Raw genomic sequence first — 134,411 nt, 5'->3', positions numbered from 1 at the left:
CTAACCATAACCTAAGTCTTAACTCTAACTCTAACCATAACCATAACCTCAACCTTAAACTCTAATTGCAAACTTTATCCTAACCTTTCCTATAATCTTAACCATATGCATGTATACCTTAATATGAACCCAAATAAACTATAATCTAATTACTAACCCTAATCATAATTATAACCATAACCTTAATAAACTTTAATTATAATTACTACCATAATAATACTAATTATCACTTTAATATTAATCTGAGCTAACCCCTAACTACCACCCTACTCCTAACTATAACCTAGTTGTAACCATTAACATAATAGTACTCCTAATTTTAAACTGTTCACACTAACTGTAACCATAACTCTACCATTGATCCTAGGTGAAATGCTAAGGGTAACTATCATACTAAACTTGATTATATCCCTAACCCTAACACTAGCCTTAAGACTAATCCTAGTTACACCATTGACCTTAACTATTACCCTAACACTGAACCATGATCCTAACTTTAACCTTAATCACACGATAGTAACACTAATCATAATACTAACCCTTACCCTTACCCTTATATAATTATAGATTAAAATTCATATAATATCATACATTCCCTCTTACCTTAACTCTACCACTAACATTAACCATAATTGAAGCAACAACCATAGCAACGACCCTTACCACCATATATTTGAATATAAGAATATATAAAATACATTCCATGTTATAAGTGTGTGTGTGTGTGTGTGTGTGTGTGTGTGTGTGTGTGTGTGTGTAAATGTGTGTGTGTGTACGGGTACACACACACATGTACATATGTGTTTGTGTACACACACATACACACACATATATATGTATATATATGTATATATATGTGTATATGTGTGTGTGTGTGTGTGTGTGTGTCTACATATATATACATATGTATGTATGTATGTTTACACACACTTATAACATAGAGTGTGTGTGTGTGTGTACATATATACATATATATACATATATTTTTATTTTTATTTTTCTATATGTATGTATATATATGTACATGTACATGTACATTTATATGTATGTATATGTGTATGTGTAATATGTTGATAGTAATCTTTATCAAAGTATTTATATTGGAACAAGATTCTCAATGACTTGGATGATATGGGTAATATGTGTGTGTGTGTGTGTGTGTTTGTTTATATATGTATGTATATATATGTACATGTATATATTTGTATATATATATATGTACATGTATATGTATATATATGTGTATGTGTATGTATATAATATGTTGATAGTAATCTTTCTCAAAGTATTTATATTGGAACAAGATTCTCAATGACTTGGATGATATGGCTAAACTCTGTGTGTGGAGGGGACTTATATTTATAACATGTTGAGAGTAATCTTTCTCGGAGTGTCTATATTAGAACAGGATTCTCAATGACTTAAATGATATGGCCAAACAAGTTGTTCAAAGAGTATTAGGGGAGAGACATCTCAACTATGAGAAAACTTAGAGAAGAAACAATGATATTATTAGCACTTTCATCACCTGTCTTTTCCAAGCTAGGGTAAACAAATGGGAAATAGTTATGTTATGTCAAGGGATCGCTAGCTAAAACTTTCAAATGCCTTATCCTTGTAATTAGGGATCTTTTTGCCTTTGACAAACGATGGCTAGACATGGAGAAAAATGTTAATTTTTTGCTTTGTTGGTTTAACATCATTCGAGAAGAAACCACTCGTTGATTGGAGTACATTCAAGTTTATGGGTATGAGATCCCTTCCACCATGGACTTGTCAAATTTGGACCGCATGAAGTTCATTTTACCCAAACTGTGTAAATCTAGTAGAATGAAGATGTTAGCTGCACACACAAAAAAAAAAAAAGATTGCAGAGGGCTAGAGTCTGAAGATTTTAAAGATGAAATCATTATCATTCAAGGCCTATGAAGGGCTAAGTTAAAACACAATTTGACCATAGTTTTTTATTAAAACATTAGCTTGGAACTATCATCTTAGAAAGGTAGCTTTACTATGTAAATAATAGATATTTTAACTCTTATATGCTATTAACCATGGAAGTCTAGTATGCTAATTCCATTTTGCCAATTTTGAAACAAACACAAAAAAATTCAAATCTAAATTTTGAAAAAGTCAATTTGGAACCAAACGGACTCTAAAGGAAGAATTAAGCTTGGAAAAAAAAGTCAACTTTGACCATTTAATACTTTTGATTTAGGAATTAAGCTTAATGTGTGATGTTTAAGCCATTAAGGTTCTATATGCTTAATATTTATAAAGTAGTTAAACTTATTATAAGGTTATGCTATCTCACAATCGTTTAGGCCCCATTTGGTTGCTGGCATAGGAATAGAAAATTAGAATAGAAAAATGGAATGAGAATGGAAATGAGAAATGGGAATAGAAATAGGCAATTCCAATCATGTTTGGTGCACTTGGAATTCGACTGGGAATATGTTAATCTATTGTTTGGTTGTACAAAAATAGAATAGGAATAAGGTTAAGTTTTGTATTTTTAAAAACATTTTTTCTATTTTTTTTTTAATTTATTATTTTTTTAATTAATTCATTTTCATTTTCATTTTTTTAAACAAATAGATATAATTTTTAAAAATGTTATTAAAAAAAAATTTAACCAAAAAAATTCAAAAAGTAAAAGTAAAAAAAAAAAAATTAAAATAAAATATTTTTTAAAAATTTTAAAAATTTAAAATATATATTTTTTAATAGAAAATCGGAATGGGAATGGAAATGGCCTATTCCAATAACAGATATTTTTTGGCATAGACATATGCTCATTTTAAGGGCAAAATTGGAATATGTCTTCCTATTCTCAATTCCAATTGAGCTTACCAAACAGCGAATATAAAACATATTCTAATTTTGTTTTCCTATTCCACTCATATTCCAGCAACCAAACGGGAACTTCGAGTAAGCATTGTGTTTTAGAGTGAGCATTGTGTTCTATGAAGCATGAAGCATTTCGTTAAAAGTTTCAGGTAGGATAGATAGATATTATAATTTATCATATGTCATTGATGCTTGATTGCAATATTGCTAGCAAGAAGGCTATGATCTGACGTCACAAATCAACCCAAAGCCTAGTTTTTATCCATTCATGTGTAAGATTTCTGATTTGTGAAAGGATAACTGCATTTTAATCGTTTGTAATTTATGTAATTTATGTAATTTATTCTAACTCTATTTTTGAAAGCAGGAGCATACTTCTGGCGTAGCAATCCCCTCCATCTTCAGAAGTTGTCTTTTGGCTTAAATTGTAAGTTAACAATTTTACTAGGATAGATTAGTAACGATTTTACATCACAGGCGCAATTTAGTGACTTAACAATTAAAAATATGTATGGATTAAATTTGGAATTCTTTACAGAGCAATGCTTAGATCATAGTATCTCAATAGACGTCCCGCATTCAGTTTGATCAGTTATTTTATGTGTTTTGATTATGCTTATAATGTGAAGGCATTCCTTTTCAATTACCTTCAGAAAAGTATTACAGTGTGATGTAAGTATCATAGTGCGATGTCTCTTGGTCTATAAAGTTATCATACCCGACTTCAGCCCTCCCCGTTCACGACATCAAAAAATAAAACTCGGATAAAAAGCAATTGCAATTTCCCTGTATATGATTTGTTTAGAGACTAATCTATGAACGTATCATTGTCCCAAAGTAAATACAGAACACTAGCAATTAGTTTTATTAGCTAAACTTACATGTTAAGTGTTTTGGATAGAATGCACACTTCCTTTATTTCAGGAATCCAAGTAAGAATGGATCTGAATGACATACGAAAACTAAGCTATGGACACCTCAGCTCTGGAGTAATGAGTAAGTTCTGACTAGTTCAGTTCTAAACTGTTATAAGCTTTAAGGATAATAAACTAACCTTTTTCAACAATTTTAATCTTTATAGCTTAACACACTAACATAGATCTCAGACAAAATGAAGCATGCAGTAACAAAATTTAGCCTTGTCAAAGGAAGAGGAGTAAGCATAAGAGTCAAAATCCAAAATTGAAGACAAATAAAGCTTAAATATGTTTTCTAATGTTGATTATTTGTAAGAGAATGGTCATCCTCTCAAATTGGGGAAAGAGAATCCAAAGTTTGTATTATCACTCAATCATATGTAAAGGAGGGTATGCCTTTCCAAAGACCTCTAACTTGATGAAAGGCATATGCATATTTTTAAGTAGACAGGATGAAACTGCACTTTGAACAGGGACAAACAATATTATAAAAATATTAAAAATTTAAAAAATTATGATAATTGTCTTTTATCGATTAAAAAAAAAGCTCTAACATTGAAGAGATGAATAGACAATAATGCATTCTGCAAACGAATAGAAAATTAATTGATAAATGTAAATGATATGTGATCAAAATAACAATGTTGAGTTAACCTCCAAGAGATGCAAACATTTAAGAAGTGAAATGGCATTTCAAGAATGCAAGGCCAATAGTTGTTAAAAACACATATAATACCAGCTAGGCGATGAGTATATATAGAATATAAGAGAGGCTATGTGGCAAATGCAACCAATGTAGAGTCTACCAAAATAGCCCTAAATAGGCGAGTGTAACTCACTTGGAAGATGTTGACACCTTACACCCACTCACATTATTAGTCTTATGCAAGCTTAAAATTTCAAACGTAGGAAATGCCTAAGGATAGGAACATAAATAACCAACTAGAAAATAAAAGACTACTCTAATAAAGAACATTTTATGTTAAACATTTAAAATAAGAATCAAATTCATCCTAAAGTTGAACAATTGGTTGACATGTGGATGATAGGCCAAGGTGTCAGGGTAGAGAACTACTAAAACAAGTTGAGAAAATGTACACACAACTAATTCTAGAGATTTTGCATGTACACGCTTGTGTCATTAGTAAGGGCTTCAAGAAATTTATATTCTTCATTGATATAATCAGGACTTCCCTTTTAGGGACATCTCGAGACCAAGAAGCCACCATAAACAAGCCACTTGCCTAATAGTTAAGGTTGGCTTCATAGTAGGTCTATTACAGTTTTTGCCTCCAACGGTCCACAAAATCAAGAAGAAAAATACCTTTATAGCCATATAATAAAATGAAAGCTTAAAAACCCTTCAATTATCATAGGGATTGTTTGCTACTCAACCAATAGGGAAGTAGGATTGATATACAAAGGAAAGACAAAAGGATACTCATTTCAACATTCTATATTTCATTTGTTATTTATCACATGAAATAATTACCCCTTCATCAAAAACATGAGAGATGTCTTGAGGGACAATCCCTCGTTCATTTCCTTACAATTGAAATACACTGAGTAGAGTCTAAGTGTACTTGATGGTGAACATGTCTGCTCCATAGAAGAGGAATGTGTTCAACATCCAAAGGGATGACATTGTACATCTCATTGAACAATATATAAACCAAATGAATCAAAAGCCTTATGGACTAATGCAAGTGATATCTCATACACCAAATTAGTCTCTTGCCTCAATGTTACCTAAAAAGTCACCTTTTGCCTTCATTTGGAAAAGCTCAAAGCTTAGTTTTGATCAATCAAAACATCTATGTGCCCTTACAAGAATGTCTTAACAATGAGACATCTTGAGTAGTTGTCAACCTATTACACCCGATGCAACTTAGCTGCACTAAGAAAATCGTTTCCACATAATAGACTTTTTTTTATCATTATGGCTACCTTTCAAACTCTAATTTTAATCATTGTCCTAGTATAGGTGCTAGGACTGGTATTTGCACTCTAGAGGCATTTTCTCACCCTCATAATTTTTGCATTCAAATCAAGCATTCAATCCCTGTAATAACACACTTCCCTTAAACTAGAGAAGAATGTACGGCATTAGCCAACAATTGATTAATTCCTCTCCTCAAATTTTAGAGGACAACAAATTGGATGACTCTGCCTCGTCTAATCGCTACACTAAGATTGACCTATATTTGAAGATAGGATGACCCTCCTAGTTCACTCTGTTTGATTTGAATTAAGCCTTAAATGACCTAAAGGCCCTTGTAAGTACCTTTAATTCAAACTTCTCAACCTGACAACCAAATGGAATTATCAAACTCCTTTCAAAATTGCACTAAAAGAAAATAATGAATTATTAGTACTTGCTCCTTACAAATAATAGAAAATCAGATAATTTGCAAGTAGACAGCAAGAAGGAAGAGCTCACCACAAAGCTTCAAATTTAAGACCAAATTAAATACTTTGAAAGCCATTATTCTAAAGAAATTAGAGTTTGTTGGCAACTCGCTTGGAAGGCTTTACAGAGAATGCAACAACATAGCTTCCAATTCGTTATGTATTTTCCTTTCATCAATGAGAAAATGAAGTCATTATGTAGTCAGAATAAAGTAACTATTGTGTTTAGCACTTGTTAAGCTAGTCGGGCTGGGTAGTTAGGAGGTGAGGGAATGCGTCAGCTGGACCCTTCTGTAAGTACTTGGATGATTGTCAATGTACTGGCGGGGGTTTTTTGGTATTAATAAAGAAATCATTTCCTTGCCTACTGGATTGTGGTCGAAAAGTACATGCAAAGGGAAGCCCGTGAGAGGACGGTTGTTGAGAGCATGGTACACGACGAACTCTTCATGCCACCGGCGGTGCATGATCTCCTAGCACAGATTCCTCAGCTTTTAGCAAGGAACTTAGTACATATTGAGGATGAAAGAGCATAGATCGAGAGGGAACGAAGAAGGCAACAAGTTCTTCAACAGTTTATCGAGAGGAGGACGCGGGATCACAAATTAGAGGAATCCAATAAGCCAAGAAAGGAAGATAGGCACTGAATTACTTCATGCCCCTGATTCCAAATAAATACCAGAGGACAACACTAGAGGACGAAACTGAGGAGGAAGTCGCCTTAAGAACCTTACGTCTCCAGCAACAAGAAGGGAGACGCCGTAACTTGAGAACACAAGGGGATTCCCACCAAAGTCAGGAAGGGTGGATTGAACATACCATTGAGGAACTAGCCAATTTGGTTATTTCAAAAACACTAGGGAGGCAGTTTGGGTGCAAAAACCCAAAAACCCTTACACGACAAGAATTCTGTCAAGAGGAGGTAAAGAGTCAAGAGTCTGTTCCATCAAGAAGGGGTGTTCCATCAAGAAGTGGGGTTCCATCCGGGAAGTGGTGTTCCATCGGGAAGTGGGGTTCGGAAGTGGGGTTCCATCCGAAAGTAAAGTTCCATCAGGAAGTGGAGTTCTAGCGAGAAGTGAAGTTCTAGCGGGAAGTGGTGTTCCATCGAGAAGTAAAGTTTCGTCAGGAAGTGGAGTTCCAACGGGAAGTGGTGTTCCATCGAGAAGTAAAGTTCCATCAGGAAGTGGAGTTCCAGCGGGAAGTGGTGTTCCATCAAGAAGTGGAGTTCCAACAGGAAGTGGTGTTCCATCGAGAAGTGGTGTTTCATCCAGAAGTGAGGTTCCATTCGGTGGTGGTGTTCCCTCGAGAGGAGGGGTTCCATTGGGAAGGAGGCAAAAAGGAAAGAGAATGGCATTAGATAAACAAAAATTGCCTACGAGGGATGGATTAGAGGACTCTGCTCGCCATTGCAAAACCTGTATAACTATATGACAAGCGAACAAGGAGAATGATAGTAATGAATGGTTGAAGGCATTTCCTGCCACATTAAGAGGGATCGCCATAGATTGGTATGCAGACTTGGATGCTAGCAAGAAGAACACTTGGGATAACCTGCGTGGAGCATTTGAGGAGGAATTCAAATTGTTAAGAGATGATGATGAAATTGTCACAGAAATCCATAACACCAAGCAAGACAAGAAGGAATCGGTGAAGGCTTATACTAGGTGACTGAAGGAACTCATCAGCAGATTGAACAATAAGCCTGCGGACGGGTTAAAGAAAAGAAGGTTTATTGAAGGACTCACCCCATCCTTAAGAAAAAAGATGAAGATAGTCCCACCATCCACTTGTGGAGATGCTTGTACGCGTGGCATGGACATTGAAAGTGAAAATAAAACCTCAAAGAGGAGATAGCATGAAAGCTCTAGTGAGGGTTCGAAGGAGAGTGAGGAAGAGTCGAAAATGATCCAAGCCTTGAGCAAAGACCTCAAATGGCTAATGAAGGAAGTAGTCGGAACTAAGGATGAGAAGGAAGGTAAAGACCTATGCTGTACAGACTGCGAAAAAGAGGGTCATACCAAAGGAGCATGCCCGAGAAAGATGTTTTGCAAGATTTGCTAGATAGGGGGTCATGCAATCAAAGACTGCCCTTATAACCTAAAAACAAGGAACGCCCAAATACTGTTTACTGGAGAATAGTCTACACCACTAGCAACTCCCCCAAAAGAACAATAATACAGAAGCTTCACTAAGGGGGTACAGGAATAATCGAAGAGGCAATGCCAATAGTAGTAATAACAATAGCAACACGAACACACCCCGACGAGCAATCCAATATGATTCTCGAGGACGGCCTATGATCCAATGCTGAAGATGCAATGAATGGGGCCATTTTTTCCAAGAATGTCAAAACGGAGGGGGACAGAATGGAGGAATGCCCTGCAAATGGTGTGGGCCTGACAACCATGAGGATGCAAATTGCCCAAGGCAAAAAGGTGTGAACATGGTGGATATTGCAAAATCAAGAAGTGAGGTACTTGCAATAACAAGGATGCAAGCCAAGAAAGCCATGTACCCGAAGGTGATTGTGGAAAAAGCAAGATTTGAGGAGGCAAAGCAGAACATCCAACGTGACTTGAGAGGGGAAACAACAGCTAAGCCAACTAAGACCTCTAGGGGCAAGGGCGTACCTAACATCATGAGGAAAGTATTAAGAACTACCATTCCGGTCTCCATTGGAGAATTACTGGATACACTACCCCAATTACAAGTCACATTGACATACACATGCATAGAACATAGAATGTACCAGTAATACCACAATCTAGTAGGCAAGGAAATGATTTCTTTATTAATACCAGAAACAACAGCTAAGCCAGCCAAGACCTCTAGGGGCAAGGGCGTACCTAACATCATGAGGAAAGTATTAGAAACTACCATTCCAATCTCCATTGGGGAATTACTGGATACACTACCCCAGTTACAAGTCGCATTGACACAAGGAACGCTGCCAACTCAACAGGATCCCTAAGGGGAACCAGAAACAATAGAACAAGTGGAACGAAGAGCAATAGAGCGGGTAAAAAAAGAAGAAACTTCAGTGGAAAAGGAAGAAAACACCTTATTTACAATAGGTCTAGGGAGAGCGCCAACAGTGGTAGAGATGGAGATCATGGGGTACAAACTCTCAAACACGATAATTGATGGAGGCTCCGAGGTGAATGTTCTATCGGAAGATACTTGGAAGGCAATTGGGAAACTTACCTTGTGGCCACCCAAATTCCAGCTTGTAGGAGTAGATCAACATGGCATCAAACCAATTGGCACCTTGATAGGGGAAAAGGTAATAATAGGAACCCAACAATTTGTTTTAGACTTTGTTATTACCTTAGAGAAGAAAGGATATGATGCTTTATTAGGGAGAGAATGGCTAGTAGTGGCAAAGGCCAATCACAACTGGAAACAAAACACCCTCTCTATTGAATCAGAAGGAACGAAGTACACTACAGATCTCAAGAACCAGTCAATAAGTCAAGATTTGGCATCAGATTCTAAAGGAGAAAATTGTGAAGGGATGGAACCAGATGAGGAAGGGGTGCTCAGACTAGAGGAATGCTCAGATGACAACACAAATTCCCTTAATGGATTATTCTGCTGACAAATGGGAGACTATGAAGTTTTCCACGCAAAATGTAATATGTTACAAGTACAAGACTCTCAGTCAGAAAGAAGGGACCCGAAGGAGTACACAAAGCATAAAGAGAATGGGGTAGTAAAGTTATCTCCTTGGGATAACAAACCTATCAAAACCTCGTAAATGGGTCTAAGTTAAAAGCATATGAGAGATGGAATAAATTGGCAAGTAGCTATTTTATAAATATAAGAGAGGAAAAAAGATGAAAAGCAAAAAGAGAAAAACGAGAACCAAGTCCTTATAAAGATACTGAATCACAAAAGATTACCCAAAGTGACAGAGAAGGAATTATCGGAGAAGTCACAAACATGAAAGTGCAGAAGTAGTCGAAGTGATGGCCGTCGTAGGAGAGGAAAGGGTGGATGTACGGACAGCTGTACAACAGGAGGGAAGGGTGGATGGAGCAGTTAGGAAAATAGTCGTACAAAGGGGACCACACCTCGTCATCGAAGAACTCGTAGGGTCATCTGAGACGAACTCATACGACCGAGCAGCATAGAGAGGACCACCGTACGACAACATCCTACAAGGCAACTTCCAGTACCACAACATCATCCCCTATGGCAACATCATCCCGTACGGAAACATCACTTCTAACATCCTTACGTACGGCATCATTCCAGAGGAGAGACCGTACAACATAATTCTACGACATAATTATGTACTGCGACATCAATCCAGGCAATAGACCGTACGACAAATTTATGTATGACAAACTTCCGTACTAAAGAATTTCGTACTGCAACCACAAATGGGCAGTCTGTGACATCCGTACGGCAAAGACAGCTAGCAAAATCAATACGGAAGGCAAATATAACATATGTACATGCAGAGTGAACTACAATACAAGTAGACATACTTACAAGTTCCCAGACAGGAGGAAGCTCAGGGTCGTATAGGTGGCATACAAGCAATTAAAGAAGAAGAGATAAGGGAGATGGCAAAGGGCAAGGATGAGATGGCAAAGGGCAGCGAGAGCATTGGCAGGTTATGGCTGCCACCTCTCATCAATGGGAAGCAGAAAAAGTGGCCATGGAGGAAGCTTGAAAGATAGAGAAAGCAAATCCGTGCACAAGGATGTCCTCCCATCCCTCTTCTTGCAGTCAAAGTTCTTTTTTGTTGTTGTTTTCATGTTTAGCAGTCGTCTGGAAGACAACTTCTTTTTTGGGGGGGGGATAAATGTAGTCAGAATAATATAACTATTGTGTTAGGAGGTGAGGGAATGCATCGGTTGGACCCTTTTACAAGTACTTGGATGATTGTCAATGTACTGGCGAAGGTTTTCCGGTATTAATAAAGAAATCATTTCCTTACCTACTGGATTGTGGTATTACTGGTACATTCTATGTTCTATGCATGTGTATATCAATTGTGTTATTTTGTATCTATGAACTTGAGTGATATTACCACTCTACACATTAGAAAACAATTATTTGTTTGGAGCCATGAAGTTTTAAAGTCGTACCAATTCTCACATAACCACCATCTTTGTGTTTTGTTTGATTTAAAATTATACAAAAAATATAAATTGAATTACATATTTATCAATGTAACCTAGAGACTCGCACCCCCCCTCCTCCCAAATCTTGAAGTACCCGTCCTCTAGACGTCCCCACACTGAGTACTTGGGTACCCAAGCACCCCCACCTCTATCATTCGGCAACCATGTCGCCACTGGGATGTGTACTTGAATTTCTATTTTATTTTTTATTTTTGAATGTTACTATTGGGTATGTAATACATTACTACGTTGAATGTCAATGGTTCAATTCATGTTGCAATTTTGCTATGTTCAAGTATTTTAATTTGGTATGTTCTAGCAAACTATTGAAACATCATTTCGTAACTAGCATTTCAAGTTCTATATGTATACTATACAACACCCCTCTTTGGCTCGTCCTCCCCTTGCCGTCATCCCCTGCCTGTCCCCTGTTGTCCTAAAAATGAGGTCCATTTTCCCCACGCCCCGAAAACTCACCACGTCGTCCCGAAGCCAGCCCGTACAGGTGTAACACTGATATTTATCAAATCAAATGCCATGGATTTAGCTACAGGGGTATTTCATGGACAAAGTGTTAGTTTATTGACATTGCAAAGATTAACATATGTATCAACACCAAAATATGAAACATGTTTGTTATTCCTTAAAGTGCAACAGAAACTTGGTTCTTCAAATAATTAGTTTTCCATTGTGGGCTGAAATAATTAGTTTTCCATGGTTGAACATAATAGTGCTAATAGGGAAAGCAGTCAAACCAATTCCCAACACGCTTGCAACTTCCATAATTTAACACTATGCTAGTGAGATTCAAAACTTGGACTCGTCAGAAAAACTAGTTTCTACCAATTGCTACTTCCATCATAGCCCTTCAGACCAGAATTTTTTTGTGTTTATTAGCATCCTCCACATTATTTTAGATCTTTACTGGGAACATCCTATATGGCATCAGCACAAAATTATTAAGCAACAATAGATCCTAAATCCATTAACATGCAAGTAAAAGTCATTAACTTTGACATCTTATGTCATGGTATTGATACAACCATTTGATTTGAGAAATTCCAAGAAATACATTTTACTCCAAGGCGATGTTGTTTGACTGATCCAGAGACTTTTTAAATTTGTCTCTATGTTGTGTTCAATTGCACTAAGTAATGAACATCAAATCTTCATGTCCATAAGGCACCTCGATTGACCAGAAAATTTTAACGGTGGTCCACTCTTATTCCTGACACTACTATTTTGCATATCTTTCTCTTATTTCTATATAAGCACTACCGTTTTATATGCCATCCAATTGCTGACATATTAATACTGCTAATTGTTTTCCTCAGAATTAGATCGGCCCACAGTTACCTGAAGTGCCTTAGAATTTTGGATTATCATGTCCACATATCAAAACTATTACTGCATAATCAATTGTCAGACATGAAACAGAAAAAACTTATGAGATTCATATAGCATTCCTTGAAGAGGAGGTTGAAAACTTGAAAAGAATAAATTAAACTTTTTGTTGAAAGCTGACAATATACATAATCGAGGAATCGGAATACATAAAAGTTTACATAAATAACACTGATGCTCAAAAGAGCACATGCAAACCCAATCCAATTTCATATCACATTGCACCAGAATCACGAGTAGTAGTCAAGTAAGTCCCATGCCAGCCTCGCCTATTTTACTCACTGGAGCTTTCTCACGTTGCTCCACATAAGCAGATGGAAACCATCCTGCTTTTCCCCTTGATTCACCTTCAGACCAACCCGTTTGTGTAACCTGTTTGAGGCAATCTTAGATTAGGAACATACAGAAATAGCACTTATTAGGATAGATATAAGAGATTGATACTAACTAAAGCATACTAAAAGAATGTGTATTCCAATATTTATAAATGACATTATTCGCCTTTGTTTGAAATTTTGAATCTCTGAATATAGATCTGCATCTTTTATTTCACCCAAAACACTCCCATCATAATGCAGATCCTTGCATACAGAGCTTGAATGTCCCTGTTCCTAGCCAAAACAAACCTCACCAGATAGGAACAAGATTTTTCTTTAAGTTTCAAAAGTCAAATGTAGAGAGCATTATAAAGCTCAGTTTATAAAAACAATACCAACAGTAGTAGTGGTTTCATTCTTTTTAGATTAATTCTTCCTACATAGAAGAAGCATTGTTTCTACAAGAAGTGGGTTCTGAGACCAAACAAGTGCAATTTCAGATGCTTTCAGACCTACTCCAAAAGCATTTAAGTCAATTTATTCAACACTCCTATTAGAATTAAGAGAAATTTGTTACTAGTCATTGCTCATGAATGAAATTCAATTCAATCAAAAGGATGTGCCAAACTACTTATCACTGATTGATTGCAAATATTGCCAGCACCATTTGATACAAATCACAACATTAATCATTTAATGTCTATGGATATCAGCACATCTCCAAGAATCTATGTTGATGAAATCTATCAACTAGAAAATGCAGGTTTGAGAAGTACATTAAAAAGCTTCTAAAACCAATCACGTACATGATAAGATATGATCAAACTGTGTTTTAAGTTTTTGGTGAAACTAAAAAGGATTGAACCTGTGGTATTCACACAATGCACTGCTGACAAACTATTCCAGGAATGAGATTACCTCATAAAACTTGTGTAAAAAATTCCTAAACACCACCTGAGCAGTCAAGTTTGTAAACCCAGACGGCTTTCAAGGCGAAATATCTTATTATGATGCATGTGGAAGAAGTCATCACATGATCTAGTAAATATGAAGGAAAAGTGAATCATTCTAGAAGCCACGGCCATGAAATACAGATTTTGACAGGAAAAAACAGAAGTTCACTAAAATAAGCAGAAAATTGAAGGCCAGGCAAATGATTACAAGCAAGGTTATTGCTTACAGACCCATTAGTAAAATTAAATAATTAAAATCGAGAATATATACACTATGTTTAATATTACTCCTAGAAGAGCTCTATAAAAATAACTAAACATCAATGCAATGTTTTGGCCCTGGGATAGACCTTTTGTGTATTTGCAGTATCAAGAAACATACAGCAAATCTGGCACCTAAACTAAAGGCCACTTCTTTGCAAATCAGAGCATCGTGCAGAGTCCAGACTAATAAGGAATTTGATAACATAGAGAGAGATTACTATCACATTCCATAAGTTGTTCTTAGACATTTTCATCTTAGCTGTCAGTTTCTTCAACCGGGATTATTCTAAGTTGCCGCATCAGGAGTTGGAACTGGTACAGGTAAGTGGGTACAAAATGCCGGCACAGCAGAATTTGGGAGTTTGGTATGTTTGTACAATTACATACATGCATGCATACACATTCATATTACGTATGTATGTACATATGCAGCTAAAAAATAGAATTAAGTTTAGAATGTCATACCAATACATATGGTAAACAAAACCATTACAGATTTTTAATTTTGGAACATATCATTCTAATTTAAATTCAGATTTCTGCATCAAAAAGATCAGCCAGAATCTCATGATAGATAAGTTTAGACTTCCCTTCTCAGCGATTTAGGTTTTAAAAACATCTAAAAGATCAAAGTAGAATCACTAAACATTTTGTCATTTAAAAACACAAATCCCAAATGTGTACACACAAGAGATTCATTTCAGAATCCGAGTCCAGTATGTTTCATACGCAGAATCACTTGGAAGAGTCCCACAATTCAGAAACTTTGGGATTATTCTATTAAAAGTCTGCACATATTAAAGCCTTATCTGATATGTTTCAAATGTCTTTTTTTATGCACTAAAAGTGCCAGAACTATACAAACACTTAAAATGCTTAAGAAAATTTTCTTCTAAATAGTAACTACTTTATATTGTTTTTTATTTTGTGCTCCAGACAATTTCTTTTAGAATGAATTGGCCACATGCACTACAAGATAGACAAAGCAAAGCTCAAATAATATGTCGCAAAAAGAAGACTTTTATTTTTATTTAGACTATGCAGTTTAGGCCAATACTAATTTTCTAGAAATGAAAGATTTTTGTTTATATTATAAGCTAGTGCTACATTGCTCATTAGTAAAAATGGTTTCAAACTTCTTAAATTCTTCAAGATAAGCAGTGGCAGATTATAAATTATTGTTGTAAACACCCTCAAAAATGAAAAAACAATATAAGTGAAAAAATAAAATAAAATAAGAGTGAAAAAAGAAAATAAGTGAACCTGACGAACTACAACATAATCACCAACTGAGATACTAAGTTCTCCATCCGCTTCAGCATCAAAAGAGTGTATGACCTGCAACCATAAAGAGTAGGATAGTTATTCAAAGTTGTCAATGATAGGTCATAACTTCATATCATTATTATTAAACAACAAGAGAAATCAGAATCACGTTTCCAAACTAAGTACTTTTGCACCCATACAGGAATGAAATGTACTGAATATGCTTTAAAGATAAAAGAAATGATCTGTAGCTGCCATATCTGAGGATTGTATCAAGTTGAACACACAATGATACCTTGAGTGACATAAGAAATGGAAAAACTTTTTAGCTTGATTATGTCATGTCAAGAAAATGTTTATCAGTAGTTTGAGGTGAAGTGTAGCATCTTCCCCACACTGCCATGTGATTTTCCCTACATCTATCTATTATTGGAATATTTGTAGTATCTTGGGTTTTTACTACTTTTAGTGTGTCATTTGGAATCTTATTTTAATGGGCATTTAGGCTCTATTTTCAAATTGTCTTAATCAGTTCTATTTTTAGTTGTCGTCTTCATTTAGATGATTTTGTTATTTCGTTAACATTTTTTATAGTTTCTGTAAACTCATATATTCAGTGTATCGGTAATACAAGCATATCAGTTTTTTAGAGTTTCAATGCTAAGTTACCAGATTCTCTCCAGCAACCCTCAAAGTCTGGTTTGATTCTGTACAAAGTCTGGTCCTTGTCAGATTCTCCCCAAAATTGATTGCAAAGCTACGAATTTGCTATAAAATCTGTCAGTGGAACCCAGGCAGAATTTGTAGCAAATTTTGAAGAATTTGCTGCCCAGCAGCCGAACCTTGGCTGAATTTGGTGTCAACATTTTTTTAGACTTTTTTTAAGTGTTACATGATGTTATTTGCTGATTCTCATTTATGCAATTCTCATTCTATATTTGATCTTGAATTTGTACTTAACATCCTTCAAGTGAAGGCAAAGTTCCATTTAGGTATTATTTTTAAATCCAGATTGCCAATTTACAATTTGTCCAAAGTAATTAGTTTTACTCTGGATTGATATTTATTTTCTGTCCATAACCTAATAGCATATCACCCTTGGTATTGTTATTATAGCGGAATAAAACAAGTAGTGCAAGTATTTACCAAAATATGAAACAAACACAAAAAATGTGCCGAACCAAACTCTGGGAATGCAAAAATGCTCTACTATATTTACATAACTGGCTACAGAAAAGTTATCTTACTCAAAGGGAAACTAAACAGGAATCTAACCTAAATGACAGCAATTGCAAATCCAGATTACCAATTTGTAATTTGTTAAAATTAAATAATTCTAGAGAAAAAATAATCAATTCTCATTGGTATGTGCTAAGCTTTACATTACCTTCAGTTACTCCTTAGTTTCCACTATTGTACCCTAAGATCATTTTAAAACAATAAAATTTTGTCTCATCAAGAAGAAAAATTCTAAAAAATGAAAATGTCAACTACTCACTTCAGCCAGAAAATACATAGCTTTCTGGGTTGCACTTCCAATCACAACATGGCCAGAACCATTTGCCTTAACCTCCTGATAAGATGGAGGAGGTATATAAACATCCGTCAACTTGCCCATTGGTGCGGTTTCACTGCGTTGACGCTCTGCAGCCATCTAGACATTATCCATTATAAGAAAATACTGCAAAATTAGTAAACTTACAAAATGCTATAAGAAAATATGTTGACAAATATCAAGATTCAGAATTCTATATTCACAAGTATTATAATGCTATAGACAAGGTACTCCAGAAGCCTTGCAAGATGAGATTTATGTACCTGAGCATGAAGTTCGTCAAGAACTTCTGCCACATACTGATGGTAGGATCTTTCTGCCTCCACCTAAATAATATCAATGCAACTTCAGTGAACATATTTGTTATTTCTTAATACATTCCTAGTACATATGTCATGAGCTCCGCATTCAGACTTGGAGACAAAAGCAATGTAAATCAAGGAGGAGATTTTATTAATTTGAAACACAATTCTTCATTTATTTACTATAAATTATCTGCGATTTGTTAAACTCATCTCCATGGTTATCAATAACTAACCCATCAATAACTTTATTTGAGCATTAAGTAATAAAATCACAATGTAATGAGCCCTTCAAGCTCAAACTATAATCACCCTGTTAACTAACAGGATTTTTAATGTTTTTGCAGTGTTTCGAGTTTCTTTTGCTTTTGAAGTTATATAATTTTATAAGTTTTTGAAAATGTATAACAACACATACGATGAAATCCAACTCCTGCAAAAGATAAACACTGGCAGAGAACTCCTTATTTTATGATTATTTGATAGCAATGCATACAATGCAATTATTGATATAGGAAATTAAATTGCACTTCATAGAAAAACCTAGAAACCAAATGCAGCGGTAAAACTTTGCCAAAATCCTCTCAAATTCGTCACTCGATACAAGGAATCTGCTACCTGCCCAATTTAATAAATGGGGCTCTGAAGTCCCAAACACCAGCCTCTGAATGACTCACGTGGGCTGTAGAACTAAGTTGTCGGTTTGAATTCTGGTTCGTTTGCGGGTTTGATATTCGGGTTCAACATTCGCTCGAAATTTTTTGGGGCTGGATTCGATTTGTTTTGGGTTCGTCCGTACAAGATTTTTTTTTTTAAAAAGAAAAATTATATATATGTAAACATATGCTGCAGCAAATAAATTTATACACCACTATGCTAATAGTATAGCAATTTAGCAACATACACCACCATATATATTCACGATTCAGTTTGAATAGCATGACAAAATGTCAAAATACACCACTAATCATGAATCCAATCAAATAATTATGAATACCTTATCTAAAATATAACATATCATTTTATTTTAATTTAATATCTTAATTTAAAACTAACATTTAGAATATAATGAATATATATTTAATATTATTATTTATTTTTATTAGTATTCAATTATTAACATTTCATGGTTAAAGTTTAATATTTGATATATATAATAAATTAATAAATTTAAATTTAAAAAATTGAATTTTCTATCTTTCAATTTGAATTTATAAACATTTAAAGACCGAGTTCAAGAGATTGTAAACTTCATACAACGTTGTGTAATGAATATAAATCGCGGCAGATCTCATCCCAACATCATGCTACGTTCTCAGATTATAGGATATCCTTGCTTGAACTGCCAAGTTAAACTCTCAATTCTACAGCTATCCCTCACTTTCACTGAATTCAAGCGAAGGCATAGCGGCAGACTTCATTAAATCGTCGCGTTTTAGGTTTAAAATTTTATTTACAACTTTACATTATAATACCAAATAAAACAATTTAATAAAGTATGTTGTTGAAGTCAACAAAAATAACAATCGCTCAAATTCATTCTAATTCACTGAAACCACTCCAAATTCCTCCCGGGTTTGTTCACGTGTTTTGACATTTGGTCAAATTGGATACAAATTCGACCTAGGTCAATGTGGGCGAATTTTCTAAGAATATCACAAAGACATTGTGATTTGGATTCGATTTCGAATCAAATACAACTATCATGCGAACCGACTTGTGATTTCGTAGTTACCAAAATGAATATGGTAACTTAGCTGTATTAGTGTACTGTCCCCTTCTCTGCACTAGGCCTTATGGCACCTTGTTGGTCTATCTTTCCATCCAGATAGGCTAACGGCATTTATTTTGAGGATGCTGGTCAATAACAAGATTCTATTTGGTTTCGTTGGGGAGATATTTAAGTGTGGAACTTCTTATAGTTAAGTCACTTTATTTTATAAAGTTGATTTATAAAGTTACTTTATGACTTAAAGTCACTTTATGACAAAAGTAAGTGAGTAAAAGACGAAATTGGCTTTTAACCCACATTTCCTAGTTTGTATTTTCCCTCATATTGAGGTTATAAAAGCATGGAGCTACATTGAGATTGACACCATGAAATATATCAAGATTTTGAAGACAATCTCGGTTGCTTAAATGTGACTGGTTTTTTTTTCTTAAGGACGAAACCCCTTAAGAGAATCGAGAGGTTGGACATAGCCCCAACATTTCTCTTTACATACTCAGACTAGAAATTAGAGGTGGCACAATGAAGGCGGTATGAAAGCTTTGAGTTTTGCATCAGATAAATCACTGAGATACGGGTAGCAGCAAATCAGGAAGGAGCCAAAGTCGGCAACGAGGGAAGATGGTCCTTTCACACCCACGTAACAGAGGTAAGCACTACGTTTTATCTGTAGCATTGCACGTGACTGGGTTGAGTAGAACGGTGGTCTCCATTCAAGGCCAGAAATATATTGCAGAACTACCACACTGCCGTGACTTTGCTCATCATACCATGAGTCCTACACACTCCCACGCGGGAACATCTACACGGCAGTATCCATATGGGTAGCGATTGGGGTGACACTATGTCTGCAACATTTGGACAGAGGCAGTGACCATGTAGAGGTGATTGGACAGTAAACTTAATGCAACCACAGCTAGTACAACTGACCCTCCATAACAGCACCCTCCTATTGATGAAATCGGGTCTGTAAACACTTTATCAGATTATTTATGAATAGTTATGTTTGTGCTTTGTGAGGTCTTCCTAAGTGTGTTAGGAGTTCATACCATTGTGTCTTGCAAAAGTTGATTAATATTGTTTGTTATTGTTGTAATTTGTATGTTCTGTCAATGCAAAAAATTAATGTCTTGAACCACCAATAATGCAAGCTCTTTGGAGTCATTAAGTTAAAAGAATTGAGTAGCCATTCCCTAAGATTTGATAGTAACCAAAGGAGGAACACTACAGCGATACCAGCATTCTCAACATTCGGGTTGTGCACCAACTGTTTGGATAAATTCTTCAAGTAAAATTTAGTTTCTTTTATCAAATTTAAGGGGAGGGATATTACAGTGGTATCAGAGCCACAAGACATGCTAACTTGTGGGTAAGTTATTATGTTGCAGGCTGGTTTTATAAAGGAAAATGTTAGATACGCATGAATAGGAAACCTTATAAATTTAGTCACCTTCGACCTGAACGAATAGGATCTTCAAATCAGATTGACATTGAGGACAGTTATACAGTTGATGAGGATTTAACATTTGGAACAAGCTTACAGGTTGAACAGGGTGAACAAGTTGAACAAGTACAACACACTCAAATGGCTCATAATGAGAATGAACAAGAATGGGAAGTGAGGGAAACCTTGCAAGCTATTAGAGATGGACAAAATGCTAGCTCCAGCTCACAGGAGAGCACCAAGTCATCACAAGTGGAGGTGGTAGTGTGGCAAGATCACCCCGAGCTACTAGGGCCCCCACACAAAATATTGACAGGCCACTGATGCCCATTTTTGTTGAAAATAATGCCGAGGAAGCAGCAGCCCAACCCGCTGCACCAAGCTTACTTTCCGGATAATGTTATGGTTGTGTATGATGAATGGGATCTGTTCCCTGACCAAATTAAACAGAATCTGACTTTTGTTCAATACATGAATCAGAAAAGAGAGATAGAGACCACAATAGCATAGGAGGCCTAGGGCACAAAATAGGGACTTGAAGCATGCCATGAACAAGTTATCTCTTCCCACTTTTGATGGCAACAGTAAGACATCCTCTAGTGTGGGTTCACAAGCTAGACACCTACCTAACACTTAAGCCCATGTCAGAGACAAAAGCCATTAGATTCACCACAATGCATTTAGAGGGAGCAAAATATGATTGGCGGTATCATGGGTTGGTCAACCAAGATCATGGTCTCATTACATCTCACAAGAATTTCAGCTCTAAGCTGATCACCCGTTTTGATAGGAAGGAAATTGAGGTCTACTATAGGGATTTGGCGCAGTTGCAAAAGGGTGGATCTCTAGATGACTTCATTGATGAGTTTTAGCAGATCTCAGTGATGGTTCTGGATATGATAGAACAGAGGAAGGTAATGTTGATCACTAAGGGCTTAGAGGTTTGGTCAAGGTCCTTAAACCAAACACTTTGGATGATGTCACTAAGATTGCATATGATCTAGAATCACCTTTTTCGATATTATAGCCTCCTACGAAACCTTATAAGGGATCTACTTTGTTCCAAAAGAACAAGAACCAGCATAAGAGTACCCCTCCTAGATTGGACTTTGAGACTCGAAGTGAACTTAGGAGGAAGAAGCCATGCTTCACTTGTAGGGAGCCTTGGACATTAGATCACAGATGCTTTAGCAAAGGTGAAATACATTATGTCGAGGTTCTGTCAGAAGAGGAGGATGAGCAACAGGAGGGCAGCGATTTTGATGGCAGCAATGAGGAGGAGAATGAGGAGCAGCCTCCTAAAGAGAGGAAGAAGAAATCCACTTCAGAACAGTCTCCTATCATAGCCTCCCTTTCTAGCAATCCCATGGGTCACCCCTTTCGCTCGAAAGATGTAGTTAGAGGGCAACGCATTGTGTGCCTTTTCGATACAGGTGCACCGTACATCACATAACTTCATAAGCACGCATTGGGTTTCAAAGAGGAAGTTACAAGTTGATGACACACCCAAGTTTGAAGTTAGAGTAGGAGGCGATAGATTAAGGTGCACAGGGAAAGTGTTAGGACTATCAATTCACTTTGATGACTTCCTTCTAGAGGAAAAATTTTATGTTGTTGATTTGGATGGATTAAACACCATGTTGGGAAGACAATGGTTGCAGACTATTGGCAAGTACACAGTTGATCATGATAAGATGCAGCTACAATTTTTATAGGATGGCTAGTAGGTAATTCTAAGGCCATGCCACAGAGTGTACCCAAGTTGATTTCAGCTCAAAGGGTGGAGGCTATTATGAGGCATGATGACATGGAGTGGACAGCACACTATTTCATTTCCTCTAAGGCGACATTAAATTCGGGACAGCAGCTTCATGTTGACATTCAGTCGGTGCTTAATAAGCACAAGAGGGTTTTTGACGACATACCCTTGGGCATTCCCCCAAACAAATGATTTGAGCATATCATTGAGTTAAGGAGGGTGCCAAACCTGCCATTACCACTCCTTATCGTCATCCTAGGCACTATGAAGAAGAAATAGAAAGGACGATTAAGGAATTCTTGGATATGGGACACATCAGACCTAGCTCCAACCACTTTGTTTTTTCGGTAGTTTTGGTGAAGAACAAGGATGGCACTCTTTGCATGTGTATTCATTACCGTGCTCTCAACAAGAGGACCATTAAGAATAGGTATCCTATTCCTTGCATTGATGAGTTACTAGATGAATTACACAGGACAGTCTATTTCTCGAAGATAGATCTTAGATCTGGATACCATCATATAAGGGTTCGTAAGGACAATGTGCATAAGACAACTTTTCGATGTCACTATGGACACTATGAGTTCTTGGTTATGCCATTTAGGCTCACCAATGCGCCGGCCACATTTCAATCATGCATGAACCATATTTTTATAAAACAATTGCACAAGAGTGTGTCGGTATTTTTTGACAATATCCTGGTTTTCAGCTAAACTTGGGAGGAGCATTTGCAACACCTAGATGAGGTACTTAGCATTATGGAGCATCACTCATTGTTTGCGAAGGAGTCGAAGTGTGAGTTCGGATTGACTGAGATTCCTTATCTTGGACACGTGATTGGTGCAAATGGGGTGAAGAGACAAAAGGAAAAGATACAGGCAATCCTAGATTGGCCACCTCCGAGGAATGTATCAGATTTGAGGGGCTTCACCGGTACCAAAAGAATCACCATATCCTTTTAGCAGAAATTTATTGTTGACACAAGTCATTAGATTATAAGGAGTAAAAGAGGCATCTTTCAAATTGCAACACTCATTTATTTAGGATTCCCAAGAGGATAAAGTGGTGTGAATTTCATATCATAACAAATGCCAATTGAGATGCTAGAAGAAACTACAAATCAGACTTTCACATACATATAAGGACTCACATCATGAAGGATATCATTGGATATTATCTCCAAAATAATAAGATAAGTATTGTCCTTATATTTTTCTTGTCAACCTTTTCTTTGTATTTATATGTGAGAAATTTCCCTTGTTCTTCTCCTTGTTCCTTGAGAATGTTTTTTTTGTGATCCCCACGATGATTCTTTGCAAAGAACAGAAATAAGTTTGTCATAATTGAATACGATGCAAAAAATTGTTCAATAATATATGAGTGGGAACTTCACATTGTGGGAGGGAAATGGTAAACAATGTTCTATTCCCACTTGAACCATCTTTAAAGGGAAGATGTTCCATTCATGTGCACATAAGTACTTGTTATCTTTGAGTATTATATTTAGCTACTCACTATATTCTCTCTTAATTGTATTTCTATAAAAATTGGTTTGCCTTAATTTTTTCCTTTATGATTAAGGATGTTCTAGTAGGAAAAGAAGGTTGGTACTTAACAAATGCTACTGAATATTGTGCAGACTCAATCAAATGATAGTAGCTCCAAAGATGTTGAAGATCAAGATGGATCAAGTGAGGCTCGTGAAGCAAATATCTTTGATGATTGAGATTATGAGATCCTTCTACATTAAGAGGGAATATGACACTTCTTCTAAGGCAACGCGGGAGCTTAGAAGATTGATACTCAGAGGAAGTCTAGAAATACATGTGTGTGACTGCATGATTTTGATGGGACTACTCCTATGTATATCATAAAGAAGTGATGACTTATCACCAAAAAATCATAAAATTGATATCAAATTCAAATGGAGTTTGAAAGGCATCCTTGGATGAAGAGAGTTTCAAAGGGAGTAACTACAGGACCTAACTTCCCAGGATCATTGTTCAGAGGGAGAACTTTTGAGGTGCAATCTTTTGTGAATAATATCTTCTCTATGAGGAGAAGTTCTAAGTTATGCTCCATGGGGATGCGTTTCCTGGGGTTTTACCCTCGTACCCGTACCGGGGACGAAACGAGGACGCGGGGACGGATTTTGGCCGTCCCTTGAGTCGTCCCCTTTTGAAAAATTCAGAAACGTCCCCGAAACGGCCAATTTTTTTTAGCAGGAAACTTGGGGACGGCCAGCAGTATCGGGGACGGTTTTGCCGTCCCCTATCCGTCCCCGAAACTGCTGGCCGTCCCCTTTTTTCCAGTCAATCTGGTAAAGGCAAACCATCCCCAAAAAAACATTTTTTTCTAATTTTTGTTGTTCGTGTGGCCCCTAGTCATCTTAAAGACATAATAACAATATGCAACCCATATTTGGTCCATTAAAACACTAAGTCTTCTACTCATTTTTTGATTTAACATACTTACTAAGAGGAAGGAAAAAAACATAAGAGCAATAGCAGCAATGAGCAAAGATTGTGTTTAGTGAGGAAAGATTGCATTTGGTATTTACTATTTACTAACTATTTTAGTTGGACTTCTCTTTATTTCATTCTGATTTCAGCATGATACTTGAAGCCTTTAGGCATTTTACTTTTTGCTATCTATGTATGTGATATTGTTATAATGGAAGCACTTAGTATTTGCCATTTGATAATATTCCATGTATTTATCTTCTAAAATGTCTATGGTAAATGGTTTATCAATGTTATGATATACATATTTGAATTTTGTCTCTATATTAAAAAAATTCCCCTATGTTTTTAATCGCCGTCCCCTAATGTCCCGTCCCCTAAATTTTGGCTTCGACCCGTACCCGTACCGGAAACACATCCCCGTCCCCTAAAACGTCCCCGTCCCAGAAAATCCGTGGAACATAGGTTCTAAGTGAAATTCCTTGTAATGCATTCTTTTTTATGAGAGAGAATTGAGGTGAAGGCCTTTGTACCACCCTTTGACTTGGTTCATGGTGGTTACTATTTCACATATGATATGTAATGAAAGGTGACGATCTTTCAGTGACATATATAAACAAAAGGTAACCATTGTAAGGTGACGATCTTATTAATGGTAGACCTGTTATCATGACAAACTTCATTAAGTTGTCCTAAAGTGTTGGAAGTCATGATAACAAAAGTATCATGATCAGACAGAAGGTAACCAATTGTAAGGTGACAATCTTATAAATGGTAGACTTGTTATCATGACAGACTTCATTAAGTTATTGTCCCAGAGTGTTGGAAGTCATGATAACGAATGTATCATACTTCATTAAGTTGTGTTAGTACCCAATATGGTCAGAATTTTAAAACTTGTAATTTTTCTTGTTTTTGAACCACTTCGAACTGAAGTTCGAAGTAGTTCAAAGTGGTTCAATGATTCAAATAACCCGGCCTGCAGGTTCAACATTCGAAGTAGTTCAAAGTGGTTCAATGATTCAAATAACCCGGCCTGCAGGTTCAACATAAGCAATTTTCAGATTGGTCCTATGGGTTCAGAATACAGCGATTCAAATGCTCTGCTCCAACTCATGATAATTCAATGAGCCTACAGGCTTATTGGTTTGATGTGGCTTATTCTATGTTCAGAAATGTTCATGGGCTATGACAGGTTTGAAGCAGTTCAAATGGGTTCGAAAATGCAGATTTGTTAATTCAGAATGGTTCAGAAATTGTGTTCAACTTAATACCAAAATCCAATCTCTATTCCTAATTCAGTTTCAATCAGCTCAACAATTTCAAAAGATGCAAAAGTGCAGATCAAGACGAATATCTGGTTTGAAGGATTTAATTGCAAAACTTCAAGTGCAGAGTTTTGAACCACTTCGAACTGAAGTTCGAAGTAGTTCAAAGTGTTTCAAAATAGTTCAATTTGCTCATATAGGTTTAATTATCTATTTTGAGAGGTTCACATGTATGATTTAGTGGTTTGGTTGAAAAGTTCAAAGTGGTTCAAAGTGATTCAGAGATCAGGTTCAAATGTCAAGTTCGATGGTTCAACAAGTTCGATGGCATGACAGTTCAAAATCACAGTTTTGTATACTGATAAACAGTGACTTGTAACTTTTCACCCGGGCATAATTTCATGAATCGCTCTGGTGAGAACATAACTGACTAGTCTAGCACCAGCATATCCGAAAATGAAGAAGATCCAACGATGCAATCACAAGTTCAGAAGAGTTCATCCCATAGGTTCAAATGAGTTCGAATGGTTCAAACAGGTTCAATGGGTTCGATTATTCTCGCAGTTTTATATAACTCCACTCAATCTTCAATAACTTTTGACTCAAACATAATTTTCTCAATCGCTCCAGTCAAGTTGTGTGGAATTAGGATCTCACCAACATATCTGAAAATGAAGGAAATCCAACAGTGGAATAATTAGTTATGGCCCCCACATCGAGACCCATTTGACTGTCAAAATAAATCCGCCCAGCAACAAATTTTTATTATTATTTTGGACTGATTTATTCATTTGCTACTTGTCCAAATATGCTAAGATGACATTTGATTTAGTGAAAAACCTTTAAAAGCTAAATGTCATAAAAATCAAAGAAAATCTATCAAGGAAGGTGAAGAGAAACGGTTTCAAGATTCAGTTATGGAAACTGAAAATTTTTCATAGGAGATGAAAAGATAATAAATAAGCCAGTAGCAGAAAGAGCGGGGGTTCCACTTCTTTCGGTGCCGGAGACTTTGATGCTACAAAATAGAACAGTTGAGCCAGGGGGTTACGTAGATTTTTCTCTCCGAGACTGTAGACTTGGTGCTACAGCCAAGAGGGAAACTTTCCCAGATTATTTCCAGCATTAGCCCATTTTCTTGTGAGGGTCATGAGGAGCAGAGTCGGGTTTTTCTTTCTTTCTTTCTGAACTGTGCGTCAGGAGTAAGAGAGTTGTGTTTTATTTTAAAATGCAAAGAAAAACTTTAGATTCTATTAATGGTGATTGTAATAGCAAATGCATCTTTATGTTTTTTTTAGAGGGGGGAGACTTGAAAGTTAATTGTTTGTTAAAACTTTGAGTTTGAGCAATCTACTTTCCACTAATCGTGATCTTTGTGTCACTTTAGTTTTTTTTGAAATATGTTGTTATATCTCCAAATTTTCATTTTTGCACTTTTTCAAGATGGATAATGTATTTCTTGATTCCGTCTTTTGTAGCATGTCAGGGTGAATGGATTTTGTGTCATTTACCATTTAATTTCATGTAGTTGTATGGTTTTTCCCGCATCTACGCTATATTTAAGGGTAGATGTTTGATATCCTTTTATGCTTTCTAGTAAAAGCATTCACATTTAATTCATTGAATATTTCATACGGGGAGCTGTACCCGATAAAATTCAAAGGAAGGTTATCAATCCCATGATAACCTATCCAACTGTTAGTGTAGGTTTCTTCTTTCACTTGGGCATTCAGGGTCAGATTTGCACACATTTTCTCGAAGGACAATTTGTTCACTAACAAGTTGTTAACCCAGAGTGCCAGAGATCGTGATACTTGTCACGATAGAGACCATGACCTTGTGATTTCTTGTTATCTGATAGACTATATTAAATTGTTATCCTGGAGTGTTGGAAATCAAATGACTCATATCCTTCTAAGATATAACATATTCTTTTGGTAAGCATCAAGGATTTGATGCCAATGCACATACCAAAAGAATATGCGTATGATGAATATCATATGATTGATATTTCTTGTTGAATCATACTTCGGATTATATTGAAATATAACATCTAGGTTGATGGATTTATGTTGATATCCTTAAATGTGTCATTTCAAAATATCATATTGAGATGATATCTCTCCATATTCTTGAGAGCATAATGTGTTCTATAAATCCTTCGTAGCTAAGAGGGACTATTAAAGTTGTAGCTTCAGTCAGATCAATTCAATCTAAAATATATTATTGTTATTGGTAAATCATCATTTCCTATATATACTTATTCATGTAATAATAATATATATTATTATATACTATTATAGTATATAATATATATATATACATATTCAGTCGGATTAATTCGATTTGAGATACATTGTTGTTATCAATAAATCATTATTTTTCTCTATATACTATTATTACATTAATAAGTATATATAGGAAATAATGATTTACCAATAACAACAATGTATCTCAGATCGAATTAATCCGATTGAAGCTACAACTTTAACAGTGCTAACGGGAATGCAATCTTCCATCCCAAATTTCTTCAACATTTCTTTGATATATTTACCTTGAGAAATGAATATTCCTTTACTTGTTTGTTCTATTTGCAATCCAAGAAAGAAAGATAATTCTCCAAGCATGGACATTTAAAATTCCTATTGCATGTTCATGGAAAATTCTTTACACATTTTATCACTTCCTCCTCCAAATATTATGTCATCCACATATACAACTACTATCAAGAGTTTGTCATTTTCAATTTTAATGTATAGATTACTATCTGTCATTCCTCTTTTGAGACATTGATTCTGAAGATAATCATCTAATTTAGAATACCAAGCTCTTGGAGCTTGTTTTACTTTGTAAAGTGCTTTTCTCAATCTACCTACTTGATCCTCTTTTTCAGAAAGTGTAAATCCTTTAGGAAATTCAACATATACTTCCTCTTCTAAGTCTTGATTAAGGAAAGCTGATTTTATATCCATTTGGTAAACTTTGAATACTTTATGACTTGCAAATGCTAGGAACATCCGGATTACTTCCAAACTTGCAAGTGGAGCAAAAGTCTCTTCAAAATCCACTCCTTCAACTTGAGCATAACCTTTACAGACAAGTCTTGCTTTGTTCCTAGTGACTTCTCCATTTTCATTCATTTTATTCTAAAACACCCATTTGGTTCCTATGACATTTTTATCTTTTGGCCTTGGAATGATTTCCCAAGTGTTGTTTTTCTCGATATGGTTCAATTCTTCCTCCATAGCTTTTACCCAATGCTGGTTTTCATTGGCTTCTTTGAAGTTGTTTGGTTCTACTTTTGATAAAAGACAAAGGTATGCATGCTCATCATTGTTTTTTTTTTTCTTCATATTTGAACTTCTTTTTCTAGACCTCTCCTATTACCAAGTCTTCTGGATGATTTCTTTGGACAAATTTTGATGGTGTTTTTGCTAGTGTTTTTAAAGCAGTTTTTGTTGGAATCTTTAAAGGAGTTTTTGCTGGTGTCTTCAAAGGTGTTTGTTCAATTTCTTCTTCATCTTTTGGATCTTCTTCTTCTTGACATGTACTTGGTATTTCTGCATTTTCTTTTATCTTTTCAAATCCTTCATCAATTTTTACATTTGTGCATTCAACAATCTTGTGAAGTCTTTTATTGTAAAATCTATATGCTTTATTTTTAGATGAATATGCAAGAAAGATTGCTTCATCTACTCTAGCTTCAAATCTGCCCATGTCATCTTCATTCCTTCTTATATAGCATGTACTTCTAAAGATTCTAAAATATTTGACTGACATTGGTCTTTCTTTCCATAATTTGTAAGGTATCTTGTCATAATTTAGTCTTATTTTTGCACAATTCAAAATGTAGACTGATGTATGAACTGCTTCTTTTCAACATGTATTGGCCATATTAGATTCATTAAGCAATGCCCTTGATTCTTGAACCGTCTTGCTCTTTCTTTCAAACATTCCATTTTGTTGAGTTGTTCTAGGTACTGAAAGTTGTCTTTTTATTCCATTCTTTTCACAATACATATCAAATTCATGTGATGTAAATTCTTCGCCTCTATCCATTCTAAGAAAAATATTTTTGTATTCATTTCATTTTCAACAAGTTCTTTGAAGGCTTTGAACTTATCAAGTGCTTCTGATTTTTCTTTTAGGAAGGCTACCCAAGTCATTCTAGAGTAGTCATCAGTAAATAACATGAAATATCTTTCTCCTTGAAGACCTTTTGTCCTAGATGATCCACATAAATCTGAATGCACAAGTTCAAGTGGCTTTGATGTAGAGTACTTCTTAGTTTTGAATGTGCTTCTTGTTTGCTTTCCTAGTTGACATTGTTTGCAAATGGTGTTTGAAGGTTTTGATAACTTTGGTATGTCTCTTTCAGCTCCTTTACGACTAATTCTGACCAAGTTGTCAAAGTTTAAATGCCCCATTCTTTTGTGCCACAGCCAATATTCATCTTGTTGAGCTAGGAAACAATTCTCGTTTTTCATCTCTTGTAGAATGTATAAGTTATTTTCTGTTCGATTTTCATTAGCCATCAATTTCCCGTCCTTAATTTCACACCCTTTAGGATGAAATATTACATAATGACCTTGATCACAAAGCTGACTTACACTTAGTTTACTTTTAAGCCTCTTACATATAGGCCATCCTTTGTTTTGGATTTTCCATGATCTAGACTAAGAGTTCCTTTTATTTTTCGTTTTGTGCTATCACCAAATTTTACAGATCCATCACAAATTGGTTCAAATGAAAAGAATTCTCTCTTCTCCCCTGTCATGTGTCTTGAACACCCACTATCAACATACCATCTTTCTTATTCTATGCATTTAAGGCTATTTGAACAAATAGAGACTTTACTTTCTTATTCCAAACCTTCTTGTTAGTGTGATTTTCTTTCTTTGCTAGATTTGTGTGAAAAGTTGTTCTACATTGATGTGCATCATGTCCAAAGTTATTACAATTTGAACATAGGACATCAAGATCAACCAATGCAGCAAAAGAATTGTGATTCCTAAAATTTGAAGAGTTCTTTTCTTTGCTTCTACAGTTTAGTGCTTTATGACCAAACTTGTTGCAAGAGTAGCAATATCCATTGAAGGTGTACAAAAAATATTGTCTATGATATGGCACTTTCCAATCATTCATATGATGTTGTGTTGTTCTACATTCTATTACGCTGTGCCCAAAAAGGTTGCATGAATAACAATAACCATGAAACGTTAATGAGGTTTGTGCACATCCTTGACTTTGTCTTCTTCTTTTGATGTATTGTTTTCCGCAACTTTATCACCTTCTTTGATGAATCCTTCGAAAGAATTGATACTATTTGAATTTCTTTTGAAACCAACTACTGTTTTGCTGGAAGAGGGTTTTTGACTGTCTATGATTTCAGTTAGGATTTCTACACTTGTCTCAAACTCAATATTGTCCTTCAGTTTGATGGTGCTTTCCTCCAATTCTGTTTTCAATTTTTCAATTTCTAATTCCAATTTGACACATTCTTCTGTTTTGGATTTCAGCTTATCTTCAACCTCTTTCATTTCTTCATTGAGAGCTTCTAGTTTTTCTTCTGATTCAGCTTTACATTTGGCTATTTTCTTCTTTAGCTTTTTATTTTCCTTATATGCATAATGGAGTTCTTCAAAATCAACCTCACCATCCTCATCACATGATTCGTCTTCTTCATCCTCATGATTATCACTAAAATCAGCTTCAGCCATAAAGAGAACTTCATCCTCCTCATCACTTGGCCAATCCTCACTATCTTCATCCACTTCTTTTGAAATTGTTTCCTTTTATTAAATTTGTTGTTCTTTTTCCATTTCTTCTTTTTGAAAGCTTCATTTTCATCTCTGCTGGAGTCGCTATTGTTAAAAGGACATTTAGATGTCTAGTGGCCAGGCTTTCCGCAATTAACGCATTAGAACTTTACTTTGTTTTTTCCATTCTTTCCCTTTTGCTATCTCAAGAAGCAAGCTGCTTCTTTGTCTGATACATTATCCAAGCTCTCATTTCACATTTGTTTTTTGCTTTCATTTTCCTTAGATGCTTTAAATGCTATTTCTTTCTTTGATTCATTGCTTCCGATTCTCATTTCATAAGCGATAAGAATTCAATGCAATTCATCTTTTGTCAATTTATCTAAATCTTTTTGTTCTTCAATTACAGATATTTTAGAATTCAACTTCATAAGTAGCGATCCTAAAATATTTTCAACTACAAGACTTTGTTTTACGTCCTCACCAAGAGCTTGCATAGAATTGACAACATCATCTACATGATCAAGAATAGTGGCTATATTCTCATCTTCCTTCATGTTGAGACTTCCAAATACTTTCCGATGACTTTGAAGTTTGGATTTGTTTACATTCTCGGTTCCTTCATAAACATTTTTCAGCTTGTCCCAAATGTCCTTGGCCGATCTATAATACATAACTTTTGAGAATATTGATTCGGAAAGATTGCATGTTTTTCTTTGGCATTGTTTTCACATTTTCTCTTTCTAGATGTATCTGTAGGTGGGTTTTGCTGCAGTGTATAACCATCTACAACTGATTACCAGACATCGAAACCAATAGCCGTTGGATAAATTTCCATTTTTATAGAATGTACCGTCTTTGATACCTATTGAAGAGCACACGATTATACTGAGAGGGTGGGTGAATCAGTATGATAACAAATTTTACAATTTAAAACTTTTATCTAAACAATTGCCACATTAACCAAATTAGACAATTATGCACTTGAATACAATAGCACAAGATTTACATGGAAACATGGAAACCCAATGCAGGAAAAACCACGGCAAAATATTTGCCTTTATATATCTTTGATCTTTTACAAAAATTATAGGCTCCAACCTCGATTTTACAAGCACTAACCTGCTAGAAGCTACTTCACAGGCTTCAACCCACAAGAAGACCTACTCCCACTTTTGATGTTAAATCTGGAACTCCACCTCTGTCTTTGTTGCTTTTACAACTGATGATGGAAACTATGTGATTTCTTTTGCCTTGAAGTCAGCCAATCTTTTTAAATACACACACACACACATTTTAAAGAAGTGTGAGTAGTGCCAAATATATATATATATATATATATATATATATATATATATTTTTTTTTTTTTTTTAATTTATTTATTTATTTATTTCCACTCCTCTCATCCAAGCTGCTCAAAACTGCTGACTTGTTAAATTAAAATTATTTATTCATGTTCTATATCTTGTATATCTTAGGATGTGACTTTTCAAATTAAAAAGTCATGTCACTTGATCGCATCATTTTATTAACAAGAGACACAATGCATCAAAGTTCCCACCAATAGAAAATAGAAAAGTATTTGAATATGGCAAGGTCACCGAGAGACGGGGAGACTTCAAGGTCTCCGGTACTGGTACAGGTACCGGTATGGCAATTTTTCAAATAGGAGACGGGCGTACTTGGAGACGGCAATTTTTATTTTTTTAAAATTTTAATAGGTTAAAGAGTCTAATACTAAAAGTAAATACAAGATTTGAAAATAGTAAATACTGTAAGGCTAAAGTAAATAATAATACTAATGTCACATTAAAAATTAAAATAGACTAATAGAGTCAAAGATTTCAAAACTCACATGATCACAATATTGTATCTCATAGACATATTTGTTTTTCGAATATTGCATATGATCACCATCATATCAGATTGATAATCGCTGAGATTATCATTACATATTCAAATTTTAAATTTAAAAAAGTATAGTTTGATGCTGAATTGCCAATATGCAAACAAAAATGAACACTTTGTACAATAAACAAAAAATAGAAATATATCTAGTATTAATATGTCGATGGTACTATCATCTACTCCACAAGGTTGTGATCATCCATCTCAAGGTCTTCAGCGATCATGCTCTCCAAAAAATCATCTCTCCAAAAATATTTGAAATGATTTAATCATTTAAATTGTTGAATAAAAATATTTTTTAAAAAGTGTTTCTAATGTTTTTAAAGTTATTAATTTATTAAATAAAATATATTAAATGATTTAATCATTTAAATTGTCGGTGGTCTTAATTTTTGTATTAAAAACATTCAAATGAGGGCTAAAATATATAAAATTATTTAATATTATATTTTACATTTATATTTTACCAAGAGACTTCGGGGAGACTTCACTTTTTGGATTAGGAGACGGGGAGACTTCAGGAGACTTCGTCATGAAGTCTCCAACCTTTTTTGAGGTCTCCGGAGACGCGAAAAGTCTCTGAGACGTGTCTCGGTCTCCGAGACGCAACTTTTAAGGGGGAGACGGGTCTCCCGGTAACCATGGAATATGGCCATAGAGGTAGAGGGAGAAATATAAAGAACAAAATTAGGATGTGATTTAGATATTTAAGAGTATTATATTAAAAAAATAAGAAATATTTTTAAAATATCTTAAAAATAACAAATTTGAAATGAAAGATATTATATTAAAACTTCTTTGTATATATATAATATTTAATTCTTAAATGTATAAGTATATATGCTACTAATCTTTTGGAGGCCTAATTTATGAAGTCTTTGTTTGTGTTTTCTCAATAATCATGGTGTATTTTTGTTTTCTCAAAAATCATGGTGAGTTTATACAAAGTTAATTAAAAGAAGATTTTTCCAAGAAAATCTGAATAGCTAAAATTTATTACCAATGTAATCATATTATGTTTATAAGAGAGAGTGTGACCAAAATTTATTACCAATAGAATTGTGTTATGTTAATAAGAGAGTGTGTTTTACAATAAGTTATTATTGATATATTTAAATAATATATATATATATTAAATTAATAATTTTTATCAATAAAATATATTACACTTCATTATTTAATATATGATATAAAGTATCATGATATCCTTTTCATAACATAACATAAAATTATTAATATAAAAATTAGATATTACATAGGACCAATAACCATATACAAATATATTTCGATAAATAATGTAAATTATGTTTTAAACCAATATTTTTACATTTGTAATTAACTAACCAAAGAGAATAATTGTAAAATGATATTCTATAAATATTTTATAATTAAAAATAAATATTTACTTAAAGAATTAATATATTGTAAAAGAATAATAAGAGAAACAAATATAAAAATACATTATTAAATAATAAGTAATATTAGATGATTATTATATTATTTATTTATTTTTAAATTAAAAATATAAATATGTTATATCTATAAAAAAAAAAATTCAAATGAATTATGACAATTTATTTTATATAGATTATCTCATACATAATTGTATATAAGATATTAAGAATTTTTTTCTTTTCATCAATCTGATTACATAATCTTCCACGGACTTGTAAGAAATCTTAATTTCAGAACCTAAAGTTTCCCTTCATTTAAAATGATTAAAAATAATTAATCAACAATTCTTTTGTGCCATCAATTTAAGCATACATTTACAAAAATTTATTACCAATTTTATTAAAAATTCCCCAACAAGATGCCCACTTTGTTGCCACTAAACAATATAAGGGAAAAATTTTGTTCAACATACACAAACACATGGCACATGACTCACTAAAGCCCAAAAAGCATGAATTGGGCTGGGTTAAATGCATTTAATATTTCATCTTGATGTATAAGCACTTTGATTTTCACAGAAAGAAAAATACTTCATTTAGGAGTCAAATACATAGTGAACCATTGCCAAAAGTAAAACAACGATGACGTGAATGGATGAATGAATGCCAAAAAGAACAATTACCAAGAAATTTTTATAGTGAATAAATAAGTGACATGACGTAGGGTAACCTGGCTCATAAGCTTGCTAACACGTCTCAGACAAGTGGCACTAAATTTAAGATAAGTATTAATGCAGTGACATCATGCTTATTTTTTTGTATTTTTTGTTGAGCAAAATTAAATTTCGCCCCTACTAAAAATAGTATGGTCCAATGAGATTCAAAATAAAAGAGATTTATATAATCATATAAAATTAAAAATAATAATAGACTATAGAATTTGTGTTAATTTTTTAAATCTTGTAATAGGATTGGTTGAATTAATTGAAAAATGAAACTGAATGGATACAATAGTATCCTACCTTTGGCAGGAACTAATAACATATTTCTTTGTTATAATAAACTCTTGCAAGATATGCTATCAGCATTCACGAAAGACTTATATCCATTTTCAATACCAATTGTAACCTCTGTAATCATTGTGTGATTAACAACGGCAAACACACGTATTTGATGATAAGCTTTACAGGATTATCGGGAGTGTTCTCCCATCCATATCTACTAATATGTTTGTAATGTTTTGCCTTCTTTATAAAGTCGTTGCTTTGTGCGGCCTCCTTAAATTTAGCTAATATGCTGACTTCAAACCTTAACGTCATGTGTATAGATATCATATATTTCACCTATGGGGATTCTCGCATGATTTTTTTGTGCCGGAATTATGGTAGCCTTTATCAGGTTAAACCAATCTTACTCTATTGCTGGTATGTATATGCTACCGTTGCCAATTCTGATCACTTCTCATAATATATGACTTATTTATTTGTGCAATGATCACCATTTCAATATCTTCTTTTGTCAGCTTAATATTTGCATGATATGTCTATTTTCTAATATGTATCTCCAATTCGATGCCAAGACTAAATATGTGACCTTCATCAACGGAGTGCATATTTTCCATTTTATTCTATCGGGCTTTCCAAAAATATATCACCTATTGTAACATCTTCCTGCATAGAGACATCACCATACAACTTGATACTCTTTTTAATATATATGGAGTCCACTATACCTGTCGTCTATCTTGATTATTTTATCAGCGTTCATTGATATGATATGATATGATAGATTTTAATGACGTCCACAAGGCTAAAGTAGCCTATGGGACCTACACAATCACCCCCCCAAGGCAAGAGCGGAACTAATCTAGTTGCAAAGTTTTGGTTAACTTATCTCTCCTTCTCTGATGTTTGATAATTACAGTCGTTCTCTTCACTTGATCTTCCTCGAATAAGCAGTTGAAGTCCTTGTTCTATACTATCTCTGTATAACTAGATCTAATATCACTGTATGTCAGGCAATCCTTGACAAAGTGTTGCTCCGTCTCTACTGCTCCCATATTATCGAATAAACACGTTCTGTCTGGCCACTCTTCCTCTAGAACTTGCCATCTACCAATTTCACATCGCAGCCAATGTGAACTATTTCTTAGTTGTGCCATCAGCATTTTTGCTTTCCAATTAATAGGTGATGTTATATAGGCCTTTTCATCATGACTAGAAGTGGAGTTCAATTTTTTAATGTAATAAGATTTTTTCCGCCCTATGTCCCTTGTCCATAAAATATTGTGAAATTTTTTCATGACAAACTTCTTTATTTCTTTAATGCTATCCGAGCAAGTATGTATGTTGATATCCCATTTTTGCATCCATTTGTCATTTTGCTTCATCCATGTGTTTTTTCGCCTGACAAGTTTTTCGTCTACAACTAGCTTGGGCCAGCGATGTGCTTCTAGACCTTGGGTTTTCTTTAAATAGCTTAGCATCCGAACCAATGCGACAGCTTCTAATAGAAAGGAACCCACCTCCGCCAATAAGATCTCATACGGCACCGTGGTCTTGACTTTAAGATTGCATGTGATGAAGTGTTTTTGAATTCTTTCTACCTGTACCCATTTTTGTTCGAACATACTACAGCCCCACACTTCACATCCGTAAAGAATAATCGGAATGACCAGCAAACCAAAAAGAGTTTTCATGGTCGTCCAATCCCATAATTTTGCGTTCTTGCACCTATTTTGTAGAGAATATAACACTTTCCAGCCCCCTTGGATCCTTTTTGACCTGCATGTATCCCAATTGAGTTTGTTATGAAAATCTATGCCCAAGTATTTATACTCCTCCACAATCTCAAGAGGGTTACCCTCAAATAGGAACTCATCCTGTATACCCGTATTCTTCTTCAGCGAGAAGATCATAACTTTGGTTTTGCTAGTGTTCACTTGCATTCCCATTTCATGGCAAAAACTTTCTAGTGCTTTCAAGTGTTCTTTCAAACCTTTAGCCGTTCTAGCAAGTATGATGAGATCATCTACATGTAAGAGCAATCTTATCACAAAGTGGGCCAGCTGTACCCCCTCGCCATTGGTCTTGTTTATCCATTTAATTTGCTACTGATTTATGTGTTCTTACTGCTGTGCATGATGAATCGTCTCTCTTCTAACTGAATTTCATGATGACTAAGCAAAACTGATGTTACTTTGCTCCATATTATTTGGATCTGAGCATTGACACTTGCAATAAATTTGTTTCTTAGGTCTTTGATGTATATTTGTGTCTTAGTGTCGTATATTTATATCTTTCTTCGATCTGAGCATTGACACTTGTAATAAATTTGTTTCTTAGTGTCTTTGATGTATATTTATATCTTCATCCTTACTGAAGTTACTGTATTATAAGACTATGGTAGTTTCGATATTGTTACTGTATCTTCATCGTACAGTATTTAAACTGTTTCTTCGCTGCCAGTGATCAATGTAAGCATTTTCTCTTTTAAGTCTTGTTAAAGATGTATCTTGTACCATGACTATTTGTTGTATGAATGATCACTGTAGTTATTATCTTTTATGTGTAATCTTTATTATTTTAATATGTAACCAGATTTAATAAATGACATTATCAATCTCCTGATTGCATTTGACATCAATGATCAATTTTTCTGAATGCCTTTGTCATCAATGACAATATTTCCATCACTACAACCATTATAAGAATCAACACTTCATTACTGAACGATCAATTTCAACAACTAAATGAAATAACACAGACTATAACAACCAAGAAATTGTCGAAAATGATTTAAGCTGAATAAGAATGCCTTTTAAAAACTGTCTCCACCAGTCTTCAAATCAATCTTCAAAAGAGTGCATTCAAGAAGATGTCCATATAAATAGATATCTTCGCACCAGCTTCAATCCACCTCACATCTATGTGTTCTTTGCCCAAGGTTAACCAAACGCAAGCTATTCCAGCAACCACTGACACACAGCTTTCCTTCAAAGCTCAAACACAGTCGCCAACACTTCTAATTACATTTCTCTTAACTTCTTTTTGCTCATTTTAACCAGCGTTGTAATGATATCTCCACAAACTCTTCACAGCACACCCATGACTCTTTCAGATGATTTTAAAAACTCGATGCCCTTGCCTTGCTCTGCTGTAACATCATATGCACTTTCTCAGTGTTAATTTTTAAGTGCCAATTGCCTGCTCACCAAAAAAACACATACATACTCAAACCTTTGTGTCCATAATATTTCTCTCGTAACCTACAAGTAAAGTTTTGTTTGTTTCTCTTCAAATTTTAAAACTGTCACACACACACACACTACTTCTACTAGGTATACAGATATCTAACTTATTAGCAATTCCAAAACCCTCTTATACCAGAGAGTGACAATTATTTATATCATGAGCATGGCACTTCTTCTAAAGCAACACAGGAGCTTAATACTCAAAGGGAGTCTAGAAATACATGTGTGATTGCATGATTCTGATGGGCCTACTCCTATGTATATCATGAGCAAGTGATGACTCATCACGAAAAGATTAGATATCAAATTCAAAGTGAGTCTGACAAGAATCATTTGGGAAGAGAGCCTCTAAGGGATTAACTACTAGACTTGACTTCCTAGGATCATTGTTCAGAGGGAAAATTTTTGAAGTGAAATCCTTTGTGAACGATATCTTCTCTATGAGGAGAAGTTCTAAGTGAAATTTATTGTGATGTGTTCTTCTCTATGAGAAAGAATTAAGGTGAAAGCCCTTATACCACCCTCAAACCTAGTTCATGGTGGTTAATATTTCGCATATGATATGTAATGAAGGTGACAATCTTTGACTGACATATATAAACAGAAGGTAATCATTGTAAGATGACAATCTTATAAATGGTAGACCTGTTATCATGCTAGACTTCATTAAGTTGTTGTCCCAGAGTGTTGAAAGTCATAATAACGAATGTATCATTACAGACTTCATTAAGTTGTTGTCATAGACAGATTAAATTTTTGCAATTGTGTGTTATGAAAGGTGACAATCTTTCATATCTGCAAGGTCACTATTTCAAGGTGATGACCTTATCAATAGTTGATCTATCTCCTAACACCAAAATGTGTTGGAGCAAGTGTTATCATGGTTCTTCCGGCCGGATTTTGCCAGACACCATGAAAATCAAGTGTTATGGTTCTTCAAGCCAGATCTTGCCAAACACCATAACTTAAATTTGTCATAGACCACACTTAAAGTGGTGTTCAAAACTTGTATTTAATTGCTTCAATTCTTTTTTTGCTAAAGAGGGAGTGTTGAGAAATTTAGCCTTATAGTGAATTGAATACCATACTGAGATAATATCTCTTCATATACTTGAGGGCATAATGTGTTCTACAAATCCTCCCTAGCTAAGAGGGAGCTTAAGATTATAGCTTCAAACGGATTGATATTTATTATATATTATATAATATATATGTATATATATATATATATATATATATATATCTGATACTGATTCGTGCCAGTAGGGCCTGGCTTCCGCATCCGATGCGGACGGATAAGGGAAGCCTCCGGATGCGCTGCGAGTGCTACCCGAAAGACACCCGCAGGGAATCCGGGAGCATCCGGACACATCCGCGGGAGTTAGGCGGGAAAACAATAAAATATAGTATATTTTAACTTAAACTTTCATAACAACATGTGACTAAAAGCATTCTTTAAAGTGTTTTTTCACAATAAAACCCTAAAACAACCCTAGAAGACAACATAGAAGCATTCACAAGAGTCATTTTAGAATTTTGTTTGCACTTACAGCCAATCCTTCATTGTGAAGCTAAGTTCAACATTTTCGAAGAGGATCAATCAAAGAGGGAGAGATAGCTTTCTCAAAAAAGTTTAAACCATTCAAGGTAAGTGATCCATTCTTTTCTTGAGTATTTAGATGAATTTTTTTGAGTTTTTGATGATTTTTTTCGAGTTCTTGAAGATTTTTTAAAGTTTTTTTTCAATTTATTTTTTTTGAAAGATATGTAGAAGCAACTTTGGGTATCTATTTTAGTAGTTTTTCTCACTTCTTTCCACTTGTATGCATGTTCATTGATGTTCATAGTTGTTAGGAACTAATTAAAATTTATTTATTTTCTTATAAAAGAGGCCCATTGGACACCACATTTAAAATGGGGGCAAGAGACCACGCTGAAGAAGCTATTGCACGTTGCCTCTATGCGAATGGGCTTTCTTTCAACTTGGTGAGATCACCATATTGGAAGGAAATGGTGGCAGCAATCAAAGAATCACCAGCTGACTACACAAGCCCGGGCTATGTTAGTGTGGCACGTGGTGCATCTAGCGTAAAACCCTAAAACAACCCTAGAAGACAACATAGAAGCATTCACAAGAGTCATTTTAGAATTTTGTTTGCACCTACAGTCAATCCTTCATTGTGAAGCTAAGTTCAGCATTTTCGAAGAGGATCGATCGAAGAGGGAGAGATAGCTTTCTCAAAAAAGTTTAAACCATTCAAGGTAAGTGATCCATTCTTTTCTTGAGTATTTAGATGAATTTTTTTGAATTTTTGATGATTTTTTTCGAGTTCTTGAAGATTTTTTTAAGTTTTTTTTCAATTTTTTTTTTTGAAAGATATGTAGAAGCAACTTTGGGTATCTATTTTCGTAGTTTTTCTCACTTCTTTCCACTTGTATGCATGTTCATTGATGTTCATAGTTGTTAGGAACTAATTAAAATTTATTTATTTTCTTATAAAAGAGGCCCATTGGACACCGCATTTAAAATGGGGGCAAGAGACCACGCTGAAGAAGCTATTGCACGTTGCCTCTATGCGAATGGGCTTTCTTTCAACTTGGTGAGATCACCATATTGGAAGGAAATGGTGGCACCAATCAAAGAATCACCAGCTGACTACACAAGCCTGGGCTATGTTAGTGTGGCACGTGGTGCATCTAGCATAAGTGGAACCATGCTTTGTTCAAATGATCTTTCAGCAGTTGGAGATGACAATGAGAATGTGGATTTTCTTGCGAATCCCTACGATTCAAAGTCAGACTCTGATTGATTGAATCTTCAGACTTCAATCATTTACCATGTTTTTAAATTTTATTTTGTTGGGATCTTCAACATGACCTATTTGAACTTATTGTTTAAGAGTCAAGACTAAACGCTAATGTTGTACAAGCACATATTGATATTGATATATGAATATCATATGAATTTTGAAATATCTTGAATTTTGTTTAAGGGTTCTAGTTAACTGTTAAGTATCATAGATTCATAGTCATATTATGATTTATCAAATGATTTGTTTTTGTGTATTTCTTGCATTGCTTTGCATATATATATATATATATATATTTCCTCTCACATCCGCATCCTTAAAAAAAAAATCCCCGCATCTCGTATCGGCTTCGGAATCCGCATCCGAATCAGTAACTTAGATATATATATATATATATATATATATATATATATATATATATATATATATATATATATATATATATATATATATATATATATATATATATATATATATATATATATATATATATACGGTATATTGTGATTTATATTATTAATATATATTAACTAATAAAGATTAATCATAGAGAGATGTCTCTTAATGAGACGCGTCTCCTCTTATACATATAAGAGATTGGGATCTACATTTGGAATGTACCTATAACAATGGCAGTAAAATTCAATTTGCAGAAACTGATCCATGTTACTTGACAAAAAGTCTGTCAAAATACCTAAAACCATATCCATATCATATTAGGGGTCTTATAAAGTGGTTCTATTCGTGTCCAATACTGTATCTGAATTTGCATCTAGGGGGAATCCTCATTTTGAAGCAACAGTTTGAAACAGTCTGCCATGCCCAACACCATCCATTGATGTTAGCCCATTTTCCAAAACACACCCACCCACATGTGAGGGATCAGTCAAAATGCCTAAAACCCTTCCCAATAGGACACCCCCAACATAAAGATTTGCACTACTATTTTAAGTAGAAAACAAATAGTAGTGCAAAGTCTACAATCAGGATGCACACAAACTCTCATTGATAAAAACAAATTTTTAAAATCATATTATGGTATTAGACCATCAAATGGACAATTGGATCAAATATAATGTCATCTACAAATTCAGCACATTATAAATGGTTTTAAGAATTTCAGCTTCATTCACTTTTAACTATTTTTAATTTTAATATTTTATTTTCATATTATGCTAAGAGTTGTCCCCCTGCTGTCCTCAAAATCAAGAAGATTTTTGCCATCTCTAAAACCCTATCCCTTCAAACCGCATCTACGAAACTCAAAGAAACAACAATAAGTAATGGTGCTTCTCAGTTTTTAAGATAACCAAGAAACACAAGCCAATAAGGGCATTGTGAACTTGCTCTGATACACCTTAGATTCAAGTCCAGATACATTTCCAAAATGTACGAATATGATAGGTGTAGAAATTAAGAGAAATTAAAATAGGAGATGATAAGACTTGAATAAATTTAAAGAATACATCAGAAACAACCAAGTACTTTATATGATAAAGTAAATCCATAGAAAACATAAACATGTTATAGGACAAATGTGAGTCCAATGAAAAACTGACTGCAATAGTAATACTGACCATCAGAGAGCCTCGCCCAGCTGTATAGCATCTATCTACTTAAGAAGAAATTGAGTTACCATTGCAATAAGTCGTTGAAGAGTAAGTCGTTGCTGTTGAGCTTCAACAGCCATCATAGCAGAAGCTGCCTCTTTCCCAAGTGCTGACATTGTAGATATAAGATCTGTCAACTTTGATTCTGCAGCCTGCAGTTTCATTGCATTATCTACTGTTCCACTAGCTTCCTTAGACTTCAGTCGCCTTCCAACCTCTGCTCTCTGCAGAATTTATTTTTATTTTTTTAAACTAATACAATAAAAAGTGATATCAAGCACTAATGACCAAACAAAAAACTAATCCTGATAACCTGAGCTTCCACTTCCTGCCGTATTCGATCATAACGCTGTGTCAAGTGCCGTGCATCCTCCAAAGGTGCTCCCATAACCATTGCACGTAAGGGCTCTGCAACCTATGGAGTTCCACCACACATTAACCAAGTAAAATATAAAAACTATAGCCATTAAAAGCAATACAATTCAACTTGTGGCACTGAAATTCTAAGAGGTTAATCTGCCTAAGAATGTTGTTACCCTTATAAATGCTTAGGCAAACTCACAAGATTAATCAAAAATGAAGAGAATAGTATGTAAATCAACTGTACTAACCTAACATTGACCTGTTAATATTACCGAAATGACCTACTGCTTTAGATGAATTATGCATATGGTATATTAATTATCAGAGACTACAGCATACCTCTGTTAAGATCTTTAACATTGTGGATGATAGTTGTGGATTTGCATTCAGTTCTATTACTTGTGTGACTTCAGTGTCGTTATGATGTTTGTGTTTTATTCTATTAATCTAAATTTCCATATTATATTTCTTCCTTTTAGAATAGATAGTGAAGATAGAGTTCCAGGGTTTTGAATACCAAAGGAGGACACAGCAACAAAGGAGAAATATAGAAATAATGTAGAAATAGATCATCTTTGTTTCACTTACTCGCATATTTTAGATATTAATAAAAGATAATCCTAAGACTAAGTTGGAAGAATATTTAATGCCTATCCTTGACCATACTGATTTAATGACCATCCTGAGACCAATGCGACTGAAGTTCAGAGACAGCAGGAAAAAACCCTCACAATTAAAGATTGAGATAGGGAATCAGGGGCAAAGAGGGAGTTAAGGAAGATCGCAGATGATAACATACACAAATTAGAGAATAAAATATTTGATCTAATATTAAAAAACATATTGACATGTTTCTGATTAGTAAAGGATAACCACGGACCAGCAATGGACCATAATCACACCATGACATTTCATAAAAAATCTAGATGCAATCATACATAAGAACAAAAACACTTGACAACAGCCAAAGCACAGTTAGACCATGCTCAATCACTTGGCTATAGAAGATACAATGCTTGAGTACCAAAAAACCTTGCTGTTTCCTTCTCAAGCCTCCCACATGCCGTAGCTCTCCTGACATAGTTCTCCTTGCTATCTTTTTCAAACAATAAGATCCTCACATAGTCTAGGATTCACGTGCTGAAGTTTTGGTGATTGGAGTGAAGGACCTCAGTTAGGCTCGAGTTTAAGGGAGTTAAAATAAAAAGGTGTACTTTGATGTTTTCTTTAGCATGAGGGAAAGCTCAGAGTCATCCTGATTATATCTACTATAGAGAGAGAATATAAAATCTTAAAAATTAGATTAAGTATTGAAATCCTATTGTTTTGAATGATTGCCTCCAAGGCTGTCATAAACCTCACACCTTTTGACACATGGTTGGCAATAACCATAGACCTATCATTATGAACTTGCATTAAGGATAACAAGGTGAAATCCTCAAACATTAGAACTACAATTTCACAACAGATTCAAATATCATGGCAGTTTGTAACGTCCCCATTTTTGTGCCTTCCTAAGCATCAGTTATTTTTAGAGGCACATCTATTATCAGTGGTCCCTGTTGGCTAATGTGGTTATTAAACGGCCCTTTGAAAGTGATCTGTGGTAATTAAATTGACCCTTTCAGTGTCTATTTCAGTATTCTTCATCTCAGTGCATTAGTTTATTTGTTGTTTTCCGTACAGAGGTCATGCAGGCTCCATTTATACAAACTATTTTTGGTAAATCACTTGGACATTTGGTTCATACTTACTATTTATGGTAATTCATCTAGATGGTCTGAGGGAAACCATGATTATATTTGGAAAGTTTGGTAGGATCAGTTGTCGGTTCACCATATTTAATCGATACTCGGCATTTGATGGAGTTTAATGATTTAATTTAATTTAAAAAATTAATCTAACATTGACTTAAATATAATTAATTATATCTATGATTAAAGAGGATACGTGGGGTCAAGTATGCATTAATATATTAATAATAGCATAAATGTTAATTATTATGCCAAATAGGTGCATGGAGGTATACAGATTAAAGTAAATTTATATAAATGAAGAAATTACATGACAGATCATTTTAATATTAGTTCCCATATGCATGTTAAACATTAAAGCATTAGAAGTGATAAAATTAAATAGGGTTTCCAAAAAGTTCATGAGAAGATTATAAAAGGAGGTTTGGAGAAGTTATGTTTGGCTTATTTTAATCTCTCTCTGAAAGCTTCAGATTCATCCAGAATTCACCATTGTGCTTCTTCATCATATTGTTGGAGGTTTCAACTGGAAATCCCTCTGAAGAATTTGACCAGCAAGTTTCAGATTATTAAAGGGTTTCCTTGTTTGGGGGTGCTGGGAACTCATTAATACTGCAGTTTATCACTTGTTTGGATAGATGTAGTTTGAAAACGGCATTAAAGAATTGTGGAAAGAACAAGCATATATCACCTCGTTGTGGTTTGGTCAAAGGAAAATTCGAGGGCTTAATGTGTAGCCGTTGTTAAATGCTTCAGATTAATATATATTCTTGCTTCTGTACCATTTGGACTTGAAGCAGCATTCTTGGTGATTTGTGTTCACTTTGCATTAGAGTTTCAAGCCTTAAACTTCACACCGCTCCTAGCAGGATGATTTTAACATTTGTCATTCATTTTGCCATGATTTGGTTCGTATATTCCTAGGGTATCAATATGATTTCAAACTGCAGCACTTCTGGACATGATTGCTATGTTTTGCCCATGTTTGTATTACGATAATAGATAGTTTGTAAATATTAGAATGTTTCTTATATTTAGTTAGTTGTTAGTTAACTGATAGCTAGAATGGAATGTTTCTATTCTTAACGATTGTTTCCTAAGGAAACATCGTCTATTCATTTGTATATATTGATTGATTGATCACTGTTAATAACAAGAAAGTATTTCCCAATTACTTCATGTAATATGGTGGTGTTGAGGTTTGGCAGCAATCTTCTGGTATATTCATTTCTCTGTCCAATTGATTGATTGATCACTGTTAATAACAAGCAAGTATTTTCCCAATTACGTCCCGTAATATGGTGGTGTTGAGGTTTGGTAGCAGTCTTCTGGTATATTCATTTCTCAGTCCAAATATGCCAAGGGTCTGTTAGACATATTCCGTATGCAGCATTGCAAGCCAGCATAGACAAATTCCATATGCTAGATTTTTTAAAAACTTGTGTTTCTTTCAAGCTTTGTACTTATTTACATAGAAAACTCATTACAAAAACCTATCACTGTACCAATTAACAATAATCATGATTGCTAGTCTAATATTTGTTGATTAATTGTGAATCCTCATGGAAAAGGGCTTCTTGTCACGATTTTTCCAATGCTGCCATGTGTGGATGCGTGTAAGAATATCTCACCAAATGAGATATGTAATGGCATCTATAACAATGTGACTGATGTAAGACAATTTATGACACCCATAAAAGCATGTAAGAGGGGAGTTGACATTGTCAACTTGAGTTGTGACCACATTAAACTGCATGTTATGATGCATCATAAAGCATCTTCAAATGGATTTGCCAAAATGGAATGCATTTTGAAGAGGAGGGTATGACAATTTATGACAGGTTATTACAAGGTGTAAGGCATCTACTAAACATAATTTGTTGAACCCCTCATGAAGAATAGAAATAAAATTTGAGTCATTGTTTTGGCACATGGTTTTAGTAAAGCACACTTGGATTGCGGTTGGAGTTTGCCTCTTTATTGTATGCTAAAGATGGAGGCTTCACAATGAGTTTACAAGCAAGTTATGATGTTACAATTATTCTAGATATGTTGTTAATGATTTGACCTATGAAGGCTCCTTGTTTGGATTGTATTGCAACTGGTTTTGTTGCTGAAAAACACATCAATTTGGAGTTAGCCTGTTGGGTATTTTTAAGGTTTTCCTAGGATACATTAATATCTAATGGTTATTGTATGTTTATATTCACTCTTGTCATATTTTAAATCATATTTTTGCACATTTCTCACCTCATAGATCAGCATATAATGTCGTTCTGTTAAACTTCCTTTCAAACATGAAGTCAAAAGTCATTTTGGTTGAAATGGATGTGAAGCAGGGAGTTGCATTTTGTGTGCAATAGAGTAGACTAAATTGGTAAACTCGTGAAGAATACCAGGTAAATAAACAACTAACAAACAATGAATCTGCAGTTTATAAAGACAAATGGTGGTGACATGATGGCAAAATAAAAGATATGAACAGTCACTTGATGCCATATAAAAGGTGGTTTACAGCCACCCTGATCATACTAATCTCAAGACATAATATTGTCTTTAGTAGCCACCTTCACCCTGAAAACAGTAAAGTAAAGAGAATTTTAATTTTTTTCTTTTAATCTGTTGATGATCAGAAAACTTTGATTTTCTCTGTTGGAAATCCCCAACCTATGCCAGAAAGCCTAAGAATATTATTTGGAAAAGCAACAAAATCAGTCTCAGCGGAATTGGCAAATCAATTAACAAAAGAACTCAAGGAACCTAAAGAAGAAGGCTCGGTACCATGTCACATTTTTTAATGTTGTGTCTGTTACTGTTAAACATATGAATACCTTGCCAAGTACTCTAACAGAAGTGTCAATTATCACAGTAATGGATATAGTATTAGTGCCAGCCACTATGCAAAAAGGTCAAATAAAGCCAAACTGACACAAAAATCTTTTAAAAGATGCTAAACTTTGAACCTAGACTGAAGGGGTTATCCTCTTCTTCGTATGCCATTTAAAGGTCATGCCAAATTTCTTAAATCAAGGCACTTCAATTTCGAGTTTACCTGAACACCAAGAGTGTGATGCATCTTCTCCCTCTCTTTCTCCATTGCATTGCGAGAATTCCCAAAGTATAGTGAAACTCTAGCAAGTGCAGTATTTGAATTAGGGCCATCATTTGCATATTTGCAGCAGTCATCAGCTAACTTTGTTGCTAGGGAAACAGGAATCAAAATAAAATACCAGTTAAAGAAAGTTGAACAAATACTAAATAATGAACCTTAGATCATTGTAATGAAATGTACATAATGAAATGTAATGATAATTTACCATATTCCATCTGTTTTGAGCCTGCAGAGTTGAGGCCTTCAATACCCCGCACAACATCACGTTGGAAATGCTGAAAATTGACAATATGGTATTATGGATACTATACTTTTTTGAAAAATATTAATATCCTTTTTTAATTGATACAACCTGATATCAATCCAATATGTTCCTTTGTTCTTGCAATTGAAGACACCACAAACAAATTTTACATGAAAAATACCCATACCTTGGCTGCTCGAGTAGAAATATAGAGCCTTTCAAGTTGTTGATGATGAAGAAGTTCTGCCTCATCAGTGACGAGGTTATCATTCCCATATCCATGTCCAGTAAACTGCTTGAGCACTGCCTGCCACAATACAAAAAGAAGCTTAAGTAATGACAACACTATAAAAAAATATCCATGTGGAAGCATCTTTCATAAAAAATTTATCTGTTTTCTGTCTTCCACAAGATAAGGATGTAATCTCTCTTCCTCAATGAGGCCTCTGAATGCAAGCTTCACTGCCACACCTATTGGGGCCAACACTCCTCGTTGGAAGAAATTGGGAAGCTTCTGAAAGGATGCTTAAACAGTGCTGCAACCATAGCCAGCAGAAAAGACAACCTTTGTACTTAAGATGAAATATGCTCGCCATGGTGGAGAATTCTATTTCTTGTTCTATAATTCATCTTCCATTTTCTTGCAGTCTTTTTCAAACATGATAATAAATGCTTCCTCGGCACCTTGATCTATGTTTCTAGCTTATTGTGTATCATTTGTGCTAACACTATGGCAACTATCATGTTTTTTTGAGTTATATTACTTATGTACTTGATGGCTTCTAGTTAAATGTACTAAGGTAGCTATTCTTGTCACAGTATCAATGACATTTGGCTCGCATAAGTTCTCTAGATTAGGGCTCAGTGTCATCATGGACTGAAGCTCTAGTACCATTGTAGAATGAAAAATTGATGACTGACATCTGCTTACCAAATTTTGCTAAACAGAGTGCAGCTTATCCAAACAAAGGAAACATATCTTAGAAACAACATATCATGAATATCAGCAATGATCCAAAACCATTAGAACTGATAAAAGCATCTAGTAACACAAAACAAAGCCAGAAAACAACATATACAAGTAACCTCAATAGCTACAACAGCCAGATATTGCCCACAAAATATATAACATCATAAACTTCACTTGGTATTACTGTATTGACTTACGAAATCATGTGCAAATAACAATCCCATTATGAAGTAAATAAATCATCATGGTTAATCAACAAGATGAAGACATATGATCTTTACCAAGCACAAATTACTCAAATCTCTTGTGTACTCATCAGTTGAATAAAGGTGTGCACATGACAAAGACCAATTTATTTCACCCAAATAATAATTACTCAACCTCATTTGACATATGGGATAAGAGGTGGAAAGGAATTTGGTATTCAAATTTGCAAATTCACCAATGCCCCTACTCCTTTGAGCACTTAGATCCAATTTTTACCATCACATTTAACCAATCTAAGAAATCCTTGCATGGTCTCCATTTCTCAATTTTATTTATATATTGTTTGTTGTTCTGGCCAATGTGCCTGTTAGAAAATTTAATATAGAATTGTGTATGTTAATATTAAGTTGTTTCTTAACAACTTAGTATTGAAGTATAATAACTTCGTTGCTGATTCAGATTCGGGTTCGGATTCGAGTGTGTGAATTGGATTTGTGGGTTCGTGAAAAAAAAAATTCACATTACAATTCGAAAGGATTCATGTGTGTGTATATGCATTAAATATACCAAAAAAAAAACTATAAATAATTCTAATACTAAATCATTTCATAGTATGAATCTAAAATTCTAAAACACTTTTGACCCGTGGATCCTCGCGGATTTGCATTGGATCCTCACAGGATTTGTGCTGATCCAGACAAGATCCGTGTTTTTACCCTGTGGATCTGTTCGAATTCACAGGCCACGGATCTGTCCGGATCCACAGGGTAAAAACACAGATCCTACCTGGATTGGATCTGAATCTGCATATGGCCTCCAAGGTTTGAATTCGGCAACTAAGTATAATAAGTGTTTGTGAGTTGTTATGAATAACAAAAAATATAAGAGAGTGATCATAGGAGGTGGAATATGTTATTTTTATTTGAATGAAAATGAGTAAAATCGTGCATTATTCTGTGTAAAATAGTTGCAGCTTCCTCTGCCAATATTTCTGAAATGGTATCAGAGCCTTGATGTTCATAGCAGTAATATTATATTTTGTTGTTTTAAAGAACTATAGAATAATGACATGAAGATATGAGTGATCCCAATGATCTCGTAATCATCATCAACCATTTGCAATCTGAAGACAACTCAGAAAGCCCAGCAAATTAAAAGGTAGTAGGACGATCAGTCTCATTCCAACAACATATTCATTGTCTGTAATTTCAAAGGGAATAAATAGTTCTCAGTATCTGCTGCGAGTTTAATTGTGGATGTTTGAAGCCTTCCTCGAAGCTTTCTGCAGTATGTTTGCAAGCCCACAATTTCATTCTTTGGCTAGAGTTTTATTATTCAAAGAAGACTCTATTCTAGCTGACTCTACCATCAACCTTGGGCAGTTGTCGAGTATAGGTCGCTGGTTTTTTTCTGTAGATTTGATTGGTACATTTCTTTGCCCATGATGCTTTGGGTTTACTGTGTGATCATATCAACACACCATATTCGCTGAGTGCTACCTTGATTTTAGTGGGAAGGCATCAAATTCACATTGTCCAAAGGTTGGCTAGCTTAGTCAATCCTATTTATTATTATTGTTCAATAAATTTCTGGAAGTTGCAACCTGTGTGGAAGTTGCAGTGGCTGAAGAATGAAGACTCGGACTATATTGTAATCAATTTCTTCTAAGAGGAGGAGAAATGAAATGAAATGAAAAGTTGTAATGACATCCATGAGACCACCTGTTTAAGGGACCAAAAGGACAAATAGCAACCTGCTGAATTTTCTCCAAGTTGTTCCTTTCGTTGTGGAGCTTTAATAGAAGATTAGATGACACTTAGAGGGAGTTAAATTCCAGAAAACTTCCTCGCAATCTTTAAGGTAGCAGGAATCAAGAGGGAGTTTTGTGAGAGGTGTGGATGTCAGTTGAGTGGATTGCAGTGCCACAGCGAACAGAATTGAACAGAAAATCTTGATTTGACATTGGTAGCTCCGCAAACTTTCTGCATAGGGTGATTTGAGATGAGATCAAGGAGGACAGTCTTCAATTTTAGCATGTCAAAAGTTTAGGGTGTGTGTTGTAACCGTTCTAATGCAAGCATTGCATGCAACTTTGAACAAGGAGGTCATGAGGTTGATGCAAGTGATTGTAAATCCTGAGGGAGCTTGAGCAGGACATGAAAAAGTGTCAAACCCTTTCCAAAGGATCTGCAAGCTCGTGTAGCAATGTGATTGCTAAAGCTCATTGTTTGGTCACACAATAGAGCCAACTATATTTTATTGTGATAATCAAAGTTGTGAGATTGCTGACCTTGCTGAGAGGGAGTCTTTATTAAGAGGGAGCTTGTAGTGTCCCTTGTTGGAACCTAAGTTACCGATTCGGATGCGGATTCCGAAGCGGATACGAGATGCGGGGATTTTTATTTTTTTTGGATGCGGATACCGGAGGAAACATGTGTATATATTTATTTATTTATTTATTTATTTATTTATTTAAAATATATATAAATATATATATATATGCAAAGAAATATATTATAACAAATGATATTATTATCGGGACCTGTTTGCTAGACAGTCTTCTCAATACACAGGTGCTAATCTGGAACAGCACCAAATCTGCCAGATTCTCCAATATCGATGGTCTCCTAGTACAGATTTCAAATCGGATATAATAGTTGTTTTTATTATTGACCTGTATGCTTGCTCTGTTATCGGGACCTGTTTGCTAGACAGTCATAGAAAACGTTTTTAATAGTTCTTTTTTTTACTTTAATGCCTGGGCAAGCCCGCAGATGCTCCCGAATACATCCGGAAGCCTTGCGAATGCTGGCAGGAAGCCAGCCGCAAGCTCCTGGATGCGTCTGGAAGCCAGAACTGGCTTCCTGCCAGCATTCGAAGAGCTTCCGGACACATCCCGCATCTGTCCACCTCCGATGCAGAAGCCTCTGCCTCCCAGGACGAATCGGTATCTAAGGTTGGAACCTTAATTTATTCTAAAATTCCCAATTAGGGTTTGGTTTTTTATGTCCCATGATAGGAGTAGTCACTCACTCTATTAGAATTAAGTTACCTATTCAAATTATTATTGTTCATGCTTACCTTATTACTATTCCAGCTGAATGACTGAAAGACTCAGTGTTATCCAAGTTGCCTAGTTACCAACTTGCAACGGATTCTCTCAAATTTTACAGATCCAAGCCCCCAGCATTTCTTGGGACTTTGTCCGCAAGGTGCTCAAGGTCGTTGATCCCTACCCTATCTTGGGAGAAAGACCCACTGCTTGGATTTATAAAAGCCCCTCCTAGGTAACACTTCAGACTTCCCTTCTTAGTCAAATAGTAATAGAATTGAATATGTTATCAATATATAAGTATAAAGCTAAGATACTTAATTGAATATAAGTATATTCATCAATTATTTAACAATGGTTTCTTATCTGATTATTATGTGTGTGTGTGTGTGTTCCTGACCTTAAGTGAATATCATTGACATTAATTACATAGGCAGGTTGTTGGTTTATACCAGAGGAATAAACTTGCTACTGAGCTGACTTACTGTTGGGATTGGTAGTAGACGGGGTCTGTAGTTGTGTAGGCTTAGGTAGAGTTGTATTGGCTGCAGGAGGTAGGCTTGGTGGCATTAAGACTAGTTTCTGAGGCTGTTAGAGGGTATCAATTAGTTATGCCATTTACCTCCCCTCCATTGTTGTGAATGTTACCAGTTACCTTTTGAAGTTTGCAATTAGTTTTGAGGCTGCTGCCAATTGTTATGTAGTTTCTACCATTTCTGTGGGGACTGCTGCCAATTAGGTTGGGGCTGCCTCTAGTTAGGCTAAGGCAATTTCTACTAGTTTTGTTGGTTAGGCCATTGGAGTTGGTTATTACTCCAGGAAATTTTCTACGAATATAGATTTATTGTATATAATCCTGATTTTATTCATTCATATATATATATATATATATATATATATATATATATATGGGATCTTGGCCCATAATAGAATTCAACTATAATAACTGTAAGTCAATACTTTCTAGAGTCACGGTCTTGATCCATATTCTCTTCCTTCTGAAGAGTAATAACGAATATCTATTTCCTATTCTACAAAGAACTCTAAGTTAATTCAGTATTTTTCTACAGTCTTAACTAAATATGTTTTTTATAAGCACTCATGATTGTCCCTGAATATGGTCCCCCATATTCAGTGGCATTCATTATATATATATATATATATATATATATATATATATATATATATATATATATATATATTATCAGAGATCCTCCAATAAAATGCATGAGAAAATACATTACACCTTATGTATGATAATCTTTTCTACCAGCAGAATTGTGAATATTACTGCTTCAACTGTAAACACTTATTCCTTCTTCGATAAATCTTCTGCCTTCCCTTCCTGTACTTCCAGAACTCATTGGATATGTCATCAAAGTCAAATGCCACAATCCTATATAGAAATGTCGTCATTTCATAGTTTAACATAGTCAAGTATCATTGCCTTGTTTGTCAATTGGTTATGTCTTATTGGCATTTCAAAGATGATAAGAATTAAATTATGTAATATTGACATTGATGTCGATTGACAAATGGCATTATGTGTTATTTGTATCACCGTAGACTAGCTATTTCCATCGTTTGCTATAAAGCCAATAGGATTATATTGTTAATCACATAGTTAATCTTAATATTATAATGTGGAAAATAATATTAAATTATTAATATCATTGCTCAAGTGTATTGATTATTTTATTAAGATTAATATGAAATATTATTTGTATATTGATTAACAAAAATAAAGATCAATTATTAATACCATACTAATATGGTTTAGTGATTAAGATCAATAATATCGATTATTGGTTTCATATCTTAACCACTGATTTGTTAATTATTGATATTTTTTATATTGGTAATATACTAATCATATAAAATTGGTATTCAAAACAAGTGCATTGTTAAGATTGTAGCTTCAATCGGATTGATTCAATTATGAGATACATTGTTGATGGTTAATCATCATTTAAACAAATATTATTATATATATAATATTATATTTATACTATATTATTTATATATATTATTTATATATTTATTATATTACATTATATATAATATATATATAGTATATATATTATATATTATATATATATATATATATATCATAGTTCCAAAAATCGCCATGAAATCGCCGAAATCGCGATAAGATTCATGGCTCCCGATTTTTTTGAAATCGGAAATCGCTGGTGGCGATTTTTTCTTTTGAATCGCCTGAATTGCCAAAATCGGCGATTCATGGCAAAAATCGCCAAAATCGCCATCGTGAATCTCCAGAAATCGGCCGCGGCAGCAAGGATAAAAAGTTCAATTTTTAAAAAAAAACACATGTTTTATTTGCTTTCTAAGTTGACTTTCCTCTTTGTTATAACCCTAAAGAGCCTTCTATTTGCTTAGTATGAGTAGAAGAGAGGAAGAGTGAGAGAAGAAGAGAAAAGAGAATCCATAGGTTTCCAACCGGCAAGAAGGAAGAGCACCAAAGAGATCAGAAGTCCATTTGGGGAGGCCATAAATTGCATTGGGAGCATTAAGGAGTCAATATCAACACTCCTCAACTCATTTGCAAGAGGTAAGTGTTGATTTTTTTTTTGCATGTTAGTGTAGTATGCATTTTTTGTTAAATTTTTTTAGTGTTCATTTGCAAATCTTGAATGTTTTTTATTTTTAGTTTTACTAAATTGCAAACTAGGGTTTGTTGTTTTGTAGTTTTTGTTTATTAGTTGCAAACTTTGATTTTTTACATGAATTTTTTTATTGCAGCAGCCCTTTGCTTTAATTTTTCAATTTCCACAATGGGTAAAAAAGATGAATGCTGGAAATATAATGAAGAGTTTCCTGGGAGAACCAAATATCAAACAAAATGTATATTTTGCAAAGAAAAAATAAATTCGGGAGGTATCTATAGATTGAAATACCACATTGCTGGCATACCTGGCCATGATGTCACAGTTTGCACTCAACAAACCGCTGAGGCAAAACGCTCTTGTTTAGTGGCATTAGAAAAAATTGAACAAGACAAGTTGACTAAGAAAATGCAACTTGAAGGGTTAAGAGGTATTGGCTCCCATGCTCCCACATCCGCAACCGCATCTACATCTGCAAGTGCATCTGCATCAGCTTCCGCATCCGTAGGTTGTGTTGGAGAGGGTTCTTCTAGGCCTCCTTTTCATCCTAGTGCTAGTGCTCATGTGAGTGTTAGTGGTAGTCGGTCTCATACTGAGACAGAGTCCAACACCAACCTATTGCGGCCTAGAGTGCGGAAAAGCAGAATGGATAGTTACTTTGTGCCCCGCACTACTCCTGGCTCCCAACCCACGCTTGAGGGCATGGGTTTGAACAAGGAGATTCATGATGCTGCCAGAAAAGAGATTTGCAAATTCTGGTACTTTTGCAACATTCCATTTATTGCAGCCAGGTAATTGATTCTTTTTTCTTTGTTATCTTCAAAGTTAAAGTTAAAAGTAAAAGTAAAACTTTAATTATATCTACTTGTTTTATGATTTTAGTTTTTGACATCTAAATTTCTAATTAATATCATTATCTATTTGTGACAGGACTCCTTATTGGCAGAACATGATAGATGCAGTTATCATTTGTGGTCCGGGGTTTAAAGCCCCAACTGAGGCTGAGTTGAGTGGATACCTCCTGGAGGAAATGGTTGAGGATATGAGGCATGAGCTTGAGGACAACCGAAAGGAGTGGATCGAAAAGGGTTGCACCATCATGACTAATGGTTGGACAGATAGGAGGGGAAGAACACTCCTCAATTTTCTTGTATCCTGTGGAGGTGATTGATCATTCTACTTTCCTACATACATAATTTTGAATCGTGATTGACTATTTCAAATTTTGATTTGTTGATTGCTAATAGTAATTATAATTCGTTGTTTTGTTACTTGTAGGATATACCATGTTCCTCAAATCCATTGATGCTTCTGCTCATGTAAAAAACGCCACATACTTATGTGAGGTTATTGAGGAAGTTATAGCAGAGGTGGGGGAACAACATGTGGTGCAAGTGGTGACGGATAATGCAGCAAGTTATGTTGCTGCAGGTAAACTTTTAACTTTTTAAGTTTTGAAAATAAATTTATTTGAATTTTGAACTTTTTCTAATTCTAACTTAGAATTTCTAAGTTTCCTAAGTTCTAACATGTTTGAAATTTGAATTTCTAATTATCTTAAAATTGTTGTAGGCAAACTTTTGATGGAGAGGCACCCCACCATATTTTGGTCCCCTTGTGCAGCACACTGCCTTGACCTCATGTTGGAGGAAATTGGCAAACTTGAGTGGGTCAAGTCATGTGTGGAAAGGGCAAAAAACATATGTAAGTTTATTTATAGTCATTCATTTGTCCTTAGCACAATGAGGAAGTACACAGGAGACAAAGAGTTAGCTCGTCCAGGGATCACGAGGTTTGCCTCGAATTTCATCACCTTGCAGTCCTTGCTGACATCAAGGGATGATTTGAGGAGCATGTTTGTTGGGCGGGAGTGCATTTCATCTTCCTATGCTACGACCACTACAGGGATAGATGTGGTGGATTGCATATTTGATGATGATGGTTTTTGGAAACCTGCTAGAGAAATACTTAAGGTAATTTTATTGCAATTTAACATTTAATATTTTACAGTTTACTATGCTAATTGTTTAATGATTTAGTTTTACCTTATATTATTGAATTATTCTATGTTTAAGTTTTGACTCAAATTTTTGTTTTACTTTATATGTAGGCCACTGAGCCTCTTGTATCTCTCCTACGAACTGCTGATGGGGAGAAGCCCTCTATGGGCTACATATATGAGGGCATGGATAGGGCCAAGGAGGCCATTAGAGCTCAGTATGCAGGAGTGCAGGAGAAGTATGCCCCTATTTCGGACATCATTGATAGGAGATGGCAGAATCAGCTCCACAGACCCATCCATGCAGCAGCTTACTTTTTGAATTCGGCATTTCGTTTCCGTCCTGACTTCAAGGCGGATGAGGAGGTTCTCACCAGATTATATACAGTGATCCAGAGGTTGAGTACTGATGAGGATAGCAGTGCTGCAATTATTGAGCTTGATAAGTTCAATAATAAAGAAGGGCCACTTTTCTCTAGCAGGGTAGCCATAGATGCTCGGGAAACAATACAGCCAGGTAAAATTTAAATAATATATTCAATGTTCATGAATCTAGATTCTAAACTTAAAGTTGATTATGTAATTTTAGAGTTAACTTGTAATTTGTAATTTGTAAATGAGACTAATTATTTTTATTTTCCCTTATTTCAGATAGATGGTGGCAAATGTTTGGGGCCACAACCCCAAAACTTCAAAAAAATGCCATTCGTATTCTGAGTCAGCCAAGCAGCGCTTCTGGATGTGAGCGCAGTTGGTCCATGTTCGAGCACATCCACTCGAAGAGGAGAAACAGGTTGACAGTGCAGAGGTTGAATGATCTTGTCTTCGTTCATTACAACCTCCGTCTTAGGATCAGATAGATTTTGGGCACTGACTCCTCTCCGATCATTTTGGAGGAGATTGATCCAGAATCAGAGTGGCTCACAGAGGTTGTAGATCCAGTCTTCACTGAGGAAGACCGTGCGTGGATTGACCAGGTGGATATAGAGGCTGAGGCAGCTAGAGCACGTTCTTCAGGCATTGGTAGACGCACACGTGCACGCACAGACACAGGCCCTAGCGACATTCGTGAGCCCATCTTATATGCGGGAGATATGGCTCGACAGTCCTCTAGGACCTACATTAGACGCCTTGCTACTAGGCAGACTAGATACTCAGAGGCTGAGGCTGAGGCTGTAGCCGAGCTTGAGGATGATGTTGAGGATGATGATGACTATGAGCCTGAGGCTTGAGCTGGAGCCTTGTTTTTATATTTTGTTTACAGATATTGATACTGAATCATTGATAGACATATGTTTCAAAGTTTCAAACTTTCATGGATCTTCATCTTAGATTCTTACATAAATTTATGATTTGATGTCTTATGGATCATCTTACATACATTCTATGATTTAAATCATTATGATCATTTGATTTCTATTTACTTCAGCTAGCCTACAATTTACATTTTAGATAACATAGTTACGTATGTGATGGATTTTATGTTTCATGTTTATGTATGTTAAGTTTTAACTTCTATTTGATGATGTTATAGTGTGCTTAAGTTATATTCAATAAAGGGTGCACGAAATAAGTTTTAAATTGTTAAAATCTTTAAATTTAAAGGGTTTTTTCAAATTTGCCGATTCATCGCCGATTCATTGCCGATTCATTGCCGATTCACGATTCGATTCGGCCTTGCCGATTCCGATTCACGTTTCTTTGATATATATATATATATATATATATATATATATATATGGTTATTTATCTTATTGTTAGTATATTATTATTATCTAATGATGATTAACCGTAGAGACTATTGGGTAGATATTTTGCAACCGACAGTTTTGGGTAAAAATCCAGTCGCAAAATAGGATGACCAGCCGCAGCGTGTGAGATAGAGTCTCTCCTACCTTAAAGGGAAGGCTCCCCCTTCTCACAGTTCCTTGGATCAACTCAAAGTAAGTAAGAAGTTGAGAGATTTTATAAAATGGGTGTTACCAATATCCTTTCTTCTTATCTTTCAAGAAAGAATCCACTTACTTGTGGAGCGAGTAATGGGCAGGGTGAATCTCTAACTACACTTCTATCAAGAGCTGAAAACAGTGATACCAATAAACCTTTACTAACTCAAAGGCTAGCTAAAAATATACTGATTTGGCTCTAAGTCCGGTAGTACTTCTATATGGAAAGACTTTACAATTAGGGCACAAAGACTCCTAAAAGTAAGAATACTTAGCTATTTTGCAAATTAAGAAGAAAATATAAGCTACAAGAAAAGCTTCTAGCTATAAACTTTTACAATTGCTCCTAGTCAAAGCTCTAGCTTCAATTGCTTCTTAACTCTTTTCTATTCAATTCACGAGATACAATTACCAATAACACAAGATAACATGAATCAAAGACAACTTGGATGAATTATAGACAAAGCTTACAATTCACACAAATAACAATTTCACTTAATCAAAGTTAAGTCTCAAATGCTCCTTTATATTCACTTTCTCTCGAAATATTGCTTGCACAAACAAAGTTCTACTGGCACAATTTCTCCAGAGCTCTCTTGCATAAAGATAATGATGATTTTACAATGAGGGGGCACTCCTTTATATAGGCACAAGAGCTGAGAAAAAGGTGGAGGAAAAAGTGAGAGCAACTCAACCAACTTTGACCTAGTCTAACTACAGAAGAAAATAAAAAGTTACATGCAACTCGCATTACATCCTTTTGCATACATGTAACTCGCATTACATGTAATTATGCTTTTTCATGTAATGCATTCTTTACAACTACTAACATGAAATAAAAACAAAAGAACAATCCTAGAGATTGTTTCTCAGTGCCTTGAATTTAACAATGAGGTCATGCACTGTGGGAAGATCAGCAATTTCCATAGTCTTTGATATGGCTTCAACTCCCATTGCATTTTCATAAGCTGATTGCACAACTTTGGAACTTGTTGTTGTAGTATCTAATAAGTGTTTCGTCAAGGATTTATACAAGACAAACTTGTTCATCGTATTTGAACCAATATCTTCAGAATCTACATCAGCATTGATCCTAATTGTATATTCTAAATTTACTATCTCTGCTGCAATAAGATTACCAGATTCATCAATAACACAGCATCCCATTTGTTCCAAATCACAAGTAACACTTGTTTCAATTGCTTGACAATCTCCAAAAGCCACCTGCAACTTTCTGATCAGCTTCCTTAATGTCTCCTCTTTGTAACCAATGAGCCCTTGAAATCTGAAGAAAATTTCACATGACAGAAGAATGTCACATGAGACCAAGGCATCTAAATCGAATTTCACCATTTCATCCCAATCATCAAAGATTTCCTTCAAGTTATCTACTTCCTGAGTCAAAGAAGATATTAAGTTCCACTCCATTTCATTCATCTCTTTGACACACCTAAGAATGGCAAATGTCTCTATGATGGCTCGAACTCCTTCAAAAATGATTTCTGCATCCAAGACTTGGTGGCTTCAATCAACCTTCTCTCTTTAGACGTTTTAGACAATAACAACACTCTGAGAAGATTGTTTCTGGATAACTTCATTCAAACGAGACCTCCTGTTTCAGCTGGTTCTTTTCCCAAAGCTCATGATTGCTCTTTGATACATTAGCCAATGCATCTTGAACATCTTGCAAGTAACTCAAACGTGATTGCTTTCCAATTTCAACCTTAGTAAACTTATAGTCAGAACGAATAAGTTCTTCAACAAGTTTATATACTAAGGGCTCAGCAACTTCAACAAATTTGGTTTTATCAGAATCAACCAAAATTCTGGAAACAAATTTATCTTTCAAAGATTTGGATTAAGTCTTCTTAACAGGAACATTGTCAAGAGGAACAACCAGTTTCCTTCTCTTTGTTGTTATTTTACTCAACCATGCAAGCAGGCTGAAAATTTCATCCGCAGAAACGGGTGCAATGGAAACCATTGGCATTGATTCAGATTGTATATCCGTAGTGACTGAGCAAGATTCAATCTGTACTGTTGAAGGCATAGGAACATGTTGAGAAGACTTCGTCATGAAAAGCTCAAACCCTGTCAAAGATGTATCAAATTGGGGAAACTTGACCATTGGTAAGAGTCGAAAAATCTTCAAACACATCTGCTAAGAGATCATATTGTTCATGTGCAGGGACGCGAGAAGCAGCAGAAGAAATAGGAAAAGCCATGATATTAACCTCTGAGACTAGAATGGAATGAGTGAAAACAATGAAAAATGAATCCACATCATCATCAACCTAATGCAAAAAAGGCTCTTCATGTATAGCAGACGTATAGGCTTGTGCAGGCTTTGGAGGAGATATGATCATGATTTCCCCCCCTTCATCTGAATCTCCTTTGTCAGATTTTGTTTCCAATTCTTCTTCTGATCCTTCCAATGATTCTTGAATTGATTCAGGAACTTGAGATGATTTAGTTCCTTTTCCATCCTTCAATTTGAGATTGAGAGAACCCTTGGCATCAAAATATGAGGCACCATCTTTCCCTGTAATCTCCAATTGTGATTTTCTGCCAGGAGGACCAAAACTTCCACAATCCAAACCGATCTTAGGATTTACTCTTTTAAGGCCTTTACTTTTCAACCATTTCTTGGTGTTTACTAGGACAGATTGAAATCTGTTCATGATAGATGTACCTTCTTTTAGTTGCCATTGGATTGGAAAAGGGCACTTCTTATCAAAGCCAGCTTGATGAAACTCTGGATCAAAGATGTCGCCATCCTCTTCAACTTGAAAATCTGAAGGGATTTCCAACATGTTAAGATCAATTCTCTACTGCAAGGTTAATCTGCAGTAATCCATCTTCATGATGTCAAGTTTTGTCCTCATATCTATCCAAATGTCTTCGATATGATGAACATCTAAGAATTCATCTCTCGGTAGTCAAAATCAAATCCGGCCTTGAACTTCTTCAAGGTAATCAACCGCAACTCTGCATCCATGTTCTTTGCTTTAGGCACACAACTGATTGAAGAATTGCCAATAGTCAAAAGCTTAGCTAAGGTAATGCCAAAACCTCGCCTATGCAAAGTATGCTGATCACACTACACGTCCATGAGCTGTCTGCCTAGCTCCATCAAGATGATTCAATTTGTAGTATACCTAGGTAAGGTATACGGCTTACCTTTGTAATATCCAACTCTAAAGTATGTGAAAGTGGGAAACTGAAGAAAAATACAACCGTATTGGTTCACCTTCTCCCATGTTGCATCACTCTTTTGATAGACAACTAATTATAGAACAAGCACCAGAAATGTCCGAAGAAGGCATCTTGGACTCTTCTATAGTGGAATTTACTATTTGCCAAAGTGATTTGGTCATAGTAATCCCAAATAAGAACTTGAAGATGATCTCCTTTGGTAGAAAGACCAGAGAAAGATCCCATGGCAGCAGCAATGTAAACTAGATAAGAATTCATATAGAAGGGAACTAATGTTCCCACATTGCATATTTGTTGGCAAAGCGCAGTACTGATGAGTTCTCTCCAAAAGATGTGTTCTTTATTCTCCATAATTTGAAACATGAACTTATACATTCATGGCTTAAAATCAATAGAATCTTTAAGGCCACAAATCCGACTGAGAAGGATGATGAGATCCTTATACTCTTGTTTGAAATTTGACCGATGAACGGTCTTTGGCCATCTGGAGAAATTGTTTCTTCTATCGTCTAACCAGTAAAGGTTGACATACTTCTGATAATTACCCTTTTGCTCATTCCAACAAGCCAATGCTGATCCTTTAGTCAAATCAGCACATTCCGATTTATGCAGAACCTTGAAGATTTGTTCTATAACCTCAGGATCTAGGCTAATGATAACCTTGTCGTCAACATCTTTGATAGTCTTTGTCTTAGGAGTAAAATGTCATGCACATCCATAAATAAAATCAGGTTCTACAGCCGCCATAGGAAATATAGATACCAAGTGAATGTTGCTTCTCCTAATGTGCTTCATTTCATTACTAGCTGGAGCTTCAACTCTTTGTAGAAAATCAGCCACGTCCACATAACCAACCTTTGTGTCCAACACATTATCCAAAATGGATATGATTGAAGAAGGAGTTGCATGAGCCAATTCTTTATCATATTGATATTCCATTTTGCCTTTGGATTTGGATGGCGAGGACATGTCTTGTGCTTGTACTGCAACACAAAAATCCCGAAACACAAATACATCATCAAAAAGAATCTCCATACAAGTGAATTCCGGATCAGCAGTGAAGATTCGAAAATGGATTGGAGACTTCACAAATCCGAAAAAGTGACTTCAAAGAGAAAGCGTGCAAATATGCAATGGAACGAAAAGCGGAATAAAATGAACGGAATGCAGAATGAAATGGTATGAAAGTGAGAAAATGGAAGATGAAATGAAATGGAATGAAATGAGAATGCATGAAGGTGAAACGCATGGGAATGTGTGCAAATGAAAATTGTTGATTTCAAAAGTGACTTAGTGTTTTCAAGACATTATTGCATGAAAAATGAGTACATGTAAATGCAACATGTAACGGGGAGTGGAGAGTGAAATGAGATGTGAATGTGGGTGAAGGATGCACTTCACATGTAAGTGCGAATGAAAGATGAGATGGAAAGCATGGAAAGATATGGAAATATGTATTTGCTCATAGAGGCGCAAATGCATATGGAAGAATGGAAATGGAAAATGGAAGTGAGATAATGATTTATAGTCACTTTTGGTGAAAAGGAGAAGTCAAAGTACATGGGAGGTGAAAATGACATCTTTTTTACTATTCAAAATGTGACTTTTAATCAAAATCGAACCTTTTTTATGCAATTACATGTAAGACATTTTGTGTAATTGTGTCGTGTGAATGGAAACGGAAAATGAAATGGGTGAAAATGGAAGCAGAAAATGAGATTACATGCATTTGCGGATAGCGAATGGGATGGAAAACATGTAATTGCATTTCGTTGAGTGAGAGATGAAGTGTTGTGACATGGAAACAGAATATGGAATATGACGATGCTTTCGCATGTAATAAAGCAAGAACAAGTTCTTGGGAAAGAACTTTTCTCCAAATGGAGAAAACTGACAAGCAAGCACAAAACACAAAACACAAAAGAAACAACGTACCTTTGAGAAAAGACTCAAATATACCAAGATACAATGCACTTCAACACTCAAATTTGAAATTGGGACTTGGGAAAGAACCAAAAACATGAAAGTGAACAAAAACCTCATTTCTAAAGGAAAAATGCACTTTTCATGGTAAAGATTTTCACAAATGGCAACCATCAAGTAATTTCATGCATAAAATTAGCAAAATCAACATGAATTTAAAGCAAGAAAGAAAAAGTCCACTTATGTGTGCCAAAAATTAAAGGAAAAGCTGCTCCAATGTTTGAAAAAATCTTCCCAAACACTTAAGACTTTTTCCAAATTAACAAATTCGAATGGGAGAGGGCAGCAAATAAGGAGTTGTTAGGAGATGCCAAAACGTGCCCTATTCATGCTCCATATTCCAACGTTTTTGAGTGTTCATGCTTGTGAGACGTTTTTGGCAAAAAAAGTTTTCCCTCATGTTGCCAAATCAAAATGTTTTGATCATTAAACACCAAAATGTGAACTACAATGCAATGTAACCTCCAAAATATGCCAAATCAATTTGGTTGGGAGGAAAAACATGCATTAAAAATGAATTTTTTTGCAAATTTCTCCAAAAACGTGATCTATCATGAAGCTTTCAAAAACGTTTTTGAGGTTAATGAATCTATTTTAGAAGCAAGAGAAATCATTGCCAACCAAAAATGCCTTCAATGGGGCAAATCTCATGCAAATCTAGAAATCTTAAGTTATGATCAAAATTGAGTTTTTGGAGGGCAAACACATGTTATTCTTCAAAAACGGACCTTTGGAAGCTCAATGCAAATGTTAAAAACATGTCTTTCTCCAAAATCGGACCTTTTTGGGTCACATACACATTTTAAAATATGCACCTCGTCAAAATTGCACTTTTTGGGTACCATTACATATTTTAAAACATGCTTATAGGTAAATCGGACCTTTTGGATGAGGAAGCATATTTTAAAATGCAACTCACCTTTTACATGTTTAAACATAAAAACTTCATTTTTCATGCCATAGCATCAAAAAGGTCCATTTATGATGAACTTTTGATGTAATGACATCAAAAAGGTCCACCAAAGTAAACTTTATATGCAGTGACAAGTAAAAAGTCCACTTTTGATGATTTGTGAAATTTTTGCATGTAAAATGTCCACTTTTGAAAACTTTAAGTCATTTAATTCCCTTAAAATTATAAAAATGTTACAAAATGGATCATAAACAATATTTATTTATCATATTATGAAATATAATATATAAATATCATTCATTTTAAAATAACATTTAAATAAACATTTGATTTTTAACATCAAAAATTAAACTGAAACTATATAGTTATATAGTTATTTTAAGTGAAAAATTAAAAAGTAACTCAACTTAAAATTACAACATAAAGTACACTACAGTCACTTTAAGTCAAAAATTTTAAGTTAAAGTAACTTAAAAACATTGAAAAGTGAATATAAGTTATATTTTTCAAAAAGTGAATGTCAAATTGAAAATATAACATCATATTTTTAATTCGTATTGTTGCACCTAAAATATCCACTTTTGAGGCACTAAAACGGGCATAACTCTTGACTAGCAACTCCAATTGACCTCTAAGTTAGACCGAATCAAAGGAAAAAACTAAAGGCATGACATGAGCAAAACCAAAGGACTAAAAACAATCAAACGCAAACTGAAAAGAAAAGAACGGACGATGAAGTCTTCAAAAATCAAGCAAAGGCTTGATAGAAAGCAAAACGCAAAAGATTTGATGAAGGTCTTCAATAAAACAATTTGACATATGAATTGAAATGGATCAATCGATCAACATTAAACAATTAAATATCAAATTCAAGCTTAGAGAAATGCAAAACTAGCTTGAAAAAGTTGTGTTGTTACCAACATTTTGTGGTGACAATATGTAGGACAACAGAAACATGTCTCTTCACGAGACATGTCTCCTCTCATATTTATAAGTCTTCAAATCTGCAATTAGAACACACCTATAACAATGGTAGTGTTATTACCTTTACAGAAAACGATCCATGTTAATCAACATGGTATCAGAGCCTCCCTGTAAATGTAGAAAAGGAGATAAAGATGAAGGATATTAAATTCTTTTGGGCAATTTTAAGATATATTTTTATAGAAGTTGCAGAAAAAAATTATGAAATTTGTTGCAGAAGCTATATTAGAGAAATACATGTCATCATATATATTATATAAATGGTTAATCTTATTGTTAGTATATTATTATTATCTAATGATGATTAAGCGTGGAGACATGTCTCTTCATGAAGCATGTCTCTTCTCATATTTATAAGTCTTCAAATCTGCATTTGGAACACACCTATAACAATGGCAATGTTATTACCTTTGCAGAAAACGATCCCTGTTAATCAACATGGTATCAAAGCCTGCCTGCAAATGTAGAAAAAGAGATGAAAATGAAGGATACTAAATTCTTCTTGGCAATTTTAAGATATATTTTAATAGAGGTTGCAAAGAAATATTATGAATTTGTTGCAAAAGCTATATTGGAGAAATGCATGTCATTATTGGCTGAACACATTAAATTAAATGTGGTGTGTGGTGATTGAGATAAATCCAAGAGTTTCAACGCGCCTCATTTCTTCCCACTCAATAATTTAGAGTGGATAAGGTTATAATTGTTGTGTTAAAGTGGCAGAGGCAATCTTAATTTGTTTATATCATAGAAGAGTGCTCGTTTCGGCAATAAGGAACGGAAGTTGAGATAAAAGAAGACAAGAAACTAAGTCAAACATTAGGGTACCATTCACGAGTGACAGGGAGCGGTAAGGGATATTCTAATATTATTATGAGCAAGCTTAGAGAAAAGGACGAAATCGAACACGTAATTACTTCAATCAAATCAAGATCAAACAAACCTTAGTCCATGATGTAATTCATTACCTCAATCAAATCAAGATCTCGGTGATCATAGTTGGTCTACTGAATATATAAATCATTTATTACTCTGTTTATCTTCCACATTCACCATTTTCATCTAGTGCATATATACTCCTTATTTTTGTGATTAAGATAAGAATATATTTCACATGGTATCAGAGGGTGTGACGATTCTAGTAGACTAATCTGTCCCAAACCCGCAAGCGACTTCCTAGCCCGCACCCCACAATCTAACTTCCCATTATCTGACATCCCATTGGAGGCATGAGATTTGATTTGAACCCATGCAAGATCCTTCCACATAAGCAGCAGCTCCCATCATGCAGATCGCACCATGAGCTTGAACACGCCCATCTGCATCCGAGACCTTAGACTTCTACACAGTGGTTGTTACATCCCAAATTTTGACCTAATTTTAAATTTGCTCGTAGCCATTAGATTGAACAGATTTTTCTTTCATAATCATGTGAAGTAGGTAGTTATTTATACATGTTGTATTAAATGTTTAATGAAGATGGTTGTTATCCATTATTTGTCATGTGATGTTTAGCAATTGCTTGATTTTGGAATTATGGTTAATAATTAAATTCTTTTAAATGTTAATATGAAAATTATTATGGAACTTGTTATTATCGTAGAAATATTGCACAGTTGATTGCAGGAGAAGATGAAGGGGGGAAGCATTGCTAAACAGGATCAACGGAATAGGATACTAGCTTAGTCTAATCATCAAGATAACAGGTATGACCTTAAATTTTCTCAGTAAGGACCTAGCAACTTGAATTTCAAGATACAATTGAAGGACTCGCATGAGCTATTAAGAAAACATTTTAAAACATAAAATAATTTAAATAAAATATAATATGTACCTCAAAGGATTTTGATTTACCTTTCCATCACATAATTATAATTAATACCTATGTATATACACATAGATGTAACAATAAAATGACACCATAATATTAGTATTTCTTTTATAATAGTATGATGTCACCCCATAATTATATCTACGTGCATGTAGATAAATATAAACCATAATTTCTTTTTTAATTATAACCTTCAAATCTTTTTCCATCTTTTTTTTTTTTCATTTTTCTTACTTGAAATTGATTGAAACACTTTGCATTTTTATTTGGCGTTCAAGAGCCAAGATATTCTTTTTATGTTACAGCTTCTTGGAAGCCAAAGAGACATAACATCCCTTTTTATTAAGGAGTCGAGAGAGGCGGAAGACATCTTGTTTCAAGCACCCAACTTTCCTCTCATTCCCAACTAACTTCTTCTATCAATCGAAACTTCTGCATTTTATAACAGTGTCATTCTCGTTATAGTCTACCTTATGATATTCCTTACTTGCTGAAGTCGTGATTGTATTTACACACTGTGGTTACGCCTTTAAAGCAATTCGAAGAAGAGCTGATACGTAAGCGTCTAGCAAGACTCTAGACATTTCCGGATTATACCAGTTCATGTGGTTAATCAATTCCAAATATTGCTATAATTCCATTAACAATTGTTATTGCATTTCGATTTCCATAGCAGTTAGCTGCAGATTATATTCATCACACTTAAATAACATTAGGGAATTGTTTATCATAAATCATAGTAAAGTATCCATGACATGGAATCATGAATTATTTTTGCCACTAGAAATCAAAATCGAATGATATTTATTTATGAAAGTCTTAAAGAATATAATCTCTCAAATCACAAATTGTGAAAAGCTGGAAGTATATAATTTTCATGCATCAACAGACAGCCGATTGCTTTGAGATTCCGAGCACTTAGGACTCACCGGCTGTATAGCCATGGAAAAGGTGAAGAGGTGAGATGGAATCTGCAATGACATGAAAGTGAAATCAGATATGATACAATAAATCTAAATAATTTTACTTAATAGCTCATGCTTGTCCATATTGTTGTGCCCCTATTGTCAAGTCGAGTGGTGGTGATCGGGTCATTGAACCCAACAGAAAAACCTTGGCCGAGGTTGTTTAAAGGCATGTTTTCCATCTAAGATCACTTGATGTCAATGGTGCCAGTTATTAGACATGTTCGTCCATAACTATGCTGAAATCCTGAACACCAGAATGCTCAGGGGGCTAGACTAAAAGTATCCCAAGCCCGATCCTAGGGTAGGGAGGGCCTTTCTAATTCAATATATTGTGTGGGGAAAAATATGATCCGAGGTTGGGAGGTTAAGCCTATGTCAATGCTTCTCCTCTTACCGAAAGCCAATGCTTGCACAAACAACTAAAGACTCACCGGATATTACTTGTATGTTTTCTTTTCTCTTTTCATGTTAAGCATTTACTTTACTTCTACGTAGAAAAAGATAGTTATAGTTAATTGTTATTATAATTGATCATTGATACAATTAATCGCGATTCTAGTTATTTCAATTGATCATTGATACAGTTATTTCAGTTAATCGTTCTTCTAGCTATTCCAGTTGGTCATTGATACAGTTATTTCAATTAATCATTATTCTAGTTATTTCAATTGATCATTGATACAGTTATTTCCAACTAGTCGTTATTATAGTTATTACAATTAATCATTGTTTTAATAAATCATTGATATAGTTATCCAAGTTGAACATGGTTATTTCAATAAATCGTTGGTAGTTAAAAATAGTTAAAGTCCTATGAAAAGGAATTTAGTTATTTGTTCAATAATTTTGATGTTGTCTTTGTTTTGTTATGAAAAAACCGTTTGTTACGGTGGTTATCAATCTAAGACAAGTTAGTCTGATTCATTTGCACCAATCCAGCTTGAGCAGAGACATACCCCATAGAAAAGCATTCAATGACCTGAGCTCAAGTAGATCCACATTGAGAGTTATATGTATATGATCATGATCGTGGGCAATACTCTTCTTGTAGAGGAGAATAACAAAAATATATGGAGAGCACGAGGCCCAACAAATTGGCGAAATCAAAATTCATTGCGAAAATAATCCCTTGATGACTTGTTTGATAAATTAATGGATAGAATTTTTTGGGGGAGTAGGGAAATTGATGCACTCGACCACTTAATGAAAGATATTTCAAAATAAGTAGTACCTAAGTGAGTGCACTTGGTTTAGAATCTATTGTAGTTAGCACCCTACATGTGACGTGTTAATTTCTAGGATCACTACAAATGCACTAACAATTGCCATTATACTGATTGTGTTCCAAATGCAAATGAAGGCTTATAAATAAGAGCGGAGGAGACATGTCTCTACGATTAATCATCACTAGTTAACATATTAATATATTAGTAATATAACTAACCATATGTATAATATATTATTATATAATATGTATAACAATATATATAATATATACATAATATAATATATATATAGGTATTATATACAATAATATATAGTATTTAACATGGATAAGTATATATAGGAAATGATGATTACCAATAACAATAATGTATATCAAATAGAATCAATCCGACTAAAGCTACATATTTAACACTCCCTCTTAACTAGGGAGGATTTGTAGAACACATTACGCTCTCAATATGATATTCAATTCACTATAAGGCTAAATTTCTCAACACTCCCTCTTCAGCAAAAAGAGAATTGAAACAATTATAATACAAGATTTATAAACCACTTTAAGTTGTTCAACTATAGCATCAGTAGAAGTGATAAACTCATTACATTGAGAATTTGTATTCATCATTTATATAACCATTGTTTTATGTCTTATATTATTGATAAAAATAATATATATAATATTTATTATATATGTAGTATAATATATATTATATATATTACACTGTACACATTATATATTATTATATAATAATATAATAATATATTACATATATAGTTAATATATTAATATTACATATATGCTTAAAGATGAGTTATACATATAGTTAACTAAAGATGATTAACTATAGGTACATGTCTCTTGAAGAGACATGTCTCCTCTTCTCATATTTATATGAGATCCAAATCTACATTTGGAAATCATCAATCACATTGGCAATGTTAGTACACTTGAAGAAAACAATCCACGTTACTTAAGTGTGGTCTATGACAGATATAAGTTATGGTGTCCGACAAGATCTAGCCCAAAGAACCATAACAATTGATTTTCATGGTGTCCGACAAGATCTAGCCCAAAGAACCATAACAACTGATTTTCATGGTATCTGGCAAGCTCTAGCCCGAAGAACCATGATGAATTGATTATCAAGGTGTACAGCAAAATCCAGCCCGAAGAACCATGATAAGTTGGTTATCAAAGTGTTTGGCAAAATGCAGCCCGAAGAACCATGATAACACTTGCTCCAACACATTTAGGTGCTACAAGTTAATGTAGCATATCTAGGAGATGGTCAAACTATTAATAAGGTCATCACCTTACAATGGTTACCTTTTGGTTGATACATTCGTTATCATGACTTCCAGCACTCTAGGACAACTTAATGAAGTCTATCATGATAACAAGTCTACCATTTATAAAATCGTCACCTTACAATGGTTACCTTTTGTTTCTATATGTCAATGAAAGATCGTCACCTTTCATTAAATATCATATGTGAAATAGTAACCACCATGAACCAAGTCATAAGGTGGTGCAAAGGCTTTCACTTCACTTCTCTCTCCTAGAGAAGAATGCATTACAAAGGATTTCACTTAGAACTTCTCCTCATAGAGAAGATATCATTCACAAAGAATTGCACCTCAAAAATCCTACCTCTAAACAATGATCCTGGGAAGACAAGTCTAGTAGTTACTCCCTTAGAGGCTCTCTTCCCTCAAGGATTCTTGTCAGACTCTCTCTGAATCTAATATCAATTTTCTGATTTTTTGGTGATAAGTCATCACTTCCTCATAATATACATAAGAATAGACCCATCAAAATAATGCAATCACACACATGTATTTCTAGACTCCCTTTGAGTATCAATCTTCTAAGCTCCTGCGATGCCTTAGAAGAAGTGTAATACTCCCTCTTAATGTAGAAAGATCTCATAATCTCAATCATCAAAGATGTTTGCTTCAAGAGCCTCACTTTATCCATCTTGATCATCAGGGTCTTTGAGTCCGCGCAATATTTGGTAGCATATGTAAAGTACCAACCTTCTTTTCCTATCAGAACATCCTCAAACATAAAAGAAAAGCTCAAGGCAAATAACCCTTATAGTATGTATAGAATTACAAATATGAGAGAGACTACAATGAGTAAATAAGAGTAAAAGATAAGAGTACTTATTTGCACATGAAGATTCAGAAATTGTCTTCTTAGATTATTTGAGAACGAAACATCTCCCTTCTAAAGAAGGTTCAAGTGGGAATGGAACACTGACTATTATTCCCCCCACAATGTAAAATTCTCACTCATTCTTATATTGTTGAACAATCAAATATGAGAATTCCTTCCCAAGTTCCAACTTGCTCTTTTCATCCATTGAAGGTCCAAACATTCATTTAGCTTAACAATAGAAGTGAACATGTCCTTCCATTTTCTCAAACTCGTCCACAATACACCAATGATTGAGTATGATTGTGTCACATGAATGAATCTACAATTCATACGTCGAGTTTCATTCATCAAAGAGAGACTCGTAGATGGTTCAAATGAATTCTTCAAAGCTTCATTAACGTCTCAAAACAACTCAAATTTCTTTTGTTCATGCAAAGGTATTTGTTTGATCTTTTGATTAACCTATATTATGCATCACATAAGATCGTCATCATATATCAAAGGGCAAGCCCATTAAATCACATAGTCAGGAGTTATATTCATGAACCACAATCATCTTGACTGCTACAATTTATTGACCACTGAAAAATCCATCTCAATATGGTTTACTCCCTCTGAATCAATATGATCAAGATCACCGAAGGTTGACTGAATCATATCCTCTATTTGCTCCCTTCTCTTTGAAGTTTGCCTCTAATGAAATGTCAGGCTCCCCTTTGAATCTTAATCTCCCTCTTCCTGCAGTAACATTCTAGAAGGAAAAGATCAAGGCACGTAGTTCTTATAATATGTATAGGATGTGAACATAGTTATATTTCTCACTAATATTATTGTGATTAACAATATAATCCATATACTAATATAGATTTATATTCACTAATCTACAATCGTGAGAAAATAATTTCACATGCTCTAATTATATATAAAACATATTAATCTTTATATAATTTCCAATTAATATAGATGAAATAGATATCTAATTTAAATCAATGTTAAATATATATACATATATTCAATATGTATATTTTAATCTTATACTTTTATAATATAATCCTCAACCCTTTTTTTGTTTTTTTTTCGATGTTCATTTAAATTCATATTCACAATGAAATAAATACTTACCTTAAGGCGGTCGTATCCCAAATCCTTTATATCTTCCAATGATATGTCTTTCCCACTAAATTGGCTATATTTATTATTTGTTAGGATCTCTTAAGGGTGGTGGCATTCGTTTTGTGGTCAAATTTCTATGTGGCAACCTTTCTCAGATCTGTAGGACCCCAATGCTTTTTTTAGTGATCTTCCTTATTCTTAATCTGCTCTTCTTATTTTAGATAAGAAATTTGGAAGTCCTAGCTATTAAGGCTTGTTTCGAGGGTCTAAGAGTAAGTCATCTTGAAGCCGCTTAAGTCTCGACCTATTCTATGCTCAGGCTTTTCATATAGGATTTATGTACACATGGTTCAGTGTATCAAGGTTGAAATTACAATCTACCAAGCATGGATCTGAAAGCAATGTCTAGGGATTAGCGAATAAAAACAAGTCACTATTGGATCTCCTCTTGGCAATGATGTAGATCGGAAGTCTCCAAATAAATTCAGGTTGTTGAGTTGAAGAGGCGGATCTTGTTCTAATCAATACAAGATATCAATGTCAAACTAGGCAAGCCAAAGTAGTGAATGCTTGATGATATGAAGGAACCATGGACTACTTGGGATGGTCTCAGAATTAGGATATCGAGGATCTGCATGTTGTTCCAAGGATCTGACTGAGGTCTGTGACTTGGAGATAGGTAGTGCACAATATGTTTGGAGCAGATCATCTTTGATGTTGTATAGGAGAGATATTTAATGGGATAGGATAGCGATTGGAGGCAGCGAATAAGTGTTGTGTTTGCGAGCAGCATAGACAAATGAATGTTAAACATTCATCTTGGCATCCTTGCAACACGAAGGACATCACAAAAAGCAACATAGCAAATGTTGGAAGATGTGAGGAGGACTATGTAGAGCTTTGAACATGACAATAAACAAGGTGGGTACAAACCTTGACATATATACACTGCCTACCGCTTATCAAGGCAATCATTTCATTCGACCACAAAGAAACCTACCATTAAACTGGTTGGGGGTGACGTCAATTAAGTAACAGCAATTCCCACCTATAATGCAGGATAAGACCACAACGATAAAAGCGACAGCATTAAAGTATGAATTTAAATCAATAAGGGACTACTCTTCTGATCCGATTTAGTGGATGTGTGCACATTTCTGATGAGCAATAGATTGGAAGTGAGATGTTTTACATTACCCTTATCTCACATTACTCAATTTATTCATTTCACCAATATCTTTCCTCCATGTATTTATGAGCGCACCAATTGGGTGTCACCCTTTTCAACCTCTAGTTATATTATTTCCTTTCTCGCACCTCTGCTTGATGAACATAATTTGGTGGACAAGCGCTAGGTGTCACCTTAGAATATGTGTTCATAAATCTTTGTTACTGTTGTCTGCATTTTGTCACCACAAAATGTTGGTAACAGCATCAAACTTTTTCAAGCTAATTTCATATTTCTCTAAGCTTGAATTTGATATTCAATTGCTTGATGTTGATCGATCGATCCATTTCAATTTGTATATCAGATCATTTTACTAAAGGCCTTCGTCAAGTCTTTTTCATTTTGCTTTCTATCGAGCCTTTGCTTGATTTTTGGAAGCCTTCATCGTCCTTTCCTTTCTTTTGAGTTTGCGTTTGTTTGTTTTTCATCGTTTGGTTTTGCTCATGTCATGCCTTTCATTTTTCCCTTCGATTCAGTCTAACCTAAAGGTCAATCAGAGTTGTCAATCAAGAGATATGCCCATTTTAGTGCTTCAAAAGTGGACCTTTTGGTTGCAACAGCATGAATTAAAAATATGATATTATATTTTCAATTTGACTTTCACTTTTTGAAAAATATAACTTTATTCACTTTTTGTTATGTTTTTAAGTTACTCTAACTTCAAATTTTTAACTTAAAGTGATTATGGTGCACTTTATGTTATAATTTTAAGTTGAGTTACTTTTTAATTTTTCACTTAAAGTAGCTATACAACTATATAGTTTCAGTTTAATTTTTGGTCTTTAAAATCAAATGTTTATTTAAATGTTACTTTTAAATGATGTTTACATGTTATATTTTAAAATATGATAAATAAATATTGTTTATGACCCATTTTGTAACATTTTTATAATTTTAAGTGGAATTAAATGACTTAAAGTCTTCATAAGTGGACATTTTATGTGCAATAACATGTAAAATCCATCAAAAGTGGACATTTTACATGTCACTACATATAAAGTTTACTTTATTGAACCCTTTAGATGTTATTACATCAAAAGTCCATCATAAGTGGACCTTGTTTATGCTTTTACATCAAAAATGAAATTTTCATGCTTATATATCTAAAAGGTGAGTTGCATTTTAAAATATGCATCCTCCCTCAAAAGGTCCATTTTTATCTATGAGCACATTTTTAAAATGTTATAACACCCAAAAAGTGTGATTTTGGAAAGATGTATGTTTTAAAATGTGACTCCAAAAGGTCCGTCTTGATCAAAAAACATGTTTTCATATATGCAATGACATTCAAAAAGTTTGTTTTTGAAGAACATGCTCTTGCCCTCCAAAAATCCGAAACTTGAGATTTTCTCAATGGATTTGCATGAGATTTTCTCCAATAGGGTCGTTTTTGCTTGGCCATGGATTTTCCAACATTGAAAATGGATTTATCTTGCTAAAAAACAATTTTTCAAACTCCTTCCAAGGGCACATTTTTGGAAAAATCTTCAAATAAATCCATTTTGAGTGATTTAAATCACATTTTTGCAAGGAAAAGAGGAGTTTTGGCATCTTCAATCATTTGCAATACATCTTGGCTCACATTTTTGCACTTAGAAGCCAAAAACGAATTCATTTCATGCCTTTTATGAATCACGTTTTTGCTAAAAACGCCCAGAAAATTGGGGTTTTTATCCACGTTTTTGCATTTTGGAGTCACATTTTTGCATTTTGATCCATGTATATGCATTTGGGGAAGTTGTTTTTGCATTCACAAGTCAAAAATGACTCAAAAACATGCATTTTTTTGCCACGTTTTTGCAAAAACGACCTAGATTTTTGCATTAAAAAGTCATGTTTTTATTCAAAAAACTCAAAAAAATGCATTTCCAGCCCATACCTTTCATGAAGAGGGATTGTTTTTGAGATTTTAATGCATGATATTGTCTTTGGAGACCACATTTTTGGCCTTCTTATGTCAAATTCGACCATTGAATGTCCATTACATGCAAGTGCGAAAAAAGTCAAATTATTGTTTGAGAATCCGGATTTGGAAGAAAATTGGTCTTCAAACTCTATGATTCTTGCTATTTTGGCTCTTTAACCTCCAAGTAAGGGGACATTTTCAAACTTGCTCATCAATTCATGTTTATCTTGCTATTTATATGCATATTTTAGCTTGAAATTGCACATTTGTCCATATATGTGCCATGAAAAGTGCATTTTGTCTTTAAAAATGATGAAAACTCTCATTTTTCACACTTTTGGAATTTCCCCAAACTCCAAATTCGAATTTAAGTGTTGAAGTGCATTGCATCTTGACATGTTTAAGGCATGTGTTTGTTTTGTGCTTGTTTTTGTGCTTTGTGCTTGCTTGTTGGTTTTCTCCACTTTGGAGAAGTTACAAGTTCTTTCCCAAGAACTTGTTTTTGCTTCACTTCATGCGAAAGCATCATCACGTTTCACTTCCATTTTCCATGTCACAACACATCGCATCTCATTCGACAAATGCAATTACATGTTTCCATCTCATTCACCATCCGCACATGCACTTAATCTCATTTTTCGCTTCCATTTCCATCTCTCCATATGCATTCGCACCTTCATGAACAAATACATGTTTTTCCACTTCTCATGTCATTACATGCTTTGCATCTCTTCCATTTGCACTTACATGTAAAAGCTTGTCCACCATCCACATTCGCATGTCATCTCACTTTTCATTCCTCATTACATGTTGCATTTACATGTAATCCATTTTCCATGCAATGACATCCTAAAAGCCCAAGTCACATTTTGGAAATTAGTAATCTCCATTTGCACGCATTCCCATAGGCCAAGCACTTTATGTCAAAAAAAAAGTAAAGGTGCTGATGGAAAGTTGTTCCGAGTTTACATCCGAACATCATCAAGAAGGTTTTCAAAGTGTCAGAGAATCCAGAATGTGTCAATCTACAAAGGAAAATTCATGACAACTTGAGCGAGAAAATCTAGATCACATCAAGTGTCCACATGACAACAAACAATTCATCAAAGTCAAAGGTTATCAAAAGACGCAACACCATGGTTATCACAGTGAATGCAGCGGTATAAAGTACAAGAACTTCCGATTTTGTGATCATCCAGGATTGCATCGCCAAGTACAAGGCCCTTTAGGATTATTTCATTCTCTTTCGTCATCTTTTTCTTCTTTCATGTTTGTAGTTGGAAAGGATGCATTGCATGAAGATGTGTAATTACATGTAATGCGAGTTACATGTGTATGTAAAGGATGTAATGCGAGTTGCATGTGCAGTTCCATGTAACCCTATATTTTCTCTTTTAGTTAGACTAGGTCAAAGTTGGTTGAGTTGCTCCCACTTTTTCCTCCATCTTTTTCTCAACTCCTGTGCCTATATAAAGGAGTGCCCCCTCATTATAAAAATCATCTTTTGTTGTATGCAAGCATAACTTTGACTGTGTAGTACAAAGTTGGGAGAAAAGTGAATAAAAGAAGCAATTGAATTCGAAGCTTTGACTAGAAGCAATTGTGATAGAGCAAATTAGAAGCTTTCACTGCAGTTTGTGCCTATTTTCTTGATTCATGATATTATTGTGTGTTCAATAAAAGAGCATAGTGAAATAAGAAGCAATCGGAGTCGAAGCTTTGACTGGGAGCGGTTGTGGAAATATATAGCTAGAAGCTTTGTCTGTAGCTTATACTTCTTTCTTCATTCGCAAAATAGTTAAGTATTCTTACTTTTAGGAGTCTTTGTGTCCTAATTGTAAAGCTTTTCATATAGAAGTACGGCCAAACTTAGAGCCAGACCGGTACATTTTTAGCTAGCCTTTGAGCTAGTGAAGGTTTATCGGTATCACTATTTCTAGCTCTTGATAAAGTGTAGTTAGAGATTCACCTTGCCCATTACTTACTCAACAAGTAAGTAGATTCTTTCTTGAAAGTTAAGAAGAAAGGATATTGGTAACACCCATTTTATAAAATCTCTCGACTTCTTGCTTACCTTGAGTTGATCCAAGGAACGGTGAGAAGGGGGAGCTTTCCCTTTAAAGTAGAAGAGACTCTGTCTCACATGCTGTGGCTGGTCATCCTATTTTGTGATTGGATTTTTACCCAAAACAGTCGATTGCAAAATATCCACCCACCAGTTACGCCATATATCCATGGGTTGAGCCTCTTTGTTAACCTTAGAGACAGGTCGAGAGGGGAAGGAGAATTTTATTAAGATAATATCTTATACTTTCTATAATAGTCAACTACTTGTTTGTAGTTCGTCTTTCAGTCTAGATAGGAATGTTTCTTATCCCGTCTCTTTTTTCTTCAGTCTAGATAGGAATGCTTCCTATGTTGTCTCTAGTTTTCTAATTCCGTCTTTAGTCTACGTTGTTTCTTTTAGAAACGACGTCCTTGTAATTCTTTATAAGGAACACATTTGTTCCTCTGTTAATCCATGAATCATCTAGAAATCCGTTAATCTGCCAACTCTTCTTGAATCTTGTAACATGGTATCAGAGACTTTCTTTAAAAAAATTCGAAAATCATAATTTCTTCTTCGAGATTATCAGACCCATTTTCGAAATTATTTTCCTGTGTTCCTTGCTTCGTCATATCAAAATCCTCTGATTTTTGAACAAGGGTTTTGTCTGAGGGTTTGTTGAAAATCTCTTGCAAAACTGCGATTTTTTTTTTTTTTTTTAACTCATTATTGGGAAATTGTCTGCACCTCACGATTTTGTTGTCACTCAAAAAATCGTGACTTCAAATTCGTGCTTTTTCTGTGCATTCGAGTTTCTCTCAGCCGCGATTTGGTACCCTATTTTCGCATTTTTCAGGGGCTCGTTCCGACTGCAAATCATGGCACGAATCATGCTTTTTTTCCTCCAAGTCACGCACACCTGAAGCAGCTCGCATCCGTATTTTTTTTTTCCAGGCTCATTTGACAGGAAAATCGCATTTTTTACAACCCGCGCGATTTCTCTGTTTTTTCCTGCAAATACAGTCGCGACCTTCACCCAGTACTTGTTGCCTCTGCAATCCCACCTGTTCTTAGTCATTTTTTCAAGCAAAATTGGTCGTTTTTTAAGCAATCCACCATTTTTTCTGCAACTATTGACCTCCATAGCCACCGACTATTATTCTGCTCGAAACCCTAGTTTTTGACCTCGAAAAAATATTTTGTTTGCAGATTCTTGAAGGGTTTTTCGAGAGCTCAACTGGGTTGTCCGTTTTTTCTGGGTGCCTCGATTTTTGTGCCTCGATTTTCGAGCCAACGGATCCAAAAAACGACAGCAAATTCCTGCGTTTTTCGAGCTCTCTTCTGGGTCATTCTTTGATTCTTTTGGGTCTTTCGTATTTTTGCCTCGAAGAACGTGCCTTCACAGATTTTCACAATTTTTCATTGAAAAACGTGTCATGGCATCTCTGACAAATATTCTGCTCAAGCATAATTCCAAATTCAATGGTCACAATTATGGAACTTGGAAGCAGCGCATCATCGCAATCTTCGAATATCGAAACACCGATCAAATTGTTCTAGGTGTTAGGCAGCGTCCGACTTCTCCGGGTCCTGATCAAGATACATGGGATCTGAATAATCGAGAGGCAGTAATGCTTCTCAAACTATTCGTAGCTGATGACCAGCTTTCTCAGGTTCCATCCGGCAAGACAGCTGCCGAAATCTGGACACATCTAAAAGGTCTTCATGAGACTTCCGACAAGAGCAGAGCCTTCTTTCTGAAAAACACTCTGTTTTCTATTGTCATGGATGAGCGCACCTCGCTCCAGGCACACCTGAATCGGATTCAGGAAATCCGTGATTAGTTACTTGCCATCGGTCGCAAGATGGAGGAAGAGGATATTGTGGTAATCACTCTTCGGAGTTTACCAAAATCCTATGAGCATTTTATCGAGACTGTCAACATCACATCTACTGGTGTTGATCTAAAGTTCACTGATCTCTGCACCCTGTTGCTTCAGCAAGATCGGTGGAAACAACAATTTGGTAGCAGCTCCAGTTCCACCTCCACTGAGCAAGCCTTTGCAGCAAAATCCTTTCAACAGAACATTGGCAACCATCAGTCTTCTCAGCCTTCCCAGCATCAACCTTCTGCTCAATCCTTGGATGGCTCTACAAAGCAAAATGTACAGTGTAATTACTGTCACAAGTTCGGCCATATGAAATTCAAGTGCCGGAAACGTTTGGCTGCCCAAGCAAGGCAAAATGTTTCCCAGCCAACAACACAAGTTGTCGAGCTTCCTGATCAAGGCGAAGCTGCATTTTTCGCCTTCTGAATTTGTTTCTGTTTTTTTGGGTTTGTTGATTTTCTCCTCAAAAATCATTTCAAGTTGTCTATAATACGCAAGGTTGCGTGAGATTCTGGGTTTTACCGTTTTTTCCACAAAAACGAAGTTTTGTAAATGCAACTTATTTTGAGTCATAGCACTCTTCTGGCAAAGCTTCTTGGTTTCAGCATTCTGTAGATCCAGGGAGGGTCTCAGTTATCACAGAATGTTCCGATATCCGTACGTTGACCATTAAGGGAGGGTATTAAGATAATATCATATACTTTCTATAATAGTCAACTACTTGTCTGTAGTCCGTCTTTCAGTCTAGATAGGAATGTTTCCTATCCCGTCTCTTTTTTCTTCAGTCCAGATAGGAATGTTTCCTATCCTGTCTCTAGTTTTGATTCTAATTCCGTCTTCAGTCTACGTTTCTTTTAGAAACAACGTCCTTGTAATTCTTTATAAGGAACACATTTGTTCCTCTGTTAATCAATGAATCATCCGGAAATCCGTTAATCTGCCAACTCTTCTTGAATCTTGTAACAAATTTATCATGCAAAGGATTACTCCGAATGTTTTCCTTGTGCTTAGTCTGTGGATCTAAAGTTTGTAGTCATACATATTCAATAGTTTTGGAATATCTTATTTTAGCGCCTATATCTTCCCATCTAAATGCCGTAGAGGCTCTGTGTAAATATCCGTCTGGCTTCTTGTCACTGTCGCCTCATATTTTGAGAGCTTCCTTTGACTTTTATGCAATTTCGATGTGTCTTTTACAATCAATAAAAATTATACATTTGCTTCCCCATTACATTTCTCTTTATCCTATGTCTGGTTGGTTTCTAGGGCTTTTTTTACATTTGCAGACCTGCTCTGATACCATTTTGATTTCTAGGATCACTGCAAATACACTAAAAATTGTAATTATATTGATTGTGTTCCAAATGCAAATGAAGGCTTATAAATAAGAGCAGAGGAGACATGTTTCTACGATTAATCATCACTAGTTAACATATTAATATAGTAGTAATATAGATAACCATATATATAATATATTATTATAATATGTATATATATGTGTATATATATATACAATAATGTATATCAGATCGAATCAATCCAACTAAAGCTACAACTTTAACATAACCTATAGATATGGTGATGGAATAGTCATCAATCATCTAATATTCTAAGCTGCAGCTGATGAGGGAATATGAGATCTAGTTCCACAACTTCAAAGAAAAGTTTAATACCATTGCATCAGTGCCTCGATATTTTCTCAAGTTGACACCTTACCAAGAGTCTACCTTTGTCAAACACAACCAAATATTTGCATACAACATTGTAGAATTGAAAAAGACTCACGACTTGGCTATTATGACTAAAAATTTCTAAGATATGCTTGCAAAATATGAAAATATAACAGACTCCCTGTCATCAAATTGTAAATGATCTCTGATTGAACACGTGTGCAAATCTTAGGAGTTTACACAAGGATGGCTAACCATTTGGAAGACCACCCAATAAGATGTCATTTCAAGGAAGGAAACGAGGATATCACAAGATTTGTAGAAAATGGAGGTGTGCCAAAGCTGTATGACCAAAGAAAAAAATATGCAAGAGATGAAGCTACGAAGTTTCCATGAAAGATGTTGTATCTAACACATGGATGCCTGCACAAAGCCATTCAAGTCATTTGCTTGAATGTTCCAACAAAATAAATCATATAGTACGATGAGGGTAAGATTGTAAAATTTGGAACCATAAAATTTCAGCTAGTGTACACACAACAAAATATGAAACATGAACAACATTACTTGGACAGTTTGTCAGAGTTTCTAAGGGAGAAATCATTGTTAAGGAAGAAGATGATGGCCATTTTCAGTTATTTTTCATTCACAAGTGGAAGTACGGAGCCATAGAGATTGGTAGTATCATTTTGAGTTGGGTGGTATTTCTGCTTCCAGAATTGTTATACACCTAAGAAATCTCAAGTCTTTAAAGATGAGTACCATAGATATTGTGAGAAAATACAACCTATGAAGGCAATGCTAATGGTTTCAAAGTACCATGTATAATCTTTATATGTAGTCATGGGATTATATAGTGATTGAAAACTCTATAAAATAGAGTTAGTGGGAATTTTACATTGTTGAAAGGAATAACAATCAATGTTCCATTCCCATTGTATGACAAACACCTATATGGAGACGTTCTCTGATTTGTTGCATATGGATCCTCATTGGAGCAACATTTATATCAAGAATGTTGATGTACAAATAAGTATTTATTATCTTAGATTATTACACTTATTTTTTATTAGTCTCTTGCTTATATGTATGAATAATTGTTAAGGTTTTATAGTAAATTGGAAAATTCTTCTTGAAAATTCATGTATTTTCTCATACTTATTAATATGTATATATGTATATATATATAATAAGTTTTCATTGTCATATTTAAATGAATTATGCTATATACTTCATTGACCATTAATCGGGTAGTAAGTGAGTTAATCATGACTTATTAGTCACGACCTGATGGGTGTGACTATGAGTCACCACCATCGGGTGGTGACGTATTACCACCTTATTTGGTTGGCGTCATTTTCAGAATATACAAACACACATATCAACTTACAAAGCAAGGAAAAAGATATACACTGATCAACATTGGACCTCCGGTCTGAGACAACAGATTGCGCGCAGTATTGGACAGTTAGCAGTAATGTGAGGACAATAAGCAATAACATCAAATAGTAACATAGACTTGCAGCGACCCAATATACATACACTCGCAGTGATTATATATATTCAGGCAGATTGATTTGAGATCAGTATTAATACATTTATATATATTCAAGTGGATCAATATACATTCTGGAAGACCAGTACCTACAGGCTGAAGGACAAGTAGATCATATATATATTCAGAGAGGTTTATGGCGACTGAAATCAATTCACACATTGCTTGTCGATTAGAGATCGATATTGACAATAGTTGTAATCAGACATTAATCATTGAACAAATATAATCAGAGTTTCCTAAGACACATATTGTGTGAATTAATATAAAAGTTGAATCCCATTATAAGAATTACAATCAAAGGATATAGTCTGAAAACTTTAGAATAATAAGAGTCATGTGCCTTGATATAATCTTCTTCCATTCTTTGGTCTCCAAGGATCCTCTTGCAAGAAGAGAAGAATGGTGCATTAGGTATGTTGCCAAGGCATTAGTGCAGGACTCGATCTATGATTTTTGGACGAAAAATATCTCCGATGATTGGGACTATCTGTAAGATGAGTATTTTTCTATAATAAGAGGAAATCTGACACTTCTTCGAGGCAACATAGGAGCTTAGAAGATTGATACTCAAAGGGAGTCTAAAAATACATGTTTGTAACAGCATGATTTTTATGGGCCTACCCTTGTGTACATCATGAGGAAGTAATGACTTATCGCAAGAAAGTTGAAAGATCAATATTAGATTGCGAGGGAGTCCCATAGGAATCCTTGGGCGAAGAGATTGATATTCCCAAGATCATTGTTCTGAGGAAGAATTTTGAGGTGCAATCCCTTGTGAATGATATCTTTACTACGAAGTAATTGGAGAATATTTGTTTATTATTAACAGTGATCAAGAGACCAATTTATACAAGAGACTGAATGATGTTTCCTTAAGAAACAATTATAAAGAATAGAAACATTCTATTCTAGAAACATAAAACTAAATATTAGAAACATTCTAATATTTACAGAAGACTACAATAACCATTAGATACTAAATAAAGATAACAAAAACTCTCTATTATCGTAATAATCTTCTCTACGAGGGAGAAGTTCTAAGTGAAATTCCTTGTAATGCATTCTTGTCTATGTGAGAGAAGTTGAGGTGAAAAGCCTTGTTCTACCCTCTGACTTGGTTCATGGTGGTTACTATTTTACATATCCGGATTATGTCATGAAAGGTGACGATCTTTCATTGATATATATATATATTTGGAGAGTAACTATTGAAAGGTGACGATCTTATTAATAGTTGGACCTGTTATCATGACAAATTACATTAAGTTGTTGTCTCAAAGTGCCATTAGTCATTATAACAAATGTATCATGATTAGACTACATTAAATTTTTGTCCTCGAGTGTCGGATATCATGATACTTGTCATGATAGAGTTCATGACATTCTAATTACTTGTTATCTAATCGACTTCATTATGTCGTTGTCCCAGATTGCCAGAACAGATAACTTATTGTCTTGATAGACATCGCATGTCTGATGTCAGTGCACATATCAAGTGAATATCACTATGATAAGGAAACATAAAAGGTTCAATCCTCCCTCACTAAGAGGGAGTGTTAAGATTGTAGCTTACGTCGAATTGATTCGATTAAGAGATACATTGTTGATGGTAAATCATCATTTAGACAAATATTTTTATAAATATAATATATATATATAATATATATATATATATATATATATATATATATATATATATATATATCTTATTGTTAATATATTATTATTATCTAATGATGATTATCTGTCATGTCCCCTCTTTAGTGAGATGTCATTTTTCAGTGGATTTGCCTATCATGGACTCTCGTAGGCAGATGGTTTTCGTGAGAGAGTCATTCTGATAATTATTTGGGGATTGGATGGTCTTATTTGCTCTTGGAGAGACAGTATTTATTATATTTTTATTATTATGTGTTATGCAGGGCCAAATGTTATAATTTTGAGTTGAGTTGCACTTTTTATTTTATAAAGTTACTTTTTATATAAAAGTGCATTATAAAGGGATTTCATAAGAATATTTTATGGATACTTCTAGAAGTTCTAGTGGCTTCTTAGAGAAGTGAATAAATAGAGTGTTTGGCCTCCCATTTGGACATCCCATAACTTGAGTTTACACTACCTTTCTCTTTGATCATTTGTGGCGCCATCTTAGTCTGCAGATTATCATTTCTTCTTTAGGAACAGAGTCTCCTAAGGATTTTGCATAACTGAGGAGGTGAAATATCCTTTGATGGGTTGCACATTTGGAGGTGATACTATAGTCACTTCAACTAAGCCATCATTGGACCTAAGGCCATTTTCATCATTTCAGGAGGTATTTTTAGCAGGGCCGAAATTATAGGAGGCCATTTTTAGCAGGTCTGAAATTATAGGAAGCTATTTTTAGCAAATCGGAAATTTTAGGAGGCTTCTTTTAGCAGACCTAAAATTATAGAAGGAGGGCATTTTCTAAGGACTATTCATTTACAGTCATGGATTGATTGCAGAACATCTTTAGAAGGCTTAATTGTGGTGGAGGAAAGATTTATAGCTTCCGGTTCGTTTTTGCTACAAATCTGATCCAATTTTCAGAATTTCGGGATAGGGCTTTGGAACCACATTTTTGTTCATATCTTCCTCATTACTCAGCATATCATTCTAGGTATTTTTGCATCGGATTTCTATCGTCGAGGAGATAAAGATAGGTGCATTTTGGAGTCCCAAAATGCCATGATTTATTTTTAAGAAATTTTTCAAAACTCCTAGACATTTTCAAAAATTTGCAAGGAAGTACATTTTTAGATTTGGGGTGACTTTGGCTTGGGTGTTGGCGTCTTTAGCATTGGTAAAAATTATTACAGTCATCTACAATCAAGTTCTTCACTTCTCATTTGGCATTTGGCATATTTTCTGAGAAATGTACATTTTCAGCTGAGTACAAAATATAGCTTCAGCACTTTACTATTTTACATTGTACTTGTCTTTGTTTGCCATCTGGCATTATCAGTATCAATGGAAGGCTAGGATTTTGCAAGTGAAAGAGTATTGTAATTTTTAGACTATCTATATTGCCAACCTAGGGTTTGATGATCATATTATTGGCTGAAATATGTATGGCATTGTTGCAAATTGTTGATATATGAATGGCATATGGTTTTGAGCAATTTCCAATGTTCAGCATTTACTTTCAGTAGTACTCTTCAGTTGCATACCAAGTGTTTGACAAAACTTCTCAGTTCAGCAATAGAGGTTTTTAGTGGCCTATTGGTAGGGGTCATTACATTATCCGTAGAGACGTGTCTCTTTATGAGACATGTCTTCTCTTATATTTATAAGTCTTCAAATCTGCATTTGGAACGCACCTATAACAATGGCAACATTATTACATTTGTAGAAAATGATCCTTGTTAATCAACATGCCCATGTATTTATATATTTGTTCATACATCAATTATGAGGTCATGACAAAGTCTCAACATTCAAGTGTTCCGACAGTGTGCTATAATGCATTTTTCTTTGAGATTGAGATATTTGAGGTGAGAGCCCTTGTAATGCATTTTTCTCAAAGTTCTTACTAATGTATTCTTCCCTCTAAGAGAGAAGATTGAGGTGCAAGCCATTGTCAATGCAATCTTCTTTGTTAAAGAGAAGTTTGAGATGAAAGCCCTTGTTCCACCCTCTAGGAGTAGCCATGGTGGATGTCATGTGAGAGACTCCATGACTTAGCACTTGTTTTTATTTACCCTCTAGGAGTAGTCATGGGAAATATTGTGCTAAGATAACGACATCGCATTGAGTGATTCTGTGATGGGCACTTGTGCTAATATGCATTTCCACACTTGGGAGTAGCCTTGAGGTATCACCCTCTAGGAGTAGCTATGGTGGATGTCATGTTGAGAGACTCCATGACAACATCACGTTGATTGATTTCATAATGAGAACTTGTGTTCATTTCACACATGTGAGTAGCCATGGTAAACATCATGTTGAGTGAATCCACAATGCTATACAGAATCCTTGATAGAGTTTTTTTTGTTAACTCATGTTTGTAGCCATTGTATCTATCATGTTGACAGACTCCATGACTTGAAAATCTATAAATGATATCTCCTTTGCTAAGAGGGAGTGTTAATGTTTTATAGCAGCAGAGATATCATCATCCTTGTGATGGAGGTACAAAATTGCATCTTGATGATTATCTTAAACTCAAGCTTTTTCAATTTGATTTTGGTGCTCTATTCCTTTTTGTCTTCTATTGCTTTATGAACATACATTGTTGATTCTTTATTCTCTGATTTAAGTTTGTTCTCCTCTGTGGTTGTTATCAGAAGTATGCTTGGGAGCTATTGCTTATTATTGCTAGATTAGTTTGTTGAATTCATTCACCTCTGTTGTTCATTAATATTATAATTATTGTCTTGAGACTTCATATTTTATCAAGGTTAAACAGCAAAGCCAAGCCTTACAATCAATCATGAAGGGCCATCAGGTATCTAGCTTTGTGGTCATATATGTGCTTACTAGCAACGGTTGTAGCATGATCATCTTTCTTTATTGTAGAGTCCAAGTATGGATGGAATACAAAACATCATGGACAAGTAACTCTCAAGCAGTGACTCTTCGACTACCTACAATTGTTGTATTTCAGAAGAGCTGACGAAGATATTTGGTTTTTAGGAGTGTCATGGTCATTGAAGAAAGCTAGAGGGACATTAATATTAAAATTTTCAGAGTTGTTAGTGAGTTGATATCAAGCATCATGAAATCAGTCTTTTTGGTATTATTTTTCCAATGTCTGCTTCAGACATTATAAGCTCTACTTATTGATGTACTTATTTTTTGGACAGACTGTGATGAATGATCATGGAAGAACATTCTTGATGTGTTAGTTACTTATGTAATTTGTGAGATTTATAAGGTGTTGTGCATTTTGTAAATGCTAAGCAAGCTATGCTTCAACTGTTATCAAGCTCCTACTATCAATTATTATGTGCTAACAATATCTGAGTTGTTCCAATTCATCTGAGAAAGCTTGAGATCATTGGATTCAGTTTTAAGTTTTTTAAGGATCCGTTTTTCAGATGTTGTTGGGTTTTTCCCTCGAGAGTTTTTCCAAGATAAATTATTGTGTCATTTGTTCTTTTTGTTTTTGAGTTTAGGCATATATTGCACTTTGTTGTATTCTGGTTCAAAAATCAACACCTCCAAAAGGTTTCCATATTTCCTAATCCTCATGCTCAACCATCCCAAAACACACTCAAGTTTAGGCTCTTCCTCCTCTAAACTCTCCTAGTTGACTACCTCTACATACCAATCAGGTCCTTTGTTCAAACATTTATGTCATGGCTCCCATGGCTCTCAACAAGTGAAGTATTTTTATTTCTTCAAATCTCTTACTTGGATTCTTCCACCTTGTTGAGGAGGTAATGTGTTAGGTTGCAAAATGTCATGTGAAAGAGCTACATATGCAACCCTATTGGTATATTTTTGGGACAAGTCTTCTTTTAGATGCAGTGTTTTCAAATACTTTTTAGCATTTCATAGAGATGATACTTTAGAGGCTTGAACCAAGCCCTAAGAGATTCTAAAAGCCCTTCAATAAATAAAAAGCTTCAATTTCTTCTCAATAATACATGGCCCCATAATTAAGATTCTTTCCAATTTTGATACATATCCTTCCATTTTAACTTGTTGCCTTAGTTGTGTCGACTCCACCAAATGTATCTCCAGGTATTTTTCTATGAAACCTTTCTATGAGCCTTTGCATGAAGTTGGTGTATGTTACAATTTAATGACATCATTTTGTAACTAGTAAATGATGCCACCATAAATATGTTCTCTCTCAAAAAAGAATTGTAAATTTAATGGCTTCGTCTTTAGTCATACAACTAAGATTAAGATTGGTATCAAGATTTTGAACCCATGTCTAGTGCGGTGACCTTCTCAAAACTTCCAGTCTAGTGCGGTGACCTTCTCAAAACTTCCAAGATTAGGAAAAGTTAGTTAACCTTTTCTAAAAATATTAGTTAGGTTGTCATTTGTTTTGAGAAATTTCTTGATCTTGCATTATAATATTGCATAAACGGAATTTTTCTTCTAAGGTATGGATAAATTATTGAACATGCAACCATAAATCATCAAGTCATTTGCTGCCATGTTTGATTCTTATTCTTGTAACTGCTCATCTCTTGGTGAGGATGAGGGTTGTGTATTCTTAGTGGGGATCAAATAGAGTTCTAATGTTATTTTCTGAAATATTTGAATTACCAACTCCTCCTTCAATAGCCTATGTAGGCCTAAGAGAACTACAATATAATTCATATTTTGAAGTGTTTGAAGAAGCAATTTTGTTATTTGATCTTGTGCTCCACACGGAAGTGTCCTCTATGAACTTTGGCCCATTCCCATACTGAGGACGAAATAGGGATACAGAGACAATTTCTTGTCGTCCCCCATGCCCTTCCCAAACAGTCCAAATTGGGGACCATCCCTGAAATGCCATTTTTTAAGCGAGAGGAAACAAGGGGCAAAAATTAATACTGGGGATGGTATTCTTGTCCCTCGTTCATCCCCAATATTGATTCATTTCCCTCGTCCATCCCCGTACTGATTCTCATCCCATTTTTCCCAATCAACACATGGACAACAACTAAACAAACAAAGGCATTTTTTTAAATTGTGTTTGACCATGTGGCCCCACGTGGCTTCTAACTTATAATAAAATAATCTAAACCCTATTTTGACCATTAAAACACTAAAAGTGTATGTCTTAGAATTCTCATTTGTATTTTTATCAAAGTTGCTAAAAGAGGGAGAGGAAAACATAAAGCAGCAACAGCAGTGAGAGAAGATTGCATTTTGGGGTTGCAAGAGGAGGTCTTGCCTTCATATCTTCTTCATTTCAGGCATGTTTTCATTTTCCTTTTGTTTGTTTCAAACTTTGTTGTGGCCATTTTTCATTTTTTCATCACATAGAGAGAGCATTTTGAATGAAACATTGAAATATCTTTTTTTAAATAACTTGCAGCACTATATCACATTGTGAAATCAGAAAACATGAGCAGCAATGAGAGTGACTATGAGGGAAATTGTGATAGCATGGATGTTGCTATTCAAGAAACTCAAATATCACAAAGAAAAAGTCCTAGTTCTAAGGCATCCGTAAGAGGGTCTTCAATTAATGTGGATGTTCATAGAGAAGATGCAGCAACCTCAAATCAATTTGAATGCCCTTCCCAAATCCTCAAAAAATATGTCAAAGGCCCAGTCAACCCTGTGAAATCTCTCCTACAGTTTGTCTCAAGAGTAGACAAGAATAAGAAAAAAAATGGGGGGTAGTAGGGAATGGGAGTGTCATATATGTAACAAACATTACTTTGGGAGCTACATTGCCATCTCTTATGGATAGGTGGGTAAGGAGTCAAAGGATGCAAAATGATTATAGAAGAGGAAAAACTGAGGCCACTAGATTGCACATGTAGGGGGAGGGAATGAAAATGGGGTGTCCAATTGAGAATCTGCAAGCCAATATGCCTATGAGTAGCAGAACCCCACAACCACTACCACTCCCACTTCTAGTAGAGGAAAGGGAAAGAAGACCAAAAGAGAAACAAATGTTGTTGATTTGTCTAATGTGGCTGCAAAGAGAAGGCTGAAGAGTCTATTAGTAGGTTTCTTTTTGCTCATAGTATATGGGTTCAGGGTTTTAAGCAAGGATTCATGAATTGTTGCCTTAATTGGCATCATTCAATGTCTTGTAGATCAGGAGTTTTTAAGAACTGTTGTAAATTTGGGTTTGGTTGAATTTGGGGCTGTCGTTGTGGTGGTAGGGTTGCCAGCTAAGAGTTTCATTTACATTTGGCATTTAATGTTGCAGCTTGTAATCCAGGGTTTGGCACCGCATAATTGGATAAATTTGATGGTAATGTCGCACTGAGACTGTGACAAAGTTTGGAGAGCTTATTAGCTCGAGGGTTTGTGAAATTTGTTGGAACTTTTGTTGTAGAATATGTGAAAATCGGTGAGAATTTTTAAACTGAAGGAATTTGAACAAGCCATTGAATCGTGAAAAGTGTCTTGTCTTGCTGAAGAACACAATGTGAAATTCCAGTTCACATTTCCAAGATATCAGTAATTGATTAGTGCTCGAGAGCTTTAGTGTATGTGGAGGTAGAATGTAACAAATCTCTGGAAGATATTATGTGGTGGTAAAGTTCTGGCTTTTATCTGAGAACGTGAGGCAGAAAAAAAAAAAATTAAGTCTTAGTTGAAGTAAAACCAACTTCGAAAATTAGGGTTAGAAGTCCGGTTGTGGAATCTAAATAAAATCACTTTCATTTTGCGCCAAGTGTCAAAAGTTTTGTGCAAATGCTCATAGCATGGGAAGAGCTCATACCAAATACTCTTGCCTTGATTTTCAAGAAAATGTCATTTCAAGAGATTCTCACAGTGGTGCTTGCCATTTGTAAGTCATGGAGAAAAGTTGTCTTGCAGTCAAACTGTTGGCAACAGATCACTATTGAGGAATGGTGTCAGTCCCATCACTGTATGCCAGAAACTTCAAAACCCGAAGATCGATGTGCAAATTGTCTATGTATAGATTGGCTAGAAACCCAATCTTAGCCTTAATTGCCAGCTAAGCAAGAGCCTATAACAAAAACCAAATCTTTGTGGTGGAATGCAGAATGCATGATTGTTGTCGCTGCTTTATAAACGGATTATACTTTGCAGATATATAATCACATATCAATATATTATAAATGTTGTTGTGTCGCAGTTATGCTAACTTGTTTCATCCAAGTGGCAATGATTGTGGCGACAATTTATTCCGATGGTCAATTTTCTACTTAGTAGTGCTCCATTCATTAGCAAAGACATCGATTAACTCATTACAGATGTTTATTGATTCTCTTATCTGTCAATGATTGGTATTGTATGCAAAACTCTGTTTTATTTGAGGATAATCTTCTATGATCGTGCATTTCCAGTCAACATACATTTCTGATGCATTTTATTTACCTGGATGTTATATCAATATGCATACTTTTCTCAAAGATGGGGAGCTAGTTATCAAGGTTAATTCTTTGACCTCAATAGAAACTAAGTTGTCATTTAGTTATTATAGCTTGTGATACCATAGTTGGAAAACTCGCCAAATCCAAAAACTCGCCGAGCCCCCCAAAAGTTTAATCGGGAAAAACTCGGCCATTTAAAAAAAAAACTCGGGAAAACTCGGGAACCTAAAAAAAACGCTAAAATTTAATTCAAAATACATTTTTTTGCAAATTTCAATGAGAAGATGCATCTAATGAGTTCATTATAGAGAACACAAAAGAAAGAAGCAGGAGTTTAGATATATATAAATGCATAGTGGGTACAAAATCACATTCTCATGCTGAATGCTGATGGCGGGAAACATAATAGTAAATAATTTGTGTCAAATTAGAAGTAAAAACATCATTACAATCACATTTTCCTCTTCCTAGCTCTACTAGCATATTGTAACTCTCTATCTTACATAATATATATAGGCTTTTTGCCTTTTGTTTTTAACAAAAAAAAAATTTAAAAATTTAAAATTTAAAATAAAATAAAAAAAAAGAGTTTTTCTGAAAAACTCGCCGATTTTTTGCAAAAACTCGGCGATTTTTTCTTGCGATTAAATTTGGGAAAAACTCGCCAATCCCAAAAACTCGGCGATTAGTAGAAACTCGCCGATTATTCGGCGATTATGCCAACTATGTGTGATACTATAGACCTCCAAAAGGAATTAAAAAAAGGGTAAGATGAATCAAAATGAATTGTTTTATCTTCGTACAACCAAGCCATTAAATACGCACGAGGTTAAGATCTTGAAGCAGAGGAGCGATTTTGTACCAAGTTAATGTGATTCTTGACAACCTTCCTGCAATTAGGTATACTGAGCAGAATTGTATTTCTATAAAGTGGACCGGTTTCATGTTGGTTTTGTATGTGAATAGGACAAGGAACATTATATTATTAATCATCTCAAATTCAAGGTTTTGGTGCACGAGTATGAGGATGTTGGGTTCAATTCTCCGATTGGTACTGGTGATAATGGGACAATGATCCCTGACCAGGATAATTCTAAGAAGAAATTTGGGTTTGAAGTGGTTGGGTTGAGGTTGTCCCTTGTAGTGTAAGGTGAGATGCAGTTGCCTTGTCGAAGAATAAGATGTATGATATAATTCCTTCTGTATGGTGTGACCAGGAGATGCAACAGATGATTAAAGAGCAAGAGCGGATTTCCTTTATATGAGGTGAGTTCTGTGAAATCTGATATCAGATGGCCTTCCAGATGGGATGCATATTTGAAGATGGATGGTGATAGGATGCACTTGTTTTCTAACTTGAATTCTCTTATGGTGATTTTTTTCTTGGCTGGAATTGTTTTTGTTATCTTCTTGAGGACTGTCGGGAGAGATTTGACCAAGTATGAGGAATTAGATAAGGAGCCACAAGCACAAATGACAAAGGAGCTTTCTGGGTGTAAGCTTGTCGTGGGTGATGTGTTTAGGGCACGAAATCACCCAAAGCTTCTTTGTGTGATGGTAGGTGATGGTGTTCAAATCTCAGGGATAGCAGCTATGACAATATTTTTTGCAGAGTTTGGGTTCATGTCTCCTGCTTCAAGAGGAATGCTGCTAGCAGGAATGATTCTGTTGTGTTTCTTCCTAGGAATTATTGTTGGTTATGTTGTTGTTAGAATGTGAAAGTCTATTCATGGGGATTCTACGGGTTGGAGATCTATAGCATTGTTTGTTTCATGTTTCTTCCCTGGAATTGTATTTTTGGTCCTGACAATCTTGAATTTTATTTTGTGGGGCAGTCATTGCACAGGAGCCATCCTGATTTCCCTCTACTTCATTCTTTTGTCTCTTTGGTTTAGCATTTCTGTTCCTTTGACACTTTTGGATTTTATGGGAAACCAAGCTGAAGCTATTCAGTATCCTGTTAGATCTAATCAAATTCCAAGATTCCTGCTAGAAAATACCCTTCCTAACTTCTTGTCTTGGGTGCAGGTCTCTGTGGTGCTTAAATACATGCACCTGTGTGTGGAGGATTGGCAATGGTCGTGGAAGTCATTCTATGCATCTCAGTCAGTTGCTCTCTATGTCTTACTGTATTCTATCAACTATCTAATTATCTTCACAACTTGAGTGGGCCTGTCTCTGCAGTGCTTTATCTTGGATATTCTCTAATAATGGTGCTTGCAATAATGCTTTCCTCTGGTACGGTTGGGCTTTTGACATCGTTTTATTGTTTGTTCATTATCGCTTCTCATCTGTTAAGATTGACTGTTTAAACCATTGAAGTGATCCATGGGAATAAGTGTTGAGAAGGTATTTTTTAGCTCATTCTGAAACACTGGATGTTGAGGTCAAAACAGTGAATGAGGTATTGCGGTACCCAACAGCTAATCGATTACGGCATCAGGAAATTTTCTCTTTTGTTTCTTCTCTTTATAGCTTTTTCATTAAGGGGGATCTATTGAGTATAATTTATTGGTTTTCTGATTTATTTATACACACTTATCATATGTTCTTACTTGATATTATGCAAGAAATCACAACTTCTAACAAGGTTATTAAAATGACTTCAAGACTTTAGACTTGAAGAATTGGTTGATATAGGTTATCTTTGTGTATATTTGGTTGATCATGTGTATGCTGACTTGACTTTGTGTAAAAGCCTGTTATTAGATGGGCAAATTAGTCTGGAAGATGTCAGTTCGCATTTTCCTTTATGATGACATCTTTATTAACACATTTTCTTCTGTGATTATCATATGAATGCTGGTCTGCACTTACTCAAAAAAAATTATATGTGTTTTTAAGATCAAACTTCAAAGAGCTAAGTATTCTATGAATTTTGTATATAAATGGAAAAAGTGTCTATCATTGCATTGGTCTCTATGACAAATGGATCTTATGAATCTCTCTTCGTTGCAGAATACACAATGGGATGATGAGAGATTATGCAACATTGTTTGCAATCTTGATACTTTAAAAGAGGAAGATAATATTAAGAGAGAGAAACTATTTATCTTCATAGAGAGAGGTTATGTGGCAGAGGGAGATATCCAACCCTTCACAAGTTTATGCAATAGTCAACTATCTCATTAGTTGTGATCAAAGTTGTCCCTGATGACAGGGAGTCTCTATAGAGAGAAAATATCAGCCATTCATACATGCTGAAAATGCATTCTTCTCTGGGAGAAGTCTGAGGTGAAAGTCCTCATTCCACCCTTTGCGAGTAGGTACAATGGACCACCCTCTGAGAGTAGGTGTGATGGAATGTGTTCTTCTCTGAGAGAAGTCTAAGATGAAAGCCCTGATTCCACCCTCTACGAGTAGGTACGATGAACCACCCTATGAGAGTAGGCATAGTGAAAATGCATTCTTCTTTGGGAAAAGTCTGAGGTGAAAGCGCTCATTCCACCCTTTGCAAGTAGGTATGGTTGGCCAGCCTCTGCAAGTAGGCATGGTGGATGTGAATTCTTTTATGGAAGTCATGTGTGTGACTCCATTTTATGTGCTTATGAAGTAAGTAAGGTGAATTATGTTATGCTGAGATAACATGTTTTATGCGAATTTCATTGACATCTTTGGTTGCAGCTATGTGTGCTGTCATGCTAAAGATCTCTCTTGCTAAGAGGAATGTTGAAGATTGTAGCTGCAATAGAGATCTTTATCTCTAATTTTATGAAATAGACATATGTTTGTTATGACCATTACGGTCATTTTCAACTGAAAGAAATATTTGTGATAATATTAAAGAAAATACTATTTAAAAAGACGTGTCATACATCATGCGAACAGGCGTGCATATGGAAATATGAAGTGTTGAATATTTGAAAATATGAAAGGTCTTGCATTTGGGATTTGAAGAGACCTTCGTGTGTAAGATGAAGAGTCTAAATGCAATCTATTTATGTGATTGCTTGGTTTTTTGTAATAAGTCAAGTGAAAGTCTTGTACTTGAACATTTTATTATCAATAAAAGAGATTGCTTGGTTTTTTGTAATAAGTCAAGTGAAAGTCTTATACTTGAACATTTTATTATCAATAAAAGAGATATTTTGCTAGTGTGGCTGGGTTTTCCCTTCAAGTGGAAGGGTTTCCCTAGGGTAAATGTATTGAGTCTATTGTGCATTGTTAAAACTCCTTTATTGTTGTTTATCTTTATTTCTGGGTAAAAATTTAACACTTCTGATTTCATGCATGATGCTTAGAGCCTTTGGGCATTTTTGCTACATGTACATCATATATTTTACAATGAAAGTACTTAGTATTTCAATTTTCTAATTCAATTTGCTATGTCTTGAGCTTCTAAAATGTCTATGACGAATGGTTTATCAATGTTATGATATGCATATTTGAATTCTCTCTTTATATATAAAATTTCTTATTTTTTTATAGTCATTCCCTAAGGTCTCGTCCCATAAATTTTGGCCCTGAACCACACCCATACTGGAAACACGTCCCTATCCCTGAAACTCCATGGAGCATTGGTTTGTTCTTGTTGTTGCACATAAGCCCTCAATTCATTCTCTTGTTCAACCTCATGATCACACATTTTATACTTTCCTCTAACATTAATTTGGTTTTCTATTAGTTTTTTCCCTTTCTCTTTCCAAGGCTTGTTGATCTCTTTGGCTCAACGGCATAAACCAATTCTTACACCAACAAGCTGGCCGGACTGCTGCTCAGATACCAATTGCAATATTCCATTTAGAATTTTGTTGTTTTTGCTTTAATTAAATACCCCATACTCACAATAGATGTTGCAAATGCTATTTTATAATAAACTATAATTTTGAATGGATTTTTAAATTTATAATATCATTTGAAACTATAAAACTTCTTTTTTGATTGTCTGTTATAGGTTACAGCTATTTGCAAATGTCTTGAAATATTCTTGCTAAATCAGGGGATTTCATCCACCAACTTGATGGAGAAATTAAGAGATTTTCTGATCAATTTCTGATTTACAAGGAGTTTTGTCCTCAAGATTGTTGAATCATTGATTCATACTCCATGAAAGAAAAAGAAAAAATTATATTGGCTAAACTGTCCTTCCTCCCTCGTCATTTAACTTCCTTGAATATCTCTCTCTTCATAAGTCACAATCTTTCATATGCCTTTTAGTTTTATTCATTATTACTTAATCTTTTATTTGGAAAAATTGTAGGTGTATGACTAGTCACTAATCCTACAACCTTGATGTCCTTCACTACCTTGTAGATATTATGTTTGGATCTGCCACAGCCTGTCTTTCTATAATTCATGACCAGAGATTATTATTCTTCCAAAGAACAGAACAAATTTAAATATTGGAGTCTTGAAGTTTGGGTTGCATTACTAGATGGAGATAACCTAATAGCTGCTCATGGAGGAAAATGTGGCCCCAGCAATTTATCACCACGTATTTGGTATTGTAGCATCTAGAATAGAATACAATGGTGTCTGCAAAGCCTAACATCTGAAGGTGACTACTTTCCGAAGGTAAAGAACCAAGCACCTCTGATTTGCAAATCAAATAAGATGGGGAATGATCTTTGTAAATCTTTGTAGATGCAATAACATTTTACGTTTGCTGCTTCAACAAAAGTCATTGGACTAGCTAAAAATCGGAATCCTTGTTGAATCCTTCATTTACCTAACACAAATGCGTGATAAAGTTCCCATTGAGTTAATCCTGCATTGGTAAGAAATGTGAAACAGGGGAGACTTATAGAGAATGAGGACTGCTTGTAACAAAATCTTTGACAGTGGTAAAAGCTGCAAATAAATGTGATCATGTGCTTTCTGGATCACATGAGAAATCGTAAGCAATTTGTAAAATAATGGCCATGTTCAAATAATGGTCATCAAATTGTACTTATTAGTAAAAGGTGTGGTTAAGTGACTAAATTCCTATCCACTAAGGCAATAAAGAGATAAACTTAATGATATATAAGAAATGTTTATGTTAAGATCTTCAACGGGTCAAAGAAATCTTTAAAAAATATTAAAACTTATTTTCTCAAATTCAATAAGATAGGCAGCTTAAAGTTGGATCTTAAGCTGCCTTGTTTCTACCGCTCGGTTTCTTATTTGTTTCTAACTTTCTACAACCATAGAAATAGAGCATGGTTAAAAGCCTAAAACCTTAGAAAACTACTTGGTCATCATTGCAGCTCAACGTATGGTTAAACAACAACCTTAAAGCATTCTGTCAGTAAAAAAAATTCAAAAATAATCATTCCAAAGGGTACAGGATTAAACAAATGTTCTCATTTATTGAACATACTTTAACAATATAATCTTAGCCTACATGCATAGCAGAGTGATATTCTTTTCCCCTAATCAACTGCTGTCTGTTATGAAATAAAATCTTTTGCCAACTAATATGTTCCCTTTTACTTAATTGATCTTATGATATACTTCCCCATATCGTAGTTTCCTCCAAAAACTACTACTTTTAGCTATGCCACACGAAAGACATTTAACAAGTAGCTGCACAAGATCAAACATAAAATATGCAATGCTTCAACAAACATTTAAAAAATAAATCAACACAGGTAGTCTACAATGAAAACTTAATTGTTGAGACTCGAGATTACTGAACAGTTGGTCCAACAACTTATTGACAAAAACTGCAAAACAATTAAAAACATATATGTTTTAGCCCTAATGTATCTCATCGATCTTGCGAAAAGCCGAGTGCTCCCCCGGTGGTCAAAACCTAACAGTCAACCACTGCGAGCCCTCGACCTCCTCCGTTTTGCAGTAAAGAATCCATCTTTGGGCATTTGATTGGCGCAAGACTGACTTCGTGATGTACAAAATTCCCCTTTGATTGATGTCAGGCGATCTAAAGTTTTACGTTTCCAAAGACAAAGATAGCCGGCCACTTTTGGGAATCTATCCATTCAACCATAGGAAAAGGGAGTCGAAGGAATTTATGAATCTATACTGCAGGCAAAAGCCCTATCTTATGATATTCGATATGAGACGTACAACACAGGTTCTCCAAGAAATGCAAGAGAAACTAAAACGACTGCTCGCGGAAACCGAAACGAACGTATAGTGTTGTCAATACTAAAATCTAATTAAATACAGGCCAAATAACTCATCTGGAACACTTTAATTCCGATCCACTGAAGAAATGGCAACCCATAATTTGGACAATTTCCAACGGGCCAAAATGGAAAGATTTATTGATCAAAGAATCTCAGAAATCCGACAGAATCTCAACTTTGTCAAAATCAAAAGTTAAAATACTCCACCTCAAATTTAAAAGATTTCAAATATACCAAGCTGTTGATTTCAAATATACCAAGCTGTTGACACCGACGAAAATCGAAAAGAATTCTGATACAGCGACGATCACTATTCCAAAGTACGATTGAACTCGGAGCAATCGGGGAATTCAAGACAAAATAACGATGTGATCAGCAATTTAAACGGAAAAAGTATGCACCTGTTGCTGCTTGGCAACTTGCTCCCGTAATTTGCTTGCCTGTTTACGAATCGCGTCCATTTCTTTACAGTCAAAAACATCTAACAGACCTCTTTTTTCTCCACATCCCCGCTATTCAAAGCTCCTTAGAAATTCCGACTTGACCGCGTCTGCACATTATATTGGCTCTGGCGAAATTAGCATATGTCAACCTCGAATTTCAATCGATGTGTTTCAAAACTTGAATAAATCTCAACTTGTACCAGGCGGATCCACCATTCAATTTAATTGTAATTCACCGTATAAAACGTTTAACAGGTAGGGTTTTCGAAATTGAGTGCAATTATGATCTCCTTACAGACAGGACTTCGCATATGCATCTATTTTTCTATTTCGATTTTCCGGTTCTGTAATTCTGATATTATATTTTATATTTTATTGAATCTTTACGGTGTGGATCCTTTCCCGGCCCGACTCTTTTTCATTGCTGTAGATATGGCCGACTCGACTCCCACCGAGTGGCGTAATCAATCGACTTATTCAATCCGCCGGCCCATCTATTCAAATCGACTTATCCTCTCATGACGACAATATCATATTAGTTTCCGAAAGAACATCCTCATTGTATAAGAGGATTGCTTCTAGGAAAGAGTGATGTATTGAAGTGGGGTTTGAATTTAAGGGAGAGGATGCAATGGTGAAGGTACCATAAATCATAATTTATATAATCAAATATGTATTAATGAAAATTATTAGTGTAATAAATATTAATAAGTAGGAGGTTCATTCTAAGATTAGATAGTTTGTAAGGTAATTTATATAATCAAATATGTATTAATGAAAATTATTAGTGCAATAAATATTAATAAGTAGGAGGTTCATTCTAAGGTTAGATAGTTTGTAAGGTTGTATTATTTGGAATTTTTTTAATGAGATGGACAATTTATAAGTAAAAAATGTTGTATTTCATTTTGTTCTATGTGAAAAAAAAATCTTAAAGATATGCTCTAAGGGTATAACATTTGTCATTGTAGATTTGTTTTTAAAATCTTCTTTGGTGAGCTTTTCAATTCATGCATTGATTTTTCAAAAGGATTTTTTCTAAATGCATTTCATGTGTTTATTAATTCTAGAGGCTTATTTAAGTCAATAGGCTTCTGATAATGGAAGTAAAAAAAATCGTAAATATTTTTTCTTTAATAAATTTGATGGTCATTCTCATGTGGTAAGAATTGATTAAGTTGAGAGGCTTCCTACAATGGAAACAAAATTGTTTGTAAATATTTAACTTTTTTTTATAGATTTGACAGTCATTCTCATGTCTTAAGAACTCGTTGGCATTTAGTTTTGCATTCCATCGCTTATTCATTTTATTATTTGTTTATTCTTAATATTCTATAATATTAAATAAGGTGAGGTGTTAATAGAAAATATTGGAGGAGTGTAATTAATGGAAGAGGAAGAGTGACTTTGTTAGGATTAAAGAGAAAGAAATAACAAGTGTACATGCAAATATAACTAGTATCATAAATAAATATAGCACATAGAAGAGAACAAAAGACAAAGATTTAGCGTGGTTCACTCAATCCTTAAGCTACGTCCACCAAACAACAAGTCCAATATTATTATCAAGTGAATACAACCTAATTATAATATGCAATCCCTTGCAACTCAATATTGTCGCAAGAAGCTACTAAATCATCATACATTGTAAAATCCCTAACCCTAAGCCATTTTATAGAAGACTTTTGTCACTTACAAAATTAGGACTAGAATATGTCGTCTAATAGAAAAGATTAACTAATAGTAAATTTATTTTTGGCTTTAGGGGCATTGTCCCTCGACCCTACCCTGTATCGCGACAAGGAGCTTGTTTGCAGCTATGGACCCCAGGACTCTGCAAGGGGTGTTACCCCTTGACCCTGCCTAGGACCCTGCCTCAAGACCCTACAAGGAGCATTGCCCCTTGACCCCTAGCATGGGGGTGTTGCCCCCAAACCCCTTGTAGAAAAATCTGGGGGGAAACAATGTCAAATGAACTAGGGAAAAAATAGCCTCTGAGTCTGATTAGGCTCTATATATCAACAAACTTAAGTGGAAGAAGAGGAGTCACTTGGGTGGGAGAAGAAGAACTGCCATAAGAAATAGAGTAATTTTTAGTTAAAAATAAGAATTAAGTCAATAGGCTTTCTGTGAGAGCTTTGCTCTTGGAAACTACATTTCTTGTTGGAAAAGTTGTTAGTCCTCCTTTATTTTTTATTTTATGATAATGCACCTCTATTTTTTAATTTCTAATAATACACTAAACCTTATTTTTTGGGGATTTCCAATAATCAAACTTTCCTGGTTTTTTTGGATGATTTTAGCATTGACAAGTTTCTAATTCTCCTAGCTAGTTTCTAATTCTCCTAAGGGTTTTGTTTATAAAATTAAAAAATTTACAACATCTTGTTGAGATGCATCTGTTAAGGATTGTTATTTCTATAGTTGCAATTTTTTCTCAAAATTTATTGGCTTTATGCGTTGTCCTAGAGAATTTGGGGTTTAATGAAGAAACATGATCACTTGGTGTTAGAATTTTTAGAACATTATTAGTGGGAAATGATGGTTTTATCAAACTATAGCTATGAACTTCAATATTTACCAAAAAAATACTTGTGAACTTCATTGCATGATTGTGACTTCTCAGTATCTCCTTTGTGGATCTATCATTATGTACCATTGACCTCTTATAGATCATAAATTTTACAAAAATCCTATATAATGTTAAAGCTTATAAGTTTTTTTGTATTCTTTATATGGTTGTTCATTATACAGATGCTTTAATCATTTGCATGACTGGTGGACTCTTATCATATAAAAATTGAGATTTTTCCTAAAGAGACATGTTCTGATTTTTAGCTACTTTACCCCTCTAATTGTGGGTCAACTAACACATCTACTAATCATTGCATTTTATTTTTTAGAACTCGTCCTCCTTTTTATTGCAATTTTGTCTATGTATCTACTATTAACTTTTCCTTTGAGATTCACCATTCATTATTGGTTTTCCAGGTCAAAACCTACTTTTGATAGCTATCACATCACTAATGGAAATCTTGATAACTTGTAATGCCTACCCCTAGTTTAGTTTTATCTTTCTTGTAGGCTTCCAGGAGCAAGCATAAGTCTAGGGGGAGTGGATGTAATGCCTACCCCTGGTTCACTTTTATGTTGTATTGTCGAATTCTTTTAGGCTAGTTTTCTGATTGTGTTTTATGATTAGGTACTTGGATACCAGATTCAATTATATGCTATTTCAGACTCAGTTGATTTATAGAATGAGTTACTTGGTTATTCCAGTTATTTCAAGACTATTTCGATGATGATATGTATGTTCATTTAGTGATTTCATTTATTTCATGATGTTAGTTAGAGGAATGATTATAAGCAATTCTATGGTTACTTACCCCATACTTGCATGTGCATGGTGTACGTGTCTGTTTTAGTTTATGTATGACATTTTTGATGTGGTTGAGGAAGGGAGTCGTAGTCACCTGCTAGTCGAGATCTACACAATGTACTACTTTATGTCATTGCCTATTTAGTTTAGAATATATGTGTATGTACATGTGTGGGTTTTATGCAGATTGCACGTACCAGGTATCAACTTCCCTAAATTGCCAGGATGAGCATACGTTATTGTAGTATTTCAATGGTATAAGTGGGGAGATAACTCTTGACTCCAATTCCTAACCTAAGCCAATTGTCCTAGAAAATAGGACAAGTATTTGAGTTAGTTTCACCTTTTCAAATTCGTCAAGTTATCTGAATTCGTGACTTTGACCCTGGAGTTTGACTTTATTCTTTGTCTTCAATTGAGTTATCATATTTGGTTTTGTGGGTCTGTGATGATTTTTTTGTTATGACTAAATCAAATTAAAAGATAATTTAATGATTTAATTTAATAGAAATTTTATAAAGAAATTTGATATTTAATTAATTGAGAAATTAATTAAATAAAATAATTAAATTTAAAATATTTTATCAAAGTTCTAATTTTGACATTTTATATTTATTTTATTTAATAAAAAATTATTTAGGAGTTTATTTTAATAATAAACTCTAAATAATGTTATTATTTAAATTAATAAATATTATATTAAAAATGTCTCACAAATTAATAAGAGAGAGCAAGCATTTATTTAATAAATTTTGTTTTAATTAAATTGCATAAAGTGTATGCATGAAATTAATTTATATAATAAATTAATTAAAGGGAGAAAGAAAATTATTTAATAAAGATATTTTAAATTGCAAAAGGTGTGCATGAAATTAAAAGAAATTGATCAACGAGTTCACTCATGTGATTGCATAATCAAAGCCCCAAATTAGGGGAGAAATGTTTATCAGAGATCTAGAGCTCATTTTGCAATAACGAGGGTTTTGGAGGAGCAATTTTCCAAGAAGAAGGATTTCAAAAAGAAGGGAAAAAAAAGGGGGGCGGGGGGGTATTGTTTGTGTGCTCTGTGCGATTGTCATTTTAGCATTAGATCTAGGTAGGATCTTGTGGTTTATTTATACAATAGTTTTCGTTCTTCAAACTTTTGTCTTCTCTATATTTGTTGCATAGTCTAGTTTCAAACTGTTATTTGGGTTGAAACCCTTGTATGCAAGTTTATTGTTCTTTGATTGAGAAATATTAGTATCTGCTTTGAAAATTTGAAACCCTTGTGTGAAAGGAAATTGATTTTTGTTTTGTATTGTTTATGATTTAATTTAAAAACCTTGTATGCAAATTATCGTTCTTCAATTGAGATATGTAACGCCCCACCATGTGACACAAAAGAAGTTAACCTAAAGTTTTACTGAGTTTGTCAAACATTTTTTTTAAGATAAAGATAATATACAACAACAATTATAGAATAACGAAAGCAATTAACATACACTCATACATCAACAACACATAAACAGGTTACAACTCTTAAGGGTCCCATGACGATGAATCCCATTTATTTTTAATTAACACTAAATCCAATATATAATAATCCACATCAAATAATAATATACAAGTATGAATCTGTTTAAATAATATATAGTCATCTTAAATGCCACTTGGCAATAAAAAAATGCACAATCATCCATTATACAGGTCACAAGGTATGAAAGGCTAAATAATATACATCATAAAATATATTACAATATCTCTCAAGATCTTTTGAAATCAAATACAATACACTTAGATTATAGCCATCCATCATAGAAATACGAGATCAGATAAAAATAAACATCTGCACAAACACATCCAATAGGGGCATCCAATGGTCAAAACTCAATGGTATAAGAAAAAACACTACTACCCAACCTCGTGGAACTCAAAAAGGTCCACTCCCACCGTGCTGAGGAGATATTCTTAAGTCCCAAACAGGATAACAAATTCAAAAGTCAAAATCAACATCTAGATTTAAGGAATCGCCTGAAAGCAAACTATCTCAAAGGGTACCAAGACACAAGTATCAACTAATCCCAAAGGCAACATAGACACGTAGGGAATCTATTATGCATGTGGGCAAGTGTTATCGCATGAGCCAACTCTAAGGTTACCCTAGTAGTCTCTCTGGACTCTGACCCCCTAGTGTCTCTATGCAGCATCAGTATCCTTTCATACAGACAAGGCATACTAACGAGTCAACTCTAAGGTTACCCGACTAGTCTTTTAATCCTCTAACCCCCTAGTGACTTTTTGTAGTACCAATATCTTGTTAATTCATTTTAAACCCATTTAATGAAATGTTATCACTTTTTAAATAACCTACAATGGGTTACCCATCAGCCTCTTTAGGGCCTCGACCTCCATTGCAAGCCACTTCCCAACATGTCATACAGATAACCTACCCTAAACTCAGTAAAGCAAAAGAATCATAAAAGACCACATACCGTAAATCAATTTTTAAACAAGCAACTAACAAGTACTAAAAAACACTGATCAAAATCACAGATTCCACCAATACGATCATCCTAATAGGACTAATCCCAAAATCAAGTATACATAAACCAATCCATGTCATAACATGACATCACCAAAAACAATTCATACAAACACCTTAGTCTCATACAAGCGACTGAAAAGCAATCTAAAAATGACTGATCAAAGACTCAAAGGTTAAATCAGATAGGTACACCATTCACCTTAGTTTCACACAAGAACACTGGAAAGCAATAACGATCAATAGATCAAAACACCTCATAGAGCATACAAGACACATTACCATGGTTGAGTATGAAATATCATGATCAAAACATCATCATGACATTACAAAATAGAACTCTCGGGCCTTTGGTAAACATCCTGATTTGGTCAAAGTATCGAGTCAACCTGACATCCAATAGTAAAATCACACATCATAAAAAGAGTACATACAAAAGTAACTTTCACAGAAATATTAGGTTTAGAAAACACAACGGTTTAATTTTCATTAAAGGTTTTCAAGTTTTCATTTTTGTTTTTCAAATATTACAGTTCATAATGTTTGCAATCTCAAACAGGTTTTCAGTTTCCATTTCTCTAGTTACTAGATTTACTAAGATTTTCGAGTTCACTAGAATTCCAGACGATTCAACAAATCATATAAAGTTGTTTAAACATTGTTTCATAGTTCAATTTGTTATCAAAACATAAGAGTTCAATAAACATACACATCATAATTTTCATCTTTTTAAAGTATGTTAATTACTAAGATTTTTCGAATAAGAAAATTCCCTAGCAATATAAATCATTTTCATATAAAATCAAATCATCAAGCACAACCCAAGTTTACTAAAGATAACCATTAATTCTCCCAATTAATTTCTTTGATTTTCAATTTACTTTAGAATTATATTTAAATAATAAAGTAATAAGTCAAATTTATTTTTTGATAAGTAAATGGCCGAAGCCTTAAATTATATTTAAATTTTTAAGTATTACAAAAGTCTCCTTTCTGACGAGCACTGGTAGGAAAGAATGGAGAAAGAAAACCTCCAGTCTAGCCCAGGACCGTAGTCCTTTATTATACATGAATCAAAGGGGCATACCCCCGTAAAAATACAATCAAATGAGTATCTTAAATTATACTTGCATTTATACTTGATGGATTTTAATGTTTACATTTCTCTTGCACTCCGAGGATTGCCACCTAATTTGATTATAATCCCTGCGTACATAAGAAACACCACAAAATAACACCATACAATTATAATCATTATTCCTGAGTTAAAATCGAATCAAAGGTCGTATTATTACAACCAAAGTGGGGTTAAATCACAAAGGAGCCAAGTTGACTTAAAGTTTATTTGTAATATAAAAATGAGTGCCCGAATTGAGGCAAATCCATGCTTTCCTAGGTTTCTTATAAATAGGGAGTTTAAATATATCTGACTCAATTGATTAAATTTACAGTTTAATTTGAGTGTACGTGCTTACTTGTATGCATTGGGAAGTGTTAAAAAAGATGTATTAATGGGAATTTGATTAATGCACCCGTTTTCTAATTTTAACTCTTGAAATCTTTATTTGTCACGAAATCTTGTTCTCTCGTGCCGAATCTTTGCCTTTAAACTCAGGCAAAGTTAAACATGTTTCAATTCAAAAAATGATAAACTTAAGCCCTATTGAAGATTTTCTTGCCGTAATTCAAGCCAGTTCAACATAGTTTTGAGACAATATATGTTAAATATAATTTTCATATTAATATAGTCTAAAATATTATTATACAAACTTACAATCCAGAAAACCTAAAAAGCTATCCTAGCTACTTAGATACAACCCAACTTGACATTTTTTCTGACTTTATAGAGTGTATGAGCTACCGAGATAAAATGCAGCCATGTCATACCTATAATAAGTCAAATTTTCAAATAATTAAATTAAAATTTTTAACAATATTTATTAAAATTATTAATAATTATTATTATCAATTATTACCATAATAATTTTAAATTAATTAAACTTTGGAAAAACTTTGCAAAAAATGAAACCTGCTAAAAATAGAGATTTTTTCGATATGGAAACTTGCTAAAAAATAGAAACTTACTTGAAATAGAAACCTGCTAAAAATAGAGACTTTCCCAAAATGGAAACTTGTTAAAATGGAAAGTTTTCTAAAATAGAAACTTGCTAAAAATAGAAACTTTCCCGCAATAGAAACTTGTTAAAATAGAAACTTTCTAAAAATAGAAAATCACTAAAAATGAAAACATTTCAAAAATGGAAACTTACTAAAAGTAGAAACTTTCCAAAAATGGAAACTTACTAAAAATGTAAACTTTCTAAAAATGAAAGCTTTCTAAATATGGAAACTTATTTAAAATGGAAACTTACTAAAAATGGAAACTTAATAAAAACAAAAAATTACTAAAAATGGAAACTTACTGAAAACAAAAACTTTCCAAACCCTATCCTAAAAGCATAGATTTCTTAATTGATTCAAACTACGAATTATCAAATTAATCAAATGAGGGTTTCTAAATTCATCATACTCATATACAAATAATCTCAGAACAAAGATCACTTAAAATATACGACAAGGGTTTCAATTTGATTAATTCATTCACGGAGTAATCAAGAATATAAAACAATAAATTTCAATCACAAGGATTTCAAACAATTCTAGAAGTTCTGAAAACATATTTAACTAGACACGAAGAGGACAAGAAAATTGAAGAATGGAAATCTACTATGCAAATTAAACACAAGATTCTACTTGAATCTTATGCTAATTCGACAACACACAAAGCATGCAAGAATTTCTCTTTCTTTATGAAAACCTCATTTTTCCAAATTGTTTCTCCAAAACTCAGTTAATGAAGAAATGAACTCTAGATCTATGATAAAGAGTTCTCCCATAAATTTGGGGCTCTGATTGTGCAATCACGAGAGGGAACCCGTTGATCAGTTATTGTTTATTACTTTATTACCTTTTACCTTTTCATGCACCAACTTTTAGATATTTAATTACAAAATATTTTAATTAAATAATTTCTTTCTCTCTTTAATTAATATTTGAGATGTTTTTAATATAATATTTATTAACTTAAGTAATAATAATATTTAACATTTATTTAAAAATGAACTCCAAAATATATTATTATTAAATTAAATAAATATTATCACGCCCAAAAGTAGACTATAACTTTATCTTTAAATGAATTCTTTTATTTAATAAATTCATGAGATGTTTTAATAATATATTTATTAATTCAACTAATAATATTATTTAGAGTTTATTATTTAAAATAAAACTCCTAAATAATAATTATTAAATTAAATAAATATAATTCTACCTAAATTAGAACCATAACTTTATCTTTAAGTTTCATTCTTTTATTTAAATAAATTCATGAGACATGTTTTAATAATATATTTATTAACTTAATTAATAACATTATTTAGAGTTTATTATTAAAATAACACTCCTAAATAATTATCATTAAATTAAATAAATATAAATATGTCAAAATAGAACTTTAATAAATTCTTTTATTTAATTAATTTTTCAATTAATTAAATATAATAAATATTGATTTTCTTTATGAAATTTCTATTAAATTAAATCATTAAATTATCTTTTAATTTGATTTAATTAAAACAAAATATACAACAAACCCACAAAACCAAATACGACAACTCAATTGAAAGTCAAAGAACAAAGTCAAACTCTATGGTCAAAGTCAAAAAATTTATGTCATTTGACGAATTTGGAAAGGTGAGACTAACTCAGATACTTGTCCTACTTTCTAAGACAATTGGCTTAGGTTGGGATTTGGACTCAAGAGTTATCAACTCACTTATACCATTGAAATCCTGCAATAGGGTATGCTCATCCTGGCAATTCAGGGAAGTTGATTCGTGATACGTATAATCTGCATAAAATCCATGCATGTACAAACACAATATTCTAAACTAAACAGGCAATGACAAGAAGTGGTGCATCGTGTATATCCCGACTAGTAGGTGACTACGACTCCCTTCCTCGACCACATCAGAAATGTCAAACATAAAGAAAACATACACACACACTGTACACATGCAAGTATGGGGTAAGTATCCAATAGAAACCACATAAAAATCATTCATCTAACCAACATTATTAAATAACTGGATTCATTGTATACAATCATCATCAAAGTATAATCATGCATACATGAAATAACTAGTACTAAAGTAACTCAACACATATATTAACTAAATATGAAATACAATTAATCAGTTCAGGTAATCCAACACCGCTAATCATAAAACATAATAATAGAACTGGTCTAAGTGAATTTAGTCAAAACAAATCAGAAAAGTCAAGTAAGGGTAGGCATTACAAGATATATTCGTATATGAATTGGAAACCCTTGTTTGGTAGATGTTATGAATTTGTAATCTGATTGGTAAAAATTAGGATTTGGGTTTTGAAAAGAAAAGAAAGTTTATTTTATAGAATTTGACTGGTTGGTTCAGATTTCTATACTAGGATTGTATTGGTAATTTATTGAAATATATATATATAATTACCATAGTAATTTATAATTACTGTGATAATTATAAAAATATAATATAAAAATAAAAATAAAACATAATATTAATAATAAACAAGGGAGGGGAGCATGCGTTTGTTTGTTTTATAAAAAATAATTATAAAAGATTTAAAGGCGGTCGAGGGCCACCACACCCCCACCCCCCCTTTCTCCTCCCCACATTCATTTCTCTAGTGGCTTTCAAAGACTGCCATTGCGCAACATGTATTGTTGTTGCGATAGTAGTTTATTACGGCAATGTCGTTGCCTAGTCGGTGGGCCATCATAAACACCTTTTTCTTTTATATGTTTTTTTTTTTTAAAATAGTTTTTTTTTTTAATTTATTAAATTTTAAATAATTTAGTAAATATTAAATGTAATTTCATAATAATTATTATCATTAATAATTATTATTTTAATAGTTATTTTATTACTAATTTAATATGAGTTATTTTATTAATAAATAAAAATAACTAATATCTTTCGTCGCAGAAAGATACAACTTCAAACTAAATTAAAACCAGAGTTACAACAAAAAATGGAAAAAATTACAAAAGTTGTGAATAAAGTGAATAAATCAACATTTCTTAGATTTGTAAATCATTCTTTTTCTAGAAAACACCGACATCAACAATTAATGGCAAATAAATTTTTCCCTAATAAGGATTTGGCTTTTTCCCAGCCAACATATAAGCAACAAGAAGACAAGCTGAAAGGAAAATAGGTGATCCCCTATATTTCGATCAACAACAGATTTGCAGTTTTAAACAAAGATCATTCAAAGTCAAACACATTTAGTGCCCTGGTTAAACAACATGAAGCTAGGGATATGAAGATGATAAAGCTAAATAAAGACAAAAAATAACAATGGGTGGCAAGTTGTAATTTCAAACAAGAATTGAAGAAGAAACACGTCGCAACAAAAAAAGAGGCCAATGATGGAAGAAAATAAAAATCACCAGAAACAGTCCACCCAAATTATCAAACCAATAGTGGAAGAAAAGTGAATGGAAAATCGATAACTTTCCTAGCAAAAGTGGACAAAAATTGTAAGCAAGCAATATATAAACCTACCAATTTTTTTGAAGCTAATTGTATTTTGCTAGGGTAGAAACAACAACAAGTAGACTCAAAAAAAGTACTTAGGGTTAATGAGAAAAATCAAAAAATCTATATACCACCACATAAAAGGGAGAATGGTAATTCAGATTATACAAAGCTGCCAACACATAAAAGTAGTATAACAACCCTGCCACCAAACAAGGTAAAGGAAACTAATTGCTATAATTGTTCTAATATATTAATCGTTAATGACAAGTACACAGAAGAAAAGTGGAAGGAATGCTTAGAGCTAGGAGTATATGTTTACTGGAGTGGACCAGACAAGCATTTATCAAAATTGACAAAGAAAATAGAGAAGATCTGCAAACAACAGGTACGTATTAATACTTCCTCAAAATTGTCAATTTATCTTCATTGCAAAAATAAAGAAATTAGAAATAAAATACTTTCGATATCAAAATGCTATTATAAAGGGCATGTTAAATTTCAAACTTATATACCTAATTGGAATGATGAAAAAGAGCATATGATACCAACTTGGTATGAATGTAGTAATCTTCCAGTAGAAATTAAACATTTATATACATTATACATAATAGGTAAATCAATTGGTAAACTTATAGGTATAGACTCAAAGTATGACAAAACTAGTAATGTTAAATTTCTAATAGATGAGGAAACAAATCAAAAAATGATTAGGAGAAAAAATATTATAACAAATAGATCCATTTATGAGATTGAATTTAAGAAATACGAAGGGGAAATTAAAATCATTATTAAAACAAATCTAGAAATTGATCATAATTTGTCAACCATAGAGGAATTCTTTAGAAGTATTGGAATAAAGATGAGGGAACATAAGATTAAGGAAACTAATAAGGACAAAAATAAGAAGATAGAAAAACTAAATGAAAGGAAAAATTTTGAGCAGATCACACAAACAGAAAATACACCTATAGCAAAAAAGAGTAAAGAACAAAGTCAACTGGAATGTTCAGAAGTACCAAAACATAGAACCAAAGGTATACACAAGGAAATGACATCAGTAGCAACATTGAAAGAATACAATATTTTTCACAAGGAGAATGATAACTTGAAAGAAATAGAAAGAAGCATTAAAGAATGATATAAAATGACACATGAGATTAAATTATTACAGGCAGACATTGAAGATCAGGCTATGTTAGGAGAATAATTTCATTAGGAACATGAGGTAAGACAACAACTTATAGAAAGAGAAGGAGAATTATAATTCTAAGATATAAATTGGGTTCAATATGGACAATAAGATAGTAAACAAATAAGATATAAACTATTTTGAGGAAGAAGGTAGTCAGATACATTGGGATGGTGAAGACATGACGATTAATAAGGATATGAACCAAAAAGAAGATTTGACAATGAAAAACACAGAAGAAGAAAGTTTAAAGCCAATAGAGTGTACAAAAGATCAAGAAGAAGAATATATAATTCTAGCAACAGATTCATAACAATGGAGTAATATAACAATTAGAAAAAAGTCAAAAAAGAAAATTTATGAATTTTGGAAAACACCAATAGATGGGAAAGATATTTTTGGAATTAAATCTACAGAGGTGAAGGATAAAACAGAGGAATATAATATCCCTCCAGAAGTTGAAGCTTTTCTAAAGGAGTTTGAAATGTACAATCAGGAAGATTCTATCATAGAGATTGAACTTATTGAAGTGCCACAAAACTGGGAGGAATTCGGGGTACTAAAAGAGACCCCAAAAATATTGGAAAAGGAAAATTTAGAAAAATATACAGATACAAATGTAGAAGAAAATGAAATATTAGAAGATTTAATAAATGAGGAAGAAGATAAAGGAGGAACTACAAAAGAAAACAATAACCATATAAGTATAGATAATTTGGGTATTTCAATTAACTAGGAAGGATTTAAAACTCCAAAATATGGTAAATCAAAATTGAAAAGGAGAAGAAAATCACTTCAAGAATTAAGAGAAGTAGATGGTCAAGCTAAGGAACAAAAAAATATATTTAAGGTTCTTAAATCTTGGAAGGGGAAATGCTTTCCCGAAGAGCAATGAGGGTCATAACATGGAATACTAGGGGCCTAAATGCTCCTAGTAAACAAAGAGTGATAAAAATGTAACCTAACACTCTTTGAGTTAGATATAATTATGATACAAGAAACTAAGCTTAACAAAGAAGAAGGGGAAAAACTAAGAAAAAGACTAGGTAGATGGAATGCAAAATTAAAGGAATCAAATGGAGCATCAGGTGGAATGGGAATCATTTGGAATACCAGAACAAAAAACATTATAATTATAATATCAAATAGCAACTAGATGGGGAGTGTGATTTCAAGTAATAAGCATAATCTCCAATTCATTCTCATTAAAGTTTATGGTCCAATACAAACTTTAGATAAACGAAAAGTTTGGGATGATATATTTGCCTTTATGAAGTTATATCTTGAGACAAGCATGATCATAGGTGGTGATTTAAATGCCATACTTGACCTCAAAGAAAAATTTGGAGGTTCTCAGATTTTAACAAGAAACATAGTAGAATTCAGAGAATGAGTCAGAATTAATAAATTGATAGAAATACCAACCAACAACAGAGTATTCACATTTAATAATAGAAGAAAAGACTTCAATTATATTACTAAAAAATTGGATAGATTCTTTTTCAAAGAAAAATTAGCAGAATTGGATCTCACAATCACTGCCTCCATTTAGCCTATTGTAGGATCAAATCATTAGCTAGTCAAAATTGAATTAACAGAACCTATAAAACCTAATAGGAATCCTTTCAAATGTGAAAAGATGTGGTTCTTAGATAAAACATTTATGGAAAACCTTAAACAATGGTGGGATGAAGGCAAGTTTATAGGATAAAAAATGTATTGTTTTGTATCAAAACTCAAAATGCTCAAAGAATACATACAAAAATGGAATAAAACACATTTCAATAATATATTCCAAGACAAACTACATAATGAAGATCTTAAAAAATTAAATAATGAAATTATTAAAAATGGTATGGACAATGAAAAATTCATTAAAGAAAAACAACTATTAATCATAGAAGAAGGCATTTTAGCAAAAGAAGAAGCCTTTTGGAGATAAAAGTTGAGGGAAAAATGGTTAGCAAAAGGAGATAGAAATACAAAATTCTTTCATAACAGTACAATACACAATATAGCTCTTAAAACTATTACACAAATTAAAGATAATAATGGTAGTACTATCACTAATCCAGCAGAAATTGCTCAAACCTTCGTCACATACTATGAGAATCTATTAAACAATTATGACTCATACAATTTAACCAAACAAAAATTATGCTTAATAATATACCTAAAGTTATCACGAAACTTGACAACATGGAGCTCAATAAACCTTTTACAAAAGAAGAAATCAAATTAGCCATTTTTAAGCTTAGCCCAGATAAATCTCCAGGACTTGATGGTTTCCAAGCCTTTTTCTTCCAAAAATGTTGGGAAATCTTAGGGGAAGAATTATGGAAAGAAATAGAGGCAACTAGAAATGGGGGATCAATCTTAATTAAAATTAATCATATTTTTTAGCATAATACCAAAAAAAGCTACAGTAGTCTCACCTTCAGATTTTTGCCCCATTGCATTATGTAATACAATATATAAAATTTATTCAAAAGCAATAGCAAATAGGATTAAAACTTTGCTCCCAAAACATTATCTCAGAAGAACAAACTGGGTTCATACCTGGTAGATCAATACTTGATGAAATATGCATCATTCAAGAAACTATACATTCAACAATTAAAAACAAAGAAGCATGTACTTTTATGAAGTTAGCTATACAAAAAAAAATGATGCAGTAGATTGGAAGTTTTTATGTAAATGCTTAGAAAAGTTTGAATTTTTCAAACAATGGATAAATATAATTTTTAACTGTATATCTACTTCAAATATCTCACTACTTATTAATGGTACTCTTGAAGGTTTCTTCAAGATTTCAAGGGGTATCTAACAAGGAGACCCCATGTCACCTTTTCTTTTTATAATTATGGAAAAATCATTTGGTAGAGCTATTCAAAAGGCACAAGGTGTAGGATTAATTAAAGGTATTACTATTACTGAGAATGTTCCAAATGCTACCCATCAACAATTTGCTGATGATACCATTCTTTTAGGAATTAGTACCAAGGAAGAAATCAAAGCTTTTTAAAAAATTATATTGGAATATTCAGTAGCATCAGGGCAAAAGGTTAGTGAAGAAAAATAAAAAAAATTCTTTTCAAACACTCCAAGGAACATGGAGGAATACATATGCAATTATATATTATACAAAAAGAGTAACTTTCCATGCAAATATTTAGGGATATACTTAGAAAAAGGAGTTAAGAGTAAAAAAGGATGGGACAATATCTTAGAAAGAGTAGAAAAACAAATAGAATCATGGAAAGGAAAATGGCTAACTAAAGCTAGGAGAGTAACAAAAATTAAATATGTTCTGTCAGCTATTCCTACATATCCTCTATCTTGCCTTCCACTACCAAATAATGTTAATACAAAATTGGAAGGAAAACTTAGAATTTTTTCTAGAGTGGAATAGAAGAGAAAAAGAAACAAGCACTAATAAAATGATATAAGATATGTCATCCTAAGAATAAATGAGGATTGGGTATAAAAAATCTCAGTTGGCAAAATGAGGCATTAGGAGCAAAGCTAGTATGGCATCTATACAAGGAAAAGGATGAAAAATGGGCAAAAATACTTTATAATAAATATCTTAATCCATTAGACCCTTCCTCCCTCTTTAGAATCAGAAACCCACCAAGTGGTTTTGAAAACTAGGATTTTATGATGAAGTGTATGCCTTTGGTTAGCAAATATCTAACTTAGGATTTAGGTAGAGATGATGAGGCATTATTCTGGGATGATTCATGGGATGGTCAACCCCCAATTATTAATTCTAGAATATCCAGAAACAACATCAATATCATTATTAATATTTAGGGACCCAAGGTTTCAGATGCCAAAACACTTATTAGGATTGATGAGACCGAGACTTGGGTATGGAAATCTTTAGATAATATTAATATTCCAAGTATAGATAAAATTATCCTTGAAAATATCCTCAAGGGTAGATTTGTGATTCACAATAATCGAGCAGATAAACTCATCTAGGGAGCATCTAATGATGGAATATACAAAGTTAAGCTAGGATATGATCTTATAATTAACTCACAAAGATGGGATAATATTACTATACCCTTGGATCTATGCTGAGATTCAACATTCCTACCTAAGGCTAGTATCTTTCTTTCGGTGACACTTTAGAATTAGATTCTTATAGCTGATAGATTCTCTAAAATGGGGTTTGAAGGACCATCCAGATGTAGTCTATGCAAAAATGAATATGAAAAGACAGAGAATATTTTGTTTAAGTGCCCCTTTGTGCAAGATTCTTGGTATTGGGTTAAGAATAAATTGAATTTGACATCCCCTTTACCTCAGGATATCGAGCAAATTCTTAGGGGTTGGCCTGTTAAGAATATGGTTAGTGTATATGAGAAATTATGGAATATCACACCTGTAATCATTATGTGGGAAATGTGGAAGGAAAAAAATAGATGAATATTTCAAAATTTAGAACTTTTCTAAGTTTTTTCAATAAAGTCAAGGCAGCCATCACAGAAGTTATGAATTGCCATCTTAGGAACACACCCAAGGTAGAAGGTACATTCTCAGTATGGGATGAGAATATGAGGGAAAATGGCTACATTTGATTAATCATCCCTTAGTTTATCCTAAAAATAATAATAAAGCCAATAAATAATGTAAATGGGTTGCACCTCTGATAGGATGGAAGAAATTAAACTTTAATGGAGCTTATCGAGGGAATCCTGGAAAAGTAGGATTGGGCTGTATAATTAGATTAGAAAACAAAGATTGGATATTAAAATGAGTTAAACCATTAGGTAATGTAACTAATAATATAGCTGAATTGGAATCATTAAAAAAAGGATTAAAATTAAGCATAAAAAAGAATATTAAGAAGTTAATTATTGAAGGTGATTCACAAATAATCCTAGATGTAATTAGAAGGCAACAAACACCAAACTAGTTATTAAATGCTAAACTAGAAAGTGTATTTAATCTTATAGATCAATTTGAGGAGATTAGAATTCAACATATTTATCGTGAAGGGAATTTAGAAGTTGATAAATTGGAAAATAAAGGAGTGGAGGGAGAAGACTTTATATATTTAGCAAGACAGAATTAAGTTAAGTAGAATACTAAGATTAGAGCAAAGGATAGTTTAGTAGAAGTATGACACACCTTTATAAGAAGTAATTATTAGATAGACATTCATAGTGAGCAAATCTACTTATATTTATAAGGCATCTGAAATACAATCATGAAATATTAAGTATAGTCTCTTTTAGTGTATTTTAATAATTCTGCACACATATGGGTAGGCATCAATCAATGCTTAACAATCCAAGAGTTGCCATCAGTTAATTAAGGCTCAGAGTACTAAATCTTTTTACGGCTCTTCTTTCTTTATAAAACCAATAGTTTCTCTATGAGCATGGAGTCTTCAATTGCCCTCTTTCATGCTCTAGAAGTGAGAACAATGGCATTTAGAGGGGCTATCAAACATGAGAGGTGGAATAGGATCCTTAACCTGATTGATGATGTTTCTAGGTTTTTTTATTACTTTAGTTGTTGCCTTACCCTAGCTTGGATTGAAGCCTCCTATGTTCCCTTTTGATTTCTTCTCTCTAGTCTTTTTGGATTGAGCTAGATCTTTCTTATTAAAGATTATAATCATTATTGAACAAATGTTGGTGGTTTTTAGCTACTAATGTTGATCTATGATCTATTATTTTATTGATTTCATTTCCTCAGTAATAATTAGTGAAGGAGACTTAGATAGAATATTAAGTTGATCTGTATTTGTGAGGTATTTAAAATAAACCTTTGGGCCTGTATGCTTGAATTTATATTTTGTCAAGTTACCACTGCTCTACTTCTTCCCCTTCATCATTATGGATTTAGTTTGCACTTCATTATGCTTTAAGCAGAGCAAGGTGTTTATCAATTCCCCTGCTATTGATTATTTTATAACCTTAGTTAGGCAATATGAATGAATTCAAGTTGGCTATTAATTTAGATTTCTCCTCTTAAACTCATAAGTATACGATAAGAATAAGATGAATCAATGAACATCGTAAATTATTGAAATTAGTTAATATAATCTTGATTGATCTATTCATTCGAACTAGATAAGGACCCTGAATATCTAATCTACTCTAAGTAAAAATAGCAAATTGAGTAGGATAAGAATTGAGATTTTTAATAGAGGCTCATTTAAAGCATATTATAAAACTCTTCTAATTAACTCCATTGGTAAGTTTAGGATTCTTATTGTATGAAGAGTCTCTGAGTATTTTGATTAGTCTTTTCACTCCTCCCACTTTTTCTAATCACATTGATTTGGTACTAATCCCATATTGGAAGATAGATTTTGAATAGAGGTTTGTTTAAAGCATATTATAAGATTTTGAATAGAGGTTTGTTTAAAGCATATTATAAAACTCTTCTGATTAACTCCATTGGTAAGTTTAGGATTCTTATTGTATGAAGAGTCTCTGAGTATGTTGATTAGTCTTTTTACTCCTCCCACTTTTTCTGATCACATTGATTTGGTACTAATCCCATATTGGAAAATAGTTGTATTTTGTCATGCAGATGGTTGGTAGATCACTTCTTCATGGTAGGATCCTTGATGAATTTAGTTCGGAACCTTGCCTCTCCTATAATTAATGTCCCCTTTTTCAAAGGAAGTCTATTTGTTATTAATTGTTTCAACAAACTTTGTATAAACATGTACGAAGTTTGATATAAACTGGGGTATGCCCCTTTTAAATTGTATAATATTGGACCTAGGTCCTATGTGAGACTGGAGGTTTTCTTGCTCCATTCTTTCCTACCAGTGCCCATTTGAATAGAGAATTATGTAAATTCAATTTTATTTTATTCAATATAATACAAGGCTTAAGTCATTTACCGATAAAGAAAAACTAATATCTTTGAAAATTTAATGGTCATTGATTTTGATTTTAATAATATTTAATTAATGTCTTTAATTAATTAATTATTAAATTATAATTGTACAATAAAGTGTGATTTGTGAATTGGGGAAAATGGGCTAACTCAGATTTTGGCTGACAATTCAATGTCATATTTAATTAACTTTTAATAAAGATTTATGAATTTGAGACTCATGTGGACTCAGAAACATTAGCAATTCGACATTAGGGAAATTTTATGATTTGGAAAACTTAGTAATTAACATACTTTGAAAAGACAAAAATTGTAATGTGTATGTTTATTGAATCTTGTATTTTGATAATGATCTGAACTATGAAACAATGTTTAAACAACTTTATATGAATTGTTGAATCATCTGGGATTCTAGTGAAATTAGAAACCATAGTGAATGTGGCAACTAGAGAAATGGAAAAACTGAAACCCTGATTGAAATCGAAAACATTATCAACTGTTATACTTAGAAATGAGAATTGAAACCCTGGTTGTTATTTAATCTTTGTGTCTTGAAAATGAAACTGAAACTTGAAAATCTATAAGTGAAAATTAAACTTGTGTGTTATTAAGAACCTAATGAGATATTAAATGATTTTTTTATGTACACTTTATGATGTGTGGTTTACTATTGTGGGATTTAGGATTGACTTAACTTTGACCGGTCAAGATGTTTACTAGAGGCTTGGGGTTTTGTTTTGTGATGTCATGATGATGTTTGTATAAAATCTTTTATACCCAACCTTGGTGATGTGTCACGTATTTCTATGATGAGTTTGATCTAATGATGATTATTTCTTTCTAGTGTTCTTCTATGAAACTAAGGTGGATGATGTGTATTTCATGATATAACCTTTGAGTCTTCGATCAATTATCTTTGGATTGTTTCCCAGTTGCTTGTATAGGACTAAGGTGATTATGTGATTTGTTCTTGGTGATGTCATGTTATGACATGGATTTGGTTTATGTTTACTTGTTTTGGGATTGAAGTCCTATTAATGTGATCGTATTGGTGGAATCTATGATTATGATCAATAATATTTTACTGCTTTCTAGTTGCTTGTTTAAGAACAAATGTGTGGTTTATAGTCATTTGAGATCTTTTTCTTTTGTTGAGCTTAGGGTAGGTTTTCTGTATGTCATGTTTGGAAGTGGCTTGCAATGGAGGCTAAGGCCCTAAAGAGGCTAACGAGTAACCCATTGTAGGTTATTTTAATAAGTGATAACATTTCATAAATGGGTTTAAAATAAATTAATGAGATATTGGTACCACATAAAGTCATTAGGGGGTTTGGAGTATTAAAAGACTACCGTAGTAACCTTAGAGCTGACTTGTTAGTATGCCTTGTCTATATGAAAGGGTATTGATGCTGCATAGAGGCACTAGGGGGTCTAGAGTATTAAAAGACTACTATGGTAACCTTAGAGTTGGCTCATGCGATGACACTTTCCCACTTACATAGTAGATTTCCTATGTGTCTGTGTTGTCTCTAGGATTAGTTGATACTTGTGTTTTGGTACCCTTTGAGAGAGTTTTCTTTTAGGTGATTCCTTGAACCTAGATGTTGGTTTTGACTTGTGAGTTTGTTATCCTATTTGGGACTTGAGTTTATCTCCTCAGTGTGGTGGGAGTGGGCCTTTTTGGGTTCCATGAGGTTGGGTGGTAGTGCATTTTCTTATATGGTATTGAGATCCGACAGTTCAATGTCATGGCTGGATTTCCCTATTCTATACTCTCTTTCATTTTGCTTCTTATGTATTATGATAGATGGTTGTATTGTGTTATATTGTATTTTATTTTATAGATCTTACAAGATGATGTAATCTATTTGATGATGTATATTATTTCAACCTCTCATAGCCTATGACTTGTACAATGGATGAGTGTGCATTCTATTTATTGCCAAGTGACATCTTGTAATTGTATATTATTTAAATGGATTCATACTTGTAGTTATTCCATGATGTGGAATTGTTATGTGTTAGATTTAATATTAATAAGACTTAAATGTGATTCAATGTCATAGGACCCTTAAGAATTGTAATCTATTTTATGGTGTGTGTTTATGTGAATGTTAATTGCTTCCGCTATATTATGTATGTTGTTGTTTAGTTATTATCTTTCAAAAAAAAAAATGTTTGATAGATTTAGTGAAAATTTAGGTTAATTTATTTTGGCTCACCTAGTAGGGTGTCACATCACCCAAACATATTCATGTTCAAAATTATCAAATAACCAAAGCTAGTTGAGCTACAGGCTATTTGTGAGAGTTTTCCTCCCTAAAAAATATTTTCTTTCTAAAAAAATTGTCAAGCTCTCTAACTAATCTTTTTTCCTTGTGCAAATATTTTACTTGAGATGTCCTTCAAAAAAGCTAAATAGTTTTAGAAACTTAAATAAAGCATATGCATATTTAGCTATTTTTTAACAATTAATTTATAATTATTTTTAAATTAAATTCTTTTTGTAAAAAAAATCTTATGTACTTGTATAAATTTAGATTCCTTCCAAAATAAAGCACATTAACTTATAAAGTTGCTTATTGAATCTAAAATATAAATAATTCATACAACAGGCTTGCCTAGAAGCTTACAAAATTTGGGAAATAAAAATTAGAAATTAAAAATTTATCACATAAATTTGTTAAAATGTCAGAAGAACAAAAAAAACTTTAGTCTGATATGTTTTTGCTTTTGCACTTACAAACTTTGACAAGCATTTACAAACTTCCAAAGTGCATGTTCATTATCACTTATATAAATGTTGCTTATATAAAGTGTATTGGCATTCTAATACACCTCTAAGTTTCAACTATATTGTTCTTTATATTTAAGTAGAAGATGTTAAGGAACTTACAAACATTAGAAAAAGGCTCTTCAATTTTATTTTTGAAAATTTTAAATTATTTTGCTGTTTTGTTTTGGAAACTTCAAAAGATCTATTGAAACAAAAAACCTACACTTACAAACTTTGACATACATCCACAATACCTCTTCATTAGTCCTTCAATAATTTTCTATTTTTATTTTTCTAGCATATGAACTTTTAAAATCATTTCTAACAAATTCTTAAGTCCTCTTTCATCCCTTTATTGCTTAAATCTCTTTCATTTTGGGTTGGCTTAAATTTCTTTAACCTAGAAATATTGACATGGAGTTTATTTAATTTATTTGTTAAAGAAGATGCTTCAATGAATAATCTAATGAGGAGGAGGAAGAAGGTATTATATTGACAAAATTTGATATTCATTATATCATTTTTGTCTTCTTCTTATATCTACACATATTCTATTCAATCATCCATAAAATACCATCATAAATATAGAAAGAGTAAAAAAATTATTATTTTTTGATAGTTATTGTTAGCATTATTAGTTTCAATAGTAGCTATAATTTATTAACGTAGATTTTTTTATATGAAATCATATTTGTTTTTATTGATTTGTCACTTGAAAAAGTTCTAAACTTTTACTGTATCAAAACCTTAGTTAATATAACAATTACATTGATGTATTATAACAAATTAAATCACTAGGTAATAATTATAGTAATAGTAATTATTTTTAAGTCGATAAACTTTGTGTGGGAACTTTTTTCTCGTAAAATTACCTTTTTAGTAGGAGAATTGTCATTTGACCAAAAAATTGTCAACCCTTGTCGTTAATTATTTTTTGACTGATTTTCATCTCACTCCACTTTCAACTCTTATTTTTTTTCTATTTATTTAATATAATTAGCTATTAACCATTGTTAAATTTTTTTCCTTATTTATTTATCTTAAAAATCATCAATTTTAAAATAATAACATATGTGGTGCAAGAGCACCTAAGCAAGGCTATCTAACAACCTAGGGTTCCTAGTTGAGTTTTGGCTTGTAGTGGCCTTAGCCAAGCCACTAGTGAAATAAAAGGGAATAGAGAATCCTAGAGTAGGACTTAGCCTTTAGGAGGTCTAATTGGGTCTTCATTACTACCTAGTCATCCAAAGTTGTTAAGTGATGTTTAAATTATTGTCATTATTGCTAAAAATGGAAATTGTGCATCTAGAGGGCTAGATTAGTCAACTAAAGGGTGGAATGATGGTTTCATGTCATAAGTGACATATCTAGGCACTTGGTAGAGATTCGTGGGGTTGGCGAAGTTTGGCCTAAGGTAAAAATTGTAAAGTTGCTTGACAATTTTGAAAAGTTGCAAAAGTTGTCATGACAACTTTTATTGCTAAAAGTGCAACTTCAATCAGATGCTTGTGTAACCACCTCTAAGTAGTTGGATCATGTGTGATAGACCTATATAAGGCCTCCCTCAACCTATAACAAGGGTTGGATGACATTGTGAAAGAATTGTGTTGAATGAGCAAGCATATTTCAGTGTTATTTTATCATAGTACAGGTTTTTGGCTTCTTGAGGGAATTTGATGGATTTAACTCCATATTGTACATTTTTCATATGTTGCTAGATGTTATTAGCTAGTCCTTTGTGTGATTAGATAGTTTTTGGAATCCATTTCTTTTCCTTTTTGTAAATACTTTGGTTTGTGCATTATTGTTGTCCTAAACCAGGTAAATTGTGAAAATGGGGTCATAACTCACCTTTCCACCATGGCATCCATACGAGACCTTGAAATGTGTGAGGTGACTCCTTGAACTATAAGCATGAAAGATCTTGGGCCCTGGAAAGCAAGTTTGGCCATTTTGTAGTGATGCCCTAGGCAAGCCAAGTGAGCATGGTTAGAGATCATAGAGTTTGAAATAGTAATGAATGGGATTGAGTGAAATGAATGCCTCAGTCTAAGTGGGTGGAGAGAAGGACATGAGAGCAAATAAGTCCTATGCCAAAGGAGACCTCTTGGTGGCATGCCTAGATAGGGATTTGATCAAACCTTATGAATCTTGTCAGCAAATTTGCAAACCCTTAAATTTAGGCTTAAAATTAGCATCCCACTATACAGATAGGTTGGGGAAGTGAGACTAGGTGAATCTCAAAGGTCTTCCAAAAGGGTACCAAGATATGAACTTAGTTTTCCACCTCATTAAGCCTTTTTCTAAGTTAAGTGCCAAAAAGTGAGTTTGGAGACCTAATTCCTTGTAGCCTTTCTAGGTCTAAACAAGAGCAATTTCTTGAAAGTGATAGAGATTTCAATGGATTTTTGGTGGATGAGCATTGGAATGGACTCAAAAACCTAGGGAAAATCCTCTCTCTCTCTCCATAACGAGTAGTTTGTGACCATGTGCGAGTGTTTGGTGATGATGAGCCAGTGAGGCATCTAAGGAGTAGTGATTGGTTGATGTTAAGTTTTACATTGGTGTAGACAAGTTGAAAGAGGAAGGGCTTAAGAGTATGATCCTCCTAAGTTAAGGTTAGTGCAAGAACCCCGAAAGGCTAGAGGAGAGGCCAAGAGTAGACCCTAGGAGAAGCTAGGGTTAAGAAGCAAGACTTCTCCTTACAACAATATGTCACACATTATAAAAATATTTTTATTTATTTAGCTTAATTATCATTATCTCTATCGTTATCTTTTTTTAAAAAAATTAACTTAATTAGTTATTATTAATTGTTTGTTTTAAGGCACGAGCCTACAACACAATAGTAAATTGTGAGCCTCTTATCTGGGAGGTCTTGAGTTCAAGTCCACTTGAACATAATAAATAATAATAATAAATTAAAACACATAATAATAATTAAACTTGTCTTGATCTCTTACAGATAAAAAAATTGCTTTAAAAAAAAATTTAAAAAAATTATTTGGTTTAAATTATAAATTATTTATAATTTAATTTGTCTCCACTTTTAACTCTCTTTTTTATTGGTAAATGGTCGGAGCCTTATACATTATATTAATAAAAATAAAATAACAAGTCTTTTTTCAAACGAGCACTTGTAGGAAAGAATAGTGAAGAAAACCTCTAGTCTAGCTCGAGACCAAAGTCCTATGCATGATTACAAGTATAAAAGGGGCATACCCCAATTTCAAAATTTCGTGAAGGGTACTCCCTTCTATTACAATTTTTTCATTTTCATGCTTCTTATGAAGATAAAATTTCACTATTTATTTGCATTATTTGCATGTGCCCCCATTAGTTGGGGTCTTAGGAGGGCACTCTTTCTTTTACATACATTTTAGTTTACAATTGGAAAGATCCTTCAATTAGGCTCATATGCCTTGATGTTTTCTGAATCTCTATAATAATATCGAGATTAATAATGACTTCTTGTTGCAGCAAGTTTCAAGTTTGGCTTAGTGTGGTATGAATTTATTCTCTCCTTCTTGAATCACTGCATCTTAAGAAAACTTGCATCTATCATGCAAACGTTAGTAGTTAGATGCCAATATGCAATCTAAGTTCCAACCTTTATTTTTAGGATAATATTTCAATACATTTTTAATTTATTTTCCATTGTTGAATATTCTAATAATTGTAAAGTTTATAATTTTTAATATTGGGGAAATTTAAGTTGTTACTTTAAGTTTGAAGCATATTATATATTCTAGTGAGTAGTTTAGGAGTTGGAAGGTTTATTAATTGTGATCTCTTGATGGAAGAAAGGAGAGGGTATTCTAGTTATATTTTAAGATTAATAAATCATTTCAGTTAAAATTAGGTTTATAAAAGGGGTAAAATCTATAAACTTCCTGAATTAGTCTAAACATAGGGCTAAGAATTGATCTAAACAATCTATTTTGAATGGATTCTTAGACATTTTTTTAAGTTAAGATTTTCTTTATGATAGTTAAATTTCATTTGAACTTTCTGATACAATTAGTCCTAATACTTATACCAGTCTACTAGTTTAGAGAGGATCTAATTTCAGGGTTGTAGACATTGTAGAGCTAGAGAGGAGTTAGCTTGCACTTATAAGTGAATAGAAGGAAAGTGAATTTGGACTCTTTAATTTTTTAATAATTAATCTTCTTTACAGTTTGCAAATCCATCCCTAGAGTTTTAATTGTATGTTATCCTTTGCTAATAATATAAGTAAAGGTATTAAGGAGACAGGTTGAGTGAGTTAAGTTCATTGAGATAATACTAGGAAAGTTAAAGGATACCAAAATCCTTCTTACCTAGTTGAGATAAGGGTTCCTTGTATCAAGTGCAATGGTTTGAAAGTTTGCAATTATTGGACTACTAACTTAAGCTAATTGACTTAAGTTTGTCATTAATTCTTTGAGACTTTATAGTATTAATATAAATGAATTTTTGCTAGTTGATGTGGTTGGGTCAATATGTCTAGTTGTTACAAGGGAAAGAGTGGAAGGATTCAATTTATGAAACATGAGAGGGATAAAATTAATGATCTGTGAAGTGAATATTGGTTGAAGTCACATTGGATCCATTTGAATATATTTATATTGAGGTGGCAATTAGTAAGTTATTGTTATTATGTTCATTCTCTCTCCCTTGTTAAGTCTTAGAGATAAATCTATGTTGTTTGTGAAGAATAGGGGTTACCCTTTTTTAAGGATTAGATGTTGGAGCTAGTTATTTTTAGTAGATTGAGTCTGATGGTTTAACCTTACTCCTTACAAGTGTTATTATTGATAAGTTTTCATCTATTGAGTGTTTAAGTTGGATTTTTCTATTGAGGGTTTTCGTTAATTCGTCTATGAAGTGACTCAGATATTGATTCTTATACTTAATTTTATTTTCAATCATGGAAATTACTATGATAATTATTTTTAACATACAATGTTGTTGAAAGATAATTCAAAGATTTTTATTTGAATTAGGAATTTAGATTACAATACCTGGTGTAGAACTTGAAGTATTATGACTAAATTAAAAGCAATTAAAATGCAATAGTAGATGTTTCTGCAAGCCAAAAAGTGATCCATTTATTTTGAAAAATAGAGTTTATACAATTTTGATGGATACCAAGGGTCACCAATATCCCTTGGAAATGAAAAATGAAAACTCCACAAGCTAATTAATTACAAAATAAACTCTAACAACTATAAAAACTACAAAAATCTATATTAAAATTTACGTCTATTTGTACAAGTCATAACTTTCTACTTGTAGGTCGAAATCACGAACTGTCAAAATTTCTAGAAAGATCTTCTAGAGTTCTACATTTAGTGTTGAATGCATTAAGCAGAGCTACAACTCGTCAACCCTGTCGAAGCCCAAAAATGCCCCGAAAACCTCCAAAAATGCAAAATACTACGATATAAAAAATACCATTCTTTTTTCTTCAAAATTTTCCCATTTTTTCTTATGAAAACATCCTCAACATCTTCCTGGACTATGTTTTTATTAGATTTGCTAATTCTATTAGTATTTCAAACCATGAGTAGAGAGTGTTGTAGATATTTCAAAGTGTTAGTGATTTATATATGACTTGTTTATTATCCCATTTTATTGCTGTCTATTACATTTAAGTTTTATGCTCATTCATTTAATATTATTCTATATTATATTCTACCACCTGTGTATTTTACAAGTCATGTCGAGGTTGATTTCTTGAATTCCTATTATGGTTGAAAGATTAAATCAAATACGAGAAAGTTTAAAACAAGTAATTGCTCAAGCATATCACATTAGAATTTTATAAATTCATTTATATTCATTAGAAGTTGTACAATATAGTTTACCTAATAGGAGGTTGGCAAACTATACATTATATAATTCTTTAGACAACTTACAAAGAAAATACTAGAGGGAAATTTAACACACACAAACCTTGAGTACATACGAATGAGCCCAAAAAGAACAACTGGAAGAGACTGCAAAAGATGACCTATGGATGAGCCGTATAAACTGAGAGATTTTTTTATAAACATAACAAGATAAATAGGACTAAAAAAAGATAGAGCTAATAAAAATAAAGAAGCTATAGGTACTAAACGTAGCTATGTAATACAAAATTACATAGAGTCCATGAGTACTAGGGTATCAGTTCTTGAAAATACCAAAATGTATTCCCCTGCCTTTTCTTCGTTGACATCCATCTAACCTAGCATGTGTACTAGGGCTTCATTTTCCTTACTTGGCTTGTTAAGGTTGGGAAGGACAAATTCCAGGTTGTCCAAGTTGTTGTAGTCTATCGTAGGTGAAGGGTTATTCCCAAATGCACGTAGATAGTTGAAAAACCAATCAATGTTCCTGTCTTGGATTATTCCTCTCCATCTCAACAAGAACTAGATACTTGCATTGATTTTAGGCCAGTAGGAATTGAAGTGGGTAGAGTCACGCGAGCAAAGGATGGGTCTTCAATAATTCTTGCATGAAGCAGGCTCCCTGGGGGATGTACCATGTATTCCTCTGGGAATGGTATTTCCTAATTAAAGGTTGTGCTCAAGACCACATGGTTGAGCCCTTCTAACCAGGTTTCATCAAACATATTGTTACATAGGCAAGTGATGTTCCCATGGATGACATTTTCTCTTACCAAATAGGCAATGAAGGATTCAATTACTTCAATATTAGTCCTCCAGGTGAAGTCATAGTTAAAGACTTTTCCCCCAATTTCCCTAATGAGCACTAGCCTAGACATGTCATCAACTTCCCTAAACATCCTATTTCATCTTTCAAGATTAACAAAACCAATAAAAGCCACGTTATAGTCTTCAAAAGAATGGAAAAAGACAACAATTGTTTCTATTAGGACCTATTAAGGAAAACCTACAAACCAAACAAATATGCCACAAAAGTAGACAAATCAGAAAGGACCCAACCAGGGGGGAAGAAATGGACCAGATTCTTAAAGAAGCTCAACTGAAGGGGCTAGAAGATTGAAATGTCCCTTTACTAGTTTTGTATGATATTTCCAACCTCTAATTATATTTTCAATATCAAACAACTAATATCACAAAGATCCACCAAATTTCTCAAGAAACTCCAAATTGGGTATGCCAGAAATTGTGCCAAAAGCTTCACAGCTTCACCTATTATTAATAAATCTGAAAGTGGACATTTTTACAGAAATTTCAGCGGCATAAAAGCCTACAAAATGACATTTCCAGATCCGTATAGCCTTTACACAACAGTTCTCAAATGTAGGATAAAAACTATGCTCATCGGGCTCTCGAAATTAACACATAAATGCCCGGAAACACCACAAAAACACTAATAATCTATCTCAAAAGTTTAATCACGTCCCAATACATATATTCAGCTCTATTTTAACACCTTAAAGTCTGTAATACAGCAGCAACCCAAACTGATATGAAATACTCAACTGAAAACACCAAACTCATACAAAAAACACACCCGAAAACCCACAAATCTGCACTGTTCAGCACAAAGGAAAACTCTGTATGAGCATGCACATGGAATGGCTTCAAACTCCCATCCTTAGCCTTCCTAGAAACTTGCAAACTCCCATTCTTGGGTCTCCCTGGAAACCTGCAAACTCCTGTTCTTGGGTCTCCTTCTCCACAGGTTTGGCAGCCTCTGAAGAATAACAAAGAATGAGCAAAAATCAAGTTCTCCAATCAGCCCAAAATGCCTCCAAACCCCTTAAAAGAGGGCATAACTATAACTCACGTCCAAGAGAGGTTAATGAAACATATTTTAATAATAATTTTCATTTATTAGTCCAACGGTTTCCAAAGATTAACCCCCTTTTTTCGAAACTTCACTTTCTTGGGCCTGCTTGCCTTAGCAAAGATTATTATTTTTTAGTTATTTGAAAAGGGGACATGACAAGTCCTCCCCTCCCAAACATTGCTTGTCCTCAAGCAATGGTTGAACAATAAACCAATCAATCCACCTGGATCCCAAATGTAGTCATGAACTATACTACTACCAATTAACACAGGCTCCTGCAATATCCTCTGCAATATGACCAAGAGGAATCCATAATCAAACTGACAATTATAGCTCAACCAAACTCCAAAATCACCACTACCACAATCAAAAACCCATGAGACACAAACTCTTAGAACATCAGAACCCAAGTAAAGTGGACAAATCAAACTACCAACACAGTAAATACCATCAACGCATCCCACTGGCCTATACAGAATGTACAATCCAACTCTGCAACAATGGTGAATGCTCTCAAGTGAAACTATACCAAGTATGGAGAATCCACACACTGTACAACTCCTGTAGTCAACACAACTCTGTAGATCATCGACCACTGTCTCATAACCATAACTCCCATGCACCCCTGATGGTGAAAAGCCATCACAAGATAAACAACAAGAAATGGAACCCAAACCAAATTTTCCTGCCATCAACTCCTCAACACAAGGATCAATTGCTAACTGATGTACATACCTTACAATATAATGTTGATTAAAAAAACCAACCTCAGTCAACAACTCACCATGAACAAGTGATACAACCCATTGTGACTGATCACTAGCTAAGTCAAGAGATGTCATAGCCAAAGGAGTAGAATCAATAACAACACCAGCTGAAGCATCACTCCAAAACTCCTGCTCTAAGTCATGTATTATCAAGCTATCAACTGCAGGACCTATCGCCATGTCGTGCCCATCACAACTCTCATCCCAAGGCATCAAACTATTCCATAACTGATGATAAGCACTAGGAACCAAAGTACATCTCTGTATCATAATCTCATCAACATGGTCATCAAAGGTAAATTGATGAGCGTACCTCATAGTGTAATGCCGATAGAATGCGCCAATCTCAGTCAGTGGCTCAAACTATAATCCAGATGAAACTAACTGCAATTGATCATTAACCATGTTGGAACTGACTACTACCTCCGAAGATATCACCAAGGGAGTAGTATTACTAGCAGGAACCATGCCAACTGTCGACTCACCAACATCACACATAATCTTTGATACATCTCTAGTCTCTGTGCCATCAGTACTAGAGGTTACCACCATGTTAGGCATACAACAATCTGCTACAACACCCAACTCAACTAAACCTGACTCTAGTGGGAATGAACCTGATATGCCAATGTTAGTATCAAGGATGGATGCATCCCCATCTCCACTGTCTCTAACAATCTCGGCCATGGACATCCTCGGATCACCAAACACCACAGCTTGTGACTGTATAGAATCAGGTAAAGACTGTAGCCGCTCTAACTCCATGGTCACCTTAGCCAAATGAAACTGTGACTCCTTGAAAGCCAACTGTGTACTCTCAAGAATCTTAGAAGTCACCTCAAGCTGCTCAGTAAGCTCACTCACCTCATCTTCCTTAGCCAACAATGCATCATATGCTGTACTACCCCACTCCATAAGATAATCTCTGTTGGCTACCAACTGCATATAATTCTGTCTCAAAATCCGAATAACCTCCCATAAAGAGTGGATCTCTGTCAAGGAAAGATAACTGCCTTCCTGCTCATCACTAGTAGGAGAACCCCATCCATAAACTGTTAACAACTGACGAGAAGCATCGAAATGCTGGCAAGTGACAGCAATGTCTCGGTCACTAACTCTCAACTGATTAGACACATGATGGCACTGGCTTGACTGTCTCCTACAAACCTCCTCTGATGCACTATCTAAAGGAGTATCCTCAAAGTTACTAGTCTCTAGAGTATTACCATCCATATCCTGTGAATCAAATCTAAAGCTCATATCAACATACAGAGTATCAAAAACATTAGCACTGCTGTCCAACTCCTCTGTACCCAAGGAAATTAAGTCTTCAAAACTGCCCACTGCATCCTCCTGGATGTCATCAATGCCAATATGATCTTGGGACTCATCTGTACACACTACCAAATATGAAATATCATCAACACATTCCAACAAGTATGGTCGACTGGATATATGAACAAAGCCCAACACCGATGTATAAAAACTAATACCAACATCGGATAAGCTCCTGGCACAAGAGAAGACAACACCGTGCAATCTGCTAATCAAATCCATGATAGCACCCAAACAATCACTGCTACCAAAAAGTGTTAAAGATTTCCAGTCAACTGAATTCCAAATGCCAATATAACAATCTCGAGTCCATATCCGCAAACTATAATCAGCTGGTAACTCAAGAAAAATCTTCACTTGAGTAATATGACCAATACCAACTAATTTCACATACCTTTCATGATGAGATAATGTAGTCACAATATTTTCTTCACTCACCTTCAGCTGGCGGGATAAATCATGTGAAGTACTACTAGCCTCAACCTCATGTGATGAAGCATCTAACTGTGCCTGGTACTCTCTCTCAGAAAAGTCATGAATGCTCAATGTCTGCTCATCTCTACCAAGTATCTCACCATCATGCACAACAACATCCTCATAATCATCATCCTTGAGGTCAAATCTATCTATCACTCTTTGACTAAAATCATCAAATGTAGTTACCTGATCATGACCTTGAGTAGTCATTCCATGATACCACCAATCATAGGCTGCATCTTCTAAGTGTAGACTTGCAATTTGAACAACATCACTCTCCTTCATGGGGTTAAGTGTGAAGAAGGTCTGTAATTTTTGTAGCCATGCTCTAGCTGAAATTTTATTTGTTCCCTCAAAAGTAGGTGCAATAAACTTGCTTATTTTGTTTTTGAGCTTTCTTCCACTTATGTCATGCTCCCTTCTATACTCTTTCTTGGGCATCAAAGTGTTCATCATATCCACATATTCTCTAAAAGGAACCGAACTACGAAAGT

At 34.0% G+C, this 134,411-nt stretch overlaps 2 protein-coding genes and 1 pseudogene across 3 annotated transcripts; 2 read left to right on the top strand and 1 right to left on the bottom strand.

The window, feature by feature from the left end:
* Positions 1-12,790: 12,790 nt before the first annotated feature.
* On the bottom strand, positions 12,791-101,588 carry LOC149574834 (SH3 domain-containing protein 2-like). 2 transcript variants are annotated; one of them, XM_089814674.1, is made up of 11 exons: positions 101,443-101,588; positions 101,201-101,349; positions 49,429-49,548; positions 49,203-49,272; positions 48,938-49,086; positions 44,082-44,183; positions 43,795-43,992; positions 17,334-17,396; positions 17,014-17,169; positions 15,513-15,587; positions 12,791-13,087 (listed from the first exon to the last, which is right to left on the bottom strand). In XM_089814674.1, exons 2-11 carry the CDS (start codon positions 101,258-101,260, stop codon positions 12,959-12,961), a joined length of 1,122 nt encoding a protein of 373 aa, XP_089670800.1. In that variant the 5' UTR covers positions 101,261-101,349; positions 101,443-101,588; the 3' UTR covers positions 12,791-12,958. The 2 variants fall into 2 exon arrangements, with proteins under 2 accessions (XP_089670800.1, XP_089670799.1); XM_089814673.1 differs by having other exon boundaries at positions 101,201-101,588.
* LOC149574836 (uncharacterized) lies at positions 57,047-58,729 on the top strand. The gene is made up of 4 exons (XM_089814672.1): positions 57,047-57,260; positions 57,376-57,528; positions 57,670-58,070; positions 58,208-58,729. Exons 1-4 carry the CDS (start codon positions 57,047-57,049, stop codon positions 58,622-58,624), a joined length of 1,185 nt encoding a protein of 394 aa, XP_089670798.1. The 3' UTR covers positions 58,625-58,729.
* Positions 94,498-96,046, top strand: LOC149574835 (transmembrane 9 superfamily member 12 pseudogene; annotated as a pseudogene).
* Positions 101,589-134,411: the final 32,823 nt, after the last annotated feature.

Source organism: Cupressus sempervirens, chromosome 2 (assembly GCF_028749045.1).
Source record: "Cupressus sempervirens isolate cs-2001-9-10 chromosome 2, ASM2874904v1, whole genome shotgun sequence".
Taxonomy (NCBI): Eukaryota; Viridiplantae; Streptophyta; class Pinopsida; order Cupressales; family Cupressaceae; genus Cupressus; species Cupressus sempervirens.
This window is presented reverse-complemented; position numbering and strand designations above follow the sequence as displayed.

What these genes read in the sequence shown, in the direction of transcription:
- LOC149574836 (XM_089814672.1), top strand. Translation starts at nt 57,047, where the DNA reads ATGATAGATGCAGTTATCATTTGTGGTCCGGGGTTTAAAGCCCCAACT. An exon ending in AGCAAGTTATGTTGCTGCAG is followed by an intron (nt 57,529 to 57,669) that starts GTAAACTTTTAA and finishes AAATTGTTGTAG; the next exon opens with GCAAACTTTTGATGGAGAGG. An exon ending in CTGCTAGAGAAATACTTAAG is followed by an intron (nt 58,071 to 58,207) that starts GTAATTTTATTG and finishes CTTTATATGTAG; the next exon opens with GCCACTGAGCCTCTTGTATC.
- LOC149574834 (XM_089814673.1), bottom strand. Translation starts at nt 101,260, where the DNA reads ATGGACGCGATTCGTAAACAGGCAAGCAAATTACGGGAGCAAGTTGCC. An exon ending in AAGTTGCCAAGCAGCAACAG is followed by an intron (nt 49,549 to 101,200) that starts GTGCATACTTTT and finishes GTATTGTGGCAG; the next exon opens with GCAGTGCTCAAGCAGTTTAC. An exon ending in TTGACGAACTTCATGCTCAG is followed by an intron (nt 17,170 to 17,333) that starts GTACATAAATCT and finishes GATAATGTCTAG; the next exon opens with ATGGCTGCAGAGCGTCAACG.